This window comes from Aquarana catesbeiana, linkage group LG01 (genome assembly GCF_042186555.1).
Source record: "Aquarana catesbeiana isolate 2022-GZ linkage group LG01, ASM4218655v1, whole genome shotgun sequence".
NCBI lineage: Eukaryota > Metazoa > Chordata > Amphibia > Anura > Ranidae > Aquarana > Aquarana catesbeiana.
Window position 1 is genome coordinate 34285951 of NC_133324.1, and position 144179 is coordinate 34430129.

General features: G+C 42.5%; 1 pseudogene; it reads left to right on the forward strand.

The window, feature by feature from the left end:
- The first annotated feature begins 31432 nt into the window (after positions 1-31432).
- LOC141139656 (uncharacterized) lies at positions 31433-97848 on the forward strand (annotated as a pseudogene).
- Positions 97849-144179: the final 46331 nt, after the last annotated feature.

Consider the following 144179-nt stretch of genomic DNA (forward strand, 5'->3'; position numbering starts at 1 on the left):
AGTGATGTTTTTTCTTCTGTTTTGATTTATTTGTGTATATGGATATTTGAATGTCATGTTATTTGAGTTTTACACAGTAATGGCAGCGGAATAGAGGTTGTGTTATTAGTCTATAAAATTTGGCTTATGTTTTTACCCAAATTGGGATATATAATGTCCTTATTTTATGTTCTATAACACCTGCTGTTTGGCAGGTGGCAATAGGAGGTGCCCCCGTACTAATAAGTGGAGGTTTAATCCATTTCCGGTTCCTCTACTTTCTGTATAGAGACTCTCCGCATCTATGTATCTATGGGAGGCGTCTCCGTGGTGTGTGGTTGCCATGGAAGCCTTACTCTGTCTCCCGGGTTGCCGTAATCTGTGCGGACACTCCCCATTCCTTTATAAGCTGCTGGGTGACTGTCAGGCTCCACCCCTTGCTGATGAAGTCCAGCCAGGACGTAACGCCGTGTACGGGGGGGAGGAGTCTTTCTTGCGGACGTCACCCACTGCCACACTGTGCTCGTCAGCCATTAGACATATGATTGTGCTGCTGCCCATCTTTTTAAGCGTTGCGCCGTTGAGCGCTCAGTTTTAGAATATGTTAAAGACTTTATACGGAGTGCACTTAGATTGTGTTCCTATTTTCTTACACATTGGAGTGGTCAGTATACATTTCTGCTAACCTGGCTATCCAGATTACGGACATTTTCCTGCTGGATGGCTGCAACAACAGACTCCATAGAGGAATTGTGAGACTGCACCAGGAACTACCATCATCCCTGTGGGGATACATGTGAGTTTGACCTCTGGTCGCAGAGGTCCACTGAATCTGGTAAGCGCAATTTTGTTTATCCGGGAGAAGCTGCATATGACTGAATGCAATATTGAATACCCATCATTCATTTGTGACAGCTACTATACTCTGGATGCACTTTGGACTTTTATATTTTAGCTTTATTCATTGCGCTGCACTGCCCCTATTATTATATACGTTTGTAGGCATATGTGATTACCTTAAGTATTCAGCTTGCATATTTATTTGCGATTTTACATTTGTTTGCGCTGATTGTCCCCTCCTTTACATCACCTTAACATCCAAGACGGTGGAATTATTCAAAGCAAATTACTCCACATTCATAGACAAACTACACCCCAGACTTCAAGATCTAACAAAAACTGAATTATTCTGGTCCAGAAGACTAGCAACCTTTAAAATGGTACTGCTACCACAATTTCTATATTTATTTAGGACCATCCCTATCCCAGTGCCTAATACCTTCTTTATTAAAGCCCAATTCATGATCAACCAATATCTTTGGCAAGGGAGGAGGGCGAAATGTGCATTCTCCAAACTAATCAACACTAGGAAGGCGGGAGGAGTGGGCTTAGTAGTACTCAAAGATTACTACACTGCCTCAATATTGGCACAAATCAAAACATGGTTCCCCAAAGCCCCAATACTAGATGGAAAAAAAATGCAAAATATACAACTTAAAGGAGGCGATCTATATCGCTTTCTTCTTACCAGCCAACAATATACCCCTAGATACGCATCACTTTCTCCCACCATCACAGCATCACTTCATGCATGGAGAGCCTTTTTAAACACTCCCTCTCAGGACTCTATTACCTCCACGCTATCAATGCCTACCTATAGCTTAGCACACATCACCCCAGACTTGAATGTATCAAGCTGGGTGGAAAAGGGGATAGAAAGCATTGAAGATATAATGATTGGTCCAACTCCTAAAACCTTCAGAGCTATACAAATAGAATACAACCTAGCTAACTCAGAATATTACACATACCATAGGATAACATATCTACTACGCTCTAACTTGGAAACAACTATTGAGATGAGATGGAGGGTACTCCAATACTACACGAACCCTACCACCAAGATTAAAGGTATATCGTTGTTCTATAATATACTGAAGAATAAGGATATACTTTGGAAAACGACTCATATGACTGCCTGGGAGAAGGACTTAGATACCTCTTGCTCCCTGGAACAATGGCGAAAGGCACTACACATCACGTACAGTGCGACGAAGAGTGTAAATCTATGGGAATTGTGTACGACTAACGATAATGCGCCATTGGAGAGATCAACTAACCCCGTCTCTTCATGAAGTAATAACTACGACTAGCACTCATGCAGCGTACGAGATGTTATATGCATCAACCCAAAACAATCATAGTAAAGCCCAAAAAATATGGGAAAAATTGGTAGAATGGTACACAATAAAACATAAAACCTAAATGTATCACTTATAAACCATATCCAAAGGAAAATAACAATGTGACTGTGTTTTTTCCTAATTTTGTTTTATATTATTGTATCCTTTTATATATTTTTTAATTTTTATTTTTTTGAACATCACTTATTTTCATATATTACTTAGACTAACACTAGACATTATCTAACAATGAAAACAAATTGTAGATAGGAAAACTCTAGGCATGGGACTTTAAGGGCACAATAGTATTGGACTACAAAAAATAAATTTAATAGGGGTATTTTATTAGAAAATTATAAAAGACAATGGACACACATAGATTGTTTAAAAACACTTCAGGCTAGATGTAAATCCTAGTAATAATACACCGTATGGATCCTATCCTGCAAATTTATGTAGCATAAAGAAGGCTATAAACGTACACATATATCGCTTAGTCCGTATATAGGAGAAATACTTCCCCTGAACATTGAACAGTAGGCAAGCACATAATTATAGCAGACAAGATGCAGCAGGTTTGGTAATCCACGGTGAGATGTTCTCTAGTTGCTCTACATGTTTCGCGTTACACAGAACGCTTCCTCAGGAGCTAGAGATTCTAAAATTAAAATGCATAAAAGAAACAACAAAAAAACAGAAAATCAAAGGACATAAATATACTAAACAAAATGTACATATGAGTATCAATATTGAAGATATGATCACTGCCAGGTAGAATGGCTCAAGGGACAGGCCCTATGAAAGATTATGGTCTCCAACCAACGCACGGTAAGCCCAATGGTTGGGGTCAACAAAGACAGGGAAAGCAGGGAGTGCAATCTGAAATGAAGAGTTTTAAAGGGTCTCAAAATGTATACATTTTTTGAAAAGATTTGAAGCTGTAGGACCGAGGACAAGGGGGGGAGGAAGGGGAACGAAAAAGAGAAGGGGAAAGGGAAAAAAAAAAAGGAAGGAAAGAGGGGGAGGGGGGAAAAGAAACGAAAAAAGGGGGGAAGGGGGAAGAGAGGGAAAGGGAAGGGGGAAAAAGAAGGGAAGGAGAAACAGAGAAAAGGGAGGAAAAGAAAAGCAAAAAAAAAAAAAAAAACTGGGGGAGGGGGGGGGGGGGGGGGGGGGGAATGGGGGAATGGTAAAAAATAGATGGAGGAGCGTGGTACACTTACCAATTGAGTGTGGTAAGATTGCATAAATCTGTCAATAGTGATTGTATGCAGATGATCACAATTTGATCATGAATATAGGGTATCTGAATTAAATTGGAAACAGCAGTCGGCCACAACCTGGAACCTCTCAGAAAAATGTAGCATCAGGTATCCATAAGAGGGAAAGCAAAGGCTTTATCGTTGTAGTGCTGGTATATGGAAGAGAAAAAAAGGGGAGATAAGCAGTCACATTGATATTACTATGTGTTGCAGTCAGAAAAAGCTGCAAACATAGAGGTGCTTTGCTTGTAGATTAGAGAGCGCTAGTAAAACAAAGGTGACCTTACCCTCAGGTGGATGAGAGGAAACACAAGGGTGCGCCGTCCGGCCTAAGCAGGGACCGGTGCTGTGGCCGCATAGAAGCAGGCGAAACAGCGTCCCTATATGTGGTGACTCCGGCCGGAAACGGACGGCTCCAAGGGGCGTGACGTGTTCCGGCCCCGCTACAGGCTACCGCGCATGCGCCGCATCACGTCATCCTCACGCAGGGACGCGGCGCCGGGACAGTTCCGCGCATGCGCCGAGAGGTACCTCTCGGCGCATGCGCGGAACTGTCCCGGCGCCGCGTCCCTGCGTGAGGATGACGTGATGCGGCGCATGCGCGGTAGCCTGTAGCGGGGCCGGAACACGTCACGCCCCTTGGAGCCGTCCGTTTCCGGCCGGAGTCACCACATATAGGGACGCTGTTTCGCCTGCTTCTATGCGGCCACAGCACCGGTCCCTGCTTAGGCCGGACGGCGCACCCTTGTGTTTCCTCTCATCCACCTGAGGGTAAGGTCACCTTTGTTTTACTAGCGCTCTCTAATCTACAAGCAAAGCACCTCTATGTTTGCAGCTTTTTCTGACTGCAACACATAGTAATATCAATGTGACTGCTTATCTCCCCTTTTTTTCTCTTCCATATACCAGCACTACAACGATAAAGCCTTTGCTTTCCCTCTTATGGATACCTGATGCTCCATTTTTCTGAGAGGTTCCAGGTTGTGGTCGACTGCTGTTTCCAATTTAATTCAGATACCCTATATTCATGATCAAATTGTGATCATCTGCATACAATCACTATTGACAGATTTATGCAATCTTACCACACTCAATTGGTAAGTGTACCACGCTCCTCCATCTATTTTTTACCATTCCCCCATTTCCCCCCCCCCCCCCGTTTTTTTTTTTTGCTTTTCTTTTCCTCCCTTTTCTCTGTTTCTCCTTCCCTTCTTTTTCCCCCTTCCCTTTCCCTCTCTTCCCCCTTCCCCCCTTTTTTAATTTCTTTTCCCCCTCCCCCTCTTTCCTTCCTTTTTTTTTTTCCCTTTCCCCTTCTCTTTTTCATTCCCCTTCCTCCCCCCCTTGTCCTCGGTCCTACAGCTTCAAATCTTTTCAAAAAATGTATACATTTTGAGACCCTTTAAAACTCTTCATTTCAGATTGCACTCCCTGCTTTCCCTGTCTTTGTTGACCCCAACCATTGGGCTTACCGTGCGTTGGTTGGAGACCATAATCTTTCATAGGGCCTGTCCCTTGAGCCATTCTACCTGGCAGTGATCATATCTTCAATATTGATACTCATATGTACATTTTGTTTAGTATATTTATGTCCTTTGATTTTCTGTTTTTTTGTTGTTTCTTTTATGCATTTTAATTTTAGAATCTCTAGCTCCTGAGGAAGCGTTCTGTGTAACGCGAAACATGTAGAGCAACTAGAGAACATCTCACCGTGGATTACCAAACCTGCTGCATCTTGTCTGCTATAATTATGTGCTTGCCTACTGTTCAATGTTCAGGGGAAGTATTTCTCCTATATACGGACTAAGCGATATATGTGTACGTTTATAGCCTTCTTTATGCTACATAAATTTGCAGGATAGGATCCATACGGTGTATTATTACTAGGATTTACATCTAGCCTGAAGTGTTTTTAAACAATCTATGTGTGTCCATTGTCTTTTATAATTTTCTAATAAAATACCCCTATTAAATTTATTTTTTGTAGTCCAATACTATTGTGCCCTTAAAGTCCCATGCCTAGAGTTTTCCTATCTACAATTCGATTTCTGGGGACGTTGGCACAAATCGCTACTGAGTACCTGCAGAGTCACTCTGCTTATTGAGGTACTTTAGCACTAGGTTTTTCATTTAACAATGAAAACAGTGCAATAACTCCCAAAAGAGGGATGGGGACGCCGCTCACCTCCTGAGCACAGCATGTTCCCAGTTGGGGTGCCTGGGCAGGGGGTCAGTGTTCCTCGCTCTTGATCCAGCAAGTTATATATTATAAATCACATTGTTTTATCTTGGTTAACATGTCTATTGTATACAGACTTCATTATGGAATAATTCCCAAGACTGTGTCGTAAATTGAGGAAATGCATGTCTAAGCGAATATTTTTCTACATGTTTTTTCACTTATGTTCTGTGAAATATTCAATAAAAACTTATTGATTTAAAAAAATAAATAATAATTAAAAATTCCATAAATCTATCCCCTATTTTGTAGTCGCAATAACTTTTGTGCAAACCAATCAATATAAGCTTATTTTTTAACCCAAAATGTGTAGAAGAATATATATTGGCCTGAACTGAGGAAGAATTTTTTTTTTTTATTCCATGATATTTTATTGAAGTAGGAAAAAAAACAGAGGAGTTAGGAATAGTTGAACATGTATAACAGTAGTTACATGGACCCAATGGTCTAAGGATATACCATAATTTTGTATCAAGCATCAAAGAAAACATGTATATCAACTGTAGCAAAATAATGGCGTGTATCAGTGATTATTTGGGAATGTTGGATAATGGGATCATTTAGAGTCAGGGTGAGGGTTTTGTTTCTCAGAGATCAGAGTTCATCGGATTTCTGAGGAGACGATAACTCAATAACATTGGATGTTATTGAGTTGTAATTTGGAGCGGTTTCTTAGGATAAGTTATATTGACCTTTAGTATTTCTGCAGGGTGATATGCTGGAAATGTTTTCGGTGTTATATGTGTCAGTTAGTGTAGGTTACTTGTGTTTTGTAAGTGGATCAAGGCCGCCAGTCCAGCTGACAGTCTTGGTTAGTTCCGTTAGTTGTGTGTGAGAGGGTGTGGGGGGATATATTGTTATAGGTAAGTGTAAGGATTATGGGTGGGTGCATTTTTTTTGGGGGGGGTTGTAGAGATGGGGGGAAGGTGGGTACAGCTGGGATGTGAAAGGATGGGGTAGGCCGTGACATGGGGGCAAAGGCCTCCTATCTGACCCTAGACTTTGGCCCATCCATCTTTAATCACTCCATGTGCCTAATGTTTAATGGGGTGTTATGGGGTCGATGAAAGGGTGAAGTAGGGGGTCATTTTAGGTATTGTATGGGTTCATGGTTTGAAAGTATTCTGAGGTGGTCTTGAAATGGGACCAGCAGGCCCAGCAGGTTTTGTGTTTGGAGATGTTTTCATGGGAGATGGCTATGGGTTCTTCCATTTTGGCAATTTTATTAATTCTCAGAAACCAATCTTTAGTTGAGGGAGCACTGTATTTGCCCCATAGGACCGGGATACATAGTTTAGCTAGAGAGACTCCACCGCTCAGGTAGATCCAAACCAGAATAAATGAATCCTTAACCTCCAGGAAAGAAGAGCCGCAGGTGCTGGCTAATGCTGAAGCGGGCAGGAATGTGCGAAAAGATCTGGACAGCCGCACAACGGGAGAAATTAAATGTGTCTTTATTGTAGAAACTGGATCATGAAGTACACAAGATACCACAGCAAGAAAGTACAGGAAAACATCTGACACGTTTCACACTTATACTAAGTGCTTACTCATAGCTATGTGGAGTGGAGTCATGGGGCCCGGTAGAGTTGAGAGCTGTTGTTTGCTGTTTGTTCTATGAAAGCTGCGTAGAGTGGGGCCTATAAGTATATGGTTAGTGGCTTTGCTTGGGATGTGTTTGGGGGATAGCCAGGGCGCCGTGGCCAGAGGGATATCTGTGAGGTATTCTTCCAAATCAACCCATTGTTTTGTGGATGTGTGGACATTCCAATCTACTATTCTAGTAAGGAGGCATGCTCTGTAGTATTTATGTAGGTCGGGGAGCCCTATGTCTCCTTTAGATTTAGGTGTGACCAAGTGTTCATATTTTATACGTGGATGTTTGTTATGCCATAGAAATTTTGTGCATAGGGTTTTGAATGTATAGAAGAAGACGGGTGGTAGTTGGATAGGTATGGTCTGCATTATGTATAGGAATCTCGGCAGGATATTCAGTTTTAAGATTGCAGCTCTTCCGAACCAGGAAAAAGAGGGGTTGTCCCATTTTTGTAGATCTTGTTTGATGGAAGTCAGGATTGGGGAAAAATTGAAGACGTATAGGTCAGAGAGACAGGTTAGAAGATGAATTCCTAAATAGGTGATCGCTTTGGTTTTCCAGGCGAAGGGAAAATTGTTTTGGCAATGGGACACTGTCTCTATGGGTAGGGAGACGTTTAGAGTGTAAGATTTGTCGAAATTAATTTTGAGGTTGGAGATGGCCTAGAAATGTCTAAAGTCTTTCAGTAAGTTTGGGAGTGTGGTATGAGGTTCTGAGAGAGAGAGTAGAATGTCGTCTGCAAAAGCTGTAACTTTGAATTCATGTTTAGGGGTTGAGATTCCTTTTATGTTTGGGTTATTTTGGAGACGGTTGAGAAATGGTTCCAGGGTGAGTATGTAAAGAAGTGGTGAAAGAGGGCAGCCCTGGCGAGTTCCATTACTGAAGGCGAAGGCATTCGACAGGTGGCCATTGACTTTTCCTTGTGCTGTAGGGTTCCTGTAGAGTGTTAGAATTAGGTTGAGTATATCATCCTCGAGACCAATCGACCGAAGGGTCTCAGTCATGTAGTCCCAGGCTACTCTGTCGAATGCCTTCTCCGCATCTAGTAAAAGGAAGAAGCCCTTCTGCCTAGATGAATTTAGGTAGGAATGGATGTTGATGGCTTTGATAGTATTATCTCTGGCTTCTCGGCCAGGGATGAAGCCAACTTGGTCTGTAGATATTAACGATGGGAGGAGGTGGTTGGACAGAATTTTTGCAAGGATTTTGGTGTCCACATTAAGGAGAGAGATTGGGCGGTAGTTGGAGATCTTTCCCTTCCTTTGGTAACACAGTTATGTGGGCTTCTAGAAGGCAGTGTGGGGGGGTTGTTGAGGTAATAGAGTTAAAGGCAGCTAGAAGAGGGGTGTTAAGGGTGTTTTGGAATGTTTTGTAGTATACAGCAGTGAAGCTGTCCGGGCCTGGGCTCGTTCCTATTTTCATTTGTTTGATTGCTTGTGAAAGTTCTTCTCCTGAAATAGGGCTTTCAAAGGAAAGGGCTATGTCCTGAGGTATTGGCTTGGGGGCATATTGTTTCAGAAAGTCTCTGAAGATTGTGGTCCTAAGTTCTTTGGAATTTTGGTGTAATTTCGAATGTGGGAGGTTGTATAAGTTGTGAGAGTATTGCTCAAAGCACGAGGCTATATCTAGGTTACTTGTGGCGAGTGAGCCATCAGGTTTCTTGATTTGTCTTATCATATGGCCTGCTTTTTTTTAGCCTGTAATGCTCTGGCCAAAAGTGTTCCATTTTTGTTACTGTGTTCGTAAAATAGTTTACGTGTCAGGGCAAATTTTCATCTCACTCTTTTGTTTAGTTTGTCCAGTAAGAGGGATCGTGTGAGTTCCTGTAGGGTATGTACAGCTTGTGTCTTTTTATGTGTTGCTTCTAGAGTTTTAATTTGGGTTATTAATCCTTGAATGTGATCTTGTCTCTGTCATTTGCGTTTGGCGGTGAGTGCTAGGATTTCTCCTCTAATTGTGCATTTGTGTGCTTCCCATTGGGTTAGGGGGTGTGTTATTTAATTTCGAAGAAAGGTTCCAGGCAAGAATGTAGGTGATCTAAATTGGCTTGGTCTGTCAATAATGAGGCATCTAGACGCCAGATTTTGGATCTTTCAATAGTTTCTGGAAAGGTGAGCGAAATGGAGATGGGGTGGTGATCTGAAAGAAACATGGGTTCGATCGAGGCTTTTGTTAAGAAGTGTAAGTCCTGTTGGGTTATGAAAAGGTAATAAATTCTGGAGTATCTGTCGTGGGGGGCGGAAAAGAAAGAGTAGTTTTTCTTTCGGATGTAATGTGCGCCATGTGTCATGTAGGAGTAGATTGTGAGTTTCAGAATGGATCTGGCGTAATGGTCGATAGGGGATGGATGAGGCACCTGTGGATGAGCCTAGGATAGTGTTGAGGGGGACATTAAAGTCGCCCCCTAATATTACTATTCCCCATTGAAATGAGGATAGGCGGGAGGCGATTTTATGAAAAAAAGGAACTTGCTTCACATTTGAAGCATAGATGTTGGCCAGGGTGATTGGTCAATTACGTAGGAAATCTTTGATAAAGAGACACCGGCCTTCCGGGTCTGCCAGGGATTCCGTTATCTCAATAGGACAATGTTTCGCAAATAAGATAGAAACTCCCTTTGATTTGGCCAAAGGGTTTGATGCATGGAAGGCTTTAGGATAGTGAATGTTGTCAAGTTTCGGTATACAGTTTGTTGTGAAGTGTGTTTCTTGCAGATAAATAATATCTGCTTTGTGTTTTTTTCATCGATGAGAGCACTTGTGAGAGCTTTTCAGGGATGTTTAGACCTTTGGTGTTTAGGGAGAGGAGTTTCACCTTGAGGGGAGTTGTTGAAGTTTCTGGAGGCATTGTTTAGTGTGGAGTTTGTATTAAGATGTTACCTATTGGGGTGTAGCGGGATATAGTGTAATGAGTATAAGTTCTGCAAGGAGAGGAGTGGACAAGAGGGAGCAAGAGGAATGGGGTGAGAGAGGACGGGGGGGATGTGGTGGTTAAGTGGGTGATTGGGAATTAAGATGGTGTTGCGGGTGATAGCGCAAGTGTATTGAAGAGAGGGATATGAGGGGAGGCAATACCGGAGAATGAAGTAGGCCAGCTACTCTTCCTGGGTCCACAAGGTATTTCCGGATGCAGTCAGCAGAAATTCTAAGAATCTGCTGTGTGGGGAGGTGGGAGGTTTGGTTGAGACTTGTCTAACCCCGTCATGGAGGACTAAGGATCATATGTCAGAGGATAGGTGTAATGCATTGTGGAGAGGAGTGGAGATTTAGACATATATGAGGAGAATAGTGTTATGTTGGTGTTGCAGTATAGCAGCTCAATGTATATAGTTGAAAGCCATTAGCCTAGTTATGTCATTTAGTGAGGAACAATAGAATATAAACCAAGATAAAACGTCACTAGATAGAAGAAAACAAGGACCAAACCATAGTAGTGCTTTAACAGTTAGTTTGTGAGGCATCATATAAAGTACCATTCTGTATCACATGGTGTTGGAAGAGCGTTAATGAGTTGACGTGTTGATGTTGACATGTAACAAACCCTGTGTGCTGAGGTTATGTACCCGGGGTTTTAGCTTAATAGTGCATTAGTATAGTATAGTGAGAGTAGATAGGTTGTGAGTTTTGTTGTGGAGGTTCCTGAAGAGCTATGGGTGGACGTGTAGAATACAGCTGCAGCTCCTACAGCAGTATCTTATTCCAGGACAAGAGGGAGGCTAGACGTAGGGTTATAATAGTGAGTATAGTGGTGAGGTGATATTTCCTGATTCAGACTATCCCACAGTATGTATAGGCATGTATCCAACATATCCATACTTACAGTGGGGACGGAAAGTATTCAGACCCCCTTAAATTTTTCACTCTCTGTTATATTGAAACCATTTGCTAAAATCATTTAAGTTATTGACAGAAAAACACAGAATTGTTAACATTTTTGCAAATGTATTAAAAAAGATAACTGAAATATCACATTGTCCTAACTATTTTGACCCTTTGCTCAGTATTTAGTAGAAGCACCCTTTTGATCGAATACAGCCATGAGTCTTTTTTTGGAAAGATACAAGTTTTTCACACTTGGATTTGGGGATCCTCTGCCATTCCTCCTTGCAGATCCTCTCCAGTTCTGTCAGGTTGGATGGTAAACGTTGGTGGACAGCCATTTCTAGATCTCTCCAGAGATGCTCAATTGGGTTTAAGTCAGGGCTTTGGCTGGGCCATTCAAGAACAGTTACAGAGTTGTTGTGAAACCATTCCTTCGTTATTTTAGCTGTGTGCTTAGGGTCATTGTCTTGTTGGAAGGTAAACCTTCAGCCCAGTCTGAGGTCCTGAGCACTCTGGAGAAGGTTTTCGTCCAGGATATGCCTATACATTCATCTTTCCCTCAATTGCAACTAGTCGTCCTGTCCCTGCATCTGAAAAACACCCCCACAGCATGATGCTGCCACCACCATGCGTCACTGTTGGGACTGTATTGGACAGGTGATGAGCAGTGCCTGGCTTTCTCCACACATACCGCTTATGCCCCTTACACACGGTTGGATTTTCCGATGGAAAATGTCCGATTGGAGCGTGTTGTCAGACATTCCGAGTTCCGATTTCTGTGTGGGCTCCATCGGACATTTTCCATCGGATCCGACACACAAAGTTTGAGAGCAGGTTATAAAATTTTCTGACAACAAAATCCGATCGCGTCAATTCTAACCGTGTGTGGCCAGTTCCGACGCACAAAGTGCCACGCATGCTCAGAAGAAATTCCGAGATGGAACAGCTCGGTCTGGTAAAATTAGCGTTCGCAATGGATACAGCACTTTCGTCACGGTGCAATGTAAAAAATTGTTTAATACAGCGCACTCTCTTCTTCTTTATAATGTGAGAAGAATGAAGTAGTTTGGCTGCTCATATTCACACAGACTTCTCACAAACTTCTTTCTTTATTATTTATCGGGACTCCCTCAATATATTTGGATTTGTCACATCTGACAAAATTATTTTTGGGTTGTTTTCTATTTTTTTTTTTTTTTAAAGGCTGTTTTTTTTTTTTTTTAGGTTTGTATTTTTTTCAAGGCTGATCTTTGTTTTATTTTATTTTTAATTTTACTCCATAATATTTTTGTGTGTGTTTTGTGTGTCAAGTTACCACAACACCATTGATATCTTATATTATTTAATCTCAAGGAGATTGTTTGGTGTTGGTGTCTCTTGTTAATTTCACATTGTATTTTTGAAATGTACCTGAATCCTCACAAACAAACTGTCCTTTTTGAAGGAAAAAACACATAGGAGAGTATAATTGAAACAAAAAATCATTTATTAAGGGCTCAGAACCAAACAAAGACGGAGGCAATGCTGGAGAAACAGCAGAAATTGGCGAAGCCTGGGACCCCCAGGGCAGACATCAATTCTTTAACATCAAAATTGGTGGCCTGAGGAGTCCATATCTAAGGGAGTGCAGTCTGGTCCAGAAGTCCCAGAGATCATGAAAGCAGCAGATGACATCTGTGTCCACAGGCTGTGGTACTACAAGAGGCTGCATCTTTTGCCAGACCAGACTGGACCCAGGGTCATCACTTTCTGGTCTTCTTTCCACGCTCCCTTCCCAGCTGTGGCTCTGGTGTTGGAGATGTGGCAGGAGGAGGAGTAGGACCTGGAGGAGGAGGAGGAAGAGGAGTAGGACCTGGAGGAGGAGGAGGACTAGTAGGACCTGGAGGAGGAGGAGGACCATGTGTGAGGTTACAAATGTGGGTAGCAGATGTTATTTGGCCCCTCAACCCCTTATGGAGAGCATAACATTAAGGACTCACACAGGAGTTGTTGGCCCTCCTCCATCTGCAGCATTTTGCAGGCAGTTATTCAAGCAAAGTCCTCCTCCCCAGTGTGGGGGCTTCTCAGGACCTCTGTAGCCTTCCAAAAGAGGCCTATGGCAGCCTCTTCCAGGGTACTCCTCTTCCTGCCACTTTGTCTTTGCAGGTGTAGGGGAGGGACCTGGATATCAGGCAGCCTGCTTGGCCCGGCCACCTCCTGGCTGAGACTTCCCTGTGTATGAAAAAGGGACATGGTTTAAGTTTTTGCTTCATCAATCACAATCATAACTTAGTACTCCAAACTAACATCTATTTAACATCATTGATTGGACAACCATAAATATTTATAGGAATACTATACCTGGCTCAAGCTGCGCTCCTCCACATGTTGCTGCCTGGAAGGCCCAGGTTGGTCGTCAGAAGCCTCAGCTGGGGTGGAAGGAAGTGTGGAAGGAAGACTGGAGAGTGATGGCCTGGGTTCAGTCTGACCTGCCAGAAAATGCAGCCTATCATAGTACCACAGTCTGGGGACATAGATGTCATCTGCAGCTCCGGATCTCTGGGAATCCTGGACCTTCTTGTGCTCCATTAGATAAGTGCTCCTCAGGCCACCAATTAGGATCTTCAAATAGGTGATGTCTGCCGTGGGGATCACCGTCTTCACAAATTCCAGCAATTGATCCAGTGCTGCCTTCCTCTTTGTTTGGTTCTTATAATGTGGGTGGTTTATCTGCCACAGACAAGGCAGCTCCCTGAACATATCAATGAAGCTTGCCATAAAGTCGTTATCTTTCAAGATATCCATTTTCACTGCAGGACACAACACAAGACAAACCCTAATGTCAGCCTAAAGTCTTCTAAACTTGTGCAAATACAGGCCTTACTCTAGAAGCAGTATAGGCCCAATGTTAAATCTTACCTTCGTTATCACGATCGGCGCCTCTGATACTCCTTCCTCCGCTCACAGATCGTAGGTGCTACGCACGCGTGTTACGCTTTATACACACTGCACATGCGTGTAACTCCGCCCGCCCCTGACGTTCTTTTTAGTCTATTCCCCGCCCCTTTTCATTCAGCGCAGTGGGGGAAGAGCACATGGTGGAGACACAGCAGGTGTGTGCTAATTATAGCAAGCCCGGAGCCTGAAACGTCCCGATCCAGAAGGAGACGATTTAAGGCCTCAAATATATCCTTTGGGGAGATGTTGGAGATGGAGGACATCCTGAAGAGGGCCGACTATGATTGAAAGTATGGACCTTAACCCAACCCCAATGTCCGAAAGGCCAAGATAATGGCGAAAGTGGTCAAGAGTCTGCACCGGAATTTCGGGGTACGACGATCGAAAGATCAGCTCAGGAAGCGGTGGTCGGACCTGAAATTAAGAGAACACGAGCAGTACAGAAAGATCCGGAGAGTGCTGCAAAAAAGTAAGTAGTTGTCCTGTGTTCCTATTCTTTTTGTGTTTATTACGTTCGTGCTGCTCCATGTGCTTTTAGGAACTGTTGTACAGTTTAAAATGGCAACTTTCATGTTCATGGGCACATTATTAGTTCGTATCAAACATTTTTCTTTCGGCCTATAAAACACCATTGTTTTGGCCATATGCATTTGACCACATTTTTTAGGGCCTATTTGTCTGAAAATAATTTGGTTGTGTAGATGGGTTTGTTACTAGAATGAAATGCAAACTAGATTCTTTGTAAGGAGAGGACACTCAGCAGCTGCTTACACATCTGGATGCTGGAGCACTAGTGTGGGACACCAGAACACCATTTTTATTAGGGGGCCCACACAGGTGCTCCAGTGTATACTATAGGGGGGGTCTCCATCTGTGAAGCTTGTACAAAACAGGTAAAGTCTTGAAGCTTGACAACGGACAATAAAAATTCTACATCTTGGAGTTCTGCAAAAATAGACAATTGTACACCACTTCCAAGCAATGTTTCATCTTTATATTTCGGCCATCAAATATCTGTGTGCTAAGTATACCATTTTTGTTTTACATAGGGGAGAAAAGACTCGGAGGACACCCCTCATCCGAGAAGACCAGAGACCCCCCACCTCTGGAAGAAGGGGAAATATCCCAAACACAAGAAGAACAGGAGGAGGAAGAAGACGTGGTGGAACTAGTCACCACAACAGGTGAGTGTCTGCGACCACAGGCTCAGGTAAGAGATGGATGCCGGCATATTTATAATACCTGCTTTTTTTTCTGTTTCTCTCTTTTTAGGTGATAGTGATGTTGTGGATCCAGATCCTTTCACCTCGGAAAGTGCCCAGATCCTGATCGGGGAGATCGTGGGGTGTAATGTTGCATTGGAAAACATCACGAAAAACATCAATGATGTTATTTAAAAAAATAACAACATCATTGATGTTTTGGGGAGAGTTTAAAACCCCTCCAAAGCCCTTTCTTTTATGGTGTGCAACAATGTTAAAATTTTTTCTCAAATTGTAGAAAAGCCAAATTTTGAAGAGGCACAGTGTGTCAACATGTGCTATCTGCCATCACGGGAGATCAATGGACGCATTTTGGGGGTGCAACCCCTTCCTCAATAATAAAGTAGCTGAGAGGAAGGGGTTGCTCCCCCAAAACACGCCCCTTGATACCCCATGATTGCAGCTAGCACATGTTGACATTTGTAAGTTGGTGTGCATCTTCAAAATTTGGCTTTTCCTGGGGTGACTTCAACCCATCTGAACGCAATATCAAACACAGTTCCTAAATACTCATGTCTGATATTGCCTTCAAGTTCTACCTAATGTGAACTTTGTAAGTTCAAGATTTGTGTCTTTCTTGTTGGTTTTAAACATGCCTGTTTTATCTTAAATGGACAATTCAACTTTTTCTAATGCCACCCCAAAAATTGTTATACAACAAACATATTGGTTTGTTTTAAAAACCTTGTCAAAATGCACATCTGATTGTGCAGGTATTAAAAAGATTGTTAATCAAGAATGTGTGGATAATTGTCTCAACGCTACAACACTTTTGTGGTGCTCTAATTGCTGCTTTCTGTGACAATGGGTGTTATTTCATAAGGGCAAATCCACTTTGCACTACAAGTGCAGTTTCAAGTGCACTTGTAGTGCAAAGTGTCTTTGCCTTTAGTAAATAACACCCAACAGTGCTTTGTATAAGGTTACACAATCGCGCCATTTTCAGGACTCACCACATTTCTGTCAGGGTCAGCTCTTTCTAATCGTGCTGCCACTGCTTGAATGTCCAGCCAGAGGTCTCCTGTGGCAGCTGACAGAGTATTCTTAATGTCTGATACAATGCTTTGTAGATCATGCAGGCATAAAGGCTGTGCTGAGCTAGCTGTGGGAGATGATATGTTTGCTTGGCTGTCAATAGCATGGTCTGGGCTGCAGCTGGCAGACCGTGTGGAATGGGAGGAAGCCTGTGAGGGGGGTTGCGGGTCCCACTGCAGTGTCCTGAATAGCACAGGTATGTTGCCGCTCAGCTGGGTTTCTCCATCCCGAGGAGATCGGGATCTTGTGGCAGATGAGTTCCGGTCTCCCTTACCCATCTTGGTTGGGTTATGGTCCTCTTCTAGGCTGATATTTGTCCTCGTTGAGCGGGATCCAGAGGATTAAGCAGCCATTCTCTTCCAGCGCCAAGCCACGTCCCCACGAAAATCTTTTTTTTTATATATTTTTTTGTTAAAAAAAAATTGATATTTATTATAGCAATAAGTAAAATATATATATTTTTTTCAAAATTGTCACTCTTTTTTTGTTTATAGCGCAAAAAAAAACTGCAGAGGTGATCAAATACCACCAAAAGAAAGCTCTGTTTGTGGAAAAAAAAGGACGTCAATTTTGTTTGGGTACAGTGTCGCATGTGCAATTGTTAGCTAAAGCGACGTAGTGCCGTATCGCAGAAAAGGTCTTGGTCAAGAAGGGGGTAAATCCTTTTGGGGCTGAAGTGGTTAAGGATATACTTTGATTTTATATAAATGCAGATTTTTACGGCACAATGATATTTGGGCAAATGTTTATCATAGTTACATAGTTACATAGTAGGCGAGGTTGAAAAAAGACACATCCATCAAGTCCAACCTATGTGATGTTTATCAAAATATTTTTTCACAAAAAATACACAAAAATTATTATTAGCAGGTAAAAACACAGCCCAATTTAAAGATTTTTTAATAAATATAAAAGCTAACGTGTTTTGAGGTAATAGATAACTAATATTTGTACATTTTAGATTGTGACTTTTTGCGAAATGGTGAAAATTAAACATATGCAAAAATGTAAATATCCAAATTTCTCTTTAAAGATATAGAGGTTTAATTTTTCACTTACAGCTTTCAGAGTTTGTTAAAGACCCCCAAACAATATATTTTCTGAGAGCACATGACCTGTATAATAAAATGAAGCTGCTACTGATTTTAACCTGAATTTAGTTAATAAATAACAAATATTTGTAAAATAAAAATGTTGCCTCTTTGAGAAATAGTGAAAATTGAACTTACACAAAAATTTCACATAAAATCTTGAGGTTTTCCCTTTTCACTTACAGCTTTAAAAGTTTGTAAAAGACCCCCCCAAACTATACATTTTCTGAAAGCACATGGCCAGTAAAGTAAAAAGATGGTGCTAAGGATTTTTAAAACACCAGGATATTTGCGCATATGTTTATCAAACAATATTTTCACTAAAAATACTTAAATCATTAATAGTGGATTCATACATGGTAAAATGTACACAATTCCTTCTAAATTTCTACTAAACATAAAAGTTAAAACTGTATTGAGTTAATAAATAACAAATATGTGTACATTTTAAATTGTGCCTTTTTGTGAAAAGGTGAAAACTGAAGGTACGCAAAACTGTAAATATAAACTATTTCCTCTAAAAAAACAGAGGTTACCATTTTTTACTTACAGCTTTCAGAATTTGAAAAGACTCGCTCGTCTCCTCCTTTCCTGACCTGCCTGGCTGCATGTTCAGATAAGGGTATGGTATGGACTGGGGAGTTTCTTTGTTAACAATTTTTTTTACCAGATACGTTTTTTTTTATTCAGGTGTCAGCGGGGAAGCTCATTGACACCTGATTGATGATATCATTGGTTGTTAAAGAGGAGTTCCACCCAGGGGGGCCGTCAAAAAAAAAAAATTAAAAGTCAGCAGCTACAAATACTGCAGCTGCTGACTTTTAATTGGACACTCATCTGTCTCTGGGTCCAGCGATGCGGGGGATCGAGGCCCCGCTCGTCCCCCCCCTCCGCTCGTCGGCGCCGGCATTTCAACTGTGGGCGCCGGGCTGTGGCTTCACAGCCTGGCACCCACTGCGCATGCGCGAGCGGCGGCGCGCGCCGTGATTGGCCGCTCAATCACCTGGGACCTGTAATGTCCCAGATGATTGACAGGAGGGAGGGAGCAGAGCGGAGCCCTTCCTGTGCCGAGGGGGAAGTGATGTCACCAGCCCAGGCAAAGGAACAGGCAGACTACCTGGAACCACCTAGCAACAGGCATTTAGAGGTAAGTGAAAAAATAAAATATCCAAATTTTTTTTGTTTTTTTTGTTTAGATTTTTTCCAGGTATTTTTGTTTTTTGGGTGGAACCCCACTTTAAGAACTCTGCTACCGGCTTCCTGGCCTTGCTCCTTAACAACCAGGTTTTACTGTGCCCTGATTGGGCAAAGCAATGCCCAATCAGGGTGCAGAATGCACTGTGCAGAGCACACATGCCAAACACCCTGCAAATGTGGTAAACAGCCAATGTTCGGCCCAAACTCATACTTGGACCGAACTGTTCACCCAACCCTACTGAAGATGGAAAAATGTTATAGGTTACCACCACAGATATTAAGTCTGTATAGACAGGTTGCACTCTCTGAGTGGTTAGGCAGGAATAATATATCTGGAAATAAAAAAATAGTGAGTCAATTTAGAGACTGACAAGGCAAAATGTTACAGTTTCATAGAACAGATATAAAGCCCCAATGAGCAGATTGCAAATTTTGAATGGCTGTGTAGGAATATTGCATCTGGAAATAAAAGCAAGTATGAGTGTCTTAATTCAGAGACTGAAAAGGAAAAAGATAACAATTTTGCACGACATCTAATTAACATTTTTGGTCAGGCCACAATTTCTGAGGAAAAAAGCAAGAAAATTCCATCTAGAAAGAAAAAAAAAATCAGTGCTTATTTGTTTCAAATTTAAAGAAAAAAGTGTAAAGACTTGCAGCACAACTTTGAAGCTTTTTTTGATATATATATTTTTTGAATTTCTGAGGGAGAGAGCAAGAAAACGGAAAATTGTATACTCACCTTTCCGTAATTTTCCTTTCCTGTCGCATCTCATGGCAGCATACACCTATGGGTTGTGGCTCCGCCCCCGCAACCTGATAGGACCGCGTAGCTATTAAAGTCTGAAAGAGCCCCTGCCCCAGCATTCTCCGTGTATATATACCTCACCTCAGATGGGTGGGCATTTGTATGCTGCCATGAGATGCGACAGGAAAGGAAAATTACGGAAAGGTGAGTATACAATTTTCCGTTTTCCTGTCGCATCATGGCAGCATACACCTATGGGGAATAACTCGCAAACTGGGTGGGTATGAGCAAAAGATACGTTTTTTATTTAGAAGGTATTGAGGAGTTAGCCTGAATAATTGCTCTCCCAAATTCTACCGTGGACAATCTAGCGGAGTCCACTTTATAATGAGAGATAAAAGTGGTTTTCGAAGACCAAGTGGCTGCTTTGCAGATGGTTTTGGCTGATACCCTGCAGTAGGCCGCCCAGGAGGTCGCCATTGCCCTTGTGGAGTGTGCCCTTAAGCCCTCAGGTACTCGTGCATTGTTAGATGCGTAAGCTCTCTTAATGATCTTCACCAACCATGCTGCGATGGTGCAAGAGGTTGCTGCTTATCCTCTTCTAAACCCATGAGGAATGACCAGTAGGTCCTCTGTCTTCCTTAAATTGCTGGTTGCCAGGAGGTAGGCCTGGATATTCGACTTTATGTCAAGCGAATGTGGATCACCCTGTTCTGTGGATAGGGTGGGGAGACATAGTTCTTGGTTAAAGTGGAAAGATGATGACACTTTCGGGATGAAGCGATCCGATGGTTATAAGACTACTTTGTCTGGATAGAACATCAAGTATGGTTCCTTAGCCTGTAAGGCCTGAATTTCCGATACCCTTTTAGCTGATGTAATTGCTATTAGGAAAAAGTGACTTTGAGAGTTAGGTCCCACAGGGAAACATTCTCTAACGGAAAAAATGGCTCATGGGATAAGGCTTCCAACACTACTGAAAGATCCCATGTCGGGAAGGAAGGTTTCCTAGGTGGTCTCAGCTTTAGGCAAGCCTTCTGAAATTGGATGATGAGAGGTTCTTGAGCCCATTTCACTCCTGTCATAGCAGATAGGGCTGATACATGTACCTTCAGGGTACTAGACCTAAGACCTTTATCTAGACCTAACTGGAGAAACTCGAGGATCTGAGGAACTGATGGAGATGCCGGGTTCCAGGATTGCTGTTGTGCGACTAAGAGAAAACTCTCCCAGACCCTTTTATAGGTTTTATTGGTCGTGGATTTTCTGGCCTGGAGGAGAGTGTCTATCACTTTCTGGGAGCAACCTTGGACTAAGAACCTAGTCCTTTCAATCTCCATGCTGTTAGATGCAGCCTCTCCGGAAATGGGTGAAGGAGGTGCCCCTGCGACAGTATATCCGCTGTCATTGGGAGTGTCAGTGGTTCTGCTGTGCTCAATTGGAGGAGCGTCGTAAACCATGGTCGTCTCGGCCAAAATGGGAGGACTGCTAGCACTGTGGCTTTCGACCTCTTGAGTCTGAGTAAGAATCTCGGAATGAGTGGTGTTGGCGGAAATATGTACCCCAAACGGAAGTTCCAGTCGTGTTGTAGGCAATCCGTGCCTTCTGCCGATGGGAAAGGAATTCTGGCTAGATATCTCTGGCATTTCGTGTTGACCGGTGTTGCCGCCAGGTCTATATCCGGTATCCCCCAGGTCTGGGTTATGAGGGTAAAGGCTTGGTGACTTAAGGCCCACTCGTTGTTTGATACAAAGGTCCGACTTAGAGAGTCGGCTAGTTGATTTTGGACTCCTGGGACATACGCTGCCGTTAATCCCGACAGGTTCAGCTGTGCCCACTCGAAGACTGGACGGACTTCCCGCATCATGGAGCGACTCCTGGTGCCCCCCTGCCTGTTGACATAGGCAACTGCCACTCTGTTGTCCAATTTTAGCAGGACCTCTTTCCCCCTGAGGAGGGGGCTGAAGGCTAACAGAGCTTGGAAAGCTGCTTTCATCTCCAATATATTTGAAACCACGTTCTGTGTTCTGAATGTCCAAAGGCCCTGGACTGCGTGATGGCGGTAGTGTGCCCCCCAGCCCTTCAGGCTGGCGTCTGAAGTGATTATTTCCTGAGGAAGAGGGACTATATGCCTGCATCTCTTCAGATTGTTCAATCTGGTCCACCACCAGAGTGATTGTTTTATTTCTTTCTGGACTGCGATCGGCTGAGACAATGATACCCCGTTCCATTGTTTTAACAATGATGCTTGCAGAGGTCTGGTGTTCCATTGGGCCCATTGTACCATTGGGATGGTTGCTGAGAATGACCCCAGTATGCTGAGGTACTCCCGGGCTGGTAGTGTGGTAGAGGCTAATAACTTTCTTGCCTTCTGAATGAGGCTGGGAATTTTTTCCTGCGGAAGTTCCACCGTATTGAGACGGGTGTCTAGTTCCGCCCCCAGGAATATCATTCTCTGAGTGGGCTGCAGATTGCTTTTCCCCCAGTTTATGATCCAGCCGAAGTTTTGTAGGGTGGTAATCAGAATGGATCGATGCAGTAGAAGGGAATCCTGATTGTCTGCTAGCAAAAGGATGTCGTCCAGGTAATGATGGACCCTCAATCCTTGTTCTCTTAGTAAGGCTATTACTGGCAGTAAGATTTTTGTGAATGTCCTTGGAGCGGTGGAGATCCCGAACGGGAGGCTTCGGAATTGAAAATGATGTAGACCTACCGCAAAGCGGAGAAATTTTTGGAATGAGATGTGAATGGGGACGTGCAGATAGGCGTCTTGTAAATCGACGGAAAGCATCCAATCCCCGATATTCATGGCCCGAAGAATTGACGGGAGGCTCTCCATTTTGAATGTCTCGACTAAGATTGAGCGATTGAGATTCTTTAGATCTAAGACAGGGCGTAGATCCCCCGATTTCTTCTTCACGAGAAACAACGGGGAGTAGAATCCCGTTGACCTTTGGGATATTGGAACTTCCACTATGGCTTCCTTTTGTAACAGGTCTTGGACGTACTTTGTCAGTAGCATCCTTTTTTCCCGAGATGCAGGTAATCTGGTTACAGAGAATTGGTCTCTTGGAGCCCGTGTCTTGAATTTCCATTTGTGGCCGAACTGGACAGTGTCTATCGTCCATGGGTCCTTTATTGTATCCGCCCAGACCTGCTTGAAACTCATGAGTCTGGCCCCCACTAAAGCTGGTTGGGCGGACGCACCTTCAAAAAGACTTTTGTTCCCCTGACGCAGGGGTCTTAGACTTTTGGAGCTTGAGGAATGATGACTGGGGATTCTTCCAGTTCCTCCTATACTCTTTTCCGGGCCTGTAGGATCTTGACTCTCTGTATTTATCTGGCAGATTTCTTCTAGAAACCGGTGGTCTCTGCTGCCTGGGCCTCCTATCTGAAGGGATGAGTCCCGATTTCCCCCCCCGTGACTTTAGAAATAGCCACGTCCAGTTTTTCTCCAAAAAGGTTTACGCCATCAAAGGGTATTTTGCACCAATTGGATTTTGAGGAGGGATCTGCCGACCAGGGTTTTAACCAGAGCGCCCTTCTGGCCATTACTGAGCTTAACATTGCTCTTGAAGTGGTTTTAATTATATCCACAGAGGCTTCTGCGACAAAGTCGCCTGCAAGACTAAGTTCTTGGAGTGCTGAGATAACTTTCTCCTGCTCTATTCCTTCTGATACCAACTTCTCGGCCATCGTGGACCAGCTTGAGATAGCCTTACCGACGGCAGCCAATGCTATTGCTGGCCTGCAAGCGCCACCTGCCGAGAGGTAGGTTCTCTTAAGATCCAGATCGATCTTTCTATCCAGGACGTCTTTGAATGTGACTGCATCCTCTATTGGAAGTGTTACGTGCCTGGCGAGGCGCATTAGGGAGGAGTCGACCACTGGAGGAGATATTAGTGGGTTGACGTTAGGCTCTTTAAGTGGATAGAGTTTTGATAATCTGTTGCTGAGGCCAGCTTTTTTCTCTGGCTTTTGCCACTCATCCTTAATTAGATCCTCAAGTTCCTCAATGAACGGGAAGTTCTCTGGGTCTTTTTTAAGATTTGGAAAGTATTTCCTCACTTTTTGAGGAGTTTCTTTTTCTTCCACCCAGTCGATCGCCTCTTTTACTGACTTCACGAATGGGTCGATCAATGAGAAGTCGAAGCCGGTGGATGCCTCTAGATCAGGGATGTCCAAACTACGGCCCTCCAGCTGTTGCGGAACTACACTTCCCATGAGGCATTGTAAAACTCTGACATTCACAGACATGACTAGGCATGATGGGAGTTGTAGTTCCTTAACAACTGGAGGGCCATAGTTTGGACACCACTGCTCTAGATCATCAGTGTCAGAGAGAGGGTCTGACGTCTTTGATGATGATGGGGCAGTGGATGAGATACTTTGTATAGGTGTGCTGGCTTTGCGACTTGTGGTGATGGATCAATTGGTTCTCTTGCCTCTGTTTCTCTGTCCTTAGTTGCCTCAATGAAGCATGTGCGACAGGCCAGTTTGTCTGGAAGTGCTGTAGCACCGCAAATCCAGCAGGAGTTCCCGGGTGGACGGGAAGGCTGGGTGACAGGAGATTTCCTGCGCACAGGGGATTTTTTGTGGTGGGAGCGACTATGCCTTGATCATGACCGGCTTCTCCTGCGACTTGATCTGCTCCTCCTGCGACTTGAGCGGCTTCTGCGACTTGAGCAACTTCTGCCGTGCTCTGAGCGACTCTGCCTGTGGCTTGAGCGGCTCCTTCTTGAAAGCTCCCCTCGTCTTGAATGTGACGATCTGGAAGACCTGGTGGGGCTGTTCAATTTAAACAGCATTAGTGAGGGCTCTCTTTTTCCTTCTCTTCATACTTACCCATCATCCCCTCTTACCTAGTAGGCTTGCGATGGTCTACCTGGGCAACGGTCTCCATGAAAGGTGATGAATCAACCTATAATTATATAGGTGGCTTAGCATGCATGGGATAGCAGATAGTAAACAAGCAAAGAAAAAAGCCATCATAGATCTTACCTGGGCGTGGAGATAGCAAGAGAGAGACAGGGTAGAACAGCTGGGTAGAGTAGCAAAAGAAATCCGGTCAAAATTCCCCCTTACAGGCTCAGGAGAGAAGAGACAAGAAAATGCTGACATTACAGCATTTTTAAACTTGCCGCCGTCCTGGGGTGATGACGTCATGCTCGAGCATGCTCAGATGCGCTCTGAGGCCTCCGACGCCATTTTGGAAGCTGGAAAGTGGGATGTCCTGACAAGCTGGAGCTATGGAGACAGACAGGAGGGGAAGTTACCCACAGGTGCACAGAAAGGAGCTGGAGACCGCTGCGATCCATAAACCTGTTTAAGGTTTGTAATGTATTGTAACATACCCCTGAGACCATCAGAGTGGGGTTCCTTCCATTGAGCTCATTTAGAGGCTGTACAGGATAGGACTTCCACCCAGGAGAGGCTAGAACCTGGCTGGGGCGAATGTTTTAGGTAAGGGATGCATGTTTTCGGTCCTTGACAGGTGAGGAAAAAAAGGAGAATGCTGGGGCAGGGGCTCTCTCAGACTTTAATAGCTACGCGGTCCTATCAGGTTGCGGGGGCGGAGCCACAACCCATAGGTGTATGCTGCCATGATGCGACAGGAAAATGACATGCAGATTTAAAAAAATGAGTGTCTTGCTTTGGAGACTGAAGATGGGAGAAGGTTGGAGATTTGCACAACAGATAATAGGGGGGAAGGGGAGGCTTCTAACTTATATACAGAATGGGCTTCTTACATCTAGAACTAAAAGTTTGATAATGTTTGTTTTAAGTTGGAAACATACACATTTAACAGAATTACACCACACTTTTTAGGCCTTCATTGAATAAGTGACAATTTATGAGGGAAAGAGTAAACAGATTATATGTCCAATTAAATAAATGGTTTCCTTTTTTACAGACTGAATAAAGGAAAATGTGACAGTTGTGCTGCTAAGCGTGTAATCCTTTTTGGTCAGGCACCCTTTTCTGAGGGAGAGAGCAAGTAGACTGCAGCTAGAACTAAGAAATGATATTTTATTTTTTCCAGCAATGAATCAGGGTGGTACATGTTATCAGATTTTCACCACAACTTTTAAGGCTGTTTAGGCAGGATACTATTTGCTGGACATAGAATAAGCGGATTACATTGGGTGAGTTGTCCTCTGAAACAACAGTCCCTCACAAGTGTTCAAGAGATTAAACAGTGCCTTTAGGGAAAATTATGCCATGCAGTGTTACAGCTGGAGGGGCAGGGGGCAGGATCCAGAATGTCTAGGGGGCAGGATCCACACTGGGGCAGAGATTCTGTAAGTTCTGCAGGGGCAGGCGGCACTCCATCTTGTGCCAGGAAAAGTCATGTATGACAACAGCACCAGCCTGTTGTCTGCCCTTCGGCAGGGTAGGTTCCCATATGTGCCTTCACTGGGACATGTCCCCAACCTGGTGGTGCAGCTATTCCTAGATAGGTACCCTGACTTATAGGATCTTTTGAAGCAGAATAAAAGAGTTTGTAGCCAACTGATGCCATTATGTATCCTTTCTGTCTGCCAGCAGAGTTACCCAGTGGGTGATGAATAATATATAACATCTCTGCCATAACTTGCTGGACCATGTGTCTGTAGTCAAGTGGACCCTTCTGTTGACCCCATGGTGTAGTGACTTATTAATATTACCTTCTACATGATGGTGGGGGGAAGGTATGGTGTAATGGGAGAAGAATTTGGATGAGCCAACATTTTGGTCTGAACTTAGATTTGGACTGACCTGTGGCTGGTTGGGCAATTGTCGAAATATCTGAACCTTTTCCCATTCAGCCTCCTGTTTGGCCGAGCATCCTATATAGAAGTGGTACTTCTACCGCTTCTGTACATATATCTTGGAGTATGGCATTAAGTTTGGCTACTTTTTTGTCTATGGCTTGCTTACAAAATAAAAACATTTTTGCAAGGCAATATCAGCAATAAAAATATCATCAATAAAAGTATTTTTTGCTTTAAGAGAAATGATAAATGTATCACTTTATTATTTCAATGTTATTGCTGAATCAATATGTTAAAGAAAAAAAGCAAGAGGTTTGGTCTTGAAAATGGAGCGAGTACAAAGAAGGGCAACAAAGCTAATAAAGGGTCTGGAGGATATCAGTTATGAGGAAAGGTTGCGAGCACTGAACTTATTTTCTCTGGAGAAGAGACGCTGGAGAGGGGATATGATTTCAATGTACAAATACAGTACTGGTGACAAGGGATGAGCCGAAAACCCCCCGGTTCACAGTAGAACATGGACCTGGTGATGTAACCGAGTGACCCTGCCCCCTCTGACGCTACGGAAGCCATAGGGATGTCCCCATGTGTCAGAGGGGGACAGGGTCACCTGGCAATGCCACCGTGTGGCCCTGCCTTCAGTTATAAAAGAGCTGTCACCTGAGAGGTCGGTCATTACGGGAGGTGCCTCCCATGGAAGCAGATCGGTGGCAGCGTGCGGCTTTTTCTTTTTTTTCTTTTTCCATCGGAGCGAGAGAAGAAGAAGATGAATGGACTTTGTGGGACACTTTTATTTTTTTATTTTTTAACAAAGGACTTGTACCAAGCCGTGTATTGTCATTTTTACCATTTTCAGACTTTTTTTGTGAAATGGTAGGGATACATTTGTACCCCGTTACCATTTCACACAGGGGGGAGGCTGGGATCTGGGGGTCCCCTTGTTAAAGGGGGCTTTCAGATTCTGATAAGCCCCCGCCTGCAGACCCCCACAACCACTGGGCAAGGGTTGTAGGGATGAGGCTCTTGTCCTCATCAACACGGGGACAAGGTGCTTTGGGGGGCCGCTACCGCAAAGCACCCTCCCCATGTTGAAGGCATGAAGGCATGTGGCCTGGTACGGTTCAGGAGGGGAGGGCGCTCTCTCATCCCCCCTCTTTTCATGTGGCCTGCCAGGTTGCGTGCTCGGATAAGGGTCTGGTATGGATTTTTGGGGGAACCTCACGCCATTTTTTTAAAAATTTTGGCGCGAGGTTCCCCTTAAAATCCGTACCAGTCCTGAAGGTTCTGATATGGATTTTGAGGGGGACCCCTACGCCATTTTTCTTTTTAAATTTTGGTGCGGGTTCCCCTTAATATCCATACCAGACCTGAAGGGCCTGATATGGAATTTAGGGAGACCTCCAAGCTATTTTTTTTTATTTTGGTTTGGGGTTCCCCTTAATATTCATACCAGACCCAAAGGGCCTGGTAATGGACTGTGGGGGAATCCCATGCCGTTTTTTTCAATGACTTTTATGTGTATTGCCGGGACCGACAATTCATTATAGCCGCGAGTACTTTTAAATGACTTTTTTTCCTTTAGAAATGTAATTTTGCACTTGGACTATTCTAAACATGAGAAACATGCACCCCGTTACAGGCATACTATAGACACCCTCCCCCGGTATGAAATTTAAAGGAATATTTCACTTTTATTGTTTCACTTTAAGCATTAATAAAATCACTGCTCCCGAAAAAACGGTCGTTTAAAAAACTATTTTTTGCATTGATACACATCCTCTGGGGTAAGACCCGGATCCCCAAACCTTTTTATGACAATACCATGCATATAAGCCTGTAAAATTAGCACTTTTAATTTCTCAAATAGACTTTTAAAGGGTGTTTTGCGGCTTTCGAATTTGCCGCGAACTTTCGACTTGAACACCGGGCTCATCCCTACTGGTGACCACACAATAGGGATGAAACTTTTTTGCGGAAGGGAGTTTAACAAGACATGTGGCCACTCATTAAAATTAGAAGAAAAGAGGTTTAACCTTAAATTACGTAGAGGGTTCTTTACTGCAAGAGCAGCAAGGATGTGGAATTCCCTTCCACAGGTGGTGGTCTCAGCAGGGAGCATCAATAGTTAAAAAAAACTATTAGATAAGCACCTGAATGACCACAACATACAGGGATATATAATGTAATACTGACATATAATCACACACATAGGTTGGACTTGATGGACTTGTGTCTTTTTTCAACCTCACCTACTATGCAACTATGTAGCATAACATTTCTTCACAAATAATAATAATAATAATGATAGTAATAATAATAATAATAAGAAGAATTATAATTATTATTATTATTATTATTATTATTATTGAACAGTACATTTAATCTTTAATTATAATATACATTTTTCTTGATAGTTTACATACTAATTATATTATTTTGTAATCTTGTATCTATATTTTAAATGTAATATATTCTGAATATCCAGCAAAAGAAACTATTAAACTTTATAACTTTTATTCCTCGGCATTGCTGATACTGGAAAGCAGTTCTTTAGTAAAGTATTATTAGACATCTTCTTCAGGGAACAGCTGGAGTTTGTTCTATTGGATGAAAGTTTAGAGATACATTTAGAATGTTGTGACAATATCTCACACATTGCAGTAGATTGTAGAGAATAGTAAAGCCGGTGACATCATTCTTCATTATTAGAGTGTTTATAAACCTTCTGTGTGCCGTTCTCCTGGGACTACTGACACCTGAGCTGAGCGCCCCCTAGAGGCACCACAAGACCGGCACATTATTACAGTGGTGGGACCGCTTAATTCACAATAGAACAAAAGTCACAAAAGAACAACAAACCTGAGATTTTATTGCATGAAAGTTTCTGCCGGATTCCCCAGGAAACAGATGCTGAATTTACTGGTCATCATCTGCTTTCCAATACAGACTGTCATCATACAAGTCTTACTATGTCTCCTTCACTTTAACAGTTCATTCACCCACCTAGTTTAGGTGAATAGTAATAAAACGGAAATAAAAAATGTAAATAATAATATGATGAATTAAATTATAATTAAATGTAATGAATTAAAGTATAATTAAATTAATATAAATTAAATTGAAAATAAAATTTTAGTAACAACAACATTATTATTATTATTATTTTTCGAATAACTAGCACTATACAAACAATTGATACATTGTACAGTGCTGTTTAGTGTGCACATTGCAGCTCTAGTTTGTTATTATTTGAAATTCCAATAATTGATGCTTTTGAACATGATGCCCCTATAAGATGCAGTACATAATGCAGGTCAACATTTTGAATTTAAAATTAATTCATCAATAAATAAATAAATACATACATACATACATACATACATAAATAAATAAATATAACAACGTGAGTGGCTTTCTGTGTAGTAAATTGTGCATGGACTAAGCTAAATGACATGTCAGAAAATATCCTGTACACTATACTGTCATAGAAAAAAAAATAAGAAGCACAAACAAAAAAATGTATTAGAGTTTATCTTACATTGGCTACTGTGTAACACAAATATACCATGAATGGTTCAAAATGCTCCATGTATGGTTTACTAAGGTTTTTTTTTTTTACTAATTACTTTTTTTTACAGTCTCCTCTAGTAAAAGACAGTGTTCATTTTGAGAAATTTGTCTGGCAAAAGTTATTTAACTTTCAGCATGATGAAAAATATAACTAACTGTATACCTACTATGTTTGCAAATAAAAAATGTAAATAATAATAATAATATTAAATAAATAATACATTTATAAAACGATTTAAAGTATAATTAAGTTAAATTAATTCAATATAATTAAACTAATATAAATTTTAAAAATACAATTTTAGGAACAACAACATTATTAGTATCATTCGTTTTTAATAACTAGCACTATGCAAATAATTTATATTTGTTATTCAAATATCATTATTATCATTATAATATCATTAAATGTATTAAATAATTATACAGTGTTGTTTAGTGGGTACATTGCAGCTCTGGTTTTCTATTAATGTTGAAATGCCAATTATTGATGCTTTTGGACATTTTTCCCCTATAAGATGCAGTACATAATGCAGATCAACATTTTAGTTAAGATTAATTCATCAATAAATAAATAAATAAATATAACAATGTGAGTGGCTTTCTGTGTAGTGCATCCACTAAGCTAAATGACATATCAGAAAAAAATTTGTACATGATGTACAAAATTCTGTACATGATGTACAAAATAATGTACAATCCTGTACATTATGATGTCATAAAAAAGAAGAACAAAAAAAAATATGTAAACTCCTTTAGTAATAGACAGGAGGGGGCGTGTCCTAGACATGAAGCTGGGAAGACGTGTAGATTCTGAGTTCTCCATACCCAGCACCAATCCGCCACCATCCACCGCTCACCTTGCCCTGGTGAAACCCCAGATCACCTCTCCTGATGTTTGAACTGCTCCCACCTTGGTCCAGGGGACTATTTTGGTTTGTGGCTGGCTGGGCTCGGATCTGCGGCCGAATATACAGCACGTCAGCCTCCACTATCTTGGGGCCTACAATCCACCCGGCGCTTCTTCCATCCTACAATGGTGATCCACGGACAGAACGCGTGCCTCGGCCTAGACAGTAGGCCAACCCACCTCTGGAGGACTTTGGGCAGCATTCCAGCCAGAGGGAGGTGTGAGAAAGCTCTCTTTACTGACCTCTTCTGCACCGCGACCGGCCGTTCTGTTGAGGCCTCCGGACTTGGCCTCAGATCTCCTCCCAAGCCACAGTGAGTAACATCACCCCACAGTCGGCACCCCCTGAGGTGCCCGCCCTCCTGTGAGACATTACCTGTCCTCGACTGGGGGTTTTGGGCCTCAGTGGAGCGGATCTCACTGGTCCGGCGATCGCTCCCCAGGAAAGTCTGCGACTTCGGCCTGCACCTGGAGCGCGTCACCATCTTGGTACTCCAAGGACTCCCAGGCACATTTCTCTCCTGACACTCAGCTGGCCATCCTTCCACAGAGCTTTTGGGGACCACCTGCCCTAATAATCACCCCCTCACAAATACTATAGGGGTCCACAGGGCTGCTCAGCAACGACCTCACCAAGTTTAACAGAGTCCTTCTCCTTATTATGTCAGTTGCTGTCTAAGTGACTCCTGGGCCCTTGTCTGCTCTCCAAGACCTCTGAAATGTTATGTTAGCTACGTTTAGCCATGGAGGTAAGCCTGCCTGACCATTACACACCTCAAGCACCTTATGGGCAAAGTTGGCCAGCAGCAGCGTTATTATAAACCACAGTTTGGGCCACGTGAGGGATTAAATATGGAACGCTTTGTTACTAGGCCACAACCCACAACCTTGAATTCCTCCGTGAACCCATTCGACATGATGGATCCATCCCTAGATAAGGAAGATACAGAGGATCCTCAACTAGCTAATACTCAAAGTCAAGTTCTCAATTCATCATCCCCACATGAGTATCTCACTCCTGATATCTTGGACGCTAAACTACAACTTTTGCTTCAACAAATCACGTTTAACATCTCGGCAGAGGTAAGCAAATTGGCAAATGAACTGAGAGGGGAAATAAACCAAATTGGGGAACGTACGGATACTCTCGATAATAAATTTGATGAGATGATAAGCTATGTACAGGCTTTTGAGGAGGAAAATCACAACCTGCATCTCTCAGTTTCTCAGTTACAACTACAACAGGAGGACTTGGAGAACAGAGAGAGGAGACAAAATCTGCGATTCAGAGGAATCCCGGAGATGGTAGGAGACCCTGACCTACGTACATATCTCTTGGGTCTTTTTAACACTCTGGCCCCCACAGTGGTGGACATAGACTGGCGCCTGGATAGGGCACACCGGTCCTTGGGCCCAAAACCTCCGGCTGGAGCTAGGCCCAGGGATGTTATAGTGAAGTTTCACTTTTTTGAAAGCAAAGAGGTGCTGACCTTGGCCACACGTAATAAATCCCAAATTATGTACAAGGGTGTGAAACTGCAGATTTTTAGCAACCTCTCTCCCATCACTCTTGCTAAACGACGGAATCTGCATCCAATCACCTCCCATCTACAACATCATAAGATTCCATACTACTGGGGTTTCCCCTTTCACCTTGCTGTGTCTAGGGAAGGTACCCAGTATACCCTGCATGACTTACAAGAAAGCGAGGCCTTCTTGAAAAACCTTGGCCTGCCTCCTCTTCCGGAAGAAGATTTGATCCCTCCTGCCGCCCAGGTCCGCCTACCACCAAATACCCCTATCCACATCTGGACACCCATTCGGGGTAAATCCAAGAAGCACCTATCGACACCTCAACGTCCACGCTCCTCCAAACAACCACCTTGAATCTTCTGTACAGTTTTTTTTTGGATCCTTTTTTTACTCCTTGCTTCCTGTTTCTTCGTATTACAGATGAAACAAAGTTTGCTGCTCTGGTTTCATAAAGTTTTGCATCTACTCTGGTTCCTGTTCGGGGTAGAAATTTTTACCATCCCATGGGGTACTTTCTTTAGAAGTTCTTACACCTTAGGCAATGACTGCTCCTGTTCTTCAGCTGACTTTTAATTTTTATTGTGAACAGGTCTCATATTGTCAGTTTTATTTTACATGTTACCAAGTTCATAAGGTGAGCAGCTGGCCCTTCCCTTTTTTCCTATCCAGAGTGTCCTGATGAAAGTCCATACATGCCCCTACCAAGCCTTGGATTATGTCCAGGGCTCCCTGAGATGCAGTAACATCTCAGGCATTCAAAAATTTAAGTATTTTGTTTCTTTTTTCTGTTTTGTTTGTTGTTTTTTTTTTTCTTTCTTATGTCCATAGATCAACTATATAGGTTGCAATCGCAATGTTTCTGTTTCCTTGCTTCAAAGAGGTTTAAGTACATTTGTTAACATTCGCATGCTGAGGAGTTACTGCTAATGGTACCACTCACAATCAGAATTATACCTATTCCTATGTTGTCGATATTGTATTGCTCTTATCCCATACTATCTCTACACGAGCCTATCTGAATAGAATACAGTCATGGCCCTGAGGATCATGTCGTATAATGTGAAGGGCCTAGGTTCTTTTAGTAAATGCTGGATGGCCCTGAAGGATTTCAGAGCCTCGGGTGCAGACGTGATAATGATCCAGGAAATTCACTTCTGGGCAGGGGGTTCATTTAACTTTGCCTCAAAGTTTTTCCCCACCTCCTTCCTTGCCTCTGACTCCATGGGCAAGGCGGGAATGGCAATTCTGATTAGGAAGTCGTACCCTGTTAAGGTAAAAAAATCCCATGCAGATCCCCATGGGAGATTCCTTATTTTAAATTGCGAATATATGTCTGCTTCCTTTACTCTTGTCAATCTCTATGCCCCTAATACAGGCCAGATTGAGTTCCTAAATAAACTTTTTGATACCCCTCAATACTGCACACAACCTTTTATGATCATTGGTGGGGACTTCAATTTGGTTATGTCACCCTCTAGAGATAGACAGACCCTCTTCAGTACTGTACCATCCAAAAAAATCTCGTCCCAAGCTAACGCCTTCTGTAAATGTATTAGGTCCCGTCGACATTCGACTCATGGAGGATCAAGAATCCCTCTGCTAAACAGTTCATGTTGTACTCCCCAGCTCATAAAATGTACTCACGTCTCAACCACTTTTTCATCTCAGCCCCACTCCTCCCCTACGTGGTCGAGTCTGACATATCCCCCATTACATGGTCAGACCATGCACCCATCATCCTGGATCTAATGCTTTCTCAAGCCTACACCAAATCCTGTCATTGGCGTCTTAATGATCACCTCTTACAGTCCGAGGTATCCCATTCTATTTTAGCAAAAAGTTTGGTAAACTATTTTCAGCTCAACACTGGGTCGGTGTCGGGGGTTTCTACTCTGTGGGAGGCACACAAGGCTGTATTTCGTGGTGCATGCATAGCTGAAAGTTCTCGATTGAGGAGAGATAGAGCTGGACTTATACAGTCCTAGACATCTGCTCTGATAGTTGCAGAGAGGAGGCTGGTGTGTGCTCCCACTGTGGGAAATTACATAAAGTCACCTCCCTCAGGGAACAAATTAAATCAACATAGCTTGACAAGACAGCCAGATCCCCACTCTGGATGAAGCAGAAATGTTATTAATACTCTAATAAACCCCATAGAATGTTAGTCAGAAAACTATGCCTGGCCCATTCAGTTCGTTTCCTGACTTTCTCCAACAGGCAGATAGGTCTGGAGCACACTGCCCTCATGAGATGTCCAAAATATTTGGCGCATTTTACAGTGAACTCTATAACTGTCTGACAGCGGAGAATCACTTCAATTTCACCCAGGAAAAATTTTAGTCTTTCTTTTCCAACATAAAACTTCCGAAATTATCTGTAGCAGATCTAGATAGCTTGAATGCGGCCATAACAGCTGAGGAACTCCTGTCCATAATTAAGACTCTCCCACTGCATAAATCACCCGGCCCTGACGGCTTACCATATTCTTATTACAAAACCTTCTTTGATATTCTATGCCCACACATGTTATCTCTGTATGACTCTCTACTTAAAGGCACATCCCTACATCCACACTTTTCTCACTCCTATATCTCAGTCATTCCAAAGCCTGGTAATTGATAATTATAGACCCATAGCCCTTCTAAATTCGAACTATAAAATATTTACCAAAATACTTGCATCCAGGTTATCCAGGTTTATCCTCAAACTGATACACAGTTACCAAGTGGGCTTTGTCCCTGGCAGACATGCGGGGGATAACACCCACCGTACAATAGATCTGATAGATCTCCTGGACAAGTCGTCTCACTCGGCACTGATTTTAAGTTTAGACACGAAGAAGGCCTTTGACAGGCTAAGTTGGCTTATATTTTGCCAACCCTTTACTAAATGGTGAAATGCCTCTCTCAAATATTTGGGTATCCTTCTTACCCCTTCCAACTCATTCCTTTATTCTAGTAACTTTTCCCATCTGATTCTAGATATCCACAAATCCCTGTCGACCTGGACGAAGTATCCTTTGTCCCTATTAGGTAAGATCAACGTCCTTAAAATGTCTATTTTACCCAGATTGTTTTACCACTTTGAAAAACTACCGGTTGCTCTGCCTTCCTCTCAGATAAAAGCACTTCAGAGGAGTTTTCTACAATTCATATGGGAAGGTAGGGCTCATCGCATTGGGAGCTCGGTGGTTTTCTCCCTAAGAGCCAGGGGGCGTCTGAGAGCCCCGGACATTGCTAAATATTACTTCGCTACACACTTAAGGACCATTACTTCATGGTCCTCTCTACACGCACCGAATCAGTGGACTGCCATTGAAAAAAGGAGTCCTATACCTGGTTCACCTGTGCTCCATGATATGGGGTGTCCCTCTCTCTCTCTCTGGATCCCATTTATAAGCATCAGTGCACTGCTCCAATGACCTTTACCCTGACCACCTGGCGTAAATGTTTCAAGGACTATTCTCTCACCTCACCTTGCTCTCCTTTAGCGAATGTGCTGTTCAACCCATTCATACCAGACAGTTTGTCCCTGGGTAGGGTCTTCCCATGGATACACGCACCTCTTTTTCAACTACGGAATTTGGTCCATCCCATCACACGTAGATTACATACTTTCAATACTTTATGTGAGAAATTTGATATACCCTCCCACCTATTCCATTTTTATCTACAGGTTAGACACTTCTTTCACTCTAAATCTTTAACCTTGACCCTTGATAACCCAACCACCTTTGAACATTTATGCACTCCGGGCCCGCACCAATGACATTTAATATCCTGTATCTATCGCATCCTCCATGGGTCGACTCCTCTAGAGGAGACCACGCACCACTATATGAAAAAGTGGTCCCATCTATTGGCCCGACCTATTACAGTACAGCTTTGGGACAAGATTTGGTCTTCTGTTTTCAAGTCCTCCAAATGTGTCACTCAAAGGGAGACATCCATCAAGATTCTTATGTTCTGGTATAAGACTCCTGATGTAATTCATAAATATGACCCCTCAGTTTTGCCGCACTGTTGGCATTGTGGAACTGACATAGGTTCTTTATTTCATATTTTTTGGAAATGTTCTCTGATTCAATCCCTTTGGTACAAAGTGAACAAACTTATACAGAAGGTGGTGGATGTGTCCCTCCCGCTAGATCCCTTAAATTGCCTGCTGGGCCTCCCTATTCCAGGCATACCAAAAAAAACAAACCTGCTAATCTCTTACATTTTGCTAGCTGCCAAAAGGCTTATTCCATTATGCTGGCTGTCCAGCACACCTCCTCCATGGTGATTTCTGCAACTAGTGGCTGAGATCCGGAGGATGGAGTTCCTAACGGCTTCTGTACATGACTCCATTCCCCAATTTACTAAAGTATGGGAACCTTGGGATCTATCAGAATATGGGACTCATATGCCAACCACCACCTCCTAATTTTATAGTAACATAACGGTGTCTCTGTTCATTCTCCCTCCCCCTCTCCCCATTGCTAAATATGCCAATTGATGCTTTAATGGTCTTCTATTGTTTTTTTTTTACCCTCCCAAAAACCTCTGCCCTTCTTATATTCATGACTGTACTCTAGTTTTGGACTCTAATATATACCTATGAGTTGTTTATAACTTTTGATAAGCGATACAGTGCACCCTTGTGTCCTGTATCTGTGGACATTGCTTATATACACCTACGTGTTCCACATTGTCTTCTTTTTGTATGTTTGTTAACATTGCATTTTCATTTAAAAACTGAATCCACCCTCCAATGGTGCAGATGGATAGCGGCGCTACCTTTAAAAATGGTAAAAACACAGGTTATAGCCCCACCGTTCTTATTAACATGGAGTGATTGGGAGGTGTGCTGTATCTCAAAAGTGATAAATGATAAATTAGCAATCACTCAAGCTCATGAAATATACACACACTCCAATGTGTACACAAGAATATATAATGATAATGAATATCCCCCAATATTTCAACTATAATGTGATGAATAAATATAACCATACACCACGTGACTATATTGAAAATGATATCTACAACATGTGATCATTAAAACATATGTGACAACTAAAATAGTGTACACGAAAAAATAAATAAATAAAAATAAAGTCCAAAAAGATGTCTTAGATTAGATTAAAAAATAAATAAAAAAATAAATAAAAATAGTCCACAAAAACAGTGATGATGATGTGTGACAAAATTGCACCACTCCAAGAAACAAAAGTGCAGGTGTCCTCAAAAACCATTCTGCTGTGATCTGCAAATTTCACCACACCTCAGAGACATGATTCCACTCCCTTCTGAAATTCAAACTCACCAGCTGTTTAGGCCTCTCACTCTCGTGTTTGGCCGAACAAAACCTCAACCCACTCTCATGGGGGTTAGCATGCGATCCAGATCTCCACTGCTACACACTGGCTTTCCTCCTCATAATCGTGAATCATATATAAAAAGAAATGCTCCAATAGTGTAGTACCGTTAAAAAGATCAATTTATTCACACTAAAACAGCATCAAATGAACTCACATTCAAATAAAAACTGGTGGGCAAAAGAACACTTCACAGTATTTTGGAAAGCAGCACGGCACAATGAACAGGATACAAAACGAAACCACAACACACGGCCACGGCAGACCCAGGAAGTATGGAAGCTGAAGTGCGTCTCACCCGCCTGCAGCGACCTGTCCCCCAGCCGCTCGATCACCCGTCACCTCTTCCTTTAATCTCTGTGTTTTAGATTGCCAGAAAGCTAAGCCCCGACATGTTTTTTGACCAGCACTTATTCATGGGTTCAGCTGTCTGGCAAGGCAATCACTCACTTTATGCAAATTGAGGGGGCGGGCGCAAATCACTCTGCGTCCGCACACTTCCTGTGTCCCCGTGACCGCGATACATGTACTCTCTCCTCATAGAACGTGACTATCATAAGGTGAATACATTTAGATCGCATTTTAAATCGCAGAAATGGGTCACCATCCATGTTCACCTTCTCTAACATGGAGCCAAATCTCTCTTATGGTGCTTTATAACTCATATAATGATATCTTGTGACAAAATTCTAAAAGTGTATACATCTACATATATAATTGTACTCAAACCAAAAAAATATATATATCATATAACATTGCCTTCTAGTGTACGCAAAATAATTGCATGATACTACAAATATTATATAGTATATAGGCGGACTCTCCTGGTTACCTTTCAGTTTACATTATTTATTAATTTAACCATCTGCAGCTATGGAAGTTATTAATTTTTGTCAAAAAGACAAATGAATCCTGACAACATTTTTTCCAACAATCAAGAAATGACAGAGTGTGAGGAAGATACTGTAGTGCTGTTAAAGGATTTAGATAATTTGTTTGAAAAACAGCTTAAAACATGGTGGGATGTGTTCACTTTTGAACACTACAACAGGGAAAAACTCATTTTTAGAAGTTTGAGGTGGGAGGTTCCCCCTCAGGATGGACTCACAGATCCTGCTTTTATGAATGAGTGGTTGACTTTTTTTAATAAAGTGGGTATGGAACTTCAAGATTTGGTGTTAACTAGAAAACAGTTTAAGTTAGCGAAGATCAATGAACAGATTAATAATATAGAAAGAAAATTAGAATCGATTAAAGACACCAGATCCATTTTGCATTTTAATAATAAGATGAGATCCCAATAATGAGGCTGTAACTTCTCTTCCGCCATTAGGAAACCCACAGGAGAGACCTATAGGGGTCAAAGGTGGGAAAGGTAAATTAGAACCGAACACACCAGGACATACCCGTAGGGCATTACAACTACCATATGGGGCTGGTTATCAGCATGGTGGACACCAACAAGGGGAAGACTATTACTCACCGGGATCCCCAAATGGAGGAAGGGGTGGACATAGACAACAATCTAATCAATACCCCCCACCATGCCCGGTACAACAACATAGCGCTAATCAACCTACTAATTATAACCCCATACCACCACCTCCAACCTTACCAAGAAGGGTATCCCACCCCACCCCATAACTATTATCCAGATATGGGGTACCAGATCCCTACTCACAACAGATATGCTCCTTTGATGGAGTATGAATCGAATGGATGATATATTAATCCAAGATCTGGCCCACCTCCTTTTTTAGGGCACTGAGGGAGGGGGGGAGAGGGAATGCTCGCCCAGTGAACAGCAGGGGTGGGGGGAGAAATGGTATGGACCAGTATTCAAACAGGGAACCCATACCCTTCCCAAGAGAAGAAGGGGTTGTAGAGCAGGGAGATATAAACAACCCAAAAAAGAGAATGAGGGACAACTGAAGGATGGAATTTTCAATTTAACGAAGACACAATTTAATAAGGATTAATTGAATATATTGAGCTTGGGGCTTAAATGTGCACCAAGGAAACCGATTAACAAATTTGAAGTGTATATAGACACCCATAAATTCATTCGCACTTTGAATATTAAAAAACATTTTTTGAGTCATCTAGTTGCTTCGAGGATGGGAACTGTGATTAGCTCCACCAGAATAGATACAGGTTTGAGGAACAAGTCATTGTTTAATCCCCAGAATTCTAGCAACCACTTCATCGAGGTTTTTAAGAATTTGGTCCTAAGTGATATAGAAAAAATAAAGGCTATCAAAAGGTTTAATCAGGAATATATTGTTAATGGAATTAAGTCATTAGGGGATAAGAATGACATTATTATCTGACCAGCGGATAAGGGGGGGTGGTGTGGTTATTTTGGAGAAGGATTTTTATCATAACCAGTTGTTGGAGATGTTGGGTGACCGGAATACGTATTGTGAGTTGCCGTCAGATCCCACAAATGAGTATAGGATTCAGTTGGGGGCTCTGGTGGAGTGGGGTTATGGGATTAAAGCTTTGAACTGTAAAGAAAAATGCTATTTGGTCCCTAGTTCATGTCATATCCCTATAATTTACACCTTGCCTAAGATTCACAAGAATGCAAGGGTGCAACCAGCGCGCCCCATTGTGAATGGTATAGGGTCAGTTACAGCCAGATTAGGGGTATTTTTAGATAAATTCTTGCAGCCTAGTGTGAAGGCCACTAAGGCTTACCTAAAGGACACTACCCATTTGCTATGATCCTTACAAGAGGTTAAGTTTGATGCCACTTTAGATTTGTATTTAGTGACGGCCAAAGTGGCCTGACTTTATACCATTATACAACATGAGGATGCAGTATTAGCGCTCAACTGGGCACTCAGTAAATGAGATCACATTCCTCATGTGCAAAAGGTTTTGTGGGTCATGCATTAGATTTCTGCATGACCCACAATTACTTTTGGTATAATGGACAGTATTTTACTGACATACTCAAGGAGAGATTTCTCCAAAAAGGATATGATAATGGGACCATTAATACTGTTATTCAGGAAGTGGCAAATATACAGAGGGAACAGTGTTTAAAAGAGAAGGACACTGGGGCACCAACTGATCAACACCAGCTAGGATTCATTTCAGATTTTCATCATCAGTATAAAGATGTGGAAGGTATCTTTAAGAAATACTGGTATATCCTGTGTAGGGATAGAGATTTGGGGGAAGTCTTACCTAACTACCCCAGATTCATCTACAGACAGGCACCAAACTTCGGTCACAGAGTAGTGAATAAAATTTTGAATCCACCACAGCAACAAACTTTCAAAATTAATCTACGGGGGTTCTATGCATGTAGAAAGTGCATTTGCTGTAGAACAGTACAAGTAAGAAATAGGGGTATGACTCAAATCACTAATGTGGAGGGAGAGACGTTTGAGATCAGAGACTTTATTACATGTAACTCCTCCTTTGTAGTTTACCTTTTGTGGTGCCCGTGTGGGTTATTCTATATTGGGCGCACCAAAAGAGTATTAAAGGTGCGGATTGCTGAACACCTAGCGAACATTAAGAAAGGCTTTCAATATCACAGTGTGTCTCTCCATTTCAAGGAGAAACACAACCAGTACCCAAGTCTATTGCAGTTTTGTAGTTTGGATGTGGTAAATCAATCCTGGAGAGGGTCCAATCGGGTTAGGGATCTCTCTCAGAGAGAAACCCGTTGGATCTTCCTGCTTAAATGCTTATTCCCTGGAGGAATGAACATTGAGCTGGATCTGAACTGCTTCATTAGTAATTCCTAGTGATTACTTATTATTAGCAGTTCATCTGGCTAATAATATCTTGAGGATATATGTATGCAGTTTGGAGTTGCCTCCATGGATAGTTCACACACACACGTATATAAAATCCAATAAAAGAACTTTTGAATAAATAACAAAAATTTTTTTTTTTTTTGTACACCATGTAAGATCTGGTCCAGCGTGTATGGACAGAAACCTAATTTTTCATCATCTTAAGTCACTTGAATAATAATAGTGGAGTTTTTTATATATTTTGCGCATCGAGCGCTGCATATTAAGGTATGGGGACATATTTAAATGCACTTTATAGCACATTTTTTTGAATATAAGATTGGGATATGTTTATGATTATTGAGATTTTTCTCATTTAGCTAATAACACTTATAATTTGTCATACATGCACAATAAGTAAAGAATTTCTTGCGGTACTATATAATATTTGTAGTATCATGCAATTATTTTACATACACTAGAAGGCAATGTTATATGATATATATATTTTTTTGGTTTGAGTACAATTATATATGTAGATGTATACACTTTTAGAATTTTGTCACAAGATATCATTATATGAGTTATAAAGAAACGTAAGAGAGATTTGGCTCCATGTTAGAGAAGGTGAACATGGATGGTGACCCATTTCTGCGATTTAAAATGCAATCTAAATGTATTCACCTTATAATAGTTACGTTCTATGAGGAGAGAGTACATGTATCGCGGTCACAGGGACACAGGATTTGCGCCTGCCCCCTCAATTTGCATAAAGTGAGTGATTGCCTTGATAGACAGCTGAACCCATGAATAAGTGCTGGTCATGAAACATGTCGGGGCTTAGCTTTCTGGCAATCTAAAACACAGAGATTAACCACCTGCTATCCACGCTATGGCCGGATGGCCGTCATAAGGCGGCCTCCCCTGTGCAAGCTCCCTGCGCGCGCCCTGCAGGGCGCACGCCGGGCGCGCTGTGATCACCGAGTCACTGAGACTCGGCTGATCACCGATCCATGTTAGGGGCCGGTCCCGGCCCCTTACCATGTGATCAGCTGTCAGCCAATGACAGCTGATCACATGATGTAAACAAAGGATCGGTAATTGTTTTTTTTTTAACTCACGCTGACAGTGCGAGTAGAAAAAAAAGCCGATCACCGGCTCGGATGCCAGGGGCATCGGTCCCCAAGTGGAAGAGGCACATCTGCCTCATCAGTGCCACCTATAAGAGCCACCTAACAGTGCTCACAGTGCTACCTGACAGTGCCCACAGTGCCACCAAACAGTGCCCACAAGTGCCACCTAACAGTGCCCACAAGTGCCACCTATCAATGCCCACAAGTGGCACCTATCAATGCCCACCTGTAGTGCCAATCAGTGCCACCTGGCAGTGCTGCCCATCACTGCCACCAATCAGTGCCCATCACTGCCACCCATCAGTGCCCATCACTGCCACCTATCAGTGCCCATCACTGCCACCTCATCAGCGTACATCAATGAAGGAGAAAAATGACCCATTTTAAATTTTTTATAACAAAATATAAAAAAATAAAAAATTCAGTTTTTTACATTTTTTTAACAAAAAGTAAAAACCGCAGAGGTGATCAAATACCACCAAAAGAAAGCTCTGTGGTGAAAAATGATAAAAATGTCATTTGGTTACAGTGTTGTATGACCGCGCAATTGTCATTCAAAGTGCGTCAGTGCTGAAAGCTGAAAATTGGTCTGGATAGGAGGGGGGTTTAAGTGCCCTGTAAGCAAGTGGTTAAAGGAAGAGGTGACGGGTGACAGAACGGGGATCGGCTGGGGGACAGGTCGCTGCAGGCGGGTGAGACGCACTTCAGCTTCCATACTCCCTGGGTCCGCCGTGGCCGTGTGTTGTGGTTTCGTTTTGTATCCTGTTCAGTCAGCCATGCTGCTTTCCAAAATACTGTGAAGCGTTCTTTTGCCCACCAGTTTTTATTTGAATGTGAGTTCATTTGATGCTGTTTTAGTGTGAATAAATTGATCTTTTTAACGGTACTACACTATTGGAGCATTTCTTTTTATATATGATTCACGATTATGAGGAGGAAAGCCAGTGTGTAGCAGTGGAAATCTGGATCGCATGATAACCCCCATGAGAGTGGGTTGAGGTTTTGTTCGGCCAAACACGAGAGTGGGAGGCCTAAACAGCTGGTGAGTTTGAATTTCAGAAGGGAGTGGAATCACGTCACTGAGGTGTGGTGAAATTTGCGGATCACAGGAGAACGGTTTTTGAGGACATCTGCACTTTTGTTTCTTGGAGTGGTGCAATTTTGTCACACATCATCATCACTGTTTTTGTGGACTATTTTTATTTATTTTTTTATTTATTTTTTAATCTGATCTAAGACATCTTTTTGGACTTTATTTTTATTTATTTATTTTTTCATGTACACTATTTTAGTTGTCACATATGTTTTAATGATCATTTTCAATATAGTCACGTGGTGTATGGTTATATTTATTCATCACATTATAGTTGAAATATTGGGGGATATTCATTATCATTATATATTCTTGTGTACACACTGGAGTGTGTGTATATTTCATGAGCTTGTGTGATTGCTAATTTATCATTTATCACTTTTGAGATACAGCACACCTCCCAATCACTCCATGTTAATAAGAAGCGCCGCTATCCATCTGCACCATTGGAGGGTGGATTCGGTTTTTATATGATTTGATATTTAAGTGGCAGCTTTATTTGTGTTTTTAATTATATCCAGCGCAGAGGTGGTAGTGCAGGTTTAGGCGAACTCTCCTGGTTACCTTTCAGTTTACATTGCATTTTCATTACTGGTTCAGTGTGCATTGTGTAACGAGGTTTACATGTATCTTTTCTCCTTTTTATAATGCAATAAAAATACAATTTTGAAAAGTAATAGACGGGGTTCCTTTTGAGAAATTTGTCTGGCAAAAGGGTTTTAATTTTCAGCATAATGACAAAATATAACAAACTCTTTACTTATTATGTCTTAGTATGTCTCCTTTAACTTAACTATTCATTGACTTATATACAGTAGTTTGGGTGAATAGTAATAAAATACAACCAAAAAAATAAATAATAACAATAAATTAAAGAATTTAAAGCATAATTAAATTAAATAAATTAACAAATTATTCAAATAATATGAATTAAAAAATACAATTTTAGTAACAATATTATTTTTATTGTATTTTTTAATAACTAGCACTGTGTAAATGATTATTAAGTATTTTAAAATTATTATTAAGTGATTTTTAGTGTGTACATTGCAGCTCTGGTGTGCTATTAACATTGACATTTCAATTATTGATGATTTTGGGCATTTTGCCCATATAAAATGCAGTACATAATGCAGATCAACATTTTACTTAAAATGAATTCATCAATAAATAAATAAATAAATAAATAAAACAATGTGAGTGGCTCTGTGTAGTAAAAGTTGCACTAAGCTAAATGACATGTCAGAAACAAATTCTGTATGCTATGATATGTCATAGAAAAAAAAACAAAAACAAAACAAGGAAAAACAAATACATGAGTGTTTATCATACATTGGCTAGTATACATGCAGGAGACATGCAATACACTCTACGTATGATTTACTGGGGCTTTTTTTAACAAATTAAATTGTGTACAGTCTCCTCTAGTAATAGACAGGCTTCCTTTTGAGAAATTTGTCTGGAAAAAAATATTTAATTTTCAGCATGATGAAAAGATATAAAAAACTGTATATATACAAACAACAAATAATCTACACATATGTGGTATTTTCATGATCATCGGGGATAGAAACATTTATTTATTGGGGTATTTTGGGTGTTGGGTCATGGTAATGACATAAAAATATACAGCTACAATAAAAAAGTTAGTTTTTACTATTTATGGTATTTTTTTTTACATTTTAAAGCAAAATCAGGAGATATCCATTAACATTTCCCACCAAATAAATCATTTTTTTTCTGATAAAAATGCGGTATAATCCCCCTGGATACACTAAGTAGTTGCGATGATATGTACAGATTTATTAACACATGTCACAGATATGAGATTTGGTGTAATCCAGGTCATGAAGGGGTCAAAGGGCAACATTATAATGACACAAATCTCTGGAACATTTTTGTGGGATGTCTTATTGCTGCATGTGACGCTGTGCACTGGGACGACGCACTCCTGAAAAAGTGGAAATAATTCCTGGTGATAAATTACCTCTAACTTCCTGACTTGGCTTTGTACTGGTCAAAAACAGATCCCCTCAAAACCCAAACCTGTAGGATCCTGTTGGGTCCTCTCAAATCCAAACCTGTGGGGTTCTGTGGGGTCCCCTCAAAATCCAAACCTGTAGGGTCCTGTGGGGTCCCCTCAAAACCCAGACCTGTAGAGTTCCTGTGGGGTCCTCTCAAATCCAAACCTGTAGGGTTCTGTGGGGTCCTCTCAAATCCAAACCTGTAGGGTTCTGTGGGGTCCTCTCAAATCCAAACCTGTAGGGTTCTGTGGGGTCCCCTCAAAATCCAAGCCTGTAAGGTCATGTAGGGTCCTCTCAAATCCAAACCTGTAGGGTTCTGTGGGGTCCTCTTAAATCCAAACCTGTAGGGTTCTGTGGGATCCTCTCAAATCCAAACCTGTAGGTTCTGTGGGGTCCTCTCAAATCCAAACCTGTAGGGTTCTGTGGGGTCCTCTCAAAACTCAAACCAGTCCATTGAAAGTACAGTACACAGTGCTTATTAAACTTGTATATTGTTCCTTTACAAAAAAATGGTGTGGGTCACTGTTAAAATTAATTTGAATGCACATAATCCCAATATAAAATACAATTTTTTGTAAACATTATAAAGGACCGGGTTTCATCGAGTAAACAGATACCAAACATGCCACCCCTTAAAACTGACTGAATTTGTGGAAAGGTCAAGAGCCATGGAACCTCAATTTGTCCATAGGGGCACTTCAGAAGTGTTTACAGTTCATTTTCATCCTCATGTGTGCACAGGGGGACAGGGATGCTTTGTAATTGTTTTACATTTATTTTATTATCTTTTGAATTGTTTAACAATGTTTTTTATTTACCTTTATTGCTGTCACAAGAGGGCTAACAAGTCCCAGTGTGATAGTATGAACAGATGACAAGTTCTCCTTATGGAGACATCAGGGGACTATTAGATCTCTAATATCTCCCTGACCCCCACTGCACTAATAAAGCACAGACCATCCTTGAGTAGCCCCTTTCCCAGCTATAGAATCTGGGGAATGACAACTCTCCCCCTGTGGTGATGAAGAAATGCTCATCTCTTCTGGGTTCATTAGTCACAGAGGAGATTTGGTATTGAAAGTCCTGAGGCCCCCAGCTCCCTGGAAGAACAGTAGAGCCCAGAAGCCATGGTGAATGGAGGTGGAGGGGGAGGGGCACTTCCTAGTGCAGTAAAAGTGATCAGATGGCTCTACAGCCTCACAGATCATTTTCACCAAAAAACAGTTACTGGCTGAAAAACTTATACTGAGATCACAGATACAACTGCAGCCATGAGATTGTTTTATCTTCTTACACCCAGGCTGTTTATAAGGAATGTATGGATGGGAAATGGTTAAAGGAATTGTGTATTTATAATGTTTACATAAAGAGGAATCCTGTCTCCCATCAGCGGTCCATGTGATCACAGCAGATATACAGTATGTACTGTAGAAGACAGATGGAAGGGTGGAGCTGTCTATGTATACCCCAGACCAGTGGCGGCCGGTGTAATTTTTTTTGGGGGGTACCAAATAGTATGCCACCCCCCTCGGTCGGTCGGTCAGTAGCACTTACCTCATCGCCGGCAGCTTCCCCTGTCGGCGGGTCTCCAGTTCTCCTGCTATCCACAGGTCATCATGGCGATGGTGACACCTTCCTTTTTTTTGAAAGTAGGGGCCTGCCCTATATACTCAGCAGAAATTTGGGCCTTAGGTGTTGTTGTGGCCACAACACTGTAAGCCCTCACAGGGCCCTGCTGTGAAATATTAGATCAAGAATTGTAATTACATGCCCCTGTTAAACAGGGGCAGAAAAATTGGGCCTTTGGTGGTGGTGGTGGTGCTGGTGCCACAACAGTGTAAGTCCTCACTCGCTCTTGGTGGGTGCAGAAACGGGCCCTGCTGTGAAATATTAGATCAAGAATTGTAATTAGATGCCCCTGTTGAACAGGGGCTGAAAGATTGGGCCTTAGGCACTGGTGCTGGTACCACAACACTGCAACCTCTCACAGATACTTTAGTTGGAATGCAGAAATGAGCTCTGCTGCAAAGTATTGCCTCAAAAATTGTAATTACACTCCCCTGTTAAACAGGGGCAGAAAAATTGGGCCTTAAGCACTGGTGCTGGTGCCACAACACTGCAACCCCTCACGGATACTCTACTTGGAACGCAGGAACGAGCCCTGCTGCAAAGTATTGCATCAAAAATTGTAATTACATGCCCCTGTTAAACAGGGGCAGAAAAATTGGGCCTTAGGCACTGGTGCTGGTGCCACAACACTGCAACCCCTCACAGATACTCTAGTTGGAATGCAGAAACAAGCCCTGCTGCAAAGTATTGCATCAAAAATTGTAATTACACGCCCCTGTTAAAAAGGGGCAGAAAAATTAGGCCTTAGGCACTGGTGCTGGTGCCACAACACTGCAACCCCTCACAGATACTCTAGTTGGAATGCAGGAACAAGCCCTGCTGCAAAGTATTGCATCAAAAATTTTAATTACACGCCCCTGTTAAATAGGGGCTGAAAAATTGGGCCTTAGGCACTGGTGCTGGTGCCACAACACTGCAACCCCTCACAGATACTCTATTTGGAATGCAGGAACGAGCCCTGCTGCAAAGTATTGCATCAAAAATTGTAAATACACGCCCCTGTTAAACAGGGGCTGAAAAATTGGGACTTAGGCACTGGTGCCACAACACTGCAACCCCTCACAGATACTCTAGTTGGAATGCAGGAACGAGCCCTGCTGCAAAGTATTGCATCAAAAATTGTAATTACACGCCCCTGTTAAACAGGGGCTGAAAAATTGGGCCTTAGGCACTGGTGGCGGTGCCCAGAACCAAAAATGTTCTTACAAGCTATCAGCGTGATCATTGAGGAGGAAGAGGATAATTACTCAGGTTAGCACTCAGCATCAGCATAGGCAGTCTTTGAAGGGATCTGAGATTTCAAAAAAAATTATTCGGTTACATCAGCATCAGGTGCTTGGTAGCTGGTGGTGATCCAAGACTGATTCATTTTTATGAAGGTCAGTCGATCGACCGAGTCGGTGGACAGACGCACCCTGTGATCAGTTACAAATCCTCCAGCAGCACTGAATGTGCGTTCCGAAAGAACGCTGGATGCAGGACAGGCCAGTAGGTCAATTGCATACTGTGCAAGCTCTGGCCAGTGATTCATCCTCAAGACCCAGTAACCCAGAGGATTTTCGGTGGGAAAGGTGTCCAAGTCAGATCTTGCCCCTAGGTATTCCTGCACCATGTAAAACAGACGCTGCCGATGGTTGCTGGAACCGATCATACCTTGGGGCTGCGGACTAAAGAATTGTCTGAACGCATCAGTCAGATGGCCACCTTCTCCACCACTCCTTCTTTGACTGACCAAAGCCTCAGCAACACATTGTCCAGAAACAGGAGTTTGTAACCTCCCAGTCTCTGGGAACGCATTGCACAGACCTTTCTGCAAGGCCTCCCGAAGATATTTCATCCTCTGCTCCCTCTGCGACGGCCCTGTCCATTATTCCACGCAGTGTGTGCTCCAACAGGTGGACAAGGGGGACAGTGTCACTGATGCATGCACTGTCACTGCTCACCATCCTCGTGGCCTCCTCAAATGGTGACAGGACAGTGCATGCATCCCTGATCATGGCCCACTGGCGTGGGGAAAAAAACAAGCTCCCCTGACCCTGTCCTGGTGCCATAGTTGCACAGGTACTCATTGATGGCCCTCTGCTGCGTGTGCAGCCACTGCAGCATGGCTAACGTTGAGTTCCACCAGATTAGGCTCTTGGGCAGGTTAAACTCCTTTTGGCGGTCTGCCAGCCGAGCACTGGCATTATATGACCGGTGGAAATGCACACAGACTTTCCTGGCCTGCCTCAGGACATCCTGTAAGCCCAGGTACCTGCCCAAGAACCTCTGCACCACCAAGTAAAGGATGTGAGCCAAACAGGGCACATGGGTCATTTGTCCCTGTGGGAGGGCAGAGAGGAGGTTGATGCCATTGTCGCAAACCACCATTCCTGCCATAAGTTGGCATGGCTTCAACCACCTCTGAACCTGCCCCTGCAGAACTGGCAGAACCTCTGCCCCAGTGTGGCTCCTGTCCCCCAAGCACACCAGCTCAAGCACCGCATGGCATCTTTTGGCCTGCATACTTGCGTAGCCCCTTGAATGGCTACGGAGCACTGCTGGTTCCGAGGACAAAGCACAAGAAGAGGCCATGAAGGAAGAAGAAGAGGAGGGGGTGGAGGAGAGAGGTGTGTCACAATCATTAGTAGTGGCATTTTGGAGGCGTGGTGGCGGAACAACCTCCAACACTACTGCACCTTGTCCTGCATCCTTCCCAGCTGCCAGCAGAGTCACCCAATGCGTTGTGAAACTTAGGTAATGTCCCTGTCCATGCCTGCTGGACCATGAGTCAGCGGTAATATGCACCTTACTGCTAACCGCCCTGTCCAGCGAGGCCAAGACATTGCCTTCCACATGCCGGTAGAGAGCCGGAATCGCCTTCCGTGAGAAAAAGTGGAGTTTGGGTACCTGCCACTGAGGAACCGCACATTCTACAAACTCACGGAGGGGGGCAGAATCTACCAACTGAAAAGGCAGCAGTTGAAGTGCTAGCAATTTTGCCAAGCTAGCATTCAACTGCTGGGCATGTGGATGGCTGGGAGCGAAATTCTTTCGGCGGTGCAGCAGCTGGGGCAGGGAAATTTGCCTGGTACAATCTGATGTTGGTGTATCGAAAGCAGATTGCCCACAAGTACTTGGCTGTGACACACCTAATTCTACATCTTCATTCCTCTCAGTGCAGGTCTCAGAGAGGACTGAAGGTATAGTGGGGTTGGAGATCTCAGCTGATGAGGAGCAAGGAGAGGTCCTCTTTGTTCTTTGGTGTGGGTCTTTTAGATACGCTTGCCAACGAACTGCATGGCAGGTCAACATATGTCTGGTCTAGCATGTGGTGCCCAAGCGGGAGATGTTTTGGCCACGCGAGATAAGCTTGAGACATATGTTGCAAATAGCAGCTGTGCGATCTGATGCACTCATCTCAAAAAAGGCCCACACCAAAGAACTTTTGGAATAACGCACAGAGACAGCAGCGCCCTGCACATGCGGAGCATTGAGGTGTGATGCAGTCAGTTTGCTGCCCTTAGGCTGGCCCCTGGAGGGCATCCTGCCTCGTTGGTGATGTGCCGCCTCCTCCTCTCTCCTATCAGGCACCCACGTTGAGTCAGTGACCTCATCATCCCCTCCCTCCTCATCAGTGGAGCAAACCTGGCAGTATGCTGCAGCAGGGGGAGCATGACTGCCAGATTGCTGTCCTTCTTGGGCACCCCCTCTGTCCATGCTCACGTTACTGCCTTCATTTAACTCAGTATCATCATCAGAGCCTTCTAAACGCTGGGCATCCTCCTGGAGCATGTACCCAACACTGTGGTCAAACAGTTCGAGGGACTCCTCAGAAGGACATGGTGGGGCTAGGGAAGGAGTCACTGATGCCATTGAGCCGAGGGAAGAGGCTGTGTTGGCAGCTGCTTTGCCAGACAAAGTACCCTGAGCATGGGTGAGAGAGGATGAGGAGGATGAGGACGGTTTGGTCATCCACTCGACCAAGTCTTCCGCATGTTGCGGCTCAACATGGCCAGCTGTCGAAAAAAAGGCCAAGCGTGTCCCACGGCCACGTGCTGATGAGGATGCACCGTCTCTATGACCAGCACTGTTGTCTAGACAGAGGGCCTGCTTGCCCTCTTTTATTGGCTTGTGACTGTCTGCCTCTCCTTGTTGGCCTTCCAGACATACTAATGGCCTGTAGCTGCACTAAGCTGGGATATATATATATATATATATATATATATATATACTGATACTGCAGCTAGCAAAATAAACTGCCTGCCTGTAGTATGAGAACACCACCAACCTTCTACAAGTAGCTTTAGGTGAACACTGTGCAGAGCTCGCAAAAAACTAACTTGTATCTTATTTAGCTGCCTGCGGTAGTGATAGAATCAGGAAAACACCACAAACCTTCTACAGGTAGCTTTAGCTGAACACTGTGCAGAGCTCGCACTACACTATCTTGTAGTTTTAGCTGAACACTGTGCAGAGCTCGCAAAAAACTAACTTGTAGCTTATTTAGCTGCCTGCAGTAGTGATAGGATCAGGAAAACACCACCAACCTTCTACAGGTAGCTTTAGGTGAACACTGTGCAGAGCTTGCAAAAAAATAACTTGTAGCTTATTTAGCTGCCTGCGGTAGTGATAGGATCAGGAAAACACCACCAACATTCTACAGGTAGCTTTAGGTGAACACTGTGCAGAGCTTGCAAAAAACTAACTTGTAGCTTATTTAGCTGCCTGCGGTAGTGATAGGATCAGGAAAACACCACCAACCTTCTACAGGTAGCTTTAGCTGAACACTTTGCAGAGCTCGCAAAAAACTAACTTGTAGTTTTAGCTGAACACTGTGAGGAGGACGCACTACACTAACTTGTAGCTTTAGCTGAACACTGTTCAGAGGTCGCACTACACTAACTTGTAGTTTTACCTGAACACTGTGAGGAGGACGCACTACACTAACTTGTAGCTTTAGCTGAACACTGTGAGGAGGACGCACTACCCTAACTTGTAGCTTTAGCTGAACACTGTGCAGAGGTCACACTAAACTAACTTGTAGCTTTAGCTGAACACTGTGAGGAGGACGCACTACACTAACTTGTAGCTTTAGCTGAACACTGTGAGGAGGATGCACTACCCTAACTTGTAGCTTTAGCTGAACACTGTGCAGAGGTCACACTAAACTAACTTGTAGCTTTAGCTGAACACTGTGAGGAGGACGCATTACACTAACTTGCAGTTTTAGCTGAACACTGTGCAGAGGTCACACTAAACTAACTTGTAGCTTTAACTGAACACTGTGAGGAGGACGCACTACACTAACTGTAAATTATCTAGCTGCCTGACTGTGGTACTAATAGGATCAAAAGAACACCAGCAATTTTCTTCAGGTAGCTGTAAATACTGTAACAAGACAAGCCTGTCTGTCAGTAGGAAGATAACAGGAACAGATCTAGCTAAACTGAATACAGTGTGTATATATATATATATATATATATATATATATATATATATATATACAAAACACCTGGGATGCATATATATACACAATACACTGTAAGTGCAGCTAACTCACTGACCGTCCTGCCTAATCTAGCTAACTTAAATGAAATGACACTGTCTCTCTCTCTCTAAGCACGCCAGAAAACACTACACAGGGCCGGCGTGCAGGCGGCCTTATATAGTGTGGGGCGTGTTCTAAACCCCCTGAGCCATAATTGGCCAAAGCCACCCTGGCTTTGGCCAATTACAGCTCTCTCTACTGACGGCGCTGTGATTGGCCAAGCATGCGGTTCATAGTGCATGCTTGGCCAATCATCAGCCAGCAATGCACTGCGATGCCGCAGTGAATTATGGGCTATGACGGGCCATATGAATTTGGTGCGAACGGCCCATATCATTCGCAATTCAGTGAACGATCGAACAGCCGATGTTCGAGTCGAACATGGGTTCGACTCGAACATAAAGCTCATCCCTATTTTTAAGAATAAACGGAAGAAAAAAACATTATGGTTCACTAAAGAGGTAAGTAAGATAGTAAGAGAAAAAAAAAATGAACATGTAGAAGATTCAAGGAAACACGAGGTGTAGCTGACAGGGAGGAGTATAAAAATAGACAAAAGGAGGCCCACATTATCAGTGCTGCCAAAGCACAGAAAGAGGAGGAAATTGCTAAATCTTTTATGAAAGGAGATAAAACCTTTTTTTAAGTACATTAGTGATAGAAGGAAAAAATACAAAGGGATCACTAAAATGAAAACTGGACACACCACATATGTTGAGGGAGACCTGGATGTAGCAAACTTTTTAAACAAGGACTTCTGTTTGATCTCCACAGAAATAAATTGTACTAACAATAACAAGTTGGGGAATCATATTGGTTCTAGTAATGGCGGTTCAATTCAGTTTTTTATGTCACGCGATATTACCGCAAAGGTCTAGGAAACAAAATTTCAGTAAAAAACATACTAACATGAATTTTAGGGCAAAAAAACGCAATAAATTACCCAAATTTTTGGTAAAGTATAAAAAACGAGGTTACACCAAGTAAATAGATATCCAACATGCCAAACTTTTCATTTTTTGTGTACCCGCAAAATGGCGACAAACTTCAGTACCCTATATTTTCTATAGGCAACGCTTCAAGAGCCCAATATAGGTATCAGTTTAGTGTTATGGAGGAGGTCTGGTGTAAGAATTATTGCTCCCACTTTGGTGTACGTGGCGATATGTAACATGTGTATCGCAATGGACGTGTTCATGTGTAGGCGCCCCAAGACATGAGTTTACAGTCGTACGTGTGTATATGTGGGTGTGGGGGGCCCTCAAAAAAATTGGGGGGAGAATTTTATGTGCTTGGTAGTAACTTTCTTTTTTGCAAAAATATCTTTCTTTACGTAACTTTTTTTTTAATCACATAGGGGACTGTTTGTCTTTTTTAGGTGAAAAGTTCTCTTTATTGAGATATGTGGGGTGTAAAAGAGCCCCAGTGTCTCTTCTGTACTCCACTGAATGTTTTGCAATGCAGATCGCATTGCAAAACATCCTTTTGTTGCCAAAGTAAGCCGGGGACATCGATAGCTTGACCCGGAAGTGACGTAGATTTCCGGGTCACAAGAAGATAAATGCAATTCATAAATTCGTAAATTTGAAGATTCATAATTTCGTAAATTTGAAAATTCGTAATTTTGTAAATTCGAAAATTCATAAAATCATAAATTTGAAAATCCGAAAAAAAAAAATAAGAAAGGAAATCTTAAAATCGAAAGAGCAAAATCCGAAAATTCGAAATAATAACTAAATAACTAATAATTACTAACTATTAAATGATAGGTATTGGAATTTCCTTTAAAATTTGGCTGTTAGTGAACGTAACAAATACAAATTTATCCGAAGTTACGAATTATCTCAAATAACATCCAAACATATGGAACGGAACAAATGAATAATAAATAATAATAATAAAAGTTTTTATTATTATTACTAGTGTTATTTATTTTTATTAATGTATTTACGTTCCATTCGTTTAGATACAGCATTTGTTATTTCAGATAATTCGTAGCTTTGGATAAAATCGTATCATATTTGTTAAATTTACTAACAACCAAATTTGGAAGGAAATTCCAATACCTATAATTTAATAGTTAGTTATTATGTCAGAATTTCAAATTTCCGGGTTTAAAGAATTCTCAAATTTACGAATGTAAGAATGTACGAATTATCACAAAATTTACATTTACGAATATTTAGAAAAAAAATGTAAAATGGGTTTTTGTTAATTCGGATGTTTATAAATTTGTCAAAATTTGTTAAAAAATGAATTCGGAACAAAACAAATTGCACATGTCTAATCACTGGAGGGATCACCAGCAGGAAGAAGGAGGTCCGGCAACTTTCCATCATTTTTTTTCCATTGGTCTGCAGTTTTATGACCATTCAAAGCCTGCCTGTGATCGCCACTGCATATCTGTTGACATGGACCCGGAAGTAAACTCCCCTGCTTGTTCCTGTTCCTCTGCTCTGGACTGATCAGTCCTGTCTTATTTCCCCAACCATCAGTGTGCCATTCCTGCTCTTCCTGGGCTTGGAACTTACATCTTGAAGCATTTGGGTTCCTTCCTCCTTCCTCCACCTGGCTATTTGGCAAGTTGAGATTGGGAACCTCACTTGTATTGTCCGGGCATGCCATCCCTGCTCCAACACAGTATCAGGGTGTGTGACAGCCATCCATCCCTCCGGTAATACAGAGGATAATATGCTAGCCATGAGTTACTGTGCTCTCAAGGCACTTTCTACCTGATCATTTGTCCATGATTATTAATGGATACATCTACTATTAAATATTGATACTTTTTACTTTACTAACATTATTTGTTTATCAATATACAGGAACAGCGCTCCTTGTGTGGACTTAATATGTACAGTACATCCCGGAGGAAAGAAGGGAAAGGGGAGACATGATTGAAACCTTTAAATACATCAAGGGGGTCAATACGGTTCAGGAGGGCAGTTTATTCAATATGAAACCAAAATCCAGAACACGGGGACATGACCTCAAACTAACTGGAGGAAAGTTAAAAACCAATCCTAGAAAGTCAGTGGTAAATGGTTTCAAACATGCTTGAGATAAACATAGATCTATACTCAGACAACAAAGTTAACAAAAATAAAAGGGGCCGACTCGATGGACTACTCAGTCTTTTTCTGCCTTCAATTTTCTATGTTTCTATGTTACTATGAATTGGTTAAAGCTGCATATAAAGTTACAGAATATTATGATTTAACCCTTTATAGGTAAAATTCAAAAATAAATAGAAAAAAGCCCTAGGTTTCCCCTTAGGATTCATACTAGTCCCTTATTCAGGCATGCAGACTTATGCCTCGTACACACGATCGGACCTTCCAACAACAAAACCATGGAATTTTGTCCAAATGGCATTGGCTCAAACTTGTTTTGCATATACACGGCCACACAAATGTTGGTCAACAATTACGATTGTAGTGACTAGGCGTACTACGTGGTTTTTCAGCTCTTTAGTGCCACACTTTAGGCTCCTTCTGCTAATTTTGTGTTAGTAAAAGTTTGGTGAGTGTTGATTTGTGCCTTTCAGTTTGTTTCTGAATGGCCATCGTCAACAAGACATTTTGAGTAATCAGGGGAGATAACATGTTATTTATTATTTGCCTTGGAGTTATTGCTTTGACATTATTTTTTTGGTTGAATAACGATTTGATTTGGTATATTTTCTATATTTTTGATTGCATAGAATGCAATTTTTGGTTAAGTTCTATTGGCAGATAGCATGTCTAATTTTATTTGTTTTCTTTTTTTTAACCAGTTGCCGACCGCCTCACGTAGATATACTGCGGCAGAATGGCACGGGCAGGCAGAATCACGTACCTGTACGTGATCTGCCTCCCGCGGGCGGGGGGTCCGATCGGACCCCCCCGATGCCCGAGGCTGTTGGCTTCTGACTGGGAGCATTCAGAGATGAGGAGGAGGCCATCCATTCGTGGCCCCCTCCCTCGCGATCGCTCCCAGCCAATCAGATCATTCCCCTGCCTCTGTATAGTACACAGAGGCAGAGGAAATGATGTCATCTCTCCTCGGCTCGGTATTTTCCGTTCCAGTGCCGAGGAGAGAAGACTGTAATGTGAGTGCACAAACACTACACGCACAGTAGAACATGCCAGGCACACATTACACCCCCCTTTACCCCCCGATCACCCCCCAATCACACCCCCCCGTCACACAGACACCAAGCAGTTTTTTTTTCTTCTGATTACTGCATTGGTGTCAGTTTGTGACAGTTAGTGTGGTAGGGCAGTTAGTGTTGGCCCCCTTTAGGTCTAGGGTACCCCCCTAACCCCCCCTAATAAAGTTTTAACCCCTTGATCACCCCCCGTTGCCAGTGTCGTTAAGCGATCATTTTTCTGATCGCTAACACCCACGCACGCACCGTACACCTCCCTTAGTGGTATAGTATCTGAACGAATCAATATCCCAAAAACGCAGTGTTAGCGGGATCAGCCCAGATACCTGCTAGCACCTGCATTTTGCCCCTCCGCCCAGCCCAGCCAAGCCCACCCAAGTGCAGTATCAATCGATCACTGTCACTTACAAAACACTAAACGCATAACTGCAGCGTTCGCAGAGTCAGGCCTGATCCCTGCGATCGCTAACAGTTTTTTTGGTAGCATTTTGGTGAACTGGCAAGCACCAGCCCCAAGCAGCGTCGGGTTAGCGCCAGTACCGCTAACACCCCCGCACGCACCGTACACCTCCCTTAGTGGTATAGTATCTAAACGGATCAATATCTGATCCGATCAGATCTATACTAGTGTCCCCAGCAGTTTAGGGTTCCCAAAAATGCAGTGTTAGCGGGATCAGCCCAGATACCTGCTAGCACCTGCGTTTTGCACCTCCGCCCGGCCCAGCCCAGCCCACCCAAGTGCAGTATCAATCGATCACTGTTACTTACAAAACACTAAACGCATAACTGCAGCATTCGCAGAGTCAGGCCTGATCCCTGCGATCGCTAACAGTTTTTTTGGTAGCGTTTTGGTGAACTGGCAAGCACCAGCGGCCTAGTACACCCCGGTCATAGTCAAACCAGCACTGCAGCAACACTTGGTGACATGGCGAGTCCCATAAGTGCAGTTCAAGCTGGTGAGGTGGCAAGCACAAGTAGTGTCCCGCTGCCACCAAGTAGAAGACAAACACAGGCCCGTCATGCCCATAGTGTCCTTCCTGCTGCATTCGTCAATCCTAATAATTGGGAACCCACCGCTTCTGCAGCGCCCGTACTTTCCCCATTCACATCCCCAACCAAATGCAGTCAGCTGCATGAGAGGCATTTTCTTTATGTCCTCTCGAGTACCCCTACCCAACGAACCCCCCCAAAAAAGATGTCGTGTCTGCAGCAAGCGCGGATATAGGCGTGACACCCGCTATTATTGTCCCTCCTGTCCTGACAATCCTGGTCTTTGCATTGGTGAATGTTTTGAACGCTACCATACACTAATTGAGTATTAGCGTAGGGTACAGCATTGCACAGACTAGGCACACTTTCACAGGGTCTCCCAAGATGCCATCACATTTTGAGAGACCCAAACCTGGAACCAATTACAGTTATAAAAGTTAGTTACAAAAAAAAGTGTAAAAAAACAAAAACAAAAAAATATATAAAATAAAAAAAATAGTTGTCGTTTTATTGTTCTCTCTCTCTATTCTCTCTCTATTGCTCTTTTTTACTGTATTCTATTCTGCAATGTTTTATTGTTATTATGTTTTATCATGTTTGCTTTTCAGGTATGCAATTTTTTATACTTTACTGTTTACTGTGTTTTATTGTTAACCATTTTTTTGTCTTCAGGTACACCATTCACGACTTTGAGTGGTTATACCAGATTGATGCCTGCAGTTTTAGGTATCATCTTGGTATCATTCTTTTCAGCCAGCTTTCATGTAAAAGCAATCCTAGTGGCTAATTAGCCTCTAGACTGCTTTTACAAGCAGTGGAAGGGAATGCCCCCCCACCATCTTCCGTGTTTTTCTCTGGCTCTCCTGTCTCAACAGGGAACCTGAGAATGCAGCCGGTGATTCAGCCAGCTGACCATAGAGCTGATCAGAGACCAGAGTGGCTCCAAACATCTCTATGGCCTAAGAAACCGGAAGCTACGAGCATTTCATGACTTAGATTTTGCCGGATGTAAACAGCGCCATTGGGAAATTGGGAAAGCATTTTATCACACCGATCTTGGTGTGGTCAGATGCTTTGAGGGCAGAGGAGAGATCTAGGGTCTAATAGACCCCAATTTTTTCAAAAAAGAGTACCTGTCACTACCTATTGCTATCATAGGGGATATTTACATTCCCTGAGATAACAATAAAAATAATAAAAAAAATGAAAGGAACAATTTAAAAATAAGATAAAAAAAGCACCCCTTCCCCCCCCCTGCTCTCGCGCTAAGGCGAACGCAAGCGTCAGTCTGGCGTCAAATGTAAACAGCAATTGCACTATGCATGTGAGGTATCACCACGAAGGTCAGATCGAGGGCAGTAATTTTAGCAGTAGACCTCCTCTGTAAATCTAAAGTGGTAACCTGTAAAGGCTTTTAATAGCTTTTAAAAATGTATTTATTTATTTTGTTGCCACTGCACGTTTGTGCACAATTTTAAAGCATCTCATGTTTGGTATCCATGTACTCGGCCTAAGATCATCTTTTATATTTCATCAAACATTTGGGCAATATAGTGTGTTTTAGTGCATTAAAATTTTAAAAAGTGTGTTTTTCCCAAAAAAAGCGTTTTAAAAATCGCTGCGCAAATACTGTGTGAAAAAAATAAACGAATAAACACCCACCATTTTAATCTGTAGGGCATTTGCTTTAAAAAAAAATATATAATGTTTGGGGGTTCAAAGTAATTTTCTTGCAAAAAAAAATAATTTTTTCATGTAAACAAAAAGTGTCAGAAAGGGCTTTGTCTTCAAGTGGTTAGAAGAGTGGGTGATGTGTGACATAAGCTTCTAAATGTTGTGCATAAAATGCCAGGATAGTTCAAAACCCCCCAATTGACCACATTTTGGAAAGTAGACACCCCAAGCTATTTGCTGACATGCATGTCGAGTCCATTGAATATATTATATTGTGACACAAGTTGTGGGAAAGAGACAATTTTTTTTTTTCACAAAGTTGTCACAAAATGATATATTGCTCAAACATGCCATGGGAATATGTGAAATTATACCCCAAAATACATTCTGTTGCTTCTCCTGAGTACGGGGATATCACATGTGTGAGATTTTTTGGGAGCCTAGCCTCGTACGGGACCCCGAAAACCAAGCACCGCCTTCAGGCTTTCTAAGGGCGTACATTTTTTATTTCATTCTTCTCTGCCTATCACAGTTTCGGAGGCCATGGAATGCCCAGGTGGCACAAAACCCTCCCAAATGACCCTATTTTGGAAAGTAGACACCCCAAGCTATTTGCTGAGAGGTATAGTGAGTATTTTGCAGACCTCACTTTTTGTCACAAAGTTTTGAAAATTGAAAAAAGAAAAATATGTTTTTTCTTGTCTTTCTTCATTTTCAAAAACAAATGAGAGCTGCAAAATACTCACCATGCCTCTCAGCATGGTGGGGTGTCTACTTTCCAAAATGGGGTCATTTGGGGGGGGTTGTGCCACCTGGGCATTCCATGGCCTCCGAAACTGTGATAGGCAGTGAAGAGTGAAATGAAAAATCCTGAAGGCGGTGATTGGTTTTCGGGGCCCCGTACGTGGCTAGGCTCCCAAAAAGTCCCACACATGTGGTATCTCCATACTCAGGAGAAGCAGCTAAATGTATTTTGGGGTGCAATTCCACATATGCCCATGGCCTGTGTGAGCAATATATCATTTAGTGACAACTTTGTGCAAAAAAAAAAAAATTTGTCACTTTCCCGCAACTTGTGTCAAAATATAAAATATTCCATGGACTCAACATGCCTCTCAGCAAATGGCTTGGGGTGTCTACTTTCCAAAATTGGGTCATTTGGGAGGGTTTTGTGCCATCTGGGAATTTTATGGCCTTCTAAACTGTGATAGGTAGTGAGGAGTGAAATCAAAAATTTACGCCCTTAGAAATCCTGAAGGCGGTGATTGGTTTTCGGGGTCCTGTATCCGGCTAGGCTCCCAAAAAGTCCCACACATGTGGTATCCCCGTACTCAGGAGAAGCAGCTGAATGTATTTTGGGGTGCAATTCCACATATGTCCATGGCCTGTGTGAGCAATATATCATTTAGTGACAACTTTTTGTAATTTTTTTTTTTTGTCATTATTCAATCACTTGGGACAAAAAAAATTAATATTCAATGGGCTCAACATGCCTCTCAGCAATTTCCTTGGGGTGTCTACTTTCCAAAATGGGGTCATTTGGGGGGTTTTGTACTGCCCTGCCATTTTAGCACCTCAAGAAATGACATAGGCAGTCATAAACTAAAAGCTGTGTAAATTCCAGAAAATGTACCCTAGCTTGTAGACGCTATAACTTTTGCGCAAACCAATAAATATACGCTTATTGACATTTTTTTTACCAAAGACATGTGGACGAATACATTTTGGCCTAAATGTATGACTAAAATTGAGTTTATTGGATTTTTTTAATAACAAAAATTAGAAAATATCATTTTTTTTCAAAATTTTCGGTCTTTTTCCGTTTATAGCGCAAAAAATAAAAACCACAGAGGTGATCAAATACCATCAAAAGAAAGCTCTATTTATGGGAAGAAAGGGACGCAAATTTCATTTGGGTACAGCATTGCATGACCGCGCAATTAGCAGTTAAATCGACGCAGTGCCAAATTGTAAAAAGTGCTCTGGTCAGGAAGGGGGTAAATCCTTCCGGGGCTGAAGTGGTTAATGCACGCTAAAAAAAATTGTGGAGAATAATACTTGGCTATGTGTTTTACTTCAAATGACAGTTTGGGAGTAGGCAGTTACATTTAAAAAAAAACAATTTAAAATTGACAAGGGACACCAACATAGTTGTATCTTTGATCTTAAAAACTACGGGATAATGGTGTTGTGGTAACTTGCCCAAAAAAAAAATATATTATTCTTGATATCACTAGAAAAAAAAGCCTTTGAAAATGTCTTTGCAATAACTCCATTAGCATCACCAGCAAAGCAGCTTCATTATTATCCCATTAAAGAAGAAGAGAATTGTGCGCTGCATTTTGCAATTTGTTAATTCTCCATTCTCGCTTCCGGCTCATCCTTGCTTCCGAGCATGCATGTTTGTACTTTGGATTTTTGTCCAACAGACTTGTGTACACATGCTCGGATAATCTGACAGCAGACATTAGTCCGCTAAAAATGTTAAAACCTGCTATCCAACATTTGTCTGCAGAAAATCCGACAACAATTGTCCGATGGAGCATACACACGGTCAGATTTTCCACCAACAGCCTGTCATCGAACATTTCCCGTCGGAAAATCCGATCCTGTGTACGTCAAAAATTTGAGAGCCACATGCTTGACAAGGCATTTATCATCCCACCACTCAGCCCATTGGCAAGAGCACCTGAAAGCCTCACAAAAGGGACACAATTGTGTTTTTCCTCCTTGTTCACCTCAGTCAGTCCCCTCTACACCTCATGACTTCTCAGCAGCCTCCACTGACAGGGTTTATGGTATAGCGCAGGGTGTCTGAGGTCCTTGCAGCACATCTGCCACTAGCACACCACCAGCTGTAGACTAAAGCTGTCAAATTTCTCTGCCCCATCTGCTGCAGTGAAAAAAAAATACACTCACTGCAACCCACATGCCCAGCATCTAAATACAGGCTTGTCAAAGCTGCTGGCTCTACAACTTCTGCCTTTCCATCTGGTGGATTCTGCCCCACTTCTGTAAATTTGCTGAATGTGCTGTACCACAATGGCAGTTTCCCAGTCGCCTTTTCTTTTCATGTAAGGCCATTCCAGCTCTGAACTATCACGTGGAAGGCAATGCTGTGGCATCATTGGGAAAAGCAGTCAGCCGCAAGGTCGACGTTACTACTTACATGTGGTCCAGCAAGCATGGTCAGGAACAATACATTTTGTTCACAGCACACTGGGTAACTCTGCTTGCAATTCAGAAGGATGCAGGACAGGGCTCAGTGCTGCAACTTGTTGTGCCGCCATGTCTCCATACAGCTAGTGGTGATGATGTAAGATATTTTAAGATCTGCCCCATCCTCCTCCTTGCCCTCCTCTGCTGAATTATCCTATGAACCACAAGTACCCCCTAAGATTTCAAAGGTCTTTTCAATGAGTCAGGCTAAAAGATCCCATGCATGCCTTTAGCTGGTGTTTCTAGGGGACAGAAACCACACCGGAGCAGAGATTCTTGCAGCTTTTTAGTGGCAGGCCCAGAGGTGGTTTGCACCATGCCAACTGAAGCCAGGAATGGTGGCATGCGATAATGGCAAAAACCTCCTGTCTACCCTTAGACAGGGAAAGTTGACACATGTACCATGCCTGTCACATGTCCTCAATTTGGTGGTTCAGCATTTCTTAAATAGGTACCCAGGTTTGGAAGATCTTCTTAGGCAGGCCAGAAGAGTCTGTAGCTATTTCAGGCGGTCATACATAGCCAGTGCTTGGTTGGCTAAAATTCAGCAGGAATTCCACCTGCCCGTAAACCACCTAATTCGTGACATGCCACCAGGTGAAACTCAATTTTGGCAATGCTGCTGCAGTTTCACATGCAACAGAAGGCCATTGTGCCATACTCTATGAGTATGGCACAACGATAGGTGCAGGTGAGCTTGACTTTTTTCATAATGCCAATGGCTGCTCATAAAGGATGCATGCAAAGTACTGTCACCATTTGAGGAAGCCACAAAGATGGTGAGTAGGGATGGGCGAATGGTTTGGCCCGAGCACAACTTTGGTTGTTTGGATGTTCTGCAGAACACCGAACAATATGCGGTGTTCGGGGCAAATTTGAAAGCTGCCGGAACACCATTAAAGTGTATGGGACATTAACATGAAAAATCAAAACTGTTCATTTTAAAGTCTTATATGTAAGTTATTGTCATAAAAAGTGTTTGGGGACCTGGGTCCTGCCCCAGGAGACATGTATCGATGCAAATTTTTTTTTTTTAAATGGACGTTTTTTGGCAGCAGTGATTTTAATAATGCTTAAAGTGAAACAATAAAAGTGAAAAATTCCTATAAATTTTGTACCTGGGGGTGTCTATTGTATGCCTCTAAAGTGGCGCATTTTTCCTGTGTTTAGAACAGTCCCTGCACAAAATGACATTTCTAAAGGAAGAAAAGTCATTTAAAACTACTCCCGGATATAATGAATTGTCGGTCCTGGCAATACAGATAAAAGCCATTGAAAAAAACGGAATGGGATCCCCCCAGTCCATTACCAGGCCCTTTGGGTCTGGTTTGAAAATAAAGGGGAACCCCGAACCAAAATTGAAAAAAAAATTGCGTGGGGCCCCCCCAAATTCCATACCAGGCCCTGCCCTCAGTTATATAAGAACTGTCAAAGTCCATCGGCAAGGCGAGAGAAGAAGATGAATGTACTTTGAGGGTCATTTTTATTTTTTTATGTTTTAATAAAGGACTTGTCCCAAGCTGTGTTTTGTCTTTTTTAACATTTTGACACTTTTTTGTGAAATGGTAGGGGTACATTTGTACCCCATTACCATTTCACACAGGGGGGAGGCCGAGATCTGGCGGCCCCCTTGTTAAAGGGGGCTTCCAGATTCCAATAAGCCCCCTGCCCACAGACCCCCACAACCACCAGGCAAGGGTTGTGGAGATAAGGCCCTTGTACCTGACTCGGTTAAATTGATGATAGGCAACTCCTATCCTCATATTGATTAGTGGTTCCAAATTAATAATAACTACTGCAGTAGGGAACAGACACAAAAGATACGCTCAGCATCTTTCCAAATAACTGTTCTGCTTTATTATAACGCAATTGAAGGTTTTTATACACATGATTACGTAGGTATCACATTAATATTACAATTGTACGTTTATGGTAACAAGGGGCGTTACATAGGCAGGCTAATTCTAATCAGGACTCGAAAGAATGTACTGAAAACATTATTAGTGCTGTGTGCACAGTGAGGGCAGTGTGCAATACATACAAAATAGAAAACAATTATATACAGAACTTACAAATTTCCATTACAATCACTAGCCATACCTGCTATCTCCTTTAACCTGGAACCTCCACATGCTTAGGTGGAGGTAGTCCTGGCCAAAGAGGCAAAAAAAAACTCCATTGTGGAGAAAATAATAGCTGAGCAACTTTTTCATTAAAAAATGACTTTTTATTGTGAAAAACAAATGATTGATAAGACATATTTACAGAGTACTGGCTGTACACTCCTGTGGCCAGAATGGCCTTCTAGCTGAATTGTAGGCATGCTGACTTATCAGCATATGTAAACACAGACAATTCTACATAAAATGGAAACCGTACAAAAGACAAATATGACTTCAACATGGCTAAACTACTTTTCAAATATATATATGCCTTACAATTAAAGTAATTGAATCAAAAAGTACCCTAGACTGTGATCTCAATAGGGAAACAAATCAAACACAGAGATTTCTTTAATTTAAGTCATTTTTGCAGTGTCTGGGGTGGATCCAGGTGACTTTTCCGTCAAGTTTTGCATAAACTGTACATGAAATAGATGCTGTATTGAGTCTCCAAAAATTTCCTTATATATAAATGTCTCCTAACATTCCACAAGTCACCTGGCTTTAGTTTTAGATCCTTCCAAACTTTTAGGATCTGGAATTGGGGAGAAAACACATAAATGAGTTTGTCAAAAACTTTAAAAGATCAGCAACATTCTCTGTGAGATCCGAATGGAGGACTTCAGCTGCGGAGACAAAATATAAGCAAGTGAGTAACACACTCCCAAACAAAATCCCATAGGGAGAGAGTCCAACATCCCCCTTAGGGACTTGATAAAATATAAGAAAACATTCAGGCAAAAGTTTTCTAGTTTCTTACTCTACTTTGTCCGCTACATTGTAGACAGTAGGGGATGTAAAAATAAAACCTCAAAACTTCTAGTAAGGACTCTCCTATAAAAAATTATTTCTTTTGTTACTCTCTGTACTTTCTGGCACTCTGTACTTACAAACTACTTCTGATAACACTTTTTACTGTGACCTTTGCAGTAGCATTTGCCACTGGACATCCAAAAAACATGACCATACAGACAAAATGCATACTCGTAAGATCCTAACTTGGGCATCTGGATATATCTTTTTGTAATCTCTGGAAGGGATGTTCAGCTTTTGGTAACACCTTTGGTAACAGGTAAAACAAGAAGTGGTATGTTATAAAAACAACTGTGGAGAACCCTGGCTCTATCCCACGCTCATTTACTAAGGCAGCCATAACTGCTTGTGACTGATGACACGGTCCATGTGTCAAGCTGGAGGGAAAAGAGTAGCTGGCAGACATAAATGATCACCTTTTCCAAAGTCCTGTTTCATAAGAAGTTGCCCCCTGTGGACCACTTGTTCTTCTCGTTCTGGGGTCCTTAAAGTTGAATTATTAATCCCAGCTATATTGGGCCAGAACTAGGGTGGAATCTGTGAGTTGCACAGACCCATCAAGTGTCCGGGGCTGTAAATGCAGCATCCTTAGTCACCTGGTCTGCTTCCATGTGTGAAAGTTAATATGGCTACCTCAGCAAGAACCTGGAAGGCTGAAAACAGCCGATCAAATTAACATGGCATGCTTTATTGGTTTACCTGCCGAAGTAAAAACAAACTTCTGGCCCTTTAAAATGGAACCAAAAGCTCTCGATATCTCGACTATCTATATAAATATACACTCTTTTTATAGCTCACAGGTTTTGCTAAAACATGGATCTCTGCTTCTTGAGCTGGGAAAAAAGGATCCAATGACTTTGAATACAGAGTATCCTTCTGGGTGATAAACTGCATACTCAAATCTACAAAAAATGTAATATCTGGGTCTTCAGGGAGTGTGTCCCGCACTTGGCTCACAGCAGCTGATTCCTATATCATCAATTTAATACATGTGTCTTCCTTTGTCTCCAGTCTCCTCCAATAGAGGCAATAAGGTGTCTGGATTCAAATGTACGCATTTTTCATTGTTAGATTTGTACATAAACAAACTCATACTTTAAACCTTTCATTAGACAAACATTTAGTTAGCTATATATTTGCTGCGCAGAATGTCGGACCATTGACCAAAACAATATCTAACTTTGTCTAATAGCACCTTTGCATAAAAGCTACAGCTCTGATATATCGGGGTGAACCATTTATTATTGGGTCCAGCTTGCATAAATATATTACAATGGCTTGTTTTCTATCATGCTGTTTGTGTAAGAACTCCAGTTTCATGTTTCAAAAGACAACTTCTTCCTGGCAATATTATAATAAATGATAACAATACCCTGTGGTCATGCAGAGATGCCCATAAATCCAAAATATTCTTCTGCTTATACCACTGCACTTACAAGAAAAAGGGGCACATCATTTCACAATTCACACATTCTGCTTTGGATTTCAAAAATAAAAACAAAAGGATCAACAATCTGTATGATGGACCAGAAAGCATCAAAAACTATAAAACAATTGGCTGCAGGTGGCATCTATCCTAACAGGGTGTGTGGACTTGATGTGATGGGTCTGTTATATTTAAATTTTATTTATTATTACTCTTACATCATGGACCGCACATCAAGTTATTATTAAAAACCTTAAAATTTCATTTTTGTAGAAGAACTTCTTATGTATCCCATCCATCTTGGCTTTGTTAAATATATATTTTACTTAAATTCCCTTTTTTAAATGCACTGTTTCCACTATCAAAGGATATTCAATTTGTGTAATACATGGTTAAATGTAACCTTCATTTTACCATCTTTGGAAAACAGATTCAAAATAATTGTGATCACATTGTTTACCATTAGATTTGTTAACCCGGCACATGTTTTGTCTAAAAACCTGAAATTGGCATGGTGTCCTTCCAGCTTATCACTGACCTCTCATCTCAGCCACATTCTTTCAGGAGAGCACAAAGGAGGGGGTCACATCTGCATACATGACACACACAAGGGATAGAACTAAAGCTCCCAGCATTCGCACACACATACACCAATATCTCTCTAAAATCTTTTACTTTTTCCCATTTGTACACAACACATGCATATCATTCTCTCACTATCTTTTAACTCTCATTAATATTTTCCTGCCTAAATTCTGCTTTCCTTATATTGTTCAGATATCTTTTATATCTAGCTTCTATGATCAGATGGGCAGCCAGAGTGCTCATCCCATCTTCTCTCTCTGACAACATATAAAGTATTCTGTTTTAACTCTCATTTCTCTGTTTCTGACTCTAATAGTTGTAGTGCCTGACCCCAAATTCATCGCACAACTTAACATGAAAATGCCCCTTTCTGTCTAGTGTTAATTGTCACCCTTGATCCATCCCGCTCACATAGATAGCTGTTTCTCTAGCTGTTTACTCTGCATGATTCTTAGTCCCTGTGGACTTTGGTAACCCAGTTACCCAATGTGGATCCATGTCCAATCTAACCATTAATCTAGGGGCTCAGTATAGGCGGAACCACACTTTAGGTTCATATATAGCGCTCCTCTTGAGCTGGGCATTTTTTAGGGTCTCTTACCCTTTATTCCCTTACTTAATTTAATACCCATAATGACTGGCCAGTCTTCTCTCTTCTCTACGTGTGCGTATACCCTCTTGCCTCTAAACTACTTTATCTAGCAGATTTACTACATATACCTGTGAACAGCACTATTCTTCCCTTTCTTATCTATAACACTCCGATGGACAATAGACAGGGACAACATAACATATAACAACCACTCAGCATCTTTCCAAATAACTGTTCTGCTTTATTATGACGCAATTGAAGGTTTTTATACACATGATTACGTAGGTATCACATTAATATTACAATTGTACATTTATGGTAACAAGGGGCGTTACATAGGCAGGCTAATTCTAATCAGGACTCGAAAGAATGTAAACATGTACTGAAAACATTATTAGTGCTGTGTGCACAGTGAGGGCAGAGTGCAATACATACAAAATAGAAAACAATTATATACAGAACTTACAAATTTCCATTACAATCACTAGCCATACCTGTCCCCATCAACATGGGGACAAGGTGCTTTGGGGGGCTACCCCAAAGCACCCTCCTCATGTTGAGGGCATGTGGCTTGGTATGGTTTAGGAAGAGGAGCACTCTCTCGTCCCCCCTATTTTTCTGCAGCCTGCCAGGTTGCATGCTCAGATAAGGGTCTTTTGGGGGGACCCCCACGCCAATTTATTTTAATTTTGATGCGGTTTTCCCCTTAAAATTCATACCAGACCTTTAGGTCTGGTATGGATTTGAGGGGGACCCCTACGCCATTTAAAAAAAAAAAAATTGGTGCAGGGTTCCCCTTAATATCCATACTAGACCTGAAGGGCCTGGTATGGAATTTGGGGGGAACCCAGGCAATTTTTTTTAAATTTTGGTTTGGGGTTCCCCTTAATATTCATACCAAACCCAAAGGGTCTGCTAATGGACTGAGGGGATCCCATGCTATTTTTTTCAATGACCTTTATCTGTATTGCCAGGACCAACAATTCATTATAGCCACAAGTACTTTTAAATGACCTTTTTTCCTTTAGAAATGTCATTTTGTGCAGGGACTGTTCTAAACATGGGAAAAATGTGCCACTTTACAGGCATACTATAGACACCCCCCAATTTAAAAGAATATTTATTTCACTTTTATTGTTTCACTTTAAGCATTATTAAAATCACTGCTTCAGAAAAAAACGGCCGTTCCCCTGGGGCAGATCCCAGGTCCCCAAACACTTTTTATGACAATAACTTGCATGTAAGCCTTTAAAATGGGCACTTTTGATTATTCATGTTCGTGTCCCATAGACTTTAATGGTGTTTGTGTGTTCTGCCAAATTTTTTTGCCTGTTCGGTGTTCGGTGCACCCTCATATTTCAAAGCTTACTAAAGAACCCAAGAATATGTGGCATAAAGGAGAATTATCACTAATGGTTGGCAATCTTCCTTGACCACCGTTACAAGGGGGAAGTCTCAGAACTCATCCTGTCCCCACAGAGGGTGCAGAAAATCTATTGAGGATACCTTAAAGAGGCATTTATCTATTGCTTTTCCCAAATCTGGTAGGTTACAGTGTCGTGTAAAACATAGTTTGGAGGCTTTACAGTTGATGATCCAATGGGTTACTGGGTCATAAGAATAGACCACTGGTCAGAACTTGCCCAGTGTGCAATTGAGCTGCAGACTCCGTGAACCGTTTGACATTTATCAAAATGAATCAGTCCTGGATTATCAGCAACTATGAAGCCCCTGATGCCGATGTCACTGATTAAGTGTGTTTGGAATGTGGAATCTTTGCAGGACTTCTAGGCTGCCTAGCATTGTGAGTGTTGATTTCATCTGCAATCATTTTTTGGTGTAGGTTTCATGGGCACAATCAACACCCAAAGATCAATTTTTCCACTTTCAATTTTTGACAGCAAGCCCAATTCTTGCTTTAATCAAGATTACCTCTATAGCAGTGGTCTCAAACTGGCCGCCCTCCAGCTGTTGCGAAACTACAAGTCCCATGAGATATTGCAAGGCTGACAGTTACAAGAATGACACCCACAGGCAAAGGCATGATGGGACTTGTAGTTTTGCAACAGCTAGAATGCAGCCAGTTTGAGACCCCTGCTCTATAGAATTACGGTATGAAGGTGCCACCGGCAGCCAAAGACCAATTTTTCCACACGTTTGACAGTGCAGAGCAGGGATTATTACCATAAATAATCCGGATGACAGAGTGGAGATCTCAGGGTGTGACATATCTTGTATGTGAGATGCTGATCACTGTAATGTCCCGCCCCCCATACCGACATTGGAATAGTGTGCTGTCTATCACAATGCCGGTCTGGGAGGCGGGGTGTTACGGTGATCTGTGTTTTCACATACAAGATCTGTCACAGCCTGAGATCTCCACTCTGTCATCCGAATGATTTTTGGTAATGATCCCTGCTCTGCACATATGGTCACTGATAAGTTTCACTGGTGGGCATAGATGAGACGGCACTGGTGGACATAGAAGAGACTGCACTGGTGGACACTGATAAGCTGCACTGGTGGGCACTGATGAGACCACACTGAAGGCCACTGATAAGCTGCACTGGTGGGCACTGATGAGACTGCACTGGTGGACACTGATAAGCTGCACTGGTGCGCACTGATTAGACCGCACAGATGGTCTCTGATAAGCTACACTGGTGGGCACTGATGAGACCACATTGGTGGACACTGATAAGCCACACTGGTGGGCACTGATGAGACCACACTGGTGGACACTGATAAGCTGCACTGGTGGGCACTGATGAGACCACACTGGTGGACACTGATAAGCTGCACTGGTTGGCACTGCTGAGACCGCACTGGTGGACACTGATAAGCTGCACTGGTTGGCACTGAGGAGACTGCATTGGTGGACACTGATGAGACCGCACTAGTGGGCATAGATAAGACTCCACTGGTGGACTCTGATGAGACCACACTGATGGGCATAGATGAGACTGCACTAATGGGCACTGATAAGCTGTACTGGTGGGCATAGATGAGACTGCACTGGTGGGCATAGATGAGACCGCGCTGATGGGCACTGATAAGATGCACTGGTGTAAACTGATGAGACCACACTGGGGGGACAGATGAGACCATACTGGTGGGCACAGATGAGACCACAATGGTGGGCATGAGCCATGAGGCTCTCATGAGGTATTGCAAGGCTGACATTTACAAGCATGACACCCACAGGCAGAGGCATTATGGGACTTGTAGTTTCGCAACAGCTGGAATGCAGCCAGTTTGAGACCCCTGCTCTATAGAATTACGGTATGAAGGTGCCACCGACACCCAAAGACCAATTTTTTCACACAATTTTTCACAATTTTTTGACAGTGCAGAGCAGGGATCATTACCATAAATAATCCAGATGACAGAGTGGAGATCTCGGGGTGTGACATATCTTGTATGTGAGATGCTGATCACTGAAATGTCCCGCCCCCCCCCGTACTGACATTGGAATAGTGTGCTGTCTATCACAATGCCGGTCTGGGAGGCGGGGTGTTACGGCGATCTGTGTTTTCACATACAAGATCTGTCACAGCCTGAGATCTCCACTCTGCCATCTGAATGATTTTGGGTAATGATCCCTGCTCTGCACATATGGTCACTGATAAGTTTCACTGGTGGGCATAGATGAGACGGCACTGCTGGACATAGAAGAGACCGCACTGGTGGACACTGATAAGCTGCACTGGTAGGCATAGATAAGCTGCACTGGTGGGCACTAATGAGACCGCACTGATGGCCACTGATAAGCTGCACTGGTGGGCACTGATGAGACTGCACTAGTGGACACTGATAAGCTGCACTGGTGCGCACTGATTAGACCGCACAGATGGTCTCTGATAAGCTGCACTGGTGGTCACTGATGAGACCACACTGGTGGACACAGATAAGCTGCACTGGTGGGCACTGATGAGGCCACACTGGTGGACACTGATAAGCCACACTGGTTGGCACTGATGAGACCGCCCTGGTGGACACTGATAAGCTGCACTGGTGGGCACTGATGAGACTTCACTGGTGGAGACTGATGAGACCACACTAGTGGGCATAGATAAGACTGCACTGGTGGACACTGATGAGACCGCACTGATGGGTATAGATGAGACCGCACTGGTGGAGACTAATGAGACCGCACTGGTGGACTTTGATGAGACCACACTGATGGGCATAGATGAGACTGCACTAATGGGCACTGATAAGCTGTACTGGTGGGCATAGATGAGACTTCACCGGATGGCATAGATGAGACCGCACTGATGGGCACTGATAAGCTGCACTGGTGTAAACTGATGAGACCACACTGGGGGGACAGATGAGACCACACTGGTGGGCATAGATGAGACCGCACTGATGGGCATAGATGAGACCACACTGATGGGCACTGATAAGCTGCACTGGTTGGCACAGATGAGACCACAATGGTGGGCATAGATGAGACTGCACTGATGGGCATAGATGAGACCACACTTACAGTGCCCTGCAAAAGTATTCACCCCCTTGGCATGTTTCGTGTTTTGTTGCCTCACAACCTGGAATTGACATGGATTGTTTGAGGATTTGCATCATTTAATTTACAGAACATGCCCACAACTTTGAAGATTTTTTTTATTGTGAAGCAAACAATAAATAGGACAAAATAACAGAAAAAGTGTGCATATAGTGTGAAAAAATGTGCATATCTATTCACCCCCCTAAAGTCAATACTGCGTAGAGCCACCTTTTGTGGCTATCACAGCTCCAAGTTGCTTTGGAGTCTCTATGAGCTTGCCACATCTTACCACTGGGATTTTTGCCCATTCCTCCTTGCAAAACTGCTCCAGCTCCTTCAAGTTGGATGGTTTGCACTTGTGAACAGCAATATTTAAGTCTAACCACAGATTTTCTATTGGATTGAGGTCTGGGCTTTGACTAGACCCTTCCAACACATTTACATGTTTCCCCTTAAACCACTCAAGTATTGATTTAGCAGTGTGTTTGGGGTCATTGTCCTGCTGGAAGGTGAACCTCCGCCCTAGCCTCAAATCACACACAGAGTGGTACAGGTTTTGCTCAAGAATATCCCTGTATTTAGCACCATCCATCTTTCCCTCAACTCTCACCAGTTTCCCAGTCCCAACTGCTGAAAAACATCCCCACAGCATGATGCTGCCACCACCATGTTTCACTGTGGGGATGGAGTTCTTTGGGTGATGTGATGTGTTGGGTTTGCGCCAGACATAGCTTTTCTTTGATGGCCAAAAAGTAAAATTTTAGTCTCATCAAGCCAGAGCACCTTCCTCCATAGATTTTGGAAGTCTCCTACATGCCTTTTCCTAAACTCAAAACGTGCCATTTTGTTTTTTGCTGAAAGTAATGGCTTTCTCTTGGCCACTCTGCCATAAAGTCTAACTCCATGGAGCGTACGGCTTATTGTCATCCTATGTACAGATACTCCAGTCTCTGCTGTGGAACTTTGCAGCTCATCCAGGGTTACCTTAGGTCTCTGTGCTGCCTCTCGGATTAATGTCCTCCTTGCCCGGTCCTCGAGTTTTGGTGTGTGGCCGTTTTTTGGCAGGTTTGCTGTTGTGCCATGTTCTTTCCATTTGGTTATAATAGATTTGATGGTGCTCCTAGGGATCATCAAAGATTTGGATATTTTTTATAACCTAACACTGACTTCTCAACAACATTGCCCCTTACTTATTTGGAGAGTTCTTTGGTCTTCATGGCAGTGTTTGGTTAGTGGTGCCTCTTGCTTAGGTGTTGCAGCCTCTGGGGCCTTTCAAACAGGTGTGTATATGTAATGGCAGATCATGTGACACTTAGATTGCACACAGGTGGACATCATTTCACTAATTATGTGACTTCTGAAGGTAATTGGTTGCAGAAGAGCTTTTTATGGGCTTCATAACAAAGGTGAATACATACGCACATGCCAATTACCAGTTTTTTTATTTCTGAAAAATAGTTTTATGTATATATTTTTCAAATTTTACTTCACCAACTTAGACTATTGTGTTCTGATCCATCACATAAAATTCAGATTAAAAAAAAAACATTGAACTAAAGGCACTGTATGGTCACTGATAAACTGCACTGAGGCGATGCTGATTAGGCTGCACCGATAAACTGCACTAATGGGCACTAAGGATGCACTTATGTGCACTAAAAAGCTGCACTGATAATGCAACACTGATATGCTGCACTGATTGGGCACTGATGAGGCTACACTTATGAGCACTGATAAGCAGAGTGGACACTGTCCACTGCTTTACTGACACAGTCCATGGAAAATATCTGTAGGAGGGGTTTCCACCATGCCTGCAAAGTTTGTAGTCATTTTATATGTCTTATTTTCAATTTGATGTGTATTATATGTGAGTTTACATATCACAGAGACTGGTATTGTGCTGATACTGAAGTTTATGGAGATTTCCATACATTAGAGGGTTCCACTATTATTGTGCTATTAATTAGTAAGTTAGCACTGCACTTTTTTGTTTTTTTCTCATGCTGACATTTACCTGTGCCACATGCCAATGTAAAGCAGCATGGCCCGGCTCTTTCTTTCTTTGGTTTGGCTAGGGATGTGCTCATATACACCATACAAGCATTGATTACTGTAAGATCTCAAAGCTACTGTAGGAGAAGGAATATTTCTAATACTGAATTACAGCAGAGTACAATGTGTATAATATAGAATTATGGGCATGTGTCTACAGTTCAGTAATCATGTATTTATATGTTTATCTCCTGTTGTGGCTAGAGGGGGAGAGCACAAACATGCTTTGCATTTATAGGACTGTAACCTACCTATCCTTCTGTGTGTTACTGAGCAGTGTAGCTGGTGTAGAGTGAGGGATGTGATTTATGTTGAAGTGGGCTTGTTCACATTTACATGTACAGGCCTAGTATACCCTCCCACATTCACTCCAATCCCAAAGATTCATGGAAAGTGTAGTTTGATTACATTGTAGAGAGAGAGGAGAGTATATGAAGCAATCACTGTTCTAACAACTCCTCCTTGGCAGAATACATTATGTATTTTTTGAATTACAGAGAGGACTTCCTGAAAATTCAGTTAGACTTTTCTCTTCACTGGTAAGAAATTTCACACATGTAATAACTGCTTAGTGTTTGGTGTGGGTGGTATACTAATGAGGTTTTTTTCCAATCCCTGAGTTCTGCTTTAAGCATCAGTAAATCACTGCTCATTTGAAAATTAAATTTTTTACAAACTTTTTTTGATTGATACATGTCCCCCAGGGCAGTACTCGGACCACCATAACCATTGTATGCCCAATTTCTTGCATATACCGTAAGCCTTCAAAATGGACACTTTTGATTTTTTTCCAGTTTGGGTCCCATAGACTTTAATGGGGTTCGTTATTCGGTTCTGAACTTTTGCAATAATCTGAAGTTCTGGTGCGAAACGAACAGAGGGTCATATAGCTCAACCCTAGTCATAGCCTAGTTTTGTGCACCATCCAATGGACAGTGTAGTCACAGTGCTTTGCTTGTGCATGCTAAGGGGCATGTAAAAGAAATTAAAAAAAATAAGCTGTAATATAGTTTGCCACCCTGTAACATCCACCTTCCATCCACTTATGTACAATAGGCAGACAGGAGGTAGTTAATATACACAAAAAATCATAATGACGTGGTTAATGTCATTCATAATGATGATGATCATTTAACAATATGGCTGAATTTGTTTAATCTGGTCTACAGCATTATACATTAAATCAATGTGTTACGTTTACAGCATTCTCTTCCCCAGCATTGTTTCCTTTGTATTCAGTTCAGGTTTGAAAAGTAAAATGTAGAGTTTTGGAGAAAACATACACATTAATATTCCAGCACTGGAGGTCAATATGGCGAATATCTCCACAGCCACCATGTATTTCCCTCTGGTGCTTAGATAGGCCGGGATCATGGCAATCCAAACACAGCAGAACACCAGCATGCTGAAGGTGATGTACTTGGCCTCATTAAAACTGTCTGGTAATGTCCTCACCATGAAAGCCAGAACAAAACTCACAGCTGCCAGAAACCCCATATAACCCAACATAGAGTAGAACCCGATAACTGACCCTTCGTTACACTGAATGATGATCTTCCCAGGATCAGAGTCCATGTCATACTCCTGAAATGGTGGCGAGATGGACAACCAGAGAATGCAATTCATAACCTGAATGGATGAGCAGAATAACATGACTGTATTGGGAAGTTTGACTCCCACCCACTTTCTACAAGAGCTACCAGGTCTGGTGGCTTTAAAAGCAATGAAGACCATGATGGTTTTGGCTAGAATAGAAGATGCTGAGATGGTGAAGGGAACTCCAAAAGTGACTTGTTACAGCATACAGGTAAAATCCACAGGACAGCCAAGGAACAGGAATACAGAAAGGAAACTCAGTATGAGGGAGAAGAGCAGAATGAAGCTGAGGTTCCGGTTATTGGCTCTGACTATGGGAGTGTTCCGAAACCAAAAAAATAGTCCAAGTAAAAAGAGAGATGTGGTAGCAAATATGACTGAAGTTACAGAAAAAAATAAAACTAGAATATCCTCCTCGTATGATAAATATTAATTGACCTTGTCAATACAAATATTTTTAGCTTTGTTAGGCCATTCCATTTCAGGACACTTCTTGCAGCTTTTACTGTCTGTAGAGTAAAAATAAGTGAAAATAACATTAAGCATGGTATAACAAGAATGAAACCATTTGACAGTTTTGGCCTCTTCCGTGTAATAATTTTCCATGCTATTACTTTTTGATAAGTGCAAAATTGTTGGAGGCGTTCTCGGCAGACAGTAGGAGGAAGCTGATTCCCATTGCTTGCTTGAGAAAGCCTCCAACACTCCCAGAAGGGTCAGTGGTAGAAGAAAAGTACAGCAATCTTTCTTTCAAAAATGGCAGAAAGGTAGCATCAGTAATCATTAATTTCATACATAGATGTTCAGCCTGCAAAGTGTAAAAAAAGTGGTTACAGAACCATCATTTTAATTTTTTAATCCAATACAATTTTAATTTTCTAATCCAATGCCAGAGTTTCTATTTGAAGAAACATAAAGCTTACCAGAATGGTTTGATATTTCTCCTTCTGAACATGGAGCACAATTATAACAACATGGATGATATCCTTCTCTTACAGATTTTCTGAACCCTGGAAGACATTCCTCGGAGCATCAACCCCTTGGGACCTAAGATAATATAGAACAATATGAACTATTCAAGAACAAAACTATAGATATTCAGTAATAATGTAAGTAAGCCAAGATTCTAGTGTTTAATTGGTAGAAACACATGAACCATTCCAGAAAGTGACCCTTCATTAGTCTGGATACCACACGGAATATGCTCTGAACATATGCTCTGAACCAGAAGACAGAAATTGGCATCTAGGTGTACTAGCAGAATCCTTACATTAGAAAGGTTACAGCAACAAAACTATCAGTTACAAGCATAAACGCTGCCTTAAAAATCCAAAGATAAAATCTCCTACAATACAAAAAGAAGAAAAGAAATAGCCATTTACATCTAGTAATCATATACAATCCAGCACTAGAAGGGATGAGAGAGATAATGAAATAGATGAAACCCATCATAACAGAGGACAGAACCCTGAAAGGAATATTCCAACAACACCCAGTGCTGACCTTCAGCCAACCACCCAACCTCAGACATACATTAATCATGTCCAGGACTTCTCCAGAGCCTCTCCTATCCTCTGGAACTCCCTAACCCAATCTGTCCAGTTATATCCTACTCTGTCCACTTTTACTTGATCCCTGAAAACTCATCTCTTCAGGGAGGTTTATCCTGCCTCCAGCTAGCAACCAAATCTTCTACTTCCCTCATCAGTTCCTCCCTCACAGTCACTATCTTTTGTTTCGCCAGCCCTCCCTCTTAAATTGTAAGCTTGCAGGAGCAGGGCCCTTTATATTTTAAACTGCTTCACAAGATGTTGGCACTATATTAATCCTGTATAATAATATAATATAATAATATTCAGCAGGAAGCTTCATTCTGAGGACATGGAAAAAAAAGGAGACAAAACGGAGGGGGCTTGGCATCTGAGCAAGGACATGGCCGATTGATCTAGCAGCTCTGCTCAGCCATCGGGGACAACTGCAGTTATCGTGACCACCATTGCCCACACTGGACACCAGATCACCCCATCCTCTCCCTGCACCTCCACTTAATGACAAGCTGCTGCAAAGACCTACTGCAGCTTCGCAAGATACCAGGTTTCTTTCAGCAGCCACAGAATTGTTCCCAACAAAATAGCTACGGTCCGCGGCCACTCCAGACACATGGAGTCGCCATCAGCTCAAAGCAGAGCCATAATACAGCCCTGAATAAAAAACAAATAGGAAACCCAGAGAGCGGAGGGTCTTCTGGTGCTTCTACAACCTCCTCTAGAAGCCCTGCAAAATCAAAGCAATGCCAGGACTCTCCACAGAGACCAGAACAGGACCCTGGCATGGAGGTGAGTGAAGGCTTCTTATACTGTGCCTCAACCAGCCATTCCTGATCCCATTGATGCCTTCCCTACACTGGGCCAACCTATTTCTGATACCACTCTGAAGGTGATGTTAACCTCTCTAAGATCCTTCCTGCATTCTGACCTAATGTCCTATGTGAAACAATTCAGAATCGAAGTGCAGGATCTGGGAGAGAAAATAGACCATGTAGAGTCTTCTATGGGAGAATATGCAGCATCAGAGGTGGCTCTAGACTTTGTGAGGCCTTAGGCATAACTTAGACATGAGGCCCCAAAATTAACTGCATAAATTGCATATATTAACAGCCTTAAAGTTCTGGTTTCAGTGTCCTCTATCTCAACGCAGGTGTCAGTGCACTCTCTGAGCACTGGCGTCAGTGTGTTCTCAGTGCTGGTGTCAGGGCACTTTTTCTCAGTGCACTCTGTCTTGGTGCTAGAGTTCTGTCTCTATCAATGCTGTACCTACTGTAGGTGAGAAGGAGTCCTTGTCCCTAGGGGAGAAGGGGTCCCTGTCCCCAGGGGAGAAGGGGTCCCTGTCCTCAGGTGGGATGGGGGTCCCTGTCCCTAGCTGAGATGGGGTCCCTGTCCCTAGCTGAGATGGGGGTCCCTGTCCCCAGGTGAGATGGGGGTCCCTGTCCCCAGGTGAGACGGGGTCCCTGTCCCTAGGTGAAAAGTAGTCCCTGTCCCCAGGTGAGATTGGGGTTCCTGTCCCTAGGTGAGAAGGGTCCCTGTCCCCAAGTAAGATGGGGGTCCCTGTCCATAGCTGAGATGGGGGTCTTTGTCCCCAGGTGAGATGGGTGTCCCTGTCCCCAGGTGAGATGGGGGTCCTTGTCTCCAGGGGAGAAGGGTGTCCCTGTCCCCAGGTAAGATGGGAGTCCCTGTCCCCAGGGGAGAAGGGTGTCCCTGTCCCCAGGGGAGATGGTTGTCCCTGTCCCTAGCTGAGATGGGGTCCCTGTCCCTAGCTGAGATGGGGGTCCCTGTCCCCAGGTGAGAAGGGGTCCCTGTCCCTAGGTGAGAAGTAGTCCCTGTCCCCAGGTGAGATTGGGGTTCCTGTTCCTAGGTGAGAAGGGTCCCTGTCCCCAGGTAAGATGGAGGTCCCTGTCCATAGCTGAGATGGGGGTCTCTGTCCCCAGGTGAGATGGGTGTCCCTGTCCCCAGGTGAGATGGGGGTCCTTGTCTCCGGGGGAGAAGGGTGTCCCTGTCCCCAGGTAAGATGGGAGTCCCTGTCCCCAGGGGAGAAGGGTGTCCCTGTCCCCAGGGGAGATGGGGGTCCCTGTCTCCAGGGGAGAAGGGGTCCCTGTCCCCAGGTGAGATGGGGGTCCCTGTCCCCAGGTGAGAAGGGGTTCCTGTCTCTGGGTGAGAAAGGTCCCTGTCCCCAGGAAAGAAGGGTGTCCCTGTCCCCAGGTAAGATGGGGGTCCCTGTCCACAGGTATGATGGGGTCCCTGTCCCCAGTCGAGAAGGGGTCCCTGTCCCTAGGTGAGATGAGAATCCCTGTCCCTAGGTGAGATGAGAGTCCCTGTCCCTGGGTGAGATGGGGGTCCCTGTCCCTAGGTGAGATGGGGGTCTTTGTCCCTGGGTGAGATGGGGTCCCTAGTCCCTAGCTAAGATGAGGGTCCCTGTCCCCATGGGAGATGGGGGGATTGAGTGGAGTATGGAATTGTCTGTGGGGGATATGGAGTCTCACTCACCTTGAGCAAGTCTGCAAGGGCACGCTTCATGGCTGCCTGGACTTCCTCCAGCAGCACAGACAGGGCAATCAGCATATCTCTGAGGCGAGGAAGATCTGTGTATGATGGGAGAAGGGGGGCTGGCAGACAAGCCTGCAGTGTCCTCCGGCTCTCATACGGCTGCACCTGTGTGCTTAAACATTGCGCGGTAGAAGTGTACAGTGCTCCTGAATGGATGCAGCCGACTCGGGGGGCAGAGCTCTGGCTGGGGATGACTCTGGGCTGCGCGGTGCTGCATGGGGAAGGAGAGAGCGACCCGGAGGAGCCAGTGATCACTGGCCGAGCACACAGGCAGGGAATGTGATACAGAGCATCTAGTGCAGTAGAGATGGGAGCTCTGCTACTCACCCCGTCCTCCAGCCACCCGGGCGCTGCTATTTCTACCCATCTCAAGCTCTTTAATTAGGCAAATTAGCTCGTTGCGAGGCCCCTGTGAGTCCGAGGCCTTAGGCGACTGCCTAATTTGCCTAATTAGAGAGCCGCCTCTGTGCAGCATCCTTCAATACGTTAGTTGATGCACATACTGCACAATCAAAAGAAATTATGTGGCTTAAAGTGATAGTGGCAGACATGGAGGACAGGTCAAGGAGGAACAACATTAAGATGAGAGGGATCCATGAATCTGTCCCCACCACACAGATGCAGCAATATGCACAGGAGCTATTTCCCACAGTGGTGCCATCCCTGTCAGAAGCTGAGCTGGTCATAGATATAATCCACAAATGAACAAAACCATCCTTCTTACTTCCCAAATTACTACAAGATGTCCTCTTTCAGGTGCACGTTTACCAAACAAAAGACAGAATCATGTCAACCTTTCACCAAAGAAATAACCTACCAAAGCGCTACTCCAGGTTGCAACTGCTCCCTGATCTGCCACAACACACCCTTCAGCGCCGTAGGAATCTCATCACAGTCACAAAAGCCTTAAGGAACCACAAGTTTCCCCATTGATGGAAGTACCCTGCAACCCTCTCCATCACCCACAATAGAACCACCTCTTCGGTGAAAACATTGGAAGCAGGCGTGCAAGCCCTACACCAATGGGGCATACTCCCTTATTCTCCTCCTACTGATCCTCGACCACCTAGGTCTGAAGCCCTTGCTGACCCCTGGCAAGTTGTGTCCCACAAGCATTCATCCAAGAAATCTGCTAATGGTGATACCTGAATTCTGAAACTTCACATATACTACCTCTTCAAGTCTCCAGCCACAGGAATGTGATGTATACACCCCTATGGTCCCCTCAGGTGTTATTGCAGTTAAATCTGCTCATGGGCCCATCCTCAGGCCCTTTTTATTTTACACTTGTTGTTTACTGTTTTCACCTTATTAGTTCTTTCCTATCACCGGTTTTCTAGTACAAGTGCATGCCTTATGAGCTGTAAATCTGACCATTTAGCAAACTGTGTTACCAACTACCAACTACAAGAACCTCTGCCACGTCACATACTTATGATCCATAGTGACCCAATCAATCTCCTACCTAATATGTAATGCCGCTTAAGTGCCTCTCCGTCAATGCAAGAGGCCTTAATTATCCCGCAAAGAGGTTCTCACGCTGGAAAAAGGTGTCCAAGGCAAAAGCAGACATTGTAAATGTTCAAGAGACACACTTTCAAGCAATGGCAGCCCCTAAATGTACCCACAGGAACTACCCCCACATCTTTCTAGCAAACGCATCAGAAAAAAAAGAAGGGAGTCATGTTGGCCATTAGGAACATGGTCACTTTTCAAGGAGGAGCTCACTACTGGATGACGAAGGACGATACATCATCCTTACTTGTGATATTAACACTAAGCCTTTCACCTTAGTAACCATTTATGCACCCAACTCCCACCAACTTCGCTTTATGCGTAGAGTATTTACAATTGTATTATCTATTAAGTACGGGCATTTGTTAATGTGTGGGGAATTCAACTTCACAGTTGACCCCCAAATAGATTCCAACTCACATTCTAATGGGGCGTACACACGGTCGGACTTTTCGTCTACAAAAGTCCGACAGCCTGTCCGGCGGACTTTCGGCGGACTTGCAGCAGACTTTCTAACGAACGGACTTGCCTACACACGACCACACAAAAGTCCGATGGATTCGTACGTGATGACGTACACCGGACTAAAATAAGGAAGTTCATAGCCAGTAGCCAATAGCTGCCCTAGCGTGGGTTTTTGTCCGTCGGACTAGCACACAGACGAGCGGATTTCGGGGTCCGTCGTAGATACGACGTAAAGATTTGAAGCATGTTTCAAATCTAAAGTCCTTCGGATTTGAGGCTGAAAAAGTCTGCTGAAAGTCCGGAGAAGCCCACACACGATCGGATTACCAGCCAGCTTTAGTCCGTCGGCGTCCGTTGGACTTTTGTAGACGAAAAGTCCGACCGTGTGTACGCCCCATAAAGGTTGCGCTCCACCATTAAGGTCATTGTTCCATGTAGAGGAAGGCTACTATGCCTGGAGATGTCAGAATGCTAACTGAAGAGATTACACGTTCTCCTCCAGTCATAGTACCTACTCTCACATAGACCTGTTTGTCACTGATAAGTGGTTGCTCCAGATGATAGCCTCCTCCTCTATCCAAGATATAACATGGTCTGACCATGCTGCAATTTTGGTAACGCTAGAGGAGCAGTCACCTCTAGACCGAGTATCAGTTTGGTGCTGTAATGTAAGAATTTTGCAGGACCCAACAACCGAAGAGCAGGCTCTAGAGCCAAAAAGCAAAAATACAACCTTAAACTGTCTAGCCTCCTCTCGGAGATCCACACTCTGGAACTCCAAAACAAAGAAAACCCTATACCAACTATCTCCGATTCCCTCTCCAAACTAAAAGTAGACTTATGATCCTTGCTGACTGATCAGTATGATAAGTACCTTAAGAAACTTAAGGCCCGTACACACCATCGGATTTTCCAATGGGAAATGTTCGATGTCAGGCTGTTGGCGGAAAATCCGACCGTGTGTATGCTCTATTGGACAATTGTTGTCGGACTTTTTACCAACAAATGTTGGCTAGCACGTCTTAATATTTTCCGCCAACAAATGTTTGTTGTCAGATTTTCTAATCGTGTGTACACAAGTCCGTTGGACAAAAGTCTGTGGCCAGGGGTTTGCTACTATAGTCATTATAATTGAACAGTTTGTTGTTGTTTGCAAATGAGTTTCGCTCCCCCTAGTGTCTTCTGGGCTCTGTTAGGATTTGTCCTTACTCTTTGAGAATAATGCAGCAAAGGATTGTGGGAGATGTAGTCTGGAGGAGGAAGTGACTCTGTTAACTGGACCAGTCCTGGACTACAGGACAGACAATGCAAAGTGCACAGAACTGCCTGCTGGGTGGAGTGATAAAAGGAGAGGCACAACCTGTTTTCAGCCTCTCTGGATGCCAATCAAAACCTGCCAGCAGGAGGTCTATGTGTGACCAGGAGTAAGAGACTGTGGCCTCTGGCCTATACAGCAGAGAGCCGGATCGCCAGCCTCTGAGGGATCTTGGAGGACAGCCCTGCTATTCTAGCAAGCCTGTGCTTCAGAGCAACTGGAATCCACCTGCACTTCAATCCATCTGGAGTTGCAGCACGGCGTGGCGGCACCATTTTCACCAGACGGAGACACCAGGAGGGGAATCTATTGTGGTGGCAGGGCACCTGCCCATTCCAGTAGAGATTACAGAATTGCTGAGTGAGTTCTTTCTACAGACTGCTGGTGAGACTTGTAGTTCCACTGAGGTGATTTTAAAGAGGAATCTACAAGTGGTGATATTTCTTCAGTTAAGCAATCATCAGCACACCTTTTGTTCTACCGTCATGTCTTTCCTTTTGTCTCTGTGGATTACAAATTACAACAATATACTGCAGTTTAACCACCAGGCTAGCTGAAGACATCTGGAGTTTAAAGAACTTTCACCATCTTCTTCTTTTACTAAGCATTGCTGCTCTACTCACAAGTTGATCTTTGAATTATCGCCTAGGGGGAGCCATTAGTGTATGTGCTTAATTTTACAATGTGTTACTGAATGTAAAGATTATATACTGCATTTTGGTCTGTGTGTTAAGGCCTCAATGGGAAGGTATTTAATATATGTCTTGAAGATATTGAGTCCCTATCCTTCTGTGCACCTGTTCACATATACCCCCTTTGGTAATTATAAAGTTAAATGTTCTGTATATGTGCATTAAGTGATAACTGTTATCAATCATAACTTGTGTTCATTCATGCTTTTCATTGTGTTCCATTACTTATCTCAGTAAATCTTTCTGAGTGGTTCAGTGATATTGTGTGAGTTTCTTACTGCTAGTGCCACATTGCAGAATGGAACCCAAGGTGTTGGAGGTAAGAGAGGATCTGCAGAGGTGGGGTAGCCAGTGGGGTATAGAGTCAATCAGCAGCCCTCATGGGGGTACCGCTACAAGTCCAAAGTACAAACATGCATGCTTAGAAGCAAGGACGAGCCAGAAGCGGTCGGTCTTGAAAACTAGCATTCGTAATGGAGAATTAACATTCATGACATGGCTAATTATGAAATCGCGTTTAGTGATGTAGTGTATGCAGTGCATAGTCTCTTCTTCTTTAATGGGATAATAATGAAGCTGCATTGCTGGTGATACTGATGGAGTTATTGCAAACTCATTTTCAAAGGCTTTTTTTTTTTAGTGATATCAAGAATAATATTATTATGCTTTTATGTATGTATTTATTTATTTATTTGTGGGCAAGTTACCACAACACCATTATCCCGTAGTTTTTAAGATCAAAGATACAACCATGTTGGTGTCCCTTGTCAATTTTACATTGTATTTTTCAAAATGTAACTGTCTACTCCCAAACTGCCATTTGAAGTAAAACACAAATATTATCCTCCACTTTTTTTATTGTGCATTAAAAAAGAAAACAAATAAAATTAGACATGCTATCTGCCAATAGAACTTAACCAAAAATGTGCATTCTATGCATCCAAAAATATAGAAAATATACCAAATCAAATCATTATTCAACCAAAAAATAATGTCAAAGCAATAACTCCAAGGCCAATAATAAATAACATAATATCCCCTCCGATTCTGCAACATGTCTGGTTGACGAACGGCCGTTCAGAAACAAACTGAAAAGCATGAAATGAAAAATGTGAACTGAAAAGCGCTAATCAACACTCACCAAACTTCTACTAACACAAAATTAGCAGAAGGAGCCCAAAGGGTAAAGGCTAAAGAGCTGAAAAACCACGTAGTACGTCTAGTACGTCACTACATTCGTAATGGTTGGCCAACATTTGTGTGGCCGTGTGTATGCAAGACATAGTTACATAGTTACATAGTAGGTGAGGTTGAAAAAAGACACAAGTCCATCAAGTCCAACCTATGTGTGTGATGTGTCAGTATTACATTACATATCCCTGTATATTGCGGTCATTCAGGTGCTTATCTAATAGTTTCTTGAAGCTATCAATGCTCCCCGCTGAGACCACCGATTGTGGAAGGGAATTCCACATCCTTGCCGCTCTTACAGTAAAGAACCCTCTACGTAGTTTAAGGTTAAACCTCTTTTCTTCTAATTGTAATGAGTGGCCATGAGTCTTATTAAACTCTCTTCTGCGAAAAAGTTTTATCCCTATTGTGGGGTCACCAGTACAGTATTTGTAAATTGAAATCATATCCCCTCTCAAGTGTCTCTTCTCCAGAGAGAATAAGTTCAGTGCTCGCAACCTTTCCTCATAACTAAGATCCTCCAGACCCTTTATTAGCTTTGTTGCCCTTCTTTGTACTCGCTCCATTTCCAGTATGTCCCTCCTGAGGACTGGTGCCCAGAACTGGACAGCATACTCCAGGTGCGGGCGGACCAGAGTCTTGTAGAGCGGGAGAATTATCGTTTTATCTCTGCAGTTGATCCCCCTTTTAATGCATGCCAATATTCTGTTTGCTTTATTAGCAGCAGCTTGGCATTGCATGCCATTGCTGAGCCTATCATCCACTAGGACCCCCAAGTCCTTTTCCATCCTAGATTCCCCCAGAGGTTCTCCCCCCAGTGTATAGATTGCATTCATATTTTTGCCACCCAAATGCATTATTTTACATTTTTCTACATTGAACCTCATTTGCCATGTAGTCGCCCACCCCATTAATTTGTTCAGGTCTTTTTGCAAGATTTCCACATCCTGCGGAGAAGTTATTGCCCTGCTTAGCTTAGTATCGTCTGCAAATACAGAGATTGAACTGTTTATCCCATCCTCCAGGTCGTTTATGAACAAATTAAATAGGATTGGTCCCAGCACAGAACCCTGGGGGACCCCACTACCCACCCCTGACCATTCTGAGTACTCCCCATTTATCACCACCCTCTGAACACGCCCTTGTAGCCAGTTTTCAATCCATGTACTCACCCTATGGTCCATGCCAACGCACCTTATTTTGCACAGCAAACGTTTATGGGGAACTGTGTCAAATGCTTTTGCAAAATCCAGATACACCACGTCTACGGGCCTTCCTTTATCTAGATGGCAACTCACCTCCTCATAGAAGGTTAATAGATTGGTTTGGCAAGAACGATTCTTCATGAATCCATGCTGATTACTGCTAATGATATCATTCTTATTACTAAAATCTTGTATATAGTCCCTTATCATCCCCTCCAAGAGTTTACATACTATTGATGTTAGGCTAACTGGTCTGTAATTCCCAAGGATGTTTTTTGGGCCCTTTTTAAATATTGGTGCTACATTGGCTTTTCTCCAAACAGCTGGTACCATTCCAGTCAATAGACTGTCTGTAAAAATTAGGAACAACGGTCTGGCAATCACCTGACTGAGTTCCCTAAGTACCCTCGGATGCAAGCCATCTGGTCCCGGTGATTTATTAATGTTAAGTTTCTCAAGTCTAATTTTAATTCCGTCCTCTGTTAACCATGTAGGTGCTTCCTGTGTTGTGTCATGAGGATAAACACTGCAGTTTTGGTTACTGAAGCCCCCCGATTCACTCGTGAAGACTGAGGAGAAGAATAAATTCAATACCTTTGCCATCTTCCCATCCTTTGTAACCAGATGTCCTTCCTCATTCTTTATGGGGCCAATATGGTCTGTCCTCCCTTTTTTACTGTTTACATACTTAAAGAATTTCTTGGTATTTTTTTGCTCTCCTCCGCTATGTGTCTTTCATGTTCTATCTTAGCCATCCTAATTGCACCCTTACATTTCTTATTGCATTCTTTATAAATTCTGAATGCTGTGGATGATCCCTCAACCTTGTATTTTTTGAAGGCCTTCTCCTTTGCTTTTATATGCATTTTTACATTGGAGTTAAGCCATCCAGGATGTTTGTTCGCTCTTTTAAATTTATTACCCAATGGGATACATTGGCTAATGCCCTTATTTAATATGCTCTTAAAGCAAACCCATCTCTCCTCCGTATTCTTTGTTCCTAATATTTTATCCCAATTTATGCCTTTTAGCAAGGTTTGTAGTTTAGGGAAGTTGGCTCTTTTGAAATTCAGTGTCTTTGTGTTCCCTTCATATCTCCTATTTGTGTGATTTATACTGAAACTAATTGACCTGTGATCGCTGTTACCTAAATTGCCCCGTATTTCCACATCTGTTATCAGGTCTGTATTGTTGGTAATCAGTAGATCTAGTAATGTTTTATTTCTAGTTGGTGCGTCTACCATCTGACCCATAAAATTGTCCTGCAAGACACTAAGGAACTGGCGAGCCTTAAATGAATGCGCGGTTCCCTCCGCCCAGTCTATGTCTGGATAATTAAAATCCCCCATTATGATAACACTTCCCATCCTTGCTGCTAATCCAATTTGTGATAGGAGATCCGTCTCCACTTCCTCCCTCAGGTTAGGGGGCCTATAGCATACTCCCAGTATTATTTTCCCCTTAGCTTCATCCCTTTGGAGCTCTACCCATAAAGATTCCACCTCCTCCCTAGCCCCCTCAGTGTTTGAGACAACGCCCTTCGGAACAAAATTCTATGGTTTTGTTGGCGGAAAGTCCGATCGTGTGTACTAGGTATTAGGCTTAGCTATTACGCATACACCAACAAAGCAGGGTAGTTTCTTGCTAATAGGTTTAAGATCCTACAGGCTAGATTTCAAATCTCCCACCTTATTCATCCCACTCTCAAACATAGAATAAGCAACCCAAAAGAGATAGTTGATGAATTTGCTAACTATTATGGAGCACGCTATAATTTAAGGGAAGATCATGGCACCCCCCCAGCCATGTAATTCTGATATACAACAATTCCTGGATCACCTGCACTTTCCCACCCTTTCTGCAGAACAACTGCAACACTTCTCCTCCTCAGAAGTATCCAAAATCATACATCTATTCCAAACGGCATATCCCCTGGGCCAGATGGCTTTTCAAATGAGTATTACAACATTTTTAGTACTATCCTTACCCCACACCTGACCGTTGTATTCACCAGAGCAATATCAATGTCTTAATTTCCCCTGGAGATGCTGAAGGCTTATGTGATTACTCTACCCAAACTAGGGAAGGACCCCACAACTCCTGTTAACTTCCATCCCATATCATTATTGAACTCTGATGTCCAATTTTTTGCCAAACTGCTAGCTAGATGACTAATGAATGTTGTACCCACTCTGATCAAAAGAGATCAAATGGGATTTGACACAGGCAGACAAACCTCCAATGCAACCAGAAGAATTCTCAATGTGATTCACTATGCTAAAAAAACTCAAACGCCTTCTCTGCTGTTGGCTATAGACACAGGCATTTGATAGGGTGCATTGGCATTACATGTCTATTGTGCTATCAAAATTTGGTGTCCTGGGCAATATTTCCTCTGCTATATTAGCATTATACTCAAATCCATCAGCACAGGTTTATACCTTTGGCCTACTATCAAAAACATTCAGTATAACGGAACTTGACAGGGATTTCCTTTATCCTCCGCAATATTTAACTTAATGATTGAGCCATTGGCTGAATTAATCCGCTCCCACCCATCCATTACAGGGTTCCAATTTCAAAAGAGCTTACACAAAATTAACCTGTTTGCGGGTTACATTATTCTCCTTTTGACCAATCCAGAAAACTCCCTTCCCCATGCATTCCAATTTTTTTTTACAGTTTAGTAATATATCTTATTATAAGGTTTACCGCACCTAAGGGACTACTACTGGGCGGTACAACTAGACCAAATAAAACATTGGAGGAAGCTCCACTATGGGTAGAAATTGAGACAGCCCAATCGCCCACTAGAGACTTACGCCTGCCCCTTTTAGGCAACATATGGAAGCCTTGTGATTTGGGCCTTCTGCCCTTATCCACACAAGCATCTCTACTAGCTTGGAGACACCTAAACAAACACCATGCAATATGTGACATATTCTCTAAAATGTCACTCCCTATAAGGATTCTGGAATCCATGATACCTATGGTAGATACTAGACACCTGATGCAATGTGGCATATCTCAAATTAGGGACATTTTTGTACAAAGTAACCTGAAAACCACGGTGGAGCTGGAGGAGGAATTTAATCTGCCCAGACAGGCAATGTTCACAGGTGTACGCATACTTCACTTTCTCACTAAAGACCCCCCCCCCCCCCCCCGTGCTTGCCACTCATCCAAAAGCATTGTGCTTCTATATCTCTATTGATAAACAAATGAAAGGTATTTTCATTTTGCAAGACAAAGACGTCTTCTGAAAAACTAGTACAATGACCAAATGGGAAACTGATCTTAAATCCACATTCACCCCTAGTCAATGGTGTGCTGCCTTCAATTCTATCGCCAAGGCAATGCATTTTGTACCCCACTGGGGAATGGCACCGATAATCACTAACAGATGGTACTAGACCCCATTTCGTATGGAAAGATTTTCCTCTTCCAGTTCCCCATTATGCTGGCGCAATTGTGGCCAAGTAGAAAACTTACTAGGATAAAGGAAGAAATGGCTGCACATCGATTGTAACCTAAAATGTTGTTTATTGATCACCAAAATGACATCAAAGGACACCAACACACAGGTCTTGAAGACATGTTTCATACAGTACAGTTGTGCTTAATCATTACTACAAGGAAACTACACACCCTCTGGGACTGCTCTACTCTAACCAGCTCTTGGAGACGAATATTCCAACTTATATCAACATGCATGGGGATAATATTTCCCCCCGTCCTGCACTGGCTTTACTTAACATTGGTTTAGACAGATACCTTCATACGTATCGCCCGGTTATCACTCACATACTTCTTGCTGCACGATCCATAATTCTCAAGCAATGGAAATCACCTCTAGCACCTAACCTTTCTGAAGCAATAATTATAATTAGTCAGAACTACATGTACGAGAGATTGTTGACCACTAATTCACTGTCCTATGATGCCTTTGGTAAATTCTGGAATATATATGGACAGACAGACATAATTTGCAAAACAAAAATGTTGGTGAATCATTGTAAGTTGATAGTTGACATCAATTAGTTATTGAATGATTGTACTTTGAAAATTGCACTGCACTACCTCTTTTTCTTTAGTATGCTTGTTGTATCTTTTTACCTTTATTATTAACAACAATAAAAATGTATTGAAATAGAAAAAAAAAAACAGAGGGGATAAAACCTTGCAACAATAAATGCCTTTGAACTGTGAATAATAATTTGTATGATAAAAAGATAATGATCTCAATATGGAGCACAATATTTTAAATCTCTACCACATGGTTTATGACAATTCTCATCTTCATGACTTTTCCACTGCTCCTCTGTGCTGCTTGAATCTAAGAAGGGGGAATTCCCCCAATAGCTTGTCCTTTAAAATACAGGTAAATGTGCGAAAGAAAAAAAAAAAGCTTCTCTCCTCATAAAATACTTTTCAAGCCCTTCCTCCACCTCTCCCTCTATCCCTCTCCTCTTTGAAGCTCACTGTATTCCTCTCTTTTCTCCAGGTTCTCTGCACTGTGATTTATCTTCCTCTGGGACTGGTGTCACTCTTCCTTGATGAGTTTCCTGCCCAGCTACATTATTTTCTTTTCTTTGAAATGCCCAATATAATTTCTTGACTTTACCATCCCTAATAATGTTTATACCCCAGCTACCTCCAAACTCCTCAACCTGACCTCTTCCTTTGGACTAAGGCAATAGACACACACTCCTTCACTCCATACAACTTCCCAAACACCCATTTACCTCTCTCTGACCATAATCTTATCAGTTTCTTACTCTCCATATCTTTAATCCCTATCCCATCTGCCAGTAAACCTGCAGAAATCTTAACCACTTTAGCCCTTCTCTTATCTACTCTACAACAGACCATTTTTATAACCCAAATAAGGACTTATCAATCCAGAGAACTCTGAACGTTAGTCCTCTATAGCCAGACTACCCTGGAACACCTCACCTAACATGGATGAGAAACCCTGAGTACTCAACAATGTCTTCAAACTGTCCCTCTTAAAGGGACCACAACTCAAATACGGGGGGAATATACAGTACCTGCCATCCAGGACACATTCCTGGTGTCCTGTACACCTCCTATCCCTACTACCAGCAAACCTATAGAAATCTTCACCACTTTAGCCCTTCTCTTATCTACTCTGCAACTGAATACCTTTATGACCAAATCTCACCCCTATTCTGCCCTGACCTTGCCAATTCTGTCTACAACAGCTCAGTCAGGGCAGATGTTGGCTGTCCAAGAACAGGATGGGAGGAGGTGGTTATAATTTGTCTGGAGATGGGCTTTAGGGTCAAAACTAGTATGTTTCTTGTATAAGTTCTGGATCAACTTCCCCAGTGTAACTCACCTTGTCTCCTTTCCATGATATTAGCTCTGGTTCTAGTGTAAGTTGCTGACCCTCTGAAAGGGACCCATCAAAGTGACCCACAAGCATCCAATCAGTGGTATTTCTATCATTAATTCTTGGAATCCAATTTACAATTTCCAGTGGGCTGGGTAGTTCTCCTTTATCATTAAAAATCATGACCTTGCCATTCTGATATTTGTACTGGACTTCTTTTACATAGCGGGACAGCTTAAAAAAATGACAGAATGGATTATAGGTAACAAGTATACTGTATATAGAATGTTCAATTTTTTAAAAAATTATAGATTGTTTGTCTAGTTAAATCTCATTTAGAGAATGCCATCGGGATGAGATGACCTGTTTGCTGAGCACTTATAATCAGATACATTTTATTGGGACTATTTATAAACAATTTGTGAATGTGAATGTTCCAGAGATAAATCAATAATTCTACCCCTTTACACTGGCTCAGCCTCATCTTGAATATGCAGTTCAGTTTTGATCACCAGTCCTCAGGAAAGATGTTGATGAATTTGAAAGAGATCAGCAAAGGGCAACAAAATTAAAACTCCTTTTTCTTCACTCACTCCGGAGAAGAAAAAGGGTAATTCCACTTTCATGAGAAAAAAAAAATGAGCAAACAAAAAAGTCATATTGTAATTGAATGTTAATAAATATTACCTTTTCTTTTCAAACTGCAGCTCTGTAATGTTCTGTAAAATGCAACATGGCCACCTGGAGGCGTTCTTTACACAGATGGTGTACAGAATGCCCCTCCACACTGAAATGTAATTTCCCGCTTGTGTGATTGGCTTGCTGATTCTCCCAGAAGTCAAACACAAATCAGTCAGACAGAAATCACATTTTGTGCATCCCCTGCAATAAAAATGTAATTTTTGTTGAGATACTAACAAAGGGAAATCACATCCAAAGTGATGCAGCCCCTGACAATTTCCACATTAGATCCCTGCAGGTGCAGCAGCTGATTGATAATTATGTAGTGCACCCCTAAGGAGCTGCAAGTGTAAAGGGATCCCCCACCCAGGGCACTGTTTGGATGATCTGACAAAGGCTTAGTCAGATGAGTAGCAAAAACCCTTTACAGGCAGGGACCACCTGCCCCTTGTTTGTGTAGCAAAGTCCTAGTGCCTAGCTGTCCTCCTCCTGTGGCTACTGATCCCAGCACCAACGTTTAAGGCACTGCCAGCCCACCTGGCTGCAGCTGCCCCCTTTTTCCAGCCATCCAGGCCAAGACTCCACAGTCCTCCCAGACTGACTCTGCATCCATCCCAGATTGCTCTCTCCCAGTCCCCTCAGGCATGCCTCTCAATCCTCTCCAACTGCAACACTCACCAGCCCACCTGGCTGTCTTCCTCCCTGGAGATTTGCCCGGCAGTATTCTCCTGCTGTCCTCCACTTGCTCATGTGCCTCCGATCAGAACACCTCTGTGTGAGGTGAAGAGGGTCCCCTTGCACCAAAGCCCGAGGCCACCCCCCAGACTATGGGGCACCCTCAAGGGCCACCAACAGCCTAACACTCGAACTCTAGCTTCCACCTAAACTTCTCTGCCCCAGCTTGGCTGACCCTAAGTATTTGAGGGGACCTGCCCCCTGCCAACCCATCTGTTGAGGATTGGTCAGGGTCCTCATGAATACTCCAGGCAGCTCCTCCTCACCTCTACTCCCATTCTTCTAGGATCTTCTGCAAGTTTCTAGAAGTAGGAGGAGGTCTCAGAGATGCTGCCTGTGAGTCACTCAGCCCTCCCTGATTCACTCAACCATCCCAGATGGTGGGGGTGGGGATGGAGCTTGGCCACGCTCTGAGATGGCAGCTTAACTCCTTCTCTCCACCCACACAGGGGATCTATTAGCCGCAGGACAAGTGCTACAGGCTGGTATATCGCACCGCTGAGCACCCCTACATCCTCCTATACACTGGAGCATCATGACCCACAAGAAGAATCAACCGCCGGGTCCCAGGAAGCTGACTGAGTTCTTCAGCGGCTCCCGGTCCCCCGGGAATCCCAAGCTAGCGCTGGCACTATAAAGGACACAGCACCACAAACCTCACAGTGCACCTCCACTCCAACAGCACCGGATACCATGAGCTGCACAGCTCCTAGGGGAGAACAAAACAGGGACAGCGCTAGGAGTACAGCCCCTTTGCCCTTTGCCTCTCCATCTCACCCAGTGGCGATAAGCAAAAAGCATTTAGCTTTCCCCCACACTGATGATACTGATGATGATAGCTTTGGAGGTGAACAGGCTACATCCCTGGCTAATCTCTCTGCCACAGACAATCCTGTCTCATAAAACACCCTGAAACAAATGCTGCTATCTCTTCAGAGAGATTTAAAGAAAGATAACAACAAATCTATCTCTCATATGCAACACCAGATAGATGATCTAGGTGACCATACTGACACTGTAAAGAGACAACTCACTGAATATCCCAACACTTACAATGACCTAGTAGACTCTCATCAATCCCAAACTGAGCAATTCAGTCGCATTAATGCCACACTTGCTGATTTAGAAGACCGTTCCCGTAGGAACAACCATAAACTTATGGGCATCCCTGAGTCCATCTCCTCAGTGGAGCAATCTCCATACCTGCAAAAACTGTTCAAAATTTTAGTTCCAATGCTCTCTCCTCTAGAGCATACTATAGATCGGGCTCACATAATTCATAGGCCTGCTCATATCCCAGCTGAGAAACCACGGTATGTCCTAGCTCATCCCCATTTTTTCCAATCCAAAGAGCGTATCCTTCTGGCAACAAAAAATCTTTCTCCGTTACCTGAACCTTATACTACCCTGACATTATAGTCTGATATATCTACAGCAACCGCTCAAAGACGCAGAGAATTTGCACCCTTAACTTCCACCATCTGGGAACACAACATCCCATATACCTTGGACTACACATTCAAGCTGTTTGTCACATATCCAGGCAAACCTGTTGCTATATACCAACTTAAACAAGGCCTCAAACAGCTGCACAACTAGGGTATCTCCCCCTCCTATGGAAACCTCTCCTCAAATCGCTCTGCTCCGCCTCTGAATCTCTGGAACACTGTTAAGAGCACATAATACCTTATGTGCTCTGTGTTATGGTTATGCTTTAACCACTTCAGCCCTGGAAGGATTTACCCCCTTACTGATTAAGCCATTTTTTCCAATGCGGCACATGGTCACTTTAACTGACAATTGCGCGGTCATGCAATGCTGCACCCTAACAAAATTGATGTTCTTTTTTTTCACAAAAATAGAGATTTCTTTTGGTGGTATTTGATCACCTCTGCAGTTTTTATTTTTTGTGCTATAAACAAAAGAAGAGCGACATTTTCAAAAATATAATTTTCAAAATATCAGTTTAGGCCGATATATATACTTCCACATATTTTTGGTAACAAAAAACACAATAAGCGTATATTGATTGGTTTGCGCAAACGTTATAGCGTCTACAAAATAGGGAATAGACTTATGGCATTTTTATTTTTTTATTTTTTTACTAGTAATGGCGGTGATATGCAATTTTTTGTCAGGACTGCAACATTGTGGTGGACAGATTGGACACTTTTGACACATTTTTGGGACCATTGACATTTATACAGTGGTCAGTGCTATAAAAATGCACTGATTACTGTAGAAATGTCACTGGCAGTGAAGGGGTTAACACTAGGGGGCGATCAAGGGGTTAAATGTGTTCGCTCAGTGTGTGTTCTAACTGTGGGGGGATGGGACTGACTGGGGGAGGAGACCAATCGTTGTTCCTATATACTAGGAACAGATCAGTCTCCTCAGAACATGGATTTGGGTGTTTACACACAAAAATCCCCATTCTTGCTCTGTCAGCACAGCAGCGATCCATTACACCCTTTATAGGAAAGCTTGTTTGACCTATCTGTTTTTACAGAGGTCCACATAGTTAGGTGAGCAGCCTGTATGGTTTGTGGTGGAGGCACAAATAAAGATGGACACAGTTGAGATGTTTTTCTGAGCACACCAGGCACAGCTGAGGAGATCTTCAATTTGGTCTATCCATTCTATTTTTCTGCTCCATTTTTACCTTTTAACCTACAATGGCCTTATCAATATATTCCCCTGTGCCTGGCCTAAACTATATGTTTGAATGTTATATTTGATGTTAAATGTTCTCCTTCCCAGAATAATGTGTGCTATACACACTTTTACCCTTTTCCTTACTTTTTCCTTCTTTCCCTCTACATCTCCCCCTTTTCCTTTACTCTAAAAATGTGCTGGTACATACTTAGGATATGCTGTGCCATTGATATTTATGATCTTCAGTATTACCTTCTCTGCCTTTTGGTTAAGATCAAGTGTAGTATCGACTAAAGCCTTTAGGGGTGTCTCTGCTTCACAGCTAGGACATTGAGAACCACTTGTATCTATCCAAGCCATTTGGTCCTTGTGGGTACCCTCTGCTCGGCCTTGTAGGATCGTTGATTCAATTTCAGCTTCACCTACTTGCTGCTATTGGGCGGAGGCTCAGCCCCCACAGGGAAAGTGTTTGCGGGTTTTCCTCCTCCCCTCCACGCTATGCTACTACCTTCGAGCAGTAGACGCTCAAGAGCTTTTGTAAAGGCTGTGAAAGAGTGAAGATGTCGAGGAACCAGAAGGAAGCCGCCTAAGAACTCATGAAGCGACATCCAACTCCTCGACGATGGGGAAGAGCAACAAGACCAGCAAAATGATGAAGAAGAACCCTGCTCCAGCCACTTCGTCCAAAGCCCCCGATCATGTCGCCGCCTCAACCACCACTCCTACCCTGGCTGGCTCCAGCCTGCCGAGACCAGCCAAGCCGTACCTGCCTGCAGACTGACTCCCAATCCTGGAGCCTTGGATGAAACAGACTGTCGTGCTGCAGCTGAAGGAGGTGGACGGAAGAGTCCCCGACATGACCCCGGAGATCTTCGGAAAGAAGATGATGTTGGAGCAGGGGTTCAGCAAAGCAGAGACGCTATCTATGCAGACCTTCACAAAAGGTATTTTCTTTATAACTTTTGCGTCCTTTAAGGTCTGCAAATGATTCTGGGAGATGGTGAAGACTTGTAGCCCGGAATCCCCTTTCCGTAACTTTGTTGCAAACTGTTCCATACAGCGGGACAAAGTGCGGGTGAAGATGACCATGAGGAACCCCCATACTCAAAGAAAGGACATACCAACTACCTCCAGAGGTTCTGCATCGTGGCAAAGGACCCAGTCTGAATCCTTGATGCCAACGGCTTTTGGATAGGTAAGTGGAATGTGTTTTTCAGGCTAAGGAGAGACTCTTCAGGGGTCCTCCAGCACCTGCAGCCATGCTTCTCCCTGAGCAACTCCGCATGAAGCCTCTACTACTCCAGCATGCCCCACAACTGTATCAGATGTGGCCATGCTGGACACATGGGTAAGGATTGCACAAAGCTTGTTTGCAGGTTCTGTTGGGTTGCAGGCCACGAGACCAAGGACTGTCCGAGGCCGAAAGCCTGCAACCTCTGTGGATTGGCAGAGTATGCCTTCAAATACTGCCCCCAGAGAACCCGGACCTATGCTGGAGCTCTGATCCAGGATACATCATCTTCCAGCACCTGAAGGAAGCCACCAGAAAAGAAGAAGCCAAAGGAGCCTCGAAAGGGAACAGGTAGGTCCCCTCCCACCCCCCCGGCCCCTGCCACTGCCTCCGTCCACCCCTACCCACCCCCTCCATGCCGGAGGACACCACGGATCTGTCCTCACTCAAGGACTTCCCCACCCTCCCCCTTCCCACCCCCACCCCCACCAGTGGCCCAACAGGTAGCCAGAAATTAAAACCAGAAAGCCCTACAGCAGAGGAACCCGCCGCCTCCACCAAACGGCCCAACAGGCTCTGGATCAGAGCCAGTAGTGGAGGACCTTGAGTCTGCGGGGTAGGAGGGGGAGGAGGAGGAGATCATGGCCGACTCCGAGCCTGACCTCACCCTCAACCTCAGCCAGATGATGGATGCTGTCCTTGAGGAGCTGGGTCTGACCCAGAACACAGGACAGGCAGAGAATGCAATGAAAGAGTCACTCCCCCTCCGTGGAGGTAAGTTCGGCTGGTTGCTGACTAGACCTCATACCTTTTTTTCATTATGGCTGAAATCTCTATCTTTTCCATTAATGTGAGGAGTATCAACAATACATCTAGAAGGCAAGCGGTGCTAACCTTTCTTTCTACTCAGCAGAGTGATGTCTACATGCTTCAGCAGTGTGCTCCTCCTCCCTTGAGGAGGTACATTCATCTGTCCTCCCAGTGGACCCTTGGTCCCTCCTACTGGTCTGGGGGTGGCCATTGTAAATCTACAGCGTTATCCATTCTTGCCAGGTGTGGGCAATTCAGGTTAACTCTATCCATGAGCTAGTCTGTGGCCGTCTTTTGGTCATAGATGGCTCATAGGTGGAAGAGCCAGTTAGGCTCATCAACGTGTATGCCCCCCCAATAGTCAAGGCGAGAGATAACACTCCCTTGTTATCTCTCGCCTTGACTATTGCAACTCCCTTCTCATTTGGCTGCCTCTCCATAGGCTATCCCCTCTTCAGTCTATCATGAATGCTGCTGCTAGACTTATCCACCTTACTAATTGCTCAGTGTCTGCCAACCTTCTCCTCCAATCCCTACACTGGCTCCCAATCACCCAGCAAATTAAATTCAAAATACTAACCACAACATACAAAATCATTCACAACTCTGTCCCGAGCTACATCACCAATCTTGTCTCCAAATATCACCCAAATCATCCTCTCCGCTTTTCTCAAGACCTCCTACTCTCAAGCTCTCTAGTCTCCTCCTCTCATGCTCATCTCCAGGATTTCTCCAGAGCCTCTCCCATCCTCTGGAACTCGCAACCTCCACCTGTACGGTTATCCCCTACTCTTGCTACCTTCAGGTGATCCCTGAAAACTTATCTCTTCAGGAAAGTCTATAACGTCTCTAACTAATCTTTTACCACTTCCATCAGCTCATTCCCCACAGTTACAACCCTTTGTACCACCTGCCCCACCCTTTTAGATTGTAAGCTCTTCTGAGCAGGGCCCTCTTAATCCTCTTGTATCTTACTGTATTCAGGAGTGGATCCAGAGTCTAGTCTCGGGAGGAGCACTGCCAGAAAATACGTTTTTTGAGGGGGGAATTTATCAGGGAAATGGCTGGTGTTGGCGCTTTAATCATCACAGCACCATGGTTGTTATGGTGTCAGGATGATTGAAGCGCATTATTTCTATTATTACATTGTTATGTAAAATGAAATAGTTCAACTCACCATAATGCAGAATCAGTGAGAGCCCTGAGCATGTCACTTGCCACATCGCCTGCAACCAGATGCGGATTGTCACTTGCTACGTCACCTGCCACACATTGCAGATTGTCACTTGCAAAGTCACCTGCCCCAGATGTGGATTTTCACTTTCCTGCTACAATTGTCACTTGCCACATCGCCTGCCACCAGATGCAGATTGTTACTTGCCACGTCACCTGTCACACATTGCGGACTGTCACTTGTAGGGATGAGCTTCGAGCTCGAGTCGAACTCATGTTCGACTCGAACATTAGCTGTTCACAAGTTCGCCGAACAGCGAACAATTTGGGGTGTTTGCGGCAAATTCGAATGCCGCAGAACACCCTTTAAAAGTCTATGGGAGAAATCAAAAGTGCTAATTTTAAAGGCTTATATGTAAGTTATTGTCATAAAAAGTGTTTGGGGACCCGGGTCCTGCCCCATGGGGACATGGATCAATGTAAAAAAAAGTTTTTAAAATGGCCGTTTTTTCAGGAGCAGTGATTTTAATAATGCTTAAAGTCAAACAATAAAAGTGTAATATTCCTTTAAATTTTGTACCTGGTGGGTGTCTATAGTATGCCTGTAAAGGGGCGCATGTTTCCCATGTTTAGAACAGTCTGACAGCAAAATGACATTTGGAAGGAAAAAACCCATTTAAAACTACCCGCGGCAATTGCATTGCCGACAATACACATACAAGTTCATTGATAAAAACGGCATGGGAATTCCCTACAGGAAAACCCGAACCAAAATTAAAAAAAAAAAATGACGTGGGAGTCCCCCTAAATTCGATACCAGGCCCTTCAGGTCTGGTATGGATATTAAGGGGAACCCCGGCCAAAATTAAAAAAAAAAAATGACGTGGGGTTCCCCCTAAATTCCATACCAGACCCTTCAGGTCTGGTATGGATTTTAAGGGGAACCCCGCGCCAAAAAAAAAAAACGGCGTGGGGTCCCCCCAAAAATCCATACCAGACCCTTATCCAAGCACGCAACTTGGCAGGCCGCAGGAAAAGAAGGGGGGACGAGAGTGCGGCCCCCCTCCTGAACCGTACCAGGCCACATGCCCTCAACATTGGGGGGGTGCTTTGGGGTAGCCCCCCAAAACACTTTGTCCCCATGTTGATGAGGACAAGAGCCTCATCCCCACAACCCTTGCCCAGTGGTTGTGGGGGTCTGTGGGCGGGGGGCTTATCGGAATCTGGAAGCCCCCTTTAACAAGGGGACCCCCAGATCCCGCCCCCCCTGTGTGAAATGGTAAGGGGGTACTTACCCCTACCATTTCACTAAAAAACTGTCAAAAATGTTAAAAATGACAAGAGACAGTTTTTGACAATTTCTTTATTTAAATGCTTCTTCTTTCTTCTATCTTCCTTCATCTTCTTCTTATTCTGGTTCTTCTGGCTCTTCTGGTTCTTCCTCCAGGGTTCTCGTCCAGCATCTCCTCCTCGGCGTCTTCTATCTGCTTCTCCTCGGGCCGCTCCGCACCCATGGCATGGGGGGAGGCTCCAGCTCTTCTCTTCATCTTCTTCTTCATCCTCTTCTCTTCTTCCTTCTTCTCTTCTTCTCTTCTTCATTTTCTTCTCCGGGCCGCTCCGCATCCATGCTGGCATGGAGGGAGGCTCCCACTGTGTGACGGCGACTCCTTGTCTGACGGTTCTTAAATAACGGGGTGGGGCCACCCGGTGACCCCGCCCCCTCTGACGCACGGGATATGACAGGACTTCCCTGTGGCATTCCCCGTGACGTCACAGGGAAGTCCCGTCAAGTCACCGTGCATCAGAGGGGGGCGGGGTCAAGGCGACGCCATCACACAGCGGGAGCCTCCCTCCATGCCAGCATGGATGCGGAGCGGCCCGGAGAAGAAAATGAAAAAGAGAAGAAGAGAAGAAGGAAGAAGAGAAGAGGATGAAGAAGAAGATGAAGAGAAGAGCGGGAGCCTCCCCCCATGCCATGGGTGCGGAGCGGCCCGAGGAGAAGAAGATAGAAGACGCCGCGGAGGAGATGCTGGACGAGAACGCCGGAGGAAGAACCACAAGAGCCAGAAGAACCAGAAGAAGATGAAGGAAGATAGAAGAAAGAAGAAGCATTTAAATAAAGGAATTGTCAAAAACTGTCTCTTGTTTTTTTTAACATTTTTGACAGTTTTTTAGTGAAATGGTAGGGGTAAGTACCCCCTTATCATTTCACACAGGGGGGGCCGGGATCTGGGGGCCCCCTTGTTAAAGGGGGCTTCCAGATTCCGATAAGCCCCCCGCCCGCAGACCCCCACAACCACCGGCCAGGGTTGTGGGGATGAGGCCCTTGTCCTCATCAACATGGGGACAAGGTGTTTTGGGGGGCTACCCCAAAGCACCCTCCCAATGTTGAGGGCATGTGGCCTGGTACGGTTCAGGAGGGGGGGCCGCACTCTCGTCCCCCCCTCTTTTCCTGCGGCCTGCCAGGTTGCGTGCTCAGATAAGGGTCTGGTATAGATTTTTGGGGGGACCCCACGCCATTTTTTTTTTTTTTTTTGGCGCGGGGTTCCCCTTAAAATCCATACCAGCCATGAAGGATCTGGTATGGAATTTAGGGGAACCCCACGTGATTTTTTCTTTTTTAATTTTGGTTCGGGGTTTCCCTGTAGGGAATTCCCATGCCATTTTTATCAATGAACTTCTATGTGTATTGTCGGCAATGCAATAGCCGCGGGTAGTTTTAAATGGGTTTTTTCCTTCCAAATGTCATTTTGCTGTCAGACTGTTCTAAACACGGGAAACATGCGCCCCTTTACAGGCATACTATAGACACCCCCCAGGTACGAAATTTAAAGGGATATTACACTTTTATTGTTTGACTTTAAGCATTATTAAAATCAATGCTCCTGAAAAAACGTCCGTTTTTAAAACTTTTTTTTGCATTGATCCATGTCCCCTGGGGCAGGACCCAGGTCCCCAAACACTTTTTATGACAATAATTTGCATATAAGCCTTTAAAATTAGCACTTTTGATTATTCATGTTCGTGTCCCATAGACTTTAACGGTGTTCGCGTGTTCGAGCGAACTTTTTTCCTGTTCGCATGTTCTGGTGCGAACCGAACAGGGGGGTGTTCGGCTCATCCCTAGTCACTTGCCACATCCCCTGTCACACATTGCGGATTGTCACTTGCCACGTCACCTGCCACAGATGCAGATTGTCACTTGCCACGTCACCTGCCACACATTGCGGATTGTCACTTGCCACAACCCCTGTCACACATTGCGGATTGTCACTTTCCACGTCACCTGCCCCCAGATGCGGATTATCACTTGCCTGCTACAATTGTCACTTGCCACGTCATCTGCCACCAGATGCAGATTGTCACTTGCCAAGTCCCCTGCCACCAGATGCAGATTGTCGCTTGCCATGTCACCTGCCACCAGATGCGGATTGTCACTTGCCACATCACCTTGCCACCAGATGCGGATTGTCACTTGCCACACATTGCTGATTGTCACTTGCCTGCTACAATTGTCACTTTCTGTTTCCCAGAGGGTCAGGCAGCAGATTACCAGTCAAGCAGCAGAGAGATGATGCAATCTCACTGCTGTCCGTGGCTGCCTGCACAGTGAGGGCAGAACTGCAAGGATGCAGGGCGGGCAGTGAGAGATGATGTCATCTCTCTGCGCCCCCGCCCGCCGGTTCCCTGATTGGCCAGCAGCCCGGCCGCTCTCTGACTCTTACCAGCCTGGCCCGTCTGCTCTCTCAGACTGTCACCAGCCTGGCCCGTCTGCTCTCTCACCTGCCCACTCTCTCAGACTGTCAGTCACCCGCCCGGCCTGCCCGCTCTCCCACCTGTGGAGCCAGCCGCCTGCGCTCTCTCCCATGGAGCTAGCCGCCTGCCCTCTCACCAGCATTCTCGGAGGGGGAAATTGCCCCGTTGCCCCCCTGGATCCGCCCCTGATTGTATTATAACTGTATTGTCTCCCTTTTATATTGTAAAGTGCTGCGTAAATTGTTGGCGCCATATAAATCCTGTATAATAATAATAATAATAATACTAGATAAGAATGCGCGGCTGGAACTTTTCCAGACCCTGTGGACCCAACTCGTCACCACCAGAACAGTAGTGATTGGCGGTGATTTTAACTGTCTGATCGAGGAGGATGGGCGCAGCACCAGCATGTACGCAAAACTTGATGCCACCTCTAGACTGCTCAGGGAGATGATCTCGGAAGTTTCCTTGCTGGACACCATGGCATCCGTCAGGAAAAGTTCAGTGAACTATTCATGGGGCCGACCCGACGGATCTGTGCATTCCAGGATTGACTTCATGCTCACTTCAAGGGCAGCCAGGCGTCGTAAGTTCTCCATGGTCCCCTGCTTTTTCTCTGACCACAGGGCCACTCACTTTCGAGGTGACCTGGGCGAGGGTGTTGCCCGTGGCTGTGTTCCTGGAAGCTGAATAGTACCCTGCTGGAAAATGAGGAACTGATGGGGGAACTCAGGGAGACCTATGCCACCTGGAAGGAGGAAAAGAGATTCTTCGGAAGGGTAAGTGAGTGGTGGTAGTTTGTGAAAGTTAAGCTGCGCAGCTTCTTTCAGGCAAGGGGATGCCAGCATGTGTGTGCCAGGAAGAGGGAACTCAGGAGTCTGCAATGTCGGTTGCAGTCCCTGCAGTACCTTCACCACTGCAGCTGGGACATTAGGCAGGACCCGGAGAACACCAAGAAGTGCCTGAAAGGGCACTTAGAGGAAGAATCCAGGCACATTGTCTTCTGTGCCAAGGTGGAGAATCTGGAAAAAGGTGAGAAATGTAATTCTTTCTTTTTCAGGAAACATCACACGGGACACACACCCTTGTCAGAACTGTGTGACGAGACCAGAACACTCCAGAAGGGGAAGGAGGCTGTGATGCAAGTGGTCAGCGACTACTACATCATCCTCTACCCCCTGAAAGCAACAGACACAAAGGCGGCCGACAGGTTCCTGTCAGGCATCTCTAACCAATTGATCCTGCAGGTTCATCGGCCACCAACGCTCCCTTGGCATTGGAGGAGCTGTATTCTGCCACTAAAGCCTTTAGGCGGGGCAGGACCCCTGGCTGTGGTGGTTTCCCAGTAGAGCTCTGTGTAGCTCTGTGGGATCTCATGGGCCCAGACCTGCTCAAGCTGTATGAGGAGATGGTGGTGGAGGGCAGAATCCATCGCTGATGGAGGGGGTGATCACGATTTTTTATAAGCGGAAGGGGGAGAGATTGGATCTGAAAAAATTGGCTTCTGATCTCTCTTGAATGTGGACTACAAAATCCTCGCTAAGGTTTTAGCCAACAGGCTGAAGTCTGTCATCAGACAGATCATCCACCCGGATCAGACTTCTGGCATTCCTGGTCGAAGGATTGCGGACAACCTTGCGCTTGTCCAGGTCCAGTACATTCATGGCTGCCGTGTGCATGCGGCCCTGGTCAGTCTTGACCAGGAGAAGACCTTTGATTGTGTCTCCCATGAGTTTATGTGCAGAGCTCTGCGCAGGTTTGGTCTTGGGGAAATGTTTTGTTTGTATGTGAATGTAATGTATAATGACATCTGTAGTTTGGTGTTGGTGAATGGCTGGAAAACTGACCCCTTTCCAGTTCTTTCTGGGGTCAGACAAGGCTGCCCTCTCACCTCTGCTTTTTGTTTACTGTATAGAGCTCTTCGTCAAAAGCATCAGACGTAACCCAGAGATCAGAGGGATCACCAGTCACCAGGACCGGACAGACAGGAGGTTAAGTGCTCACTCTACATGGACAACGTGATGGTATTCTGTGCTGATCGGTGCTCCATCGACACACTCGCCCAGACCTGTGAGGACTTTGGCAAAGCTTCAGGGGCAAAGGTCAACTGCGGGAAGTCAGAAGTCATGCTCTTTGGAAAGTGGTTCCTGCCTTCTTCTGCACCCATTTCTTTCTGCGTCAAAACGGACTTCATCAAAATTCTTGGGGTCTGGTTTGGAGCTGAGGGAGTAGCCCTGAAGTCCTGGGAGGAGGGACTGGCCAAATTGCGCTAGAAGTTTGGACTTTGGAGCCTCACAGAACTCACCATCAAAGGTAAAACACTGGTACTCTGCAGTGAAATTCTCCCTGTGTTGCAGTACCTCACCCAAGCTTGGCCCCCCCGGGTTAACACCTGCAAGGCCGTTATCAGGGTTGTGTTTCACTTCATCTGTAGCTCCAAAATGGACAGAGTGAAGCGGGTGGTTATGTTTAAGGAACCTCTCAAGGGCGGTAAGGGTGTGCCTGACATCACCACTCTACTGAGGATGTTCTTTGCTTGTAACTGCATCCACAGGACTTTGGTTGACAGAACTTTGGACTCTGGTGGTAACTCCATGTCTGTTTTTTCCTCCTGCCTCTTTGGAGGTCCCTTGGATGGGACAAATGGGACAGTTCCATCCCCTACAACTGGGACACTCCTTGGTACTACTTGGATACTTTTAAGTTTATCAAGGAGCCGGGGCTGCATGAAGTTAAGCCCGACTTGTGGAAGCCAAAAACTATCCACAAGTTGATTAGAGCATCAGACATTGTTGAGACTGTTCCAGGTCTCTCTTCAGCCACTTGCAAAGTGGCCTGGAGGAATGTTTCTTCAAAGAGACTCACCAACAGGCACAAAGATCTAACATGGCCAGCAATCCAAGGGGGGTTGCCACTCAGGACATTCATGCATGCCAGAAACCTGTGCAGATACAGGCCCTTTTTGTATCATCCAGGAGGAAACTGCTTAGCCCGTTTTCTGGGAGTGCCCCTTTGCACAGGGCCTGTTGAGGGCCTTGGAACCAGAAATTAAAGCCTTTGTACCACAGACTGAAATCACACACTTTGGTGTGTTGAATGGACTCTTCTGTGGAACTCATTCACAGGAGGTAATTGACAGTGCCTGGTGGGTGCTGTGTTGCTTTAAGGACGTTGTATGGTGCCCCAGAAAGTGCCTCATCCACCAGCGGGAGAGGATGTCCATCAAGGACTGTCACAGACTGGTTCACAGTCTACTCAGAGACTATAACTTGATAGATTTTAAGGAGGAAGAGGAGGTCTGAAGATTTCCCCTCCCCCTGTGTATCCTTTGGCAGTTCAATAAAGCTTTGGGCCTGTAAACTCTTTTTCCCCCTCCCCTATCCCCCCCTACCCCCATCACACCCGTTGCCTATTGAAATGCAATTTGTCTGAAAAGTTATATGACTTGCTAGCTTTTTTTTTAATCAAATCATTTATAGTTACATATTTTATAGTTATACAAACAAAAACTATGTCAACTAAATTACTAAATATCAAAAAATATCAAATAGTATATAAAAAAGATGAAAAAAAAACACAAAACAAGAAACAAAAAGAAACAAACATAAAACATAAACCAAACAAGCCTTGCACCTCTCATATTAAAGTGGCATTCTCATATAATAGCCAAACCATAAAAGGAGCATAAATAGAATTTACTCATCCAATTAAGCTCCCTTAATATCAATCGTCAGACTATGGTAGCTTCCTCCCTACAGCTTCAGCTCTTCATCTACTCCACTTCCTTCTGCCTCAGCTCCTTACTCCCATCTCCATTGCTTTTACTCCTCTCTACTAGATAAACCATTGTAAAGTTCGTTACTAGGTTCTCTCCACCATGACCACATTTTACCAAACTTTTGAGGTGTACCTCTATGCTTATACATTAGTTTTTCTCTTTAAAGTATATAGTTAAGTTTCTTAACCCATTGTTTATGTGTTGGAGGATCAGCAAATGTCCATTTTTGTAGGATGACTTTGTGTGCCAAATATAACCAGGGCATTTTTTCTCAGAGAAAAGGTGCAGGAACTCACCCCCTCCCCTAGTTCACACCCCTCTCAGCCCCCTAGAACTGCCCATTGTCTCCATCCCTACACACCAAGCACTGCCCCCTTTAGAGAACAGGAAACCAAGTATATTTAGGGGGATATATAACTGATTTCTGTATGGAATTTGTTAATAAAAAGCAAACAAGTAAGATGTACAAAACATTAGAAATATCCAGTAACCAAAGTAATCTCAGAGGCACTTTCATATATCCCCATATTCAGCAAGAGACAGTCCACATATATACACACAACAAGAGACAGCCCACATATATACACACAGCAAGAGACAGCCCACATATATACACACACACAGCAAAATAAAGCCCACATATATAAACACACAGCAAGAGACAGCCCACATGTATATCCAGCAAGAGACAGCCCACATGTATACATCCAGCAAGAGACAGCCCACTTGTATATACAGCAAGAGACAGCCCACATGTATATATCCTGGCAGCAGCATTAATAGACACAAATCTAAAAAGCAAGACAACAATGACAGTTAAACAAATACCGAAAGCAGTCTTGGTCTGGCAGACAGGAGTCTCAGGACAGGACAGGACACCACACGGCAACTCTTCCTCAGAAAAGGAACATCCGCTCTGCTACAGGGAGAGGCGGAGTGCAGCTGATATCACTCCGCCCTCCCCTCTCTTAAGGCTGCATCTGGAACTATAGGAGCTGTGTCGGCTTATGCGGCTGTCAGCTCACTCTGCCAGCTGGCATCAGCATAAACCAACTGTTAAAAAAAAAAAGTCCTGCTCCCTGGCAGAGGTTCCGGCAGAAAAAAAGCCCTGAATATAACAATCTTGTCCACATAGTATACATCTCTAGAGGTTATGCTCCATCAGGTATTATTCCGAATAGTGCAAGTTTGGGCGTCCCTGTTATCTCAGTAAGGCATAGTATGTTTAAAGTTGTGAATATTTTTTCCCAATAACAATGGAGCTTCGGACATCGCCAAAGCGTGTGGATAAGAGAACCATTAAATAAAGAGCATTGCAGACATAATGATGTGTTTTTTCCCCAAGCATGGAGTTTTTGTGGGGTGTTATGAGCCCTATGTATAATAAAAAGCTGAGATAACCTTTGAGAGGGCGAGAGGGGTATCTTGGGAAGTGTGATTTGTAGTAAAGCAGCGCTAAATAACTCTACAACAATACTAAAATATAAAGTGATAATAATAAAGGGCTAATACTGTTTATGGATACCTCTAAACCAATCCTAAGGTATAAAGTGCTAATAATAAAGTGCTGATAACAATCTCACTTCCCAATGTGCAAAAATAGTGGAATAACAATGACATCAGAAAATAAAAAATATAAAAATCAACAGAAATGAGTAATCCAAAATGTATCCGAAATAACTACATGTATTAAGCAATAGACTCTATAGGAGTAAGTACAGCAAAGAAAGAAAAAAGTCCAAATGCGGGTAATATAAAAGCTTGTGAATATTCTTCTCCAATCCACACCCTGTGTGTGCTAACGTCTCACCTCAAGGAAAGACCCCAAATGGGTCTAGTCGTGCATCAACGGATGTATACCAACGCTGTGTCCTTTTCCTTCCTCCTTCGATATACCTTAGACAGATGGTCACTGTAATATCAAGGCTGTTTCTCCACAAACACCGAGTTCCACGACTAGCTCCTTTAACACATTGTCAACTGCAATCAACAGATGGCCTGGAGCATAACCACAAAAGAAGAGCCCTTCTACAAACAAATGTGTGGTGGCCTGTGCTACTACTTTAAGTTTTGCTGGAAAGACCATAGAATAGGATAAGTCCAACTGCCTCAGTCGCCGCTTTACTTCTATAAATCCCGCCCTTTGGCGCTGCACTGCTGCTGAGAAATCAGGAAACAAACTTATTTTTGAACCATTCATCCATATATCTGAGAGTTGTGTAGCTCTCTGCAAAATAGTACCCCTGTCTTTATAGTTCATCATTTTCAAGATCAGTGTCCTGGGTGCACCTCCCGCAGATGTTCCTCCAATGGGGATTCTATGAGCTCTTTCCACTGAAAAAAAGATGAAAAATGTTCTGTGCCCATCGTAGTTATTATGAGCCATTTCTCTATAAATTCAACTGGAGTATTTCCCTCCACCCCTGCAGGGAGGCCTACTATTCTAACATTATTCCGGCGAAGGTGGCTCTCCATATCTTCCAAGCGAGAGTCATGTGTAGATAATTGCTGCACATGCTTTTTATTGGAGTTCACAACTTTGTTTAGAGTGGCTTCAACTGTGCTTATTCTTTCCTCAGTAACTGTCATTCTCTCCTTAAAAAATTTGCAAAACTTGTCTGACTAAAGTTAAGTCCTCCCTCATTCCTTCCAGATTATGGGAGAGGATATTTACAGAGTTATTACATGCAGTAATGGCTTTCAATATATCTGTGAGCGTAATTACATGCTCTGTGTCTGAGGTATTTAATATTTTTAAAGCTTTACCAGAGTTATCACACAAGGCTTTCTCTGATGTTCTGTTGCTCACTGTTTCATCCGGGTGTTCCAATTGAGTTTTTACTCCTTCTCCATTTTTAATATGAGACATATCTGGGATAGCAGAGATTCCCTTCTTAACTACTCCTTGCGATGAATTGGAAGCTACAGACAAAGTTTCCTCTTTATCTGTCTCTGTTACATGTGTGAATTTCTGGAGACGAGTGACATTTAACTTTCCCAGTATTCTGTATTTTCTTTTCTGCATTCTTTTCTGTACTAGTCTGAAGAGTACTTTCAGTTACCGAGTGATCTCCAGGGTGATCTGCATTCCCCGGGTCCTTCTTTGTCCTGTGTGTCATCCTAGCACTCTCTTTATACCTATTCCCCTCGTTACACTGAGGAGAGCGATTGGTAATAGACCCTCTCTCAGCAATCGGCTTGTAATGTAGCTATAAGCAAGCTCATAAACCAAAAACAATCTGGATAGATTGTTTTAGCGGCAAGGATATAACCTGAAGTAAGATGGTTAGCAAACAGTATATTGATCAGCACAGCAGTTATAACTGTCAAGCTGTTCATATATCAGAGCTCCCCTGTAGCAGGTTTTAAGTATAATAAATATCCACTATATTAAACAACATATATAGATAGCTAGGAACCTGATTAATAAGGAGCAATTGAAAAACAACATCTGATATATATTTTCTTCTCTTTTTTCTTTCCTTTTCCCCTCCTCTCATCCTTCCCTCCTTCTCTTTGTTCAATCCCTTTCTTTTTTTATTTACAGCGATTATAACAGATAGTATAACAGATTGTAGGTATAGCATTCATCGGATTTATTGCCTATATTATTTTTTGTATCTATTACAGCAGTTTGTAATATATTGGGAGCTGCTGATACATACAGATGTGGTCAGTGAAAAGCAAGAGGCGTGTCTGTGCGATGTTATAGGCTGCAAAGAACGAGGCTTAGAACGCACAGCAAGGGACTCGGCCAATCACAAATCAGGTTTGTGAATATTGGTTTGGAGCTCCCTATTTGAGTACCTATGAGCTGCTGTCCGAGAACGTCTGCATCAAGTCTTCATGGCTGTTCAAGCATGTGCATCTTCCCAGCCAGCTGGTTATAAGTCTTTTTTGACTTGGGCGGCATAAGCCTCTCCAAGTCAACAACATCTGGTAAGCCTCCTTATGATTACTGGTGGTGGCTTACCTATTTTTCCAACTTCCTTCCAAACATGTCTCAGGATTTGTGGGATCATCCTTTCTAATCTTTGGACTTCATCTTCATATTTGCTGACATCTTTTTGGACTTTTGTATGATTTGACCATTTGTGTTCTTCAGTGTGACACACTTTTATATTTTATATGATTTTAATTTAATTATTTTATTATAATATTTTTTAAGTATGTGTTCACTTTTTGTGGTTTAAGATATTAGAGTCACTAATTGTGTACTTGCATATTGACATAAGGCCAGATATTCTACTCTCTTTGGGCACGTTTGGATATATTTTTCTCTTTTATATCACAAGTTATTTATACCATTATTAATTTAATGGTCAATTTATTGATGTATAGAGCTACACTTTAATTCCTACATTTACTGCTTTGGTCTATAGCTGTGTTGGCTGCTATCTACACATTTTTACACAGCACTGTAATTTTTCTTTTTTCTTATACATACAGATTCTTTCCTTCTTTCCTCCTTTCCCCTCTCCTTCCTCTTTTTTCCACTTCTTCTAGTCTTTCTCTCCCACCTTCTTTTCTTCCTTTCTTTTATAAGACAAACAGTTTTTTCTCTTTCCTCCTTCCTTAGCAAGCAACCTTTATATAGCAAATGATGTTTATGATAATATCAGCAAACTTATAATAACTAATATGCAGCAAATGTCATAAGAAACATGCAAAACAGGCAGTCTTTGTATTTATGTAAGAAAAGCTGAGCACCCAGGTTTGCTGTAATATACATCCAAAGATCCCAAAAATGCTGTAGGAACTGTGGTAATACACCACGAAGGACCACTTCAGCCACTGGAAATCACTAGAGGTCTCCTAAGTACCTGATACGGTGCTTGCTTATAGATGCTGGGAAGAATCCAAGACTCCAAGGCTGGGAAGATTGTTGTAGATTATGAGGAGACTTCTGAGATACAGCTGATCCCGCTGGTTACTGTTAATCACTAAACTTTGCCTTCTGAGGCTGTAGTGTTATGGAGAGTATGAAGCCTCACTGTACACATCAAATAAAGTATATATGTACCATAGTCCAATATTAATTAAAGAGAAGATTTTGGGAGTACGGACACCACCCCCGACTTACCAAAGCAGAAATAGCAAGTGGAATATTGCGGTACAAAAAAATGTAGCTAATAATATAAATAACTGATAAAAATATTCACAAAATTTATTTATACAAAAATAGCAAAAAGAGAAACAAGACATATAGTTAAAAGGTTCAGATGACATGATATTTCAACATGTTTCGCCATTTTACCGCTTCACCAGGGCAATACATCTGTAAAAATATATCAAAATACAAAATACAAAGAATAAATATCATATACAGAGTTTCATACAGTTATATAATGGGGGAGGTAAAGTAAAGTGATGGAACTGCTTACCCAAACCTGAGGGGGTGTACAGCAACGAGGTAACCCGACTGGGTCTCCCCCGGCGATCGGGAAGGGGATATAAAGCACCAGCCAAAATCTGTGTAAAGTAAATATGGGGATGAAAATTCATATGATAAAATCAGGTGTCAGTCATAAATAGTAAAGTAGTAAATGAACAATAGAAAGGTAGATAGATGAAACATACCACCGTGTAGGAGGGTCGGATCAAGGAAAGGACTCCACTGGTCCCTCCCCTTTCCTGTTCCCTTCCTTGATCCGACCCTCCTACACGGTGGTATGTTTCATCTTTCTACCTTTCTATTGTTCATTTACTACTTTACTATTCATGACTGACACCTGCTTTTATCATATATATTTTCATCTCCAAATTTTCTTTATACAGATTTTGGCTGGTGCTTTATATCACCTTCCCAATCGTTGGGGGAGACCCAGTCGGGTTACCTCGTTGCTGTACACCCCCTGAGGTTTGGGTAAGCAGTTCCATCACTTTACTTTACCTCCCCCATTATATAATTGTATGAAACTCTGTATATGATATTTATTCTTTGTATTTTGATATATTTTTACAGATGTATTGCCCTGATGAAGCGGTAAAACCACAAAACATGTTGAAATATCATGTCATCTGAATCTTTTAACTATATGTTTTGTTGTTTCTCTTTTGCTATTTTTGTATAAATACATTTTGTGAATATTTTTTATCAGTTATTTATATTATTAGCTACATTTTTTTGTACCGCAATAGTCCACTTGCTATTTCTGTAGTGTTATAGTGTCCATAGAAATGCAAAGAGAGGTTATACTGAAAAGTAACAATTACTGTTGCGAGCGGAGCAGTGATGAATCAGCTGACACTCCAGCTGATGCTCCAGCGATACAGAAAGGGGAGAGATCACCGAAGGGAAACCTGCACTCAGAGCCAAAATTGACACAGTGTTGGCGTCTCCAGCACACTGCTAGCACAGCTGACACGGCTGGCACATCGTCACAGCTAGCTTCCCCTTCGACAACTGTAGCATAGCAATGTCCATAGGAAGGCAGAGAGAGAGAGTATACTGAAAGGCAGCAATAGCTGCTGGGAACAGAGCAGCAATGAACCAGCTGACACTCCAGCGAAGCAGAGAGGGGAGGAGTGGGGGAGATCACCGGAGGGAAGCCTGCACTCCAAGCTGAACTCAACATGGCATCTCCAACACCCTGCTTGGACAGCTGACACGGCTCACACATCATCAGCATTCCAATCTCAGGATATCAAGGATGAAGGGGAGAGCTTAGCTGAGGAGCGCCATCCCTTCATGTTCTCTCACATTGCACGTGACTTGCTAGTTACATATTTTTAGTCAATGCTTTCAGGGTAATGCGGTGTCATGCATGATGTGATGGTTCAGGGTATTATTACTCTGCACAACACATTAGGCATCATACCACAGGATGAATGTAATTTATTTGTATGCTTGGAACTGTATTGTTATGTAGTGTATTGTTTATGTAGTGTATTTAAGTGCTGCGTCGCAGTACAGAGTGGAATGTACCCTGTTGAAGTATTTGTTTTTTGTATATTTTTATGCAAAATAAAGTATACATTTTCAATAAAAAAAAAACAGACTCTCCCCCTAATTTTTGCCCAATATCCCTCTTAAATTCAGACACAAAGATTTACGCTAAGCTTCTAGTTAACCTTATTGCCAAATTCACATCATCTTTAATTCACCCAGATGAAGTGGGATTTGTCCCGGGATGTCAGACCTCTGATGGCACTTGTCGTATCATAGACATCATCCAGTGGGTGGAACACCATAATACTCTCAGCTATAAACACCCTGTATACCTGCCCTACCAAGAAAGTCTGGACCTCAGGGTTCCTCTCTTCCACTTTCCCTATTACCAACAAGACCAGACAAGGGTGCTCCTTATCTCCCCTTATATTTCTTTAATTATAGAACCACCTACAGCACATATGCGCTCAAACCCCCTAATCTCTGAAATATTCATAGGATCTACACAACACAAAATTGGCCTTAATGCGGATGATGTCATCTTAGCTATAACAGACCCACTTCTTTCTCTACCCCATCTGTGTAACCTATTAGAAAACTTTAGCACAATCTCCCTATATAGACTTAATCATTCTAAATGTCAGATGCTCCCCATTGGTTAAGCCCCTTATATTAAAAAACAGATCTCGTGTGCTGCCCTTTTTCATGGGCCCCTTCCTCATCACTACAATATTTAGGTGTCCAACTCACTTCCCCCAGCTCTAGACTTTTCTCAGTCAACTTCACAGCCCTCATCACTAAATTTACCCAAATAAGTGCAAACCTGTCTATGGTTCCCTCCTCCTGGGTTGGCTGTACTGCATTAACAAAAATTTTTATTGCCTCACATCTTGAATATGTTTAGGGCCTTACCCATACCCATTCTGTCAGCAAATCTCTGGAAATTACAGTCTATACTGAACTTTCTTTTAAAGCACGCTAAGCGCCCACACATAACAGCCTCTATTCTCCTGCGCCCAGCAAAATATGCCAGCTTAGGAGCTCCTAATGTCACCTTATACTAAAAAGCAACCATACTGTCACAGCTAAAAGAATGGTGGTCTTCTTTACAACATCCTTCATGGAAGCAAATTGAGTCCACAGCCTTGAGTGGTAACCTTAAACATGTCTTGGGTGCTATAACACTAACCCCTCTGCCCAAAAAACACTTCCTGCATACAATTACAGCTGCTTACAGAGTATGAACATCTCTTACAGAACCCTCTAAAAGCATCTCTATCAATGGAGGCCCATGCACTGTGGGCGCAAGGGTGCCGCCCCCCCATCCATGCATCCAGCTCCTTTCAGCACCCTGGACACATGGATTCCTATGGCGGGGCGGGAGGGGGTGGTACTTTTTGAAGAACCTGATTAGAGCTAGAGGCTCTAAAAGGCTTCAAAATAGGGTGGGCTAGGGGCACAGAGAGTGCGCCCTGATCCCACCCAATTGTGTGGCGATAGTGAATTATTTTTGCAATTTTCACACTAACCTTCCTCCCCAATCAGGAGGCAGGGGGGTCGGTGGGCACAGTGGCTGCATATGATGGGCACAAGTGGCTGCATATAATGGGCACAGTGGCTGCGTTTTATGGGCACAGTGGCTGCATATGATGGGCACAGTGGCTGCATATAATGGACAAAAGGGTGCTTAGGGTCATTGTCTTGTTGGAAGGTAAACCTTCAGCCCAGTCTGAGGTCCTGAGCACTCTGTAGAAGGTTTTCATCCAGGATATCCCTGTACTTGGCCGCATTCATCTTTCCCTCAATTGCAACCAGTCATCCTGTCCCTGCAGATGAAAAACACCCCCACAGCATGATGCTGCCACCACCATGCTTCACTGTTGGGACTGTATTGGACAGGTGCCTGGTTTTCTCCACACATACAGCTTAGAATTAACGCCAAAAAGTTTTATCTTGGTCTCATCAGATCAGAGAATCTTATTTTTTATCATCTTGGAGTCCTTCAGGTGTTTTTTAGCAAACTCCATGCGGGCTTTCATGTGTCTTGCACTGAGGAGAGGTTTCCGTTGGGCCACTCTGCCATAAAGCCCCGACTGGTGGAGGGCTGCAGTGATGGTTGACTTTCTACAACTTTCTCCCATCTCCCTACTGCATCTCTGGAGCTCAGCCAGAGTTATCTTTGGGTTCTTCTTTACCTCTCTCTCCAAGGCTCTTCTCCCCCTCAGTTTGGCTGGACGGCCAGCTCTAGGAAGGGTTCTGGTCATCCCAAACATCTTCCATTTAAGAATTATGGAGGCTATTGTGCTCTTAGAAACCTTAAGTGTAGCAGAATTTTTTTTGTAACTTTGGCCAGATCCGTGCCTTGCCACAATTCTGTCTCTGACCTCTTCAAGCAGTTCCTTTGACCTCATGATTCTCATTTGCTTTGACATGCACTGTGAGCTGTAAGGTCTTATATAGACAGGTGTGTGGCTTTCCTAATCAAGTCCAATCAGTATAATCAAACACAGCTGGACTCAAATGAAGGTGTAGAACCATCTCAAGGATGATCAGAAGAAATCGACAGCACCTGAGTTAAAAATATGAGTGTCACAGCAAAGGGCCTGAATATTTAGGACCATGTGATATTTCAGTTTTTCTTTTTTAATAAATCTGCAAAAATGTCAACAATTCTGTGTTTTTCTGGCAATATGGGGTGCTGTGTGTATATTAATGAGGAAAAAAATGAACTTAAATGATTTTAGCAAATGACTGCAATATAACAAAGATTGAAAAATTTAAGGGGGTCTAAATACTTTCCGTCCCCACTGTATATGGTGGCACTGCCCAGCAATCACTAGTTTCTGGAAGAATATCTTCAGAATAGCCACCAACCTCACTGGTATACACATCACTCCGGATCCTAAATTGGCACTTTTGGGCATTGATATGGACTCTTGGAACCAAGACTTCCATCCTCTGCCTACCCACCTCTTTATCGCAGCTAGACTCTATATAGCCCGCAATTGGAAACAATCATCCCCACCCAATCTTCTTACAACTATCCAGATCCTCAATGACCAAGCTTATTATGAGTTCATGTTTGCTAAAGCTCACCTCCTTCTTAAGAAATTCTATTCTCATTCGTCTTCTTGGCTCAAACACCCTGACTGCTCTTTAATCATATAATATTACATGCAGCCATCTGTTAATGATATGCTGGTATTGTTCTGTTTCTGTTTAATATTTCACTTGTTTAATTACTAGAGTATTGTAATGTACAATCGTACCAGCACACTACGCCACATCCCCAATGCTCCCTCCCTTCTACCCCCCTCTCCCTCTGTCCTCTACACTTTTCATTCTATTACCCCCATTTAAAGTTTAATGATAAGTAAAGTATGTACAAATGTTGCCCCCAAGAGCTTCTTATTTCCTGTTTGAAAATTATCTTCAATAAAAAAAAGATTGCAACTAAAACACTAGCCAAGCCTGAACAGTTTTCTTACACTACAAAAATCCTACTCCATCACACTAGAGGGTGCTACAATTATTAAACTGCTCCCATTCACATTCACCCAGTGCATGCACATAGAGAAACAAACAGCTATTTCTTCAGCGTAACAAAAGGTAGGAGTTTGCAACAAAGTTTGATAAAATCCATTCAATGTATATAGAGGTTGGAAGAAAGGAGGCTTAAACTTAGATTGTGGAAATGGATCTTTACTGATATAAAACTAAAAAAATTCCCTTCCCTAGGAAGCGGTACAAGCTGAGAATGCTGACAACTTTAAAACCCTTTTAGATGTCTTCCTGTCATGTACCTTACAGAGGAGCCCGAAATGATGAGGGTGGCCTCTTGCACGGTTCCGGTCCAAGCACCCCTGGTGGTGGGTACAGGAAGTGCAAGGGCAACAAAAGGGTGCAGGTGCCTGCAGGCAGGAGGCTGGAACTTGGAGATACAAGAACCTCTGCTGAAGAGATGTGGAAACTGATCACCAAACTTGTTCAGCGGGAGCCAGATCAGGATCAACTGCAGAATCAGGAACAGGCAGGAGTCGGCAACAGACTGGCAGCGGGGTACAGAATCAGGAGGCAGAGCCGTAATCATAAGTTCAAGCCAAGGTCAGTATTGCAGGTAGAGGCAGGTTCAGCAGGCAGGGGAGATCCAAGAGAATGGTCAGAAGATAGCCGGGTTTTCAGGAACAAGGTCAATCAGGCAGAGTAACAACAGGAACACAGGAACAATCTGAAGACAAGCCAACACTGATGCTAGGCAGCTTCTCTGTTTATATAGGGTACTGTGTGCCAGGATTCATGCCAGCGTACGTGCGTGCATGTGATTAGCACATTAGCACCTTAGCACATTGGCGCATGCGCGTTAGCACATTAGAGCTTTGGCACTCACGGGTGCGCGTTAGCGTGCGCACGTTCGCATAGAGGTGCCATTGTGCATGCCCACCCTGGATCTCATTTGTCTCTGACTATGGTTCCATGCATGCACATTGGCATTAGCAGAATGAGGATTGGCAGCTGCTGCACGGAGATGGGTGCTTGCTGTGTGAGTTCTCTGACACTTCCTCAGAAAGCAGAATATATGGGGCTATGGGAACTTTTAGAGAATCACACACGCATACACACACAGGATGAAATGGATGGACCTGTGTCTTTTTTTCAACTTTTTAAACTATATAAACTATGAATGTCTAAACATTTGTGCAAGCGTAATGAATAATACCATAATGTTTGCAATATATATGTGTAATGGTATCTTTGTTGCTTTTCACCGGGCAAATGTAACACTCTCTAACATTTGAGGAAAATAGCCATGAGATCATTTGACCATGAAAGTTACCATTTACCAATAGAGAAAATGGCCTAACATATAGGCTAAGAACATTGGACCAGCAGAGGAAAAAATATGAGGAAGACCTCCACATGGAGAATCCTGTGTGAACGGAAAAACAAATGGATGTTCAGTCGGGATGAGACAATGGTCTGGTATAAACATTGGCTGCTGGGCATTCAGACAAGTGGCCAAACTTTTGCCCATCCAACCTTCTTTCAGATTGGAGTTGATAATCTCATATAGAAGCACTATTTTTACAGCTTCTATGTATGACAACCTCCTGCTCTCAGTGATTCCTAAGGAAGCAGTGCATGCTTGCACCTGAGGCATCCTTAGGAACCATTGACATCACTGTAAATCCCGGCCACATAAGCAAAGGGGTGGGGATAGCAGTGACATCACTACCCAAATAGGGTCACTGGCCATATTTGAGCATTTTTCATTTACAAGAAAATGGCCAATCTCCATTTTTTGTGAATGAGTAGGGATACTATGTAGTCATTAAATGGGGCTTCTAGAGTCTGATAAGCCAACCCACCAACAGACCCCCACAACAACTAGCCAGGGTTGTGGGGAAGAGGCTCTTGTCCTTATTAACAAGACACCCCCCAATGTTGAAGGCATGTGGCCTGGTATGGTTTGGGGGAGGGGTTCCTGCTCATCCCTCCCCTTTCCTGGTCAGTCAGGCTGCACTTTCAGATTAAGGGTCTAGTATGGATTTTTAGGGAGACCTCCCACATGTATCTGTTTGTTTTGTTGAATTCCATCTTAAAAATTTTTTTTAGGCTATGCTACAAAAAATTTACTTTTACAAAAAAAAGGTTAAATTGCCGGCTAATTACATTTTACTACTAGCTTATTGAAAAAAATTAAAAGTTTCAGCACTTTTTGAACATGATGGAGATGCACCCCTTTAAAGGCAAGATTAGGAACCCCCCTCCCATCGGCATGTTATTTAAAGGAATTTTGCATTTTTACTGTTTCACTTTAAGCATTTTACCAAATCACTGCTCCTGGTCAAATGGAGTTTTTAAAAATGTTTTTGTATTGGTACATGTTCCCCAGGGCAGTGCTCACCTTCCATGTTATTTTTACACCTCCTTGCCTAGTAGCCTAGAAAATGGGCATTTTTAATTTGTTAGCCAAACAATGCTCAAATAGAACCCAAGGACATGTAGTTCTGACAGCACCACTCCAAGAGTACTGGGTGTAAAGTCCAATCAGCGGACCTGAAGGAGAGGTCCACATGGCTGCTCTTCAACAGGCAATGCCAATGGCTCTTCAGTTGCCCAAAGGCTATCTGAGTGAATATCAGGGCAGATGTAAAGCGACGGTTCAGTTCCACGTGAACCATTGTTGATTCTCTGCTACAGGTGCTATTCCCCAAAGGAGAAGATCCCTTTTATTACCACTGCTAAATGTGACAGCTTCCTCCTGGTTGTTAGGGAACTGGTACCAGTTGGCATCCTTACAACCAGTGACTCACCCCCTTCTGTCACATTCAGCTGCCAGACAGGGATTCCAGGGATTCCTGACTGACAGGTGAATAGTAATATACAGCAGGGATATAAAAAAAGGCTTAGAATTCCCCCAAAATGTATACTAGGCCCTTTAGTCTTAATATAAATCTTACGTAGAACCCCACAAAAAAAGAATGTGGTCTCCTCAAACTTTTACAAGCATGCACCCCGGGTGGCTGAGATGAGGGGGGATGGGAATTTGTCTGCCCCATTCTGAACATGCCCTCAACGTGGGGATACCTTCCTGGGGGACCACTTGACCACAAACACGGTCTAGTAGTTGTGGAAGTCTGTGGGTGGGGGCTTAGCTGGCTCACTAGCGAGGGAACCCCTGGGGGAATTTAGGATGGAAAAGGATCTAGGAATTCTTGTAGACCACAGGCACAGCAATAGCATGCAATGCCAAGGTGTAGCAATCAAGGCCAACAGACCATTAGAATGCATTAAAAAAGAGTATCTACTCAAGAGATTAGACTTCAATTCTACAACTTTACAAAACTCTGGTTTGGCCACATCTGGGATCTGCCATCTAGTTGTAGTTCAAAGATAATAAGGGGGCTTGTTAGAGATTTTAAGTTTAGTACTATTTTAAGTGATAAAAGTTTCTGAAAAATATATGAAACACATGAATGTTATAATGTAACTGTAATGTTAGTTTTTGAAGGTTACTGACTAATTTTGCTGTGTTGGTATTTCTATTCTGAGTTACTATGTCAGGATAATGGGTGGAGTTATGCAACTTAACTATAGACTAATGCCATATAAGCATATATGCAAGAATAGGTGTTATTCTATGAAATTCTGACATAACATTATGAAACAGTATAAGAATCCAAAAAGGTTGAATGGCTAGAGAGGAAGAGAGGGAAGGAACCCTACACTATGGAGAATGTAACATCTGATATCTCTTCCTCCTTCTGAAGCCATCACCATACCATATGTTACCAGATGTCATTATGTAAGTCTTGTCTTTGCTTATCTTTCTGAAGAATAAACAGCTTTTCTTGAAGTATTGTACAAACTAAGGATTCTTCAATTTCTACTATGAAACAAATTCCTAACATTTTAGTGGAGATGCAGCCCTGGATAAAGACAGACACACTTCTCCTACACACACCCCCATTAGGAGAGATGACACAGACACATTTACACAAAGACTTTGACAAATTGGAATGCTATTCATCCAGAAACGCCCTTGAGATAGAATTTTAGATAGTATTTATATTATTTTTCAATTTGGGGAGTCAGACACTTCCTTCATTTCTCAATTTTTATGGAAATATTGATCCTTGCTGAGGGGGGAGAGATTAGCACAGTTTTCTGAACATTCAAGTCTCGAGAAAAAGACAGTTCAATCAACCAAGATGCCTTTGTGTTGCGTCAGATGTGGACAACAGTCCAGTAAAAGACAACTATTAATCTTGACTCCAGTATTTCGGTTCTGCTGCTGAGGGTGAATTTTTTCTCGGTCTGTTTTTCTCACTTCTAGCCAAAGTTTGCAACTTTGTACGAAGATAAAAAAAAAAGACTCAGCCTAAGAGGTTCATTATCAAGGCCAATTGGACGGTATGCTTCTAGTTATTCTGGAAATCCAGGGCTTTGTTTGTGAAAACGTAACGTTATGTACATGGGGATTTTCTACCAAGGTTAGTACCTAAGAAGGTGAGAAAGTCTCACATAAGAAAATATTGGGTTGCTGCCCAAGAAGAAAAATAAGTGTTGAAACAGGAAGTAAGACTTCACATTATTTAAACAAGCCACAATTGTAGGTACAACGGGCAGATGTACTCTTTGGGTGAGCTAATATGAAAGTCAGATTTTGATGTTTGAAGATGGACAGTCCAAGGACAAAGGCAAAGAAAGAACAACAGGCAAACACTACAGGATACAATTCAAGGAACAAGGCAAAAGCTACAAGAAAATTATTCTTAAAAAAAAAAAAAAAGATAAGGACAATATTCTTCCAAGAAAAAGCAATGAACGAAAGAAAAAGCAGCAAACAAAATAAAAGGCAATGGACAACAGACAAAGTTAATAGACATTATTCATCTCTTGTTTTTTTTTAAGTGTACACAGGACTATCATACTAAACAAGGGGTGAGTGTGTTTGTTTATATAAAAGGATAACATGTTAACATCTCAAGGGTCAGAAGTCTGTCCCTGTACTATTGGGAATTGATACATTTCATTTGTATGTAATACAGGAATACATGCAGTAGTAAGGTAATTAATTAATGCCAGAGTGTAAAGTTCTTTAATCACTTAAGCCTCGGACCATTTGGCTGGCCAAAGACCAGAGCACTTTTTGCGATTCGCCACTGTAACAATTTAACTGACAATTGCGCAGTAGTGCGACGTGGCTCCCAAACAAAATTGACGTCCTTTTATTCCCACAAATAGAGCTTTCTTTTGATGGTATTTGATCACCTCTGCGGTTTTTATTTTTTGCGCTATAAACGTATAATTTTTTACTTTTTGCTATAATAAATATCCCCAAAATATATATAAAAAACATTTTTTTTCCTCAGTTTAGGCCAATACATATTCTTCTACATATTTTTGGTAAAAAAAAAATCCCAATAAGCATTTATTGATTGGTTTGCGCAAAAGTTATAGCGTCTACAAAATAGGGGATAGTTTTATGGCATTTTTATTGATAATTTTTTTTTTACTAGTAATGGCAGTTATCAGCAGTTTTTATTGTGACTGCAACATTATGGCAGACACGTCGGACAATTTTGGCATGATTTTGGGACCATTCACATTTATACAGCGATCAGTGCAATTAAAAATGCATTGAATACTGTGTAAATGTCACTGGCAGGGAATGGGTTAACCACTAGGTGGCGCTGTTTGGGTTAAGTGTGTCCTAGGGAGTGCTTCTAACTGTGGGGGGAGGGGCTGTGTGTGACACAGCACTGATCACCGCTCCCTGTAAAGGGTTCATGGATGAGAAAGAAAAGATATTTAAAAAGATATTACTTACTAACGTAATTGTTTTGAAAAAAAAAAAAAAAAAGATTTTTTGGGCCTTACTAACTTTTTTCGAGAGTTCATTGAGATTTTTGCAAACAAAGTATCTGTCTGGGCAAATTTTAATGAATTATAAAGGCTTACTGAGGATATAGGGCAAATATTTTTAATAACAAGAGAGAACTTGTATACAATCATTTGAAGATCTAAAGAAAGCCCTTATTGATTTAGTATGTTTGATTAATATAGAGATCTCTCTCAGCCATTTTACATTCAAGTGTATGTGGGTGATGAGACAATTTCATTGGTATTTAAAAAAAAAATGTGTTAGGAGTGTACTGTCCAATATACAGGTCAGACGCATTGTGGGTTTTGCACCATTTGTTTTAAAAACATCTTATGTTACACTAATGCCCCGTACACACGGTCGGACATTGATCAGACATTCTGACAACAAAATCCATGAATTTTTTCCGATGGATGTTGGCTCAAACTCGTCTTGCATACACACGCTCACACAAAGTTGTCGTAAAATCCGATTGTTCTGAACGCGGTGACGTAAAACACGTACGTCGGGACTATAAACGGGGCAGTAGCCAATAGCCTTTCATCTCTTTATTTATTCTGAGCATGCGTGGCACTTTGTGCGTCGGATTTGTGTACACACGATCGGAAATTCCGACAACGGATTTTGTTGTCGGAAAATTTTATAGCCTGCTCTCAAACTTTGTGTGTCGGAAAATTTGATGGAAAATGTGTGATGGAGCCTACACACGGTCGGAATTTCCGACAACAAGGTCCTATCACACATTTTCTGTCGGAAAATCCAACCGTGCGTACGGGGCATAAAGGTGTTATTACAAGGAAAACAGGAGGTGTCAATACACACAGCTCTGTCTAGTGGCAATTGGATGTTAAAATGGAAGGTCAGTTGAAGTGGGATATAAATACATGGTGAATAAATTGATGCAGTGTGATAGAGCCACAGTTGTGTAAATTAGTCATGAAAAAAGTCACTTTTTCAACCTCTAGTGGACATTTATCAAGAAAGAATTTCCTGTGCTTATATAGATAGCGCTAAATATTGGTACAGTGGAACAATATAAACTTTCTGTATATGTGTCTGCACTGAAAGCTGAACTTAAGACTGTCATGTGTTTTTTCAGCAGTCAGAGTAATGCCGCGTACACACGAGCGGACTTTACGGCAGACTTTGTCCTGCGGACTTTTCAACGGACTGTCCGACGGACTTTCCAAATGAACGGATTTGCCTACACACGATCACACCAAAGTCCGACGGATTCGTACGTGATGACATACGACCGGACTAAAACAAGGAAGTTCACAGCCAGTAGCCAATAGCTGCCCTAACGTCAGTTTTTGTCCGTTGGACTAGCATACAGATGAGCGGACTTTTCGACCGGACTTGCGTTTCATTTCTAGGTCGGTCGAACTTTTGGGGAAAAAAAGTCCGCTGGAGCACACACACGATCGAATTGTCCGATGGACTCCGGTCCGCCAAGTATGCCGTGAAGTTGGTCGTGTGTACGTGGCATTACAGAGCATGGGTTCATTCAATCATACTGTATGAGAGGCATGGTTGGTTTAGAAAAATAATCTACTTCAACATGATCAAGTTTCTTTCATAAATAGAATATTTAGGAAAGCTCAACCTAAATTAGTGTTCTTTTACAAAATTAAAGCAATTGTCAGTGTAAAGAAAAAAATACAATAATCTGGTAAGATTATTCTTTTACAAGATTTAATTTAGTCACAGGATAAAGAGGGGGACTATGACATTTTGTCTTAGTTAGAATCGGTACAGACTGATATTGGAGGTAAAATGTATTGTAAAAATAACTGATTCCAACAATAATGGATAGAGTTATTGTTAAATGAAAATATTTCTTTTTGCATTTCCAGGCACCTGACTGACTGACTGATTTTTTTGTTTAAGCTAATGAAAGAAATTCTGAAGTACTCATTTTTGAACACTTCTGAATATTGTTTTATTTGTTTATAGAACAATCCATAAGGAAAGAGTAACCTAATACTACAAAGTATTGAGGGATTTGGCAAATCTATATAGATTGATTATATTAGGTTTTTTTCACCTGCCAAAGGAGGATACAAGGATTTTTTTTTTAGTTGATGTTTCTTTTTGATAAATTAATTAAGGTAATTGTAGAAAAAAATAATATTTTTAACAAAAGCCAAGTTGTTGTGAATGTATATCATATTCTATTGGGGTTGGATTTCAAACCATAGACTCAGATAATGATTTATAATTTTATAGGACAGGTAATGAAGGACATGTATTCAATTTTAGGTATTTAGTAAAGTTTTTGTTTCTTATCATCTTAAGTAGGGATGAGCCGAACACCCCCCTGTTCGGTTCGCACCAGAACATGCGAACAGGAAAAAAGTTCGTTCGAACACGCGAACACCGTTAAAGTCTATGGGACACGAACATGAATAATCAAAAGTGCTAATTTTAAAGGCTAATATGCAAGTTATTGTCATAAAAAGTGTTTGGGGACCTGGGTCCTGCCCCAGGGGACATGGATCAATGCAAAAAAAAGTTTTAAAAACGGACGTTTTTTCAGGAGCAGTGATTTTAATAATGCTTAAAGTCAAACAATAAAAGTGTAATATCCCTTTAAATTTCGTACCTGGGGGGTGTCTATAGTATGCCTGTAAAGGGGCGCATGTTTCCTGTGTTTAGAACAGTCTGACAGCAAAATGACATTTGGAAGGAAAAAACTCATTTAAAACTACCTGCGGCTATTGCATTGCCGACAATACACATAGAAGTTCATTGATAAAAACGGCATGGGAATTCCCCAAAGGGGAACCCCGAACCAAAATTAAAAAAAAAAAATGACGTGGGAGTCCCCTTAAATTCCATACCAGGCCCTTCAGGTCTGGTATGGATATTAAGGGGAACCCCGGCCAAAATTAAAAAAAAAAAAATGACGTGGGGTTCCCTCTAAATTCCATACCAGACCCTTCAGGTCTGGTATGGATTTTAAGGGGAACCCCGCGCCAAAAAAAAAAAAAAAAAAACGGCGTGGGGTCCCCCCAAAAATCCATACCAGACCCTTATCCGAGCACGCAACCTGGCGGGCCGCAGGAAAAGAGGGGGGGACGAGAGTGCGGCCCCCCCCCTCCTGAACCGTACCAGGCCACATGCCCTCAACATTGGGAGGGTGCTTTGGGGTAGCCCCCCAAAACACCTTGTCCCCATGTTGATGAGGACAAGGGCCTCATCCCCACAACCCTGGCAGGTGGTTGTGGGGGTCTGCGGGCGGGGGGCTTATCGGAATCTGGAAGCCCCCTTTAACAAGGGGACCCCCAGATTCCGACACCCCCCCTGTGTGAAATGGTAAGGGGGTACAAAAGTACCCCTACCATTTCACTAAAAAACTGTCAAAAATGTTAAAAATGACAAGAGACAGTTTTTGACAATTCCTTTATTTAAATACTTCTTCTTTCTTCTATCTTCCTTCATCTTCTGGTTCTTCTGGTTCTTCTGGTTCTTCCTCCGGCGTTCTTGTCCAGCATCTCCCCCGCAGCGTCTTCTATCTTCTTCTCCTTGGGCCACTCCGCACCCATGGCATGGGGGGAGGCTCCAGCTCTTCTCTTCTTCTTTTCTTCTCTTCTTCATTTTCTTCTCCGGGCCGCTCCGCACCCATGCTGGCATGGAGGGAGGCTCCCGCTGTGTGACGGCGCTCCTCGTCTGACAGTTCTTAAATAACGGGGGGCGGGGCCACCCAGTGACCCCGCCCCCCTCTGACGCACGGGACATGACGGGACTTCCCTGTGGCATTCCCCGTGACGTCACAGGGAAGTCTCGTCAAGTCGCCGTGCGTCAGAGAGGGGCGGGGTCACCGGGTGGCCCCGCCCCCCGTTATTTAAGTACTGTCAGACGAGGAGCGCCGTCACACAGCGGGAGCCTCCCTCCATGCCAGCATGGGTGCGGAGCGGCCCGGAGAAGAAAATGAAGAAGAGAAGAAAAGAAGAAGAGAAGAAGAGTAGAAGATGAAGAAGAAGAGAAGAGCGGGAGCCTCCCCCCGTGCCATGGGTGCGGAGCGGCCCGAGGAGAAGAAGATAGAAGACGCCGCGGAGGAGATGCTGGACGAGAACGCCGGAGGAAGAACCAGAAGAGCCAGAAGAACCAGAAGAACCAGAAGATGAAGGAAGATAGAAGAAAGAAGAAGTATTTAAATAAAGGAATTGTCAAAAACTGTCTCTTGTCATTTTTAACATTTTTGACAGTTTTTTAGTGAAATGGTAGGGGTACTTTTGTACCCCCTTACCATTTCACACAGGGGGGGGGCCGGGATCTGGGGGTCCCCTTGTTAAAGGGGGCTTCCAGATTCCGATAAGCCCCCCGCCCGCAGACCCCCACAACCACCGGCCAGGGTTGTGGGGATGAGGCCCTTGTCCTCATCAACATGGGGACAAGGTGTTTTGGGGGGCTACCCCAAAGCACCCTCCCAATGTTGAGGGCATGTGGCCTGGTACGGTTCAGGAGGGGGGGCGCATTCTCGTCCCCCCCTCTTTTCCTGCGGCCCGCCAGGTTGCGTGTTCGGATAAGGGTCTGGTATAGATTTTTGGGGGGACCCCACGCCGTTTTTTTTTTTTTTTTTTTGGCGCGGGGTTCCCCTTAAAATCCATACCAGACCTGAAGGGTCTGGTATGGAATTTAGGGGGAACCCCACGTCATTTTTTTTTTTAAATTTTGGCCGGGGTTCCCCTTAATATCCATACCAGACCTGAAGGGCCTGGTATGGAATTTAGGGGAACTCCCACGTCATTTTTTTTTTAAATTTTGGTTCGAGGTTCCCCTTTGGGGAATTCCCATGCCGTTTTTATCAATGAATTTCTATGTGTATTGTCGGCAATGCATTAATAGCCGCGGTAGTTTTAAATGAGTTTTTTCCTTCAAAATGTCATTTTGCTGTCAGACTGTTCTAAACACAGGAAACATGCGCCCCTTTACAGGCATACTATAGACACCCCCCAGGTACGAAATTTAAAGGGATATTACACTTTTATTGTTTGACTTTAAGCATTATTAAAATCACTGCTCCTGAAAAAACGTCCCTTTTTAAAACTTTTTTTTGCATTGATCCATGTCCCCTGGGGCGGGACCTGGGTCCCCAAACACTTTTTATGACAATAACTTGCATATTAGCCTTTAAAATTAGCACTTTTGATTTCTCCCATAGACTTTTAAAGGGTGTTCCGCGGCATTTGAATTTGCCGCGAACACCCCAAATTGTTCGCTGTTCGGTGAACTTGCGAACAGCCAATGTTCGTGTCGAACATGAGTTTGACTCGAACTCGAAGCTCATCCCTAATCTTAAGTACTCAGGTATTGTGGAACGTATAAATAGTATTACAAAGTCTAAATAGGGTAAGATGATTCAAGAAATTGGTAAAGATTGGGTGACTTATTTACCTGCTATAGTTTTAGCTTAAAAACTTTAGTATTTTCTAAACATAGGGTTTGTTAACTTTTTGAGTTAATGACAGGATGCCTTTTGAGATTAGCATACTTAGTTATTTATATAATCTAGAAGGTCTATATCTATAGATCTGAAGGTACCAGGGATGCCAACAGAGATGCCAACTAAGATATCAATTGGGATGCCAATTGGGAAGATTATTTTGTTATTTTTAAGGTACATTGTGATTATAGATTTTTTGTTTCAAAAGAATTGGTAAAAATAAAAATAATTGGTAAAAATAAGAATAGTTGCATAGTTACATAGTAGGTGAGGTTGAAAAAAGTCCATCAAGTCCAACCTATGTGTGTGATTATGTGTCAGTATTACATTGTATATCCCTGTATGTTGCGGTCATTCAGGTGCTTATCTAATAGTTTCTTGAAGCTATCAATGCTCCTCACTGAGACCACCGCCTGTGGAAGGGAATTCCACATCCTTGCCGCTCTTACAGTAAAGAACCCGCTAAGTAGTTTACGGTTAAACCTCTTTTCTTCTAATTTTAATGAGTTGCCACGAGTCTTGTTAAACTCTCTTCTGCGAAAAAGTTTTATCCCTATTGTGGGGTCACCAGTATGGTATTTGTAAATTGAAATCATATCCCCTCTCAAGCGTCTCTTCTCCAGAGAGAATAAGTTCAGTGCTCGCAACCTTTCCTCATAACTAAGATCCTCCAGACCCTTTATTAGCTTTGTTGCCCTTCTTTGTACTCGCTCCATTTCCAGTACATCCTTCCTGATGACTGGTGCCCAGAGCTGGACAGCATACTCTAGGTGCGGCCGGACCAGAGTCTTGTAGAGTGGGAGAATTATCGTTTTATCTCTGGAGTTGATCCCCCTTTTAATGCATGCCAATATTCTGTTTGCTTTGTTAGCAGCAGCTTGGCATTGCATGCCATTGCTGAGCCTATCATCTACTAGGACCCCCAGGTCCTTTTCAATCCTAGATTCCCCAGAGGTTCTCCCCCCAGTGTATAGATTGCATCATATTTTTGCCACCCAAATGCATTATTTTACATTTTTCTACATTGAACCTCATTTGCCATGTAGTCGCCCACCCCATTAATTTGTTCAGGTCTTTTTGCAAGATTTCCACATCCTGCGGAGAAGTTATTGCCCTGCTTAGCTTAGTATCATCTGCAAATACAGAGATTGAACTGTTTATCCCATCCTCCAGGTCATTTATGAACAAATTAAATAGGATTGGTCCCAGCACAGAACCCTGGGGAACCCCACTACCCACCCCTGACCATTCCGAGTACACCCCATTTATCACCACCCTCTGAACACGCCCTTGTAGCCAGTTTTCAATCCATGTACTCACCCTATGGTCCATGCCAACGGACCTTATTTTGTACAGTAAACGTTTCTGGGGAACTGTGTCAAATGCTTTTGCAAAATCCAGATACACCACCAATAAAATGGGTAAACACAGAAAGGATTATCAGTCTAGAATGGTTCATATTGATTAATGAAAATTACTTAGGAAAACATAATTTTTTATAAGAATTTTAAACATGTTTTCATTTTCTTTTATAGATGTGTCTTTCATTTCTAAATTTAAAGAAAATTATTCTATTATTTTCTGGACTTTTTTTTTAATTCTTCCATGACAATGCGACAAGCACAAGTAGACTTCTATTTGTTACTACTTCTTGTTTTTTTCAAAAATAATTTTTTTGATTAATGTTATCAAGGACTATCATTTTTGGGTGAACTTCAATGATTTATTCATGTGGACTTACATCAAAAGTGACATATTGATTGGTCGATCATTATGTGAGGGGGAGTTGGGATGTCTGGGATGTGATTTTTTATGAATTGTCTGAATAATGATGATAGTGATAAAAGGAAAAACAAAAGGTATAGTTAGAATATACAGTCAGGTCCATAAATATTGGGACAGCGACACAATTCTAATCTTTTTGGCTCTATACACCACCGCAATGGATTTGAAATGAAACAAACAAGATGTGCTTTAACTGCAAACTTTCAGCTTTAATTTGAGGGTATTTACATCCAAATCAGGTGAACGGTGTAGAAATTACAACAGTTTGTATATGTGCCTCCCACTTTTTAAGGAACCAGAAGTAATGGGACAGATTAATAATCATCCATCAGACTTTCACTTTTTAATACTTGGTTGCAAATCCTTTGCAGTCAATTACAGCCTGAAGTCTGGAATGCATAGACATCACCAGACGCTGGGTTTCATCCCTGGTGATGCTCTGCCAGGCCTCTACTGCAACTGTCTTCAGTTCCTGCTTGTTCTTGGGGCATTTTCCCTTCAGTTTTGTCTTCAGCAAGTGAAATGCATACTCAATCGGATTCAGGTCAGGTGATTGATTTGGCCATTGCATAACATTCCACTTCTTTCCCGTAAAAAAATCTTTGGTTGCTTTTGCAGTATGCTTCGGGTCATTATCCATCTGTACTGTGAAGCACCGTCCAATGAGTTCTGAAGCATTTTGCTGAATATGAGCAGATATTATTGCCCAAAACACTTCAGAATTCATCCTGCTGATTTTGTGAGCAGTCACATCATCAATAAATACAGGAGAAACAGTTCCATTGGCAGCCATACATGCCCACACCATGACACTACCACCACCATGCTTCACTGATGAGGTGGTATGCTTTGGATCATGAGCAGTTCCTTTCCTTCTCCATACTCTTCTCTTCCCATCACTCTGGTACAAGTTGATCTTGGTCTCGTCTGTCCATAGGATGTTGTTCCAGAACTGTGAAGGCTTTTTTAGATGTTTTTTGGAAAACTCTAATTTGGCCTTCCTGTTTTTGAGGCCCACCAATGGTTTACATGTTGTGGTGAACCCTCTGTATTCACTCTGGTGAAGTCTTCTCTTGATTGTTGACTTTGACACACATACACCTACCTCCTGGAGAGTGTTCTTGATCTGGCCAACTGTTGTGAAGGGTGTTTTCTTCACCAGGGAAAGAATTCTTCGGTCATCCACCACAGTTGTTTTCCGTGGTCTTTCGGGTCTTTTGGTGTTGCTGAGCTCACCGGTGCGTTCTTTCTTTTTAAGGATGTTCCAAACAGTTGATTTGGCCACACCTAATGTTTTTGCTATCCCTCTGATGGGTTTGTTTTGCTTTTTCAGCCTAATGATGGTTTGCTTCACTGATAGTGACAGCTCTTTGGCTCTCATATTGAGAGTTGGCAGCAACAGATTCCAAATGCAAATAGCACACTTAAAATGAACTCTGGACCTTTTATCTGCTCCTTGTAAATGGGATAATGATGGAATAACACACACCTGGTCATGGAACAGCTGAGCAGCCAATTGTCCCATTACTTTTGGTCCCTTAAAAAGTGGGAGGCACATATACAAACTGTTGTAATTCCTACACTGTTCACTTGATTTGGATGTAAATACCCTCAAATATAGCTAAAAGTCTGCAGTTAAAGCACATCTTGTTTGTTTAATTTCCAGTCCATTGTGGTGGTGTATAGAGCCAAAAACATTAGAATTGTGTCGATGTCCCAATATTTATGGACCTAACTGTATACAGGCTTGTGTGGAAGATAAGGATTTAATGTGTCTAAACAGAGTTACTATTGTATTAAATAATATGGAATGTTGAAAAAAAGGAAATAGAAAGAGTTGCTTGCTGGTCATGGATAGATAGATAAATAAATAGAAAAATAAATGGAAAGATAGATAGAATATATAAAAATATGACAAGCAAATAATGGGAAAGTTATGTTTTTTATGTATCTACAGACGAGTAGCTTACTTATTATGTTTATAATTGTTCAGTGTCAAAGCTAATGTATAAAAACTTATATTGTAGAAGTTATTTACTTATTGAAATTTGCAGGAATTGAAGAAATGTTATTTATTAATAATTTATATTACAAAGCAATATAATTTGATATTTCAAAGATATTTATTTCTTTTTTATATTAAAATAGTTATTTGATATGGTTAAAGTTATAAGAGTTTCACAAGAAGTTAAATAAATTTATGAAGTCAAAGGAAGAAAATCTTTAATATTACCTGATTTAGATGGAGAATTAATTAAAATGAATAAATAATATAATAATTTATATTTTCTCAATGAAATGAAATAGCTAAATATTTTTCATAGGAATAGCTCAGAGTTTTGGAAAATGCTTATGTCCAATATCTGACACACTAAATTGTATTAATGTTTATTGTATTGTTTGTATTGAAAAAAAGAAAATCAGAGACATTTATTATTTAAGATGAATGCACTTATTTTGTTTTTTTTATTATAGTGCATTGAAGGGGAATTGTTAGGGATTTTGAGTTTATTACTATTTTAAGTGATAAAAGTTTCTAAAAAATATATGAAATACATGAATGTTATAATGTACCATATATACTCGAGTATAAGCCAAGTTTTTCAGCACATTTTTTTGTGCTGAAAATGCCCCCTTCGGCTTATACTCGAGTCTGTGTCCATCTGCAGCTGTGTGCGCCTTATCTCCCGGCGCTGTGATGTCAGTCTAGTCGACAGCCGTGCAGTGTAACAAAGCCCTGCCTCTTCCTTGTCCGTGATAGGTGGAGTCAGTTTTCTGTCACGGATGAGGATGAGGAGGAGGCGGGGCTTTGTTACACTACATGGCCGCCAACTTTCTGCATATCACAGCTCGACTTTCTGCATATCACAGCGCCGGAGATCATAAGGCTGCAGATGGACAGACGAGGAGCAGAGCTAACCACACACAGGGGACAATGTAAGTTTTGCCCTGTTAAGTGTAATTTAGTGCCCTTTTTGCTCTTTCCCCCTGGGGGGTCTCTCTACAGAATAAAGTATATGTTTTATATATCCCCTGTCTATGAACTCTAGGAAGCCCAAAAAACCTATGCCTGTGTATTTGCCCTAAATGCATGAGGAACAAGTTGTGACACTGCATGTGGGATAGAGGCTGCACACAATCAGTGATATATACAGCATATGCACTTTTCTTGGATAATTCAACTGTTATGTCTAGTACAAATGGGCACAGCGAGGCTGCAGACCCTCTTTTCCACTTACAGTAGCTGCTGCATTTCTCACCCTCGGCTTATACTCAAGTCAATAAGTTTTCCCAGTTTTTGTGGTAAAAATTTTCGGCTTATATTCAGGTCGACTTATACTCAAGTATAGACAGTAATTGTAATGTTAGTTTCTGAAGGTTACTGACTAATTTTCCTGTGTAGGTACTTCTATTCTGAGTTACTATGTCAGGATAATGGGTGGAGTTATGCAACTTAACTATAGACTGAAGCCATATAAGCATATATGCAAGAATGGGTGTTACTCTAGTGAAATTCTGACATAACATTATGAAACAGTATAAGAATCCAAGAGGGTTGAATGGCTAGAGAGGAAGACAGGGGAGGAACCTTACACTATGGAGAATGTAACATCTCATATCTCTTCCTACTTCTGAAGCCATCACCATATCATATGTTACCAGATGTCATTATGTAAGTCTTTTATCTTTCTGAAGAATAAACAACTTTTCTTGAAGTATTGTACGAACTAAGGATTCTTCAGTTTCTACTATGAAACAAATTCCTAAAATTTTGGTGGAGATGCAGCCCTGGATAAAGACAGACACACTTCTCCTACACACACCCATTAGGAGAGATGACACAGACACATTTACATAAAGACTTTGACAAGTTGGAATGCTATTCATCCAGAAACGCCCTTGAGATAGAATTTTAGATAGTATTTATACTATTTTTCAGGGCTGGAAGATCTTGGTTATGAAGAAGGACTACAAACATTAAACTTATTCTCTCAAGATAAGCATTTATGAGGAGATATGCTCACAATATTCAAATTTTTAAATGGTGATTCCAACATAGAGAGTAAACTATTTAGTGTTAGATTTCTTAAGAAGATATGCAACCACTTGAAGAAGTTGAATGAGAAACGGTTTAACCTTAAACTCCGTAAGGGGTTCTTTACTGTTAGATTGCTAAGAATGTGGAACTCCTTTCCATTTACTATATAACTAGAGTCAGCCAACTCTAATATGAATGCATCTGAACAGCCAGAGAACTAACATTTTCCATAGAGAGTTCAACAATGGGAGCCCGAAAGTGACGGGTAAAATGTCACTTTGGGGCCCTGCTGCCACTAGGAAAGAAGCTAATGGAGTGTGATCTGCACTCCATTCATTTAATGGAGGGCAGGGGTGACATCAGGGGTCTCATTAAAGAGAACCTATAAAAGGAAAAAATAAGAGTGGTGCACTTATTCAATAAAGTGCCATTAATTAATATACTTAAGAAATGAATATGAAAGTATACAAAAATATACAATGGTAGGAGTCAGTTCATATAGAGATAAGAATCTCATAGGAGTAACTTGATAGAAGACAAAACAGACAACACATTAATCCAAACATCGACTGTTATATTTATGAATTGGCCCCTCACCTCCAAAAATGACCAAAAGGTCAAACAAAGCTCATCAGATAGTCAGATAAGAAATCCTGCTGATGGATCTGTAGAGACATCCAGGTCCCAAGCGGAGACGAAGAACTACGTCCAGATCTTGGTATCAAAACATCTTAGGAAACTCCATATGTAAAAAAACCCAGCTTGCTCCAAGAAATGGTACTTCTTGTATAAATGGTGCTCAAAGGAAACAAAGAACAGCCATAGTGCAATATTGCCAAATAAAGAGAAAATCTTTAAGTAAAAGAAGCTGCTTACATCAAGTAAGAATAAAAATTGCAGTAATAAACAATGGGAGTAGTGACACACTTGCCTCCTCACTGCACTTCCGTAAAACGCCTCCGGAAAATTACGTCACAAGGCTTTACACAACGCTTTGCGTCACTGGTCACGTGACTTCCTCAAGGATAGGAAACCAAGTGACAAGTGCCGGGTATTTATACTCCCTCCAACCAATGGGTAAGCCTTAGTAACAGGTGAGTCATCAGTTCATCTGTGTCCAATATAATTACTTGGCCAATAAGAAAAAACATCCATCATGGCCAGAGAAAACTGCCTAGCAACCGAAAGGTAATAGGTTGAACACAATACATTAAAATTAAGTAAATGAAATACAACACTAAATGGCAGACAACCATGGAAAATTTTAAACATTTAATATGCAAATTGATACAGAAGTATTTTTCGTACAAGATTTCCCAAAAAAGAATATTGGAGAGAAAAAAAACTAAATCCAAAATAAAATATATAAAATATACACAATAAGAATGAGAGAGAGGGGATGATAATGGTGACGCCACATGGAGTTTATATAACCAATTATAGACATACTAAGTGAGTATGAGAGGATGACATCTAGTGGACAAGAACAATATCACCACTGAAACGATAATTAATATATAAAAACATATAAACAAATATTTTTAAAAATATAAAAATAACCCATAATGCTCATAAATACACCAAACAGTGGTTCCAGTGTACAAGACTAAATCTAATAGATAGGTTAATAGAAATGGAAAAGAAAACGAAAAAAAAAAAAAACAACATCTAGAAATCAGAAATGAAACAATTAAGGTCAAAGTCAATGCTTAAGCCTTGAGGATGGAAAGATTTAATTTCAAAAATCCATTTGATTCACATTTACTCAGTGTGTTAACTTTATTACTCTCTCTCCAGTGAGGTTTATAACTTTCAATTGCCCAAAATGTGAATAATGAAGGGTTCTGTGAGTGGATTTGGGCAAAATGTCTAGGGACACTATGCTTAGTAAACCCCTTACAAATTTTTTGAATATGTTCTCTAATCCTTTACCACATTGGGCGTTTAGTCCTACCGATATATTGTTTCAAGCACGGACATTGGAGGACATAAACCACCCCCTCTGTCCTACAAGAAATAAAGTCTTTGATCTGATATTCCTTATTGCTAACAGTGGATTTGAATGTATCTCCTTTTTGGCCATTCAGCTTAGTATTCTTGCATGCATAACATCTCCTGCATGGAAAAAACCTTTTCCCTGAAAGAAGGTGAAGCTAGTTGCTTGGCTGGAGGGGGGGGGATCAGGGATGTTCTTCGCAATCATATCCCGTAAGGTAAGGTAGGTGCTCACCTATACGTGAATTTCAGAACTACTGGTAGAATGGTACACAACTGGGAGTCAGCTCTTAGAATGGAAGAAGAAAGTGTGTACAAAGACCCTCCTCATATACAAGAGATATATTGATGACGTCATAGTAGTCTGGACAGGCGATGAAGAGAATCTGAAAGGGTTCTTCCAACAGCTGAATCTTAACACGAAAAATATATGGCTGTCATTGGATTATAGTAACACATCAATAAATTTTCTTGATCTAACTATAGAATTTAAAGACCAAAATTTCATCACAAAAACCTTTTTCAAGCAGGTTGATCAGAATAACTACATTCCAACAGATAGCTGTCACCATGACCTGTAGCTCATCAATATACCAAAGGGCCAACTGATTAGATTATACAGAAATTGTATGAATGAACAAGATTAATGAACAGGCAAGATTTATTAGTAACAAATTTGTTCAAAGAGGATACAATGAAGATTTCATTAACCATAAAATAGAAGAAGTCACCGGTATGGAGAGGACATCTCTAACGATGGACAAACCAAGAATTGAAAGAACCACCTCCCTATTATTCTGAGTTATAATGTACAACATAAGCAAATAGAACAAATATTTAAGAAACATTGGTCCACTCTAATGCCCTGTACACAAGATAGGATTTTCCGATGGAAAATGTGTGATAGGACCTTGTTGTCGGAAATTCCGACCGTGTGTAGGCTCCATCACACATTTTCCATAGGAATTTCCGACACACAAAGTTTGAGAGCTTGCTATAAAATTTTCTGACAACAAAATCCGTTGTCGGAAATTAGGATCGTGTGTACACAAATCCGACGCACAAAGTGCCACGCATGCTCAGAATAAATTAAGAGAGGAAAGCTATTGGCTACTGCCCCGTTTATAGTCCTGACATATGTGTTTTACGTCACCACGTTCAGAACGATCGGATTTTCCGACAACTTTGTGTGACCGTGTGTATGCAAGACAAGTTTGAGCCAACATCCGTCGGAAAAAATCTATGGATTTTGTTGTCGGAATGTCCGATCAATGTCCGACCGTGTGTACAGGGCATAAGAGCCGACTCCCAGTTGTGTACCATTCTACCTGTAGTTCCGAAATTCATGTATAGACGAGCACCTACCTTACGGGATAATATTGTGAAGAATATGCCTGATCCCCCCCAGTCAAGCAACTTGCTTCACCTTCTTTCAGGGAAAGGTTTTTTCCCCATGCAGGAGATGTTATGCATGCAAGAATACTAAGCTAAATGGACAAAAAGGTGATACATTCAAATCCACTGTTACCAATAAGGAATATCAGATCAAAGACTTTATCTCTTGTAGGACAGAGGGGGTGGTTTATGCCCTCCAATGTCTGTGCTTGAAACTATTTATCGGTAAGACTAAACGCCCGATGTGGAAAAGGATTAGAGAACATATTCAAAAAATTTATAAGGGGTTTACAAAGAATAGTGTCCCTAGACATTGTCACGTATCAGGTGTGACCAGAACTGTGTGGACAGCAACAGAGGAACAAAACACATGTAAGGTGAAAATATTATGATTTATTAAAGATAAGTGAAAATATATATAAATACAACCAGCTCCAATATCACACAGTGCATAACAACCAATACCAAACAAAGACCCACAAATAATCACAGTCAGACAAGTATATACAATAATAGGGGAATGCCAGAAACATAAACGTAGCCAGGCCAGGGTCATAAATGGGAGATCAGCGCATGTGGACAGGGAACAAACAGGACAAGGAGAGGATGGATAATAAGGCTGAAAGGCAAAGGTAAGGGAAACAGGATCACAGGACGGATAGATACAAGTACAAGGCTCAGGGTTCAGGTGCAGGGATCAGGTACAAAAACAGGATCAGGTTCAGAGCTCACAGAATCAGGGCGCAAGGAAGATACCAGACATAGAAATGAATACCACCTAGTTGGGACTTTAAATGGACCACCAACTCAAAAATTATAAAAATAAATCTTTAATACAATGAATTCAAATACAAATACAAAAGACCGCATATATGAAAGGATGCACGACATGTGCTACATAAGACAAACCAATGTATTGTAAAAAACGCATGCAACATTAGTACCCAAATGCCCGACGCGTTTCTGGTATCAGATGTTCCTATACCTTCTTCAGGGGCCAAGGGTTCAGAAAATTTAGTGTTCAAAATACATTCTGGTGTAGAAATTCAATATTAGAAATACGTATGAGGAGCCAGTGAGTTCATATTGGTACTGCACACCTTGTCATTAGTGGGAATTATGAGTGATTAGTGTGCTCTCTGGGTGAGTGGCACCAGCATAGTATCCTAGGGAGTGTTAAAGTTATGATCTTCAGTAAGATGATAACTAGACCGTTCATAAAGGCACTGTAGTAAGGCTAAATAGCCCAGTGAACAATGTCCCAGTGATCCACCTTAGATGAAACCTGTCCCTCCTGTGTGCAGTGTCAGATCTCTGGATGCATGCCTCCAGAACACAGTGTGTGACAGAACCACATCTGAATCAGTTAACTGAGAAGAATGTATAACTGCGCTTAAGTTAATTAACAGAAGTGAATGCTTAAGTCCGAATTCATATCAAGGGGGCCCTTATCCCTGACTGACGGCGCTCCGCATTCTCTGAGGAGTGGTGAATCACTGCAGCGGGGACACGAGGTGTGCGCATGCGGATTGTCTAGCCTATGGAGTGTGAGACAGGAGGAAATATAAGGGAGGAGTGGCAACCCATACAGCCAATCCCATAATTAAGTCAACCTATGACGAAACACGTTGGGGGGCGTGGCTGTGATGTGTGGCGTGTAACGCTGGAAGCCGCACCGTAGTAGAGGTGATTCGATTGCACGGAGGGCCATTGAGGAAGGGGTGAGATCGGAAGTCTAGCACTAGCACACCTCGGGTCCGCCGTGACCATCAGTGTCATCTGTTCATTCACTGAATTTTGGAGTTGCTGTGAGCTGCAGTTTATTTCTGCTGTTTTGAATCTTTTAAAATGTGAGTGATTTTTCAAAGATTGTAGTGGTTTTAATAAATTTGCTGTGCTGGTTTACACTATTGGAGCACTTCATTATTTTTCATGTGGACCGATTCTATCATACACTGTGGGATATCAGATTGATCTGATTACCCTGGAGTGTGGTAAACAAGCAATTTTTGCCTTGCATGAAAGTGCTGGCAATTGGAATCGGTGAGTGTGATCCTATAGGGAGTGGATTCACGTATCATGGTGGTGAGGTGGAAGACACGCGGAAGTCACTCATTTATCAAGATTTCAATTCTCTGTCACATTTTTTGGCACACTATTTTGGACTGATTATTTGCTCACTATATATGGACTGTTTTGGTACACTAATGGAACCATGCACAGTTAACATATGGTGAAGTGGTTACACATTTGAATGATGTTGTTATACATATTTGGCGTGCAATCGATTGTGATTGCTATTTGGTACACGGGTTTGTGTTTGAGACACATAGCACATCATTAGTTTTATATCATACTGTTGTATTTTGCACTGAGAGGTAATTGAGCGCCTCTTATTTCTTCTTATATATCTGTAGGAGGGGTCAGTTTAGTGTACAGATATGTAAGATCAAATATTTATTTTATGCCTTTGTTTCTGCTTCTCTGTTGGCACATCCTGATCCTACGTTGCCTTTTATCCTAGAAGTTGATGCTTCTGAGACTGGAGTTGGCGCCCTTTTGTCTCAACGTCCTAACTCTGAGATCAATATGCATCTGTGTGGCTACATTTCCAAGAAATTGTCACCTCTCCAGATCAACTTCTCCAGCTCAGTGGATATATCTCGGGCTGCTATCTCATCCTTGATGGAATCCGAGAGACCATGAGAAAAAGCAGCCACGAGGGCCTCATTGTTCCAAGCAACCTCTGCTGCCAGAGTACAGAATTCAATGGCATAGTCGGCAACAGTTCTCGTACTCTGTTTGATGGACATGAGGCACTTGGCAGCAGAAGAAGAGTGTGCGGGAACATCAAATATCCTTTTAAAGGAGGACACAAAGTCAGGGTAACTCAAGACAACAGATTTTTGCATCTCCCATGGAGGGTTTGCCCAGACCAAGGCTCTCTCAGAAAGCAAAGATATCATGAAACCTACTTTGCTTCTGTCCGTGGGAAATGCCTGGGGCAGCATCTCAAAGTAAATCTCAACCTGGTTGAGAAACCCTCTGCATTGAACTGGATCGCCCCCAAATCGCTGGGGAAGCAGAGCGGAACCAGACATACCTCTTATAGAGGTAATACTCGAGGCGGGTGCCTGCACAGAGACTGGCGCAGCAGCAGGGATGGCCTGCAACTCAGGTTGTATCGGAGCAGCCACAGTGGGAGACTCCAGGTGAGCCATGTGACTCAGGAGCATTTGTAACGCTATGGCAAACTGATCCATGCAGTGATCTTGCTCATCCAATCTGGAAAAAATATTACCAACAAGTGGATTGAGTGTATCTTCTGAATTCATGGCCTTCGCCTACTATCAGGAACCATGAATTAGACAAAAACAGAAGTATAGTTAAATCACACTTGTTTAATAATAAAAATAAAAAGGTAAACACAGTAAGCGTGGTCAAAACAAGCCAGAATTCAGTAACTGGATTAGGTAGTCAGCCAAGCCAATGTCTGAGAGCCAGAGGTAAATGTAGTAGTACAGCAATCAGGTTGAGGAGCCAGAAGGGATGTCAGCCGAGCAAGTCTTCAACAGGAACGCAGGAGAAAGTCTCTGTGATGTTGACAAAGGCGAAGGCAGAGATCAAGTGAGCTGGATGACTATAAGTAGGCAGGACTGACGAGCAGAATCAACAGCTGGGTAACTGTGGAGGGAAATGGGAGCTGGCAATTAGCCAACAGCTGAGCGGCCAACTCAGAGAAGGGATGAGCTCAGCCCTGATGGGGTTAAACATTGAATTTAACCTTAACCTTAATTGTTTCATTTCTGATTTGTAGATATTTTTCATTTTCATTTCTATTTCTCTTTACTTATCTATTAGGTTTAGTCTTGTACAATGGAACCACTGTTTGGTGTATTTATGAGCATTTTGAGTTACATAGTTACATAGTAGGTGAGGTTGAAAAAAGTCCATCAAGGGGGGCAGGAGGCGGAGCCTAGCGGAGCAGACATGCATTGTTAGAGCTGCACACCGCTGAGGAGAGAAGAGAAGGACAAAGCGGAGCCTGCAGGCTCAAAAGGTATCCATTTGAACCTTTTTGCCCCAGGGAACAAACTGTGAAAGTTTGGGCAGGAAATATGGTACTGGGAGGAAACCGTGGCAGAAATAAAAATCACCTCACAAAGAGCTCACAGGCACTCACTGCAGCTGAAGCAGCTCCAGTCACCTCACAAGATACAGCATCAGGGCGCTCTCACAGACAGAAAATGTCACAGCAAGACTCTCCATTTGAGTCAGATACAGAACAAATCCTCTCACAAACTTCTCCACAAGCCTCCTCAGTATCCCCAGTAATATTATTACAATTTGAAAAGATGCTTCATAAGGCTTTAAAACAAACCTCAGACCAAATAACAAAAAGCCTAACCAAAGAAATAAGAGAGCTGGGAAACCGCACCGCAGCCTTAGAAATAAAAATGGATGAAATTGAAATTACAACCCAAGAAAATATAACAGAATTGGAACAATTAAAAAAAGAGAATTTAATACTTCAAACTAAGCTCGAAGATTACAAAAATAGAGCCAGACGTTCAAACTTGCGCATAAGGGGAATACCTGAAACTGTGACAGACCTGCAATCTACTATTACTGCTCTATTACAAGAACTAAAGCCAGATATCCCTATTGAACGTTTAGAACTGGACAGAGTACACAGAGCCCTCACAGCCAAAAAGAAAGATGGACCCCCACGTGATATAATCACAAAATTTCATTATTACAGAGCGAAAGAACAAATACTAATTGCTGCAAGAGAAAAAAAGGAACTTAATTTTCAAGGACACATTTATCAAATTTTTACTGACCTATACCAACTTACTATTACTAAAAGACGATCCATGAAACCCCAACTAATGGAACTGCAATGCCACAACATTATGTATCAATGGGGCTTCCCCTTTTCAGTCAGATTTAACTACCAAGGTACAATTTACAGAAGCAGATCAGCAGATGAACTACAACAAACCCTTTTAAAATTAAATCTGACAGAACCCACAAGCAGCAACACTCCCACACGCAGAAGAATGGCATCATCTTCACCTTCAGGCAGCACCCAGAAAATTTCAGAACAAAATGGGAATCATCATTCTCACAAAAGAGGCTGTTATGCCACATCATCCATGGACCAAGAAGATTCAATGGACTGACATCCTAATTCCTGATATCTCTTCATTTATTATACTAAGAGATGGTTCTCTATAAAAAACCTGTATTTATAACTGAATGTAACTGCATTCTGATAGTCACACACTGTGTGGGATCATGTTACATCCCAGTTATTTTTCTTATTACTTCTGATTCATATAGCCTTAGAATATATAAGTGAAATAAGGAAATTCTTGTTCAGTTATATATTATCAGGTAATAACAATAGATTTATTACTTTTTAGGACAAATATGTTCAATAATCCAGAAGTAATGGAAGCTTTTTCTTTCTTTTCTTAAAACAAATATATTATTACCTAACTAGTTCCTAGAATTATGTTTTTGTTTATTCTAATCTGAAGCAATACAACCTCAATTTTATGAGTTAACATATCTAAACAGTTACATATGAATAAAATATGTAATTGTTTACTCTAAAAGGGTTAAAATCCCAAAATAATTCAAACTATCTTCATCAATACCAAAGTTATTAACAGTACCTTTCTAACTGAATTATTTAGCCTAGGGCAAGACTAACCATATACAACCACCCTGGAATAAATAATTTCAACAAAAACTATATTCTGCACTCCAATTAATGAAACATCATTTTGATGTCTTTTGACATAGCACTTCTCTCCTGTAAGTGGAAGATCCGTGTACCCCCATTAGCCCTCCTCATTCTCCCAACCATATTATGTGGGAGTGTGACGAAGGCACTTATTCCCCTGAGAGAGATATTTATTCTCTTTCACGGGTAAATTGTGATTACTTGCAAAAAATAATTTATACAATGTATCATCTAATCTCATATGTTTTTTGTTTACTCTTTACTCCAGAATTCACTGGTTTTATTTTCTATCTATTCATCTCTTCAGTCCACACAGGTTGATCTGCGCAGTCAGCTCTGCATAACAAAAAGTAAGTCAAAACTATTTGATCTATTGCCATGGCACCACTGAATATACTTTCCCTGAATGTTCAGGGAA